Here is a 144,179-nt window from a genome sequence, read left to right as displayed (position 1 = left end):
ACCCCCGCCCTTGGGAGTTAGGCCTAATAACATAAGGGTTTGCCTGTTTGGCCTACTAGCAATATGACTGCCACTGACCAGGTTGGCTACAACTGTGAGAATACCGTAGGTATTTCCGTTTTTTCCAGCGTTCGTAATTTAAGACCTTTAGGGTAATCTGTTTCACAAAAATGTAAACTACATACAACGCTCAATTCTGATCTGTCATTTATTTGAAAATTATCCCTAGAGATATTTTCTAGCCACATGCCTCTCAACCCCCCATCAGAAGGAAATTCATGGAAAGAACCTCCAGGTGTTTTGCCTTTTACAGATGGGTCATAGGGAACGCAACTCGAAGGCATTTTTGGGTAATTTATACAAAAATTATTGATATGTAACAACTTTAAATAATATTTGAAAAATGAAATAAATATCTTTTTACATAAATCTAATATCATTCAGCATTAAGTAATTATCAAGTGTTCGAATTTCCCGCCGCGAAAATTGTTTTAAAAGACAACAAATCTAAAATACAACAAGGCTTAACTATTCATACAAACTATTTAAAAATTACCTAAGTAATGAAGTATTTGAGGGGTTATTTATGGAAATTGAACTTTTAAGTTATAACCTAAGTATAAAATAAATACAATTTTCTGATATTTAAATAATTTCCAGTACTATGTACTCATTATGGTCAAGTTTCGCGCCATAGAAAACCATGTTATTTATATCGTAAAAGGAGCCGACTTTAAGGTCCGGAAGTAGCGCTCCCGACGGCCGTCGAAGACACTAAAAACAAACTTTTATTTCGCGCCAATACATGGATTTGAAATTCTTTGGGTAGGCCGCCTGGTGCGAGCGTAGTGAGCGCGCGAAGTTGGCCATGGCCAATCCCAAGGGGGACAGGGTGGAATCGCGATGTACGCCCCATCTGACAAACGCATTAAACATTGTCGCCATGGCTACGACGTGAATTTCGAAGAGGAAAAGAAAAGGGCGATCCACTGCGCATCACGTCGTGCGCAGCTGCGGTCTTTTCGTGTTTAAATTTTTGCGTCTAAAAGAATATCCGCAAAATCTTAAAAACTGCGCTTTTTCACATTGTAAAGAGAGATCTGGGAAAGAAATAAAATTCTCATTTCGTAAGTATGTAATATTATAGTAAACATTTTATAATAATCTCGGAATAAGAAAATTTTTTGCACTAAGATTTCTTCTGAGAAATTCTGAATTACTAGGAAAATGGGTTTTAGCGGTAAATCGCGAACTCCATCTTCAATTACTTCATATGCTTTGTGTGTAGTAAACATTTTCTACCCGATGAAATTTACTTTCAAAATGGAAGGCACCATTTGAAAGCAAATGCTGTATCTACACAAGTAAAAATTACCCTATACATTCTGAAATAAAAAACTAACTGAAATATGAATAATTTCTTTATTAAAACAAGAATTTGAAAGAGCTCCCAAAAATATCTATTCCAGAAAAAAGCATATTTACATCTTCTAGAGTATGCCAATTTATTGATTTTAGTAATTGTTATTTAGTTTCCCTATTTATCAGAGGTTATTTCAGAAAACTTACGGAAAAAGTGAACTACCGGAAACCACTCAATTTGACTTGACTAATACCATATGTAACATAATTTTAGTCAGCCCAAGGTAGCTTTATTGAAATTTATAAACTCGCTCGGTTTGTGCGGATGAAGTTAAATAATGAGTAGTTTAGAAAAATTAAAGGTTGGGGAAAATGACCAATAAGTGATCGCTTTCCGAAAATGGAACAATTCGTCGAAGTGGGATATTCCACCAGCGTTTTTAAAACCCATATCAAGCCTAGAAGAGTTAGGCCTAGGCTCAAAAGAATCTGCAAAGGCTTTAACCTTGTAGATGCGCCAGAAAAGCTCAACCTGAATTTCAACTATTTTTTCCAATAAACTTGCTTCTTTTATTTGACAATGCAAGTTTATTTTAGAACGTGAGTCTCCGAGAATTTCATTAATTTGCAAATTAATTACATTAACAGAACTTGACACTATATTGTAGTTCATTTTAGCTCCTAAGCCTTGGTTGTTCAAACCGGTTTTTTACTAAAATAATGGCCGTCGATTTATCAGACGTAGAGCTAATTATACGACGGCATTATTCGCATTTGAGATTTGATGACGTCAAATATGACGTCAAATATTACGTAGGGTACGGATGACGCAATATCTGTGAAACAAACCGTTAGTGAAGAAATAGAGCTAGTGGCATACTTATGAGTAATTATGTTACATATGCTAATACTGATGATAGTTTAAAAGACACTGAAACCAAGATTTTGGAATCTCATGTAGGCATATTTTAAACCACACTGAAATAATTAAAATTTAGTTAAACTGTGATGATTTGTGGTATTTCAGACTTACAATGATTGCGCAAAGTTAACGTGTGACTTTAAGGGTGACACGGTAGACATAGTAGATTGTTGAGATTTTTATGATTTTCCTAAAGCTGTTTAAATAACTTAATATAATGTCAGATAAATAAAAAAAGTTTTTAATACGTTGCCTACGTTCTGTTTTATGTTATTCCACTTGAACATATTTACATATTTAGTTTAAATTGTTTATATGAGATGGCGCGACTATCGCGATTCCACTCTGATGGCAACCTTCTAGCTGGTACGTCCCCGCCCAATCGAATCGTGCTTCTAGTCTAATTTCTATTTCTATGCTCGAGACTCCTAAAACAGGGTTTCCACTCGACGGTTGAAATTTTCCCCTATTTTAGATGGGAAAATTATATTTTACGACAGTCCAATTTAATACTGATTTTCACCGCAAAATCTTTCCATAGGGTGTATTATCATGACGTTATTAGAGAGGTAAAGAAAACGCTGAAAAAGGTTAAGGTTAATTGATATTACGTGTAGATAGTAGACGTAGCTCATGGTTGGGTAATATATGTATTTACTAAGGTATCATTTGTGAAGTGTGTATATTGCAATATATAGCAGAATTATAAATGGAATACATTCACAATAAAAAATATTTCACGGTTAATTTCAAAATATAATGAAAAATATACTTAACTTTGATATTAAAAATGACGAAGAAGGTTATTGTATTTAGATTTAATTGTTTTTTAAGAAGTCCCTTTTCTTGAATAAATAAGTATTTTATTTTTTAAAAAGTATGTTACAGAATAAGATCAAAGAATGTTTTACTAATTGATTTACTGCTAAAATGTCAACCTTTTTGGATAAATTAGTGTTAGTTATCGCGTCTGGACAAAACTAAGAAATACAATCTTTTAAAGATACCTCTCAATAATATGATTTCCACATGGCCATCTCATTTTTCTGTATGTATAAAAAAACTACCTGGTTAAAAGGAAATACTTGTTGCATACCGTACAGGTGAAAATTTTCCATTATTTCAACAATGAAAACATGCGGAATATTTAGGAATACAATGTCTTAGATTATGATAATAAAAATTCCACAAATGTAAATATGTTCAAGAAGAAAATTTGTAAATGGCTTCTCGACTATATTTACTTTATAAATTCCTAAATTTTTAATAACACAAAAATGTATAACATATGCTGTTTTTTATAATACAGAACTTTGTTTCAAAAGCAAAATTACATTCACATAACTATTTACCCCTCCCCTACCATTATTTCAACAAGTACTATGTAAACAGTAAAGTACAGGTCCTGGCTCTTGGAAATATTACTTCTTGGAGATTTCCTTGAAGGATGTTTTATTTAAGCGCCTATTAGCATTTAGCAATTTGTCTGGTTGAAGTTTACATTTTAGATTGCCCGGTGTTTGTTCTTCGCTCGAATACGTGTGTTTAAAAATTAATTTCGGAATTTAAAATTAGTGCAGGGCAAAATTGGAAAGTTAGTGAGAGTAACCGAAGAATATGCAAACGTCGACACAAGTTGTGTATTATGGAAGTATTTTTTTAGGAAAACATAATTTTACTTCACATTGACCAAATTTAAGAACACAAAGGACATATTGACTCTCCTGCATAGGTCAACGCCAAGAGCTCGACTCGAGCTCCCCTCACAGGGTTCTTATATGAGCTTACGGATGGTCTCGGGCTCACCCTAGTCTCTAAATTTCCCCACTGGTGTGAGGTCTGGAGCTCAGTAGATTTAAAACCTACAAACCGTCTCGGGCTCGGACTCACTGTAGTTATGAATATACGTACAGGCTCGGGCACGCGCTCACTATATTTAAAATCGACGGGTGTTCTCGGGCTCAGGCTCGCAATGTGATCTCGGTCTCAGGCTCACTATAGTTACTCGCGCTTGGTCTCACTTTGTTTTAAAACTGCTAAAGGCTCAAGCTCGATGTTTCAAAATACTCAGACAAGCTCAAACTCGGGATCACTATATTGTAGCTCTGCTCAACATGATATAATTAAACCCTTCGACAGCTCTGGTTTCGTAAAGTTGCTCCACCCGATTTTTCGTCGTACAATTTATTAATGAAATAGCCCTATAAGTGTTTTCGAGCTCCTTTTCGGGCATCCAGACGGCGCTAGGCCACGCAAGCTTCTAACGCTTTTTTGCCAAAATAAATTTCGAACATGGGCTTAGGGCTAATTATCTCGAATTGAAAGGAGATCGTACTCATCCTCTGATACGAAAACAGTATACAAATCGGTCTCGAGCTCAAGCTCAATAGTAATCGTGAGTTGAGTTCGGGCTCACCTCTTATATGAAAACTACCAAAATCAGTCTCGAGCTCAAGTATTATGTTGGGCTCAAAGTTGAGCTCTTAGTACGTTAATTTGTAATACAGGCTCGGGCTCTAGCTCCGAGTAATGTAATTCATGAAATGGGTTCAAGCTCGAGGTCGAAGTAATTTGTATTTTAACCGGAGCTCAAGCTCGGGCTCTTTCGTTACAGTATGCGTTCCACAATACCTCAGCTCGGGCTCGGTTTTAACGTGAAAACTTATCGGTCTCGTCTCAGGTTCACAATATTTATTTTAAAAAACCTGAGCTCGGTCTTACGCAGTGTTTCCAGATGGTGGGAAATTTCCCATATTGTGGGAATTTTCGGCATTTGTTTTCGAAAACGTTGATTTTGTGGGAATTTTCATGTCTGCGGGTATTTATCCTATGTTTCTTTAATTCGACTATCAATAGAAATCCCGAAATTATCTAGAGCAGTGTATTTTCGTCATAAGTGGATCACTCTTTCTAACTAGACAAAACGCTATGCTACCTATGACTAAAGTCTTTGTCGGGGTCGGTCTGGCAGCCCTTTACAACCTCCCTGTGTATCACCTCAACTTCACTCTGAACTTATACTGCCGAATCTAACGTTTCTTACATCTCTTATGGTACGTTTCACGTCTGAAACGTGTCTCGAGCGCCCGAGAGAGGGAAATTTTGGGGATTGGCTCCTCGAATTTTTCCCCCCAAAAAACTTATACCATATTTGTTCAAGGTCTATCTTTTTCGTATCTTTTTACATAGATGGCAGCAGCTATACTATATTATCAATTTTTTTCCCTCTGAAATTTCTATAAAATATCTTTATATTTTTGGACATAGATGGCGACAAAATCATTCACAATCTTTCATTTATTTTAGATTTGGCCCTTTCAAATTTATTTAAGATATGGGAGTTTCAATTTATTTCAATTATTTTTGCCCTTGCTTGAAAAATATCAATAGAAATCTATAAAGATTTGGATAAGAATCATTTCAATTACTTCTAATCGTTATCGCGTCTGGACATAACGAGGGGCTGATCACTCCGCGTAATCGGTGTACAGAGCCGTACCTTTGACTGCACTAATGATATTACGCGTAATCTTTGAAATCCCTGCCTTTGGCAGTGCTAATCTAAGCGTAATCCGGCGTAATCGATGTTCAGACTTTCTAAGAGTGGTTAACCCCTCGGGACATAACAAGAAAAGATTTCGAGTCTTCTAAGAAATTGTAAGAGTTTTCGCCCCCCTTGACCAATAAACTGGAAATTGGGAAATTATTTCTTCATAAAAAACATCGTCCGCAATGTTAAAAAAGTTGTAAGATAATTAGACAATATAATCAGATAGAACTTGATTGATTTCAACGATCGGTTGCCCTTGGGGAAATGCATAAGAGTTTGTTTACGCGTAAATGAATGAAAAAAAAATTGACAAATACGAATTATTTTGGGTAAATGCGAATAAAATTTGGAAATGCGCATAATATTGGGTAAATGGAAACAAAATTGTGTATATGCGAATAAGTTTGGGTAAATGACAATAAAATTCGAAAATGTGAATAACATTGGGTAAATATAAACATAATAGGATAAATGGAAACAAATTTGGGTAAATGCGAATTCCCAAGGTCGGTTCTGAACTATAAGCTTCGAGCTTATTAAATATAACGCCATCTGCCTTAATAGCCGTCAACTAAATATGTGAAGAAATAGCAGAAGACTTTTAAATTTCTAGGTTTTTCGGTTGAACTTTCAGTTGCCATGCAGAGATAATTTTAAACGAGCAGACAGCTTTCGTATATTCCATTTAAGACTCGGTCGGTAGGCGGCGATACTTATGACTAAAATTTAAACTACGAAGCCTATACTCGTCCCTGGAATGGGGAAGCTAACGAGATAAGATCGTGGGCGATGGAGGCTCCCAGTAAAGCGTATCGGTTTTGGACAAGTGACCCCGGGAAGTTTAGAAGAGACAGGTAAGGTTGAGTTTTTGAGCCAGGCGCCACCCTCGAGGGAGGAAGGGGAGCCGGCCCTCTTTAGGATCTCCAAGGGCGGGAATTAATCGCGAAACCGCAAAGGGTAGAACATCGGAGTATCAGCCGCACCACAAGAGGCGAGGTGGAGAAGATCGAAGTGACCCTGGCGAGTGCACAATGGAGGAATGGCCGCCTCCGCTTCCATCAGTATGACCGCCCTCGTTCGTGGGACCCCCAGGATAAGTAGTAGCGCGGCATTCTTACCAAGAAAAGTGCCAGTCGCCGAAGCATACAGAGGGTTGGTATAGTCCAGCCTGGACCAGATGAGTTGTTTCAATGTGGGGATTCCATGAGTTTCACATCAAAGATAGCCCCCTTGGTTAACGATAATTGGGCACCCGAGTCAGAGGAGTATGTCCGAGGGTTAGCGAGAGATCGGCCGGAGGGCGTTGATCATGAGAGACGACCATGTATTGACACTTCAGCGCTGGAAAGTTGAGGCCCCACGTGACGCCATAATTCGAAATTTGGTCGAGGGCTAACTACATATAGGCACCGCTACAAATTCAAGTAGCAAATGTCGTCCACGTGTTCACCTTGGTCAACCCCCCATGACAGAGAGATGGAATTCCGTCGAGGATGATACTGAACAGGATGGGGCTCACCGAGCTGCCCTGACTGACCGGGAAAGGCGCGAAAAGGGTACCATTAACACTAACTTGCGCGGTGCGACCGCGTAGAAAATTTCCCACCCACCGAAAATTATCTTCCAGATCGCTGCGTGGTAGCTTGTAGCTTGATGGTGGACGCTAAGGAACATTGGGCCGCTGTAGCAAGCCTTAGAGCATTATCCGTAGCCCTGCGATCCATACGAAAACCGGATTGCTCAGGGGGAAAGAACCTTGTTCGTCTCCAAGAACCAAGCCAAGCGGTAAAGGACACGTTTTTCCCCAGGTTTTGGGAGCAGAGGGATTTCCCTATATGAGGAAGGATCAGACGGAGCCTTTCCGGGCTTCAAGATTGGATGAAGAACTGCATACTTCTACCGCGAGGGCATGAGTCCTGATACAAAAAGAGCTTTGTAGAGCGCGAGCAACGCCGTACGGAACGCCGGGTTCAATTTTTTAATTATTAAATTAGAAACATGTACTAACCCAGGGAAAAATTGTGCGGGCCAGTGAGAACATCGTAGAGTTCCCCCTCGGAAAAAAGGACCTTGTACTTCGCCGAAATCTTGGGAGGTGTCGTTTTAATTTTTGAGGTGTCGTTTTAATTTGGGGGGTGTCGTTTTAAATTGAGAGGTTTCATTCTAAATTGTTAGGCTTAAATCTTCGTAATCTCATTCAAAATGTCGTCTTCTCGAACAAGAATTGAGAAAAACACTTCAATTTGGTTCAAAATGAAACTGGATAATTTGGTAAGAAAAAGCAAGCAATCTCGTTGGATTTTTAATTAAAGAAAAGCCACCTGTTTCGTAAGTTTGATTCTTCAATTCAGAATTTTTTTTCTTCGGAACCGCATTCGACCTTGACAAGTGTCCGCGTTCATTGAGACACTGGTTGATACCCCCAATTGGCCGATGTCCTAACTCTTATAATTTGACAGGGACCACTTCCGTCTTAACGGGTAGGTTCGCGGTTTGGTCCGCCTCAGGGTCGGGAATTTCAGGTTGTAAGACGTGGGCGGAGTCAGATTTTTCGGTGAAAGGTTGAATTGTTTCATTGGTCGGTCGTCGTAGCTGCACCGAGCAACGAATAATTCCCCATTGACGACAAAGGCTCTCAATCAGCCGTAGTCGGGACAAAGTTCGGGATCGTGGATCTGGTTCGCTGGTCGAAGCGCCACTTCGGTTTGCAGGAAGACCATGAATTCGAAGGTGAACTCGGAGGGTTCCTTTTGTGGCGAGGTTTTGGTCCCAAATTGGGCACTTGTGTGGCGTTGCCCTCTGAGCGTGACGCGCTTTATCGTATCGGCCCTGGTATCCACGCTTTGGACAACCAGATGATTTAGATCTTGTGTGTGTTCTTTTGTGGACATTCAAACGGGGTTTTCGTGCATACGCGTAATTACATTGGTCACACTGAAAGGGTTTTTCGCCCGTATGAGTTGTTTTGTGGAGAGCCAAACTGGCTTTTCGGGTAGACGTGTAATTACACTGATCACATTGAAAAGGTTTCTCGCCAGTGTGTGTACTTTTGTGGACATACAAAGAGGTTTTCTGTGCAGATGCGTAATTACACTGGTCACATTGAAAAGGTTTTTCTCCCGTGTGTGTTCTTTGGTGGATAGCCAAATTGGTTTTTTGTGCAGACGCGTAATTACACTGGTCACATTGAAAAGGTTTTTCACCCGTGTGTGTTCTTTGGTGGATAGCCAAATTGGTTTTTTGTGCAGACGCGTAATAACACTGGTCACATTGAAAAGGTTTTTCACCCGTGTGTGTTCTTCTGTGGACTTTCAATAGGTCTATTCGGGTAGACGCGTAATTACACTGATCACATTGAAAAGGTTTCTCGCCGGTATGTTTTCTTTTGGGAATAATTAAATGTTCCTTTCTGTTCGTGACATAGTCGCACTCAGTGCACTTGTGTTTCTTCTCTTCTCGGCTGCTCATTTTGCCAGTTTGACGCTTAGAGTTCTGCGCGATGTCTCTTTTTTGTAGTGAGTGCTACGACTGGCAGGATTTGCAGCAAAACAAGATTCCAAGATTACCAACAACGAAATGTATTCGGCGGTCACCCCTTCTGAAAGTGATTAATGAAATTGAATATTGTTGACTGACACCAGAGGAACCAGGGAAATTTGAGGGCAAATTATGGAAACAAATAGGCTAAATGAAGGAAAAATATATGAAATAATTAACCTTTCTAGTTCAATTTCCAATTGAGAAAGGCAACAATTGTTACATTTTGATAATTTTAAATGCATTATAGAATGGTTTAATGGGTGTAATTTTTGGTTGAATTATCACTGTACGAGGGATTGGGTGAATAATAGGAAGGATATTTAAACTGGGCATTGGTTTGGAAATTTATTAAATAAGATTTTTTAACTATAAATATTAAAACTTTTAGCCATGGTTTATTATAAATTGTTAAATTTTAAAAAAGCTGCTACTTCATGACTTAGAAAAAAACTTGAATTTATTCGGAGCTTTCGGACCGTGGTCCTTCTTCAGCGCGTGACTGTTACAAGTGATTCCTTAACACGAATACAAATCCAAAAATATTTCTACCATTGGGCAATGAGCTTTAACCCTACTCTTGGACTTTCATCGCATGTTGCAATACCGTGCCATACTATCGGTCGCCTTTCTGGGTTCTCCGCGTTAATATCATTTTATACTAAAAATACTATAGCCAGAAAAAACGTATTTACAAGAAACTTTCAAAAATTATACAATGCTTAAACTTACACAATTACATATATGTAAAAAACAACAACATTACTAATTAATTCTATTTATAACAGTTACCTTATTTGCTACAAATTCTTTAGTTAAAACTGTATCAATTCTGTCTTAACTATTCTTCTATACAATAACCCTATATTTTAATTTTATATTTATCCAAATTAAATAAACCCCAACCTTTTACTCCAACTTTCTAGATTTAAATTCCCGCCTTGTTCAATGAACACTGACTCTTTGAAATTTCTTTTAAACCAATTAGTTTCGTTACAAATCATTCTCGCCGAATCCCATTCAATTTTATGCCTATTATTGTTTACTATATGATACGCCAGGCCATTTTTCTGATCTTTCTTTTTTACACAATTTTTATGTTCGTTCCGTCTCTTTTGCAGAGTTCTTTTTGTTTGACCTATATATGTTTCCTTACAGTTGCAGTCTATTGCGTAAATAACCCAGGTTTTTTATTGTCTTCAATTAGCGGTTTATTTCTTACAATATTTGATTTCAGCGTGTTTACGGTTCTGTTAACTAACGTTACATCAAGCTTTTTTAATTGACGCCTCGTTTTTTCACTAATATTTTTTATGTAGGGTAAACCCGAGGTGGTTCTCACCGATTTGGTTCAAAGGTGGGGGATTATTAGACCTAGATGTAACATGAAACCCGTTAAAGGGAAAGGTTACGCTGGGCTTCCGTTTTGCCATGGCAACCAAAAATGTTTTTGACAACATAAAATAAGAAAAAGTCTATGCGAAAATGACAAAACTTCAATAAATCAAAAAAAATAATTTAAAAAAAAATAAAAAAAAATTAGTAAATTTAACATTTTTGGATTACTTTGGACAAATAGGCGGGAATAAACACCATTTTGGGTGAACTCGAGCGAATTTGAATAAATACGTCTAAATTTTTTACAAAATATTTGTATAACTTATGCCGTGATAACTGTAATATATTTTCGCCGATAAATCTTAAAATTTCTACATTACATTATCTGAACGATGTAAACAGATTTTTAGATTTCGATCGAAAAACGATGCCATTTTATAAAATGGCGGATACAAATATAAATCATGGTGCAATAAGTTAGGTAATTTGTATCCGATTAACCTAAGATTTTCTACGTTACATTATCTGCCCGAATTAATTCGTACTATAGATTTTTATAGAAATCCGACACCATTTTGGAAAATGGCGGATATCAATAAAACTCATCGTGCGATAAGTTCCGTAAATATTCGTCGGTTTATCAGAAATTTTCTACGTTTCATTATCTGCCCGAGTTAAATAGACCTATGGGTTTTCCAATAATAATCCGACGCCATTTTGAAAATGGTGGAAAAATGCGATAACTGCCGAAATTATTTGTCGATTTACGTGAGATTTTCTACATTGCTTTATCTGATCGAATAAATAAGCCCCTTACACTGTGATAGAAATATGGCGCCATTTTACAAAATGGCAGATATCAATATCTCATAATGCGATAACTGCCGAAATTATTTGTCCAATTACTTGAAATTTTCTACTTTACATTACCTATTAAAGATAATAATTCCTATTAATTTTAATAAAATTCGAGGCCATTTTGTAAAATGGCGGATGTCATATAAGTTCCGTAATTATTCGACGATAAATCAGAATTTTTCTGGCTCATTAAATGATCGAATAAATAAGTTCTTTCTATTTTGAAAGAATTCCGAAGCCATTTTGCAAATTGGCGCATGTCTGAGAAGTTCCGTAATTATTCCTCAACTATACTGAAATTTTCTATTTCTGACCGAGTAAATTAGTGCTATTTCAAAATAACGCACATCAATGTATCCCTTGGTGCGATAAATTCTATATTGTTATTGTTAAAAATTATAGGAAACTTCATATAAAATGGGTAAATTTTAATACATTTCGGCAAAATCCAATAATATTGGGTAAGTTCTTATATCATTGGATTAATAGAAAATAATTATGGTTAAATTTATCATTTAGGCATAATTTGGGTAAATTGAAATATTATTAAATTAGTTCAATTGGCATTGTAGAATTATTGGTAATTCGGGAAATTATTGTTAATTCAGAAAATGGTTGTAATTCAGGAAATTTGGGTAATTTGGAAAATTATTGGTAATTTGGGAAATAATTGGTAATTTGGGAAATAATTTGTTATTCTGAAAATTATTGGTAATTCTTGAAAGTAATGGTAATTCTGGAAATTATTGGTAATTCTGGAAATTATTGGTTACTCAGGAAATTATTGGTAACTCGGGAAATTAGTGGTAACTCGGGAAATTAGTGGTAACTCGGTAAATTAGTGGTAACTCGGTAAATTAGTGGTAACTCGGGAAATAAGTGGTAACTCGGGAAATTATTGGAAACTCGGGAAATTATTGATTACTCGGGAAATTATTGATAACTCGGGAAATTATTGGTAACTCGGGAAATTAGTGGTAACTCGGGAAATTAGTGGTAACTCGGGAAATTATTGATAATCGATAATTTTTCTAATAACAATCAAGATATATATATTGTTATGCGCTATTTCGCATACGGCAGATTTAAAATTAATGTACAAATAATTCCGGCAGTTATCGCATTATGAGATATTGATTTCTGCCATTTTGTAAAATGGCGTCATATTTCTATCACAGTGTAAGGGGCTTATTTATTCGATCAGATAAAGAAATGTAGAAAATCTCACGTAAATCGACAAATAATTTCGGCAGTTATCGCATTTTTTCCACCATTTTCAAAATGGCGTCGGATTATTATTGGAAAACCCATAGGTTTAATTAACTCGGGCAGATAATTAAACGTAGAAAATTTCTGATAAACCGACGAATATTTACGGAACTTATCGCACGATGAGTTTTATTGATATCCGCCATTTTCCAAAATGGTGTCGGATTTCTATAAAAATCTATAGTACGAATTAATTCGGGCAGATAATGCAACGTAGAAAATCTTAGGTTAATCGGATACAAATTACCTAACTTATTGCACCATGATTTATATTTGTATCCGCCATTTTATAAAATGGCGTCGTTTTTCGATCGAAATCTAAAAATCTGTTGACATCGTTCAGATAATGTAATGTAGAAATTTTAAGATTTATCGGCGAAAATATATGGCAGTTATCAAGGCATAAGTTATACAAATATTTTGTAAAAAATTTAGACGTATTTATTCAAATTCGTTCGAGTTCACCCAAAATGGTTTTTATTCCCGCCTATTTGTCCAAAGTAATCCAAAAATGTTAAATTTACTAATTTTTTTTATTTTTTTTTAAATTAATTGTCAAAAACATTTTTGGTTGCCATGGCAAAACGGAAGCCCAGCGTAACTTTTCCCTTTAACGGGTTTCATGTTACATCTAGGTCAACAATCCCCCAACTTTGAACCAAATCGGTGAGAACCAACTCGGGTCGTCTCCTCGTAAGTACATTTTTAGGGGTCTCTTTTTTTTATTATAATTTTCAGATTATTATCATTAAATATAGAGTTAATTAAGTGTTTTGGATAACCACTATCAAGTAATTGTTGACAATACATCTCTTTATCCCTAACAGGGTGATCCGAAATGTATTCTATTCTTTGTTTCAGGGATTTAATTAAACCTATTTTAATGTTGCTATGGTGGCAAGAATTTAAAAAGTTTTTGCGTGCGTAGGATTTTGGTACATGGAACATTCGAACCGTCCATTTTGATGTTTGACCATTACGTCAAGAAATGGAAGGGCTCTTTCTATCTCCCCCTCCATCGTGAAGGAAATGTTTTTATGAATCTTATTGACAATATTTAGTAACCGCTCTGTTAATAGGGCTTTTTTCTTAATGAAGAATATATCGTCCATAAACCGATACCATAGTTTTATATTATCCTTAATTTGTTTCTTTCTAAATATTGATTGTTCTACATGTTCCATGACCATGTTAGCAATTGGGGCAGATAAAGGATTATGCATTGCTAAACCTGTTTCCTGCATATAAAAATTACCGTCATAGGTAATGTAAGTATTTTTCAAACAAATTTCACTTAACTTAATAATTGTGTTAATGCTCAGGCCTGTACGTGTCTTTAGTGTTTTATCTTTTTTAAGATAACTCCTTAATACTGTGAGATCTAGTTCTACTGGAACATTACCATATAAATTAACTGCATCTAAACTCCCTATTTCTTCATCATTTTCAATAGAAGTTGCTCGTAAAACGTCTACAAAATGGTAGGAGTTTTTTAGAGAATGGTCATTATTTCCTATTAAAGGAGCCACAATTTTAACTAGTTCCTTAGCGCAACTATAGGTGGGGTTATTCATGGAGGACACAATAGGTCTCAACGGGTTTCCTGGTTTGTGAATTTTTACTAAACCGTAAATATGAGCCGCTTTTAAAACTGGGGGAATAAATTTATATTTTTCCTTTCCGTCTTCAATTTCTCTAGTGTCCACCGCTTCGTTAATGATACTTCGAACTTGTCCGATTAATTTATCAGTAGGGTCATTTTTAATTTTCTTATAGCCTTGTGCTTTGAATCATTCCCTCATTTTTTCGTCATAATCCATTGCGTTCATTACAACTATTTTCCCTCCCTTATCAGCTTGAACAATTTTTATGGTATTATTAATTCCGTGGTTTTAAACTTAAAATTATTTTTTACTATATTTCTAATATCTTGTTTTAAATCCCATGTTATTTTCAATGGGAAAAATTCCATTTTATGTTGTCAAAAACATTTTTCAAAATCCCATGTTATTTTCAATGGGAAAAATTCCATTTTATGTTGTCAAAAACATTTTTCAAAATCCCATGTTATTTTCAATGGGAAAAATTCCATTTTATGTTGTCAAAAACATTTTTCAAAATCCCATGTTATTTTCAATGGGAAAAATTCCATTTTATGTTGTCAAAAACATTTTTCAAAATCCCATGTTATTTTCAATGGGAAAAATTACATTTTATGTTGTCAAAAGCATTTTTCGTTGCCATGGCAAAGCCGTTGCCTATTGAATAAAATCCCTTTAGGATTTTTCAAGTTACATGAAGGTCTGTTTACCAATCCCCCGAGTTTGAACAAAACCGGTGCGTAACACCTCGGGTCGTCTCCTTGTAAGTACCCAGGTAGCAATGACAACGTATCAGTTCCGTTGATTTTTAGTTTTTCACACAAACCTCAGGGGTTTGTGTGTATTACGATCACCTACGGTGTAGCCGCCACCGTCGCTGCCGTACACACGATTGCTCGCGGTACGTTAGTGGTACACTCTGTTTAAAAAGTCTTCGACAGGTGAAATTTTTGCCCTTTTCTTAATTCTGCTAGAAAACTATAATAGATAGATCGATGAAACCAATTGCAACTATTATTTATTTTCCAATATCTTTCGTTATTTATCGGTTTCGGCTGCCAAAAATTAATAGTTTAGGCGGTCCTATCTCCAACCTCCGACTTCGGTCAGGTGTGGGCTGGATACTGGGCTTCGGCCCAGGCTAATGGAGAGGGGCCGGGCAAACTGGCCGCCTCGGCGGATTGAGTAGCCTGCTGTGGGGCTGCGGGCCTCCGTATGAGGGCACGGCGGACCCATCTCCCGGCCTTTTGGGCTCCCACCGGGATCTCCGGTGCCAGCTGTGCCGGGTTATGCGGGCTGCTGTGTGCCCGCCGTTCCCCTTTAGGAGCTCTTTCCAATGGGCTTGGCTCCCTGCCTTTGTAGGTGGGGTGTCGGCCGGAGTTGCTAGTGCATCCGTTCTCTATCCCACTGCTGTGTGCGAAGTGGCGGGCTGGTCGTCCCATTGTTGCACCTTCTGCTGGGTTGAGCGGCTTGTGTCGAGGGTGCGACCATCAGTAGTGGGGTTCTGCTACCCATGCTGGTTTTGTCACCTGTCCGGGCTTGTGGACGCTGGCGTAGGGCATTCTGATGATAGGCCTCCGCTGGTGTGGTTTCTTGATTTTACCGGTACAGCGGGCTATAAATTCTGACAACATGCCCACCCTCAGGATACCCGGGTGGGCAAACCAATACAAAAGCTGTTCAGGCCATGTGATTTTATATTATCTCGGTGATTAAATTAGTATTTTCTTAGAGCAGATATTTAATATGGATTATTAACAACTGCATAAATCATATTATTGCAAGAATGTATTTATGTACTACAAATATGGCAAGACGGAGATTCTGTCCCCATGGTCGCATACTTTTCAGCTTAAAGGCCTGTTGCCAAAGTGATAGCCCATTGAATTTAACATGTTTGATTCTAGCAAAGCAGACTTTTGCAACACGCCCTAAGTTCGACTGCTTTGGATTTTTTGGTCTCACTCTTTCAAGTAGACGCGAGCGTAGACGATTCCAATCTTTTAATTTTATTGTTCTATAGAAAAATTGTTTTTTTCGATCACTCTCCCTTTAAGGGGGTTGGTCGGAGGGGGCCTAAATTAACGGCACTGTGTGCGCGTCAAAGAGTTCTATCGAATGAGACCAAATCTCTGGACCAACTATACAAACTATACAAGTTCGCCAAGAAGGCGATAATATTATTTTGTGCCACACATAAACGACTTTGATAAGAGAGTGCCACACTTATTTATTACTTCTGACCATACACGGTTTCGATAAGAAAGTGCCACACTTATTTATTACTTCTGACCATACACGGTTTCGATAAGAAAGTGCCACCCTTATTTATTACTTCTGACCATACACGGTTTCGATAAGAAAGTGCCACACTTATTTATTACTTCTGACCATACACGGTTTCGATAAGAAAGTGCCACCCTTATTTATTACTTCTGACCATACACGGTTTCGATAAGAAAGTGCCACACTTATTTATTACTTCTGACCATACACGGTTTCGATAAGAAAGTGCCACACTTATTTATTACTTCTGACCATACACGGTTTCGATAAGAAAGTGCCACCCTTACTTATTACTTCTCACCATACACGGTTTCGATAAGAAAGTGCCACACTTATTTGTTACTACTGACCACACACGGTTTCGATAAGAAAGTGCCACACTTATTTGTTACTTCTGAGCATACACGGTTTCGATAAGAGGGGGTCTAAATTGGGCCCCCTGTTTACCTGGCAGACCTGAAACTGGCCATCGGGAAACGTTGTGTAGCCCCACACTGTAATTCAAACTTCCCGCCACATCCGTGTCACCCTTCGTGGAAATCCACTGGGTGGGGGCGAAGTTTGAGGTTAACTTGACCCTAAAACGCCGTAAATATACGTCAAATAACCCGGAAAAAGGAACTGGAATTGCGACAACTTAACTTGACAAATCCCCCCGCGTTGCAAAGAAACAGTAGAAGTTCCGAGTGAGATTTATACAGAGCGTCGTGGCTTTGTTGGTAAATTCGTCGGTTTTAGAGATTATGCGGCTTGCGGCTATCTGGGTTCGAGTCCCAGCGCCGCCAATAAAATAGTTTATAAAATTCATTTTTCGCAGCTCCATCTACCGTGTCGTTGCTTTTCCACGACAAACACTTAACGATAATCCATCCAGAGCAATAGTCCCTTTTCGATATATATATATCTCGATGTGGAACTAAAAATCGAAATTTCTAGGACAACTTGGCAAGTGGTTTTAAGAATATCCTTTTTTATACGCTAAAGCTTTTAAAAAGCTATATGCGTTATAAATTGTTTATAATAATTGTTAACACAATTTTAAACCAGCCTTTATTTAAATATATGTTGTTGGACGGCTGTCGAAGTTGCGTTATTAATAATCGCTTGGTGCATTTTAGGTGTTTCCTAGTTCCGACGAAAGTTTGTAAACGCGATAACTTCTCAACCGTTGGTTGTAGAGGGATAATTTTTCCACTTTCAAAATATGAATCAACCATTGTAACCAATATTTAAAAAGTTGTCAAAATTAGTTTTGACGGTACCCGCCTAAACTATTAATTTTTGGCAGATGAAACCGATAAATAACGAAAGATATTGGAAAATAAATAATAGTTGCAATTGGTTTCATCGATCTATCTATTATAGTTTTCTAGCAGAATTAAAAAGAGGGCAAAAATTTCACCTGTCGAAGACTTTTTAAACAGTGTACAAAGGCGATTGATATCTCAATCGGTAGGCACTATTATAGCCTCGACGGGATTTTCATAATTTTCGGGATCGGAGCCCCGGGAGTGGGGTATTTGCTCACTTAATTGATTTTTGGCGATTTTTCGTCTTAAAATGTACGTACTTTTCTAAAATTAAGAGTTAATTGTTTGAATATCATATTTTAAGTTGGTACTGATCATTTCTGAAATACGATTTCAGTTGCATTCAGAATTTTTAATTTTACGTGAGAATTTTGGTCAATTCGCGTGACCCTACAACTAGCGTACGCACTTTTGTCATATTTGAATTTAGTGCCAATTGATACAGGCGTAGAGCTTGGCGTTTGGATCAGAAATATCCATTTTATTTGTTTTTATCCATAGCCGAAAATTATCCGATATAAACTTATTTTTGGCATATTAATTCGTTTATTACCGCGAATTATATTCATAAATAAACAGTTAAACGAAATTTTTATGAATAATTTAAATTTTGGCCGTTAATTTATCTGTTCAGCCGAACTCTATACAGGCGCCATCTAACTCGTTCACGTTTCGCTACTTTATTTCCAAAACCGGGTAACTCGAAAAATTCGTTTTGTCTAAATATTAATGGAAATTAACGTGTTCACGTTTTGCTACCTTATTGCCAAAACCAGGTAACTCGAAAAATTATATTTGTCTAAAAATTAATTTAAAATAACGTGATCACGGTTACTTACTTTATTTCCAAAACCTGGTGACTTGAAAAATTAGTTTGGTCTAAAAATGTATTTAAATTGAAGTGTTCGCGTTTCACTACCTTATTTCCAAAACCAGGTAACTCGAAAAATTCGATTTCTATAAAATTCCTCTTGGGATTATTAACTTGAAGTACAAGATGATCGGAAATTTGTTCAAATATAAATTTAATATTTGAAATAGTTAATACATCGGGGGGATTGTGTGTACTTAAATGTCCGTGACATCTTGTTGGTTTATACAACGTTTTAAGATTATTATATATTAGATGAATGTTTTCAACTCTTTTCAACGTTATATTTGATAAGAGTTATAGACGTTCAAATAACGTTTCCATTTACAAATATTATTTAGAGATCAACTTTTCCCCCCACTTCCACCTACGCTGCGCGTATATGGGCAATTTACTGGTTTTGTCGTGGAAGACGTCAACTCAGCTTGAGACTTTAAGCCCTTTTTTTTACAAATATGCCTACCCTTTTTCTGGGCACGATGTCTATGGCCTACATTTGGAAGACTGAATGTATGGTGTACTACATTACGAAATAAATGAAGATATAAAATTAGATTAAAAGTAATACTAGCACCTTTAAGAGCTCTAAAGTGTTTTCAGTTCGGAGAACTGTTTTTGTTATAATATTAGTTATATTTAGAAAAATACGATTCTTTACAACCAAAAATGTTTTTGACAACACAAAATGGAATTTTTCCTATGGAAAATAACATGGGAATCTGATAGATTTTATTAATTTAATTAATTAAAAAGTTCTAAAATTTTATTAATTTTGATCGATGTGATCAATGTGGGTGAAAATGAACCAAAATGGCCAAGGTTTTAAAAAAGTATGAGAAAATGAATAAAATTGAAAAAAATGACACAATATCTCTAAACGTGTGATTTTTTTCAAAAGTAACAAATTTGAATACATTTCACCAATTTTGATCCAAATGTTTAATTTTGATTAAAAATTATAAATTTTTATAAAAATTTATTAAACTTGATTTACTGTGTGAAATCGGTGTAATGTCTAGAAAAAATATTCGATAAAATTTGATTAATTTTGATCAATTATCAACTTGATCAAATTAGAAAAAGATGATTAAAATGAACCAAAATTAAAAAATTTAGAGAAAATGTACGAAGATGACTAAAATTGTCAAAATATCTGAAAAATCGTTGAAAATAAAATTACTTTTCGAAAATTTGATAAAATTTAGATCAAAAGCAGGGATTGTGATAAAATCATTTAATTTCTATAAAAATTAATTAGTCTTTATTAATTGTGCAATATTGGTACATTATATCGAAAAATATAATTTATGAAACTTCAATTTTATTAATTGTAGTCAATTATATCAACTTGACCAAATAACAAAAAGATAAAAAAATTAACAACAGTTTAAACTTTTTAGGGCAAATATTTTTCTTATTTCATCAAGTTGATGTAATTGACTAAAATTAATCAGAATATAATCAAATATATTATACCAATATTACAAAATTAATAAAGATTAATTAATTTTTAGATAACATGTTTTATAGATCAAATTAAACAAAATTAGTGAAAACCTTTACTCAAATTTTACTAAATATATAAAGTTTAATCAATTTTGGTTTATTTGGATCCAAAAAAATTAAGTTTTGATCAAAGTTGGTCAAATTTAAGACATTGTATCAATTTTGAAAAAAAAAACATTTTAAAACAAAGATATTATGAAAATTTTAGATATCATTTGCCCTAAAAAGTTTAAAGTGTTGTTCATTTTGTTTATCTATTTGTTATTTGGTCAAGTTGATATAATTGACTAAAAATTAATAAAATTGAAAATTAATCAAATATATTTTTCGATATAATGTACCAATATTGCACAATTAATAAAGACTAATTAATTTTTATAGAAATTAAATGATTTTTATCACAATCCCTGCTTTTGATCTAAATTTTATCAAATTTTAAAAAAGTAATTTTATTTTTAATGTTTTTTCAGATATTTTGACAATTTAGTCATCTTCGTACATTTTTTCTACATTTTAAAATTTTGGTTCATTTTGATCATCTTTCTATTTCACACAGTAAATCAAGTTAATAATTTTTAATCAAAATTAATAATTTTGATAAAAATTGGTCAAATGTATTCAAATTTATTACTTTTGAAAAAAATACACACATTTAAAGATATGGTGCCATTTTTTGCAATTTTATTCATTTTCTCTTACATTTTTGAAACCTTAGCCATTTTCGTTCATTTTCACCCATATCGAAATTAATAACATTTGAATCAATTTCGAACTTTTTAATTATTTTTTATTTATTTTTGGTTTTTAGCAATTTCAAAATTAAAATTTTTTTTTTAACATTTCCCATGTTATTTTCCATAGGAAAATTTCCATTTTGTGTTGTCAAAAACATTTTTGGTTGCCATGGCCAAACGGTTGCCTATGGAGACATTTCCCTTTGGGGTGTTTCAAGTTACATGAAGGTCTACCAAACACCCGAGTTTACACAAAATCGGTGTGTTACACCTCAGGTCGTTTCCTGGTAAGTGTATTGGCTTATGGGCAAAAATAGCCATGTCTACATCTTATTAGCTTGGTAGTAATAATTCAAGAAAATTAGACAACCTTTTATCAGGATTTCAACCGTAATTTTTATTTCTTTGAAATGTATCATGTAACGAATATTTTTCGACACGCTACCCCTCTTTTAGATTTTGTTAGGGAAACAATTATTTACGTCCTTCGGCATCCCCACATGGTCGCGTTGGATAGTTTGTAGGAATGGGAAGTAGTTAGCGAAAGGCCAAAAGAGAGATCCAACGTGTTTCCATTGTTACTACTCTGTTAAAAGGTATCTCTATAGATGCCCGAAATTGCCCTCCTGTCAACCCAGGCACTGATTTATAGTTTTACGATCGTCTTTAGAATCGACGGTGAATAGCGTATAGTGTGCATGCCACGTGTATTTATTATTGAACTCGAACCTTTGCCAGATTTTCTCGACCAATGCTTACAATTATAGTAGTGCGCCTCGATATTATTGTTTGGTGTAATTGTCACCGAATGTGTGCGCGTCTTGTGATCTCAAGAAAGTGAAACACATGGGCGCTGGAAATAAAGCCCTACGTTGAAATTTGGTGATTGGTCAAATCATAGTGTCCCTCCACGTGACAGCCCGTCATAGTAATTCGATTGGGTAACGAACAAACCAGGATGGACCCAAAAAGTCACGTGGTTTATACAACAAAACTGGGAGACAAGAAGAGAAGAGGAACCGTGTCTCCGAACCGAAAGTAAAGGACGATCTTAAAACACCGCTCCGGATGACCTTAATAAAAGGAACATAGTTTTCGCGCTGGTCGCAATCTATGAATGTCTCCAGCCAATTGAGCAGTTATCGCCGGACCATGGTTTTCCTCTGCCGATCACCACCACGACATCGTAGACGATAGTAGTAGCCTCATCTTATCTCCAACGTCTCAAGCCTTCAACTCGTCTCTTCAACTCTAAGAACTCTCTCCTCGCATCTACCTTTTTCATTTTACTTTCAAGTCTCGAGACCGACGATAATCAAGAATAGTGATGAGTACTTTTTATATGGCTCAATTAGTGTATATAGTAGACCGCGAATTTTTAGTAGTCTGGCATTGGTCGAGTGCATGCTGCGTGTAGTTATTTTGGGGGTCATGTATATTAATCTAGTAGTATTTTATTTGTTAGCGGTATTGTTTGTGTTTTATTTAGTAGTTCGATTCGATATGTTTGTCTAATAGTAAATTTAATAGTTGATCATTAAATCAGAATCTGGGTATGGCAAAAACTTGTCCTTATTAATAAATCATTAGCGTCCTTACTAACCATTTTAATCTAGTAGCATAGTAGTATTATATGTCAACGCTAGGCACCTATAGGCCTATATTAGTAGTAGAAAAGCGTTACACCAAAGGCCCATTTCTTTCCCTCCATATCGTCATGCCCCCGCTAAGCGACAGGCGATGGATACTATGATTGATTAAATGCTAGAACAAGACCTCATTGAGCCTTGTAGCTCTCCGTGGGCGGCTCCCGCCTTTCTAGTAGCGAAAAAGGATGGCGGTTATAGAGTCTGTATGGATTATAAAGGTTTAAATAAATTAACTCGTAAAGATAAATTTCCTCTCCCTAGGATAGATGATATTCTAGATTCCATTAGTAAACCCAAGTATTTAACCATCCTGGACATGCGCAGTGGCTACCAACAAGTTCCCATGTTTCCGCTAACTCGAGACGTTGCGGCGTTCGTAACGCACCGAGGTTTATTTAGACCCAAGGTGCTTATGTTTGGCCTTACGAACGCTCCCGCAACCTTTCAGCGAATGGCCAATAGCCTGTTTTCGGACCTCAATCATCGTGGGGTCTGCGCGTACCTAGATGATCTGATCATTGCTTCAGCTGATTTCGAAACCCATATAAAAACTCTACACTCTAAGAAATTACCGTAACTGAACGGTTATTTCACCGTTAAATTTACAGTAATATGAACGTATCAAATTTCGCCGTTGAATTAACAGTCAAATTACTGTTGAATTAACGGTCAAATTACTGCTATGCTACTTTACAGCTATCTAACATTTAAAATTACGGTAAAATTAAACTTGGATTTTTTTACCGTTAAATTAACGGTCTAATTAATGTTCTGCTATTTAACGGTAATCTGACATTTAAAATTACAGTGAAATGAAACTTGGATTTTTTACCGTTAAATTAACGGTCAAATTACTGTTATGCTACTTAACGGTAATTTGACATTTCAAATTACGGTGTTATGAATCTTGGGTTTTTCTTACCGTTAAATTAACGGTTAAATTAATGTTAAGATACTTAACGGTAATTTGACATTTCAAATTACAGTGATATGAATATTCAATTTTTTACCGTTAAATTAACGGTCTAATTACTGTAATGCTACTTAACGGTAATCTGAAATTTAAAATTACGGTGATATGAATCTTGGATTTTTCTTACCGTTAAATTAACGGTCTAATAAATGTTATGCTTCTTAAGGGTAATTTGGCATTTAAAATAACGGTGAAATAAAACTTGGATTTTATTACCGTTAAATTAACGGTCTAATTACTGTTATGCTACTTAACGGTAATTTGGCATTTAAAATTACGGTGATATGAATCTTCGATTTTTCTTACCGTTTAATTAACAGTCTAATTACTGTAATGCTACTTAACGGTCAAATTAGTTTATGCTACTTAACGATCACATTTTGGTTTTGCTACTTAACGGTAATCTGACATTTAAAATTACGGTGAAATGCATCTTGGAATTTTTTGACCGTTAAAATAACAGTGAAAATAAAGTTTTTTTTACTAAATAATAACGCAACATTATATAAAACTGTTATCCGTTGAAACTGATTGCAAATTTTGGTGTATACGGTAACGCACGCCACATTAAATATGGCTTCAACATTAAAAGAACACCAAAAGTGGTTTCGTATTTTCAATTATACATGTATTGTTCATTATGGTGTTAAGAAAAAACTAAATCTAGAATATTTTTTGAAACAAAATGCTCTTAAGAATGAACCATCTGTGCTGACGCCTTTTCAACTTTAAATTTGGCTCTTTATGTACCGTTGCCATAAAAAAAGAGGGGTAAGCTAGGGTAACTTCGTAAAAAACGCCTTCATACGTACTACTACTATTTTATAGTGGAATAGTTAGAATTCGGGTCACACGAGCCAATCCTAACACAGTGTACTTACGGTCACATTATGGAAATAGCAGGAAATAAGAAATTAAAGCTATCGGACATTTGTCCAATGACCACCCATCATTTTAAATATTTTATAGGACAATGTTCAATGACCCCCCCCCTTAAAAAACGAGTAAAAACACTTGAAACACAAGTTAAATATTTATTTTAAAATGAGATCAATGCAAAGTTAAGTTATATAAATATAGGAAATAATTTTTACAGCTAAGTCTTCTTCCTTTTCCTTTGTACCACTGTGAAATAGATTTTTCTGACTGAAAACCTGTTATGGAACTGGAAGGACCATACAAAATAAAAGACATACATTGACTTAAATGTTCATTAGTCATACTAGCGCGTTTATTCGAGCTTATATTATTCATAATACTGAAGCCTCTTTCCGCTTGGGCAGCGATATAAAGCCACTAGGGTGCTGAATAGAGCTTCAGGAATATTTTAATTTCCGTAGAGACTTATCCACCAGTTGCTGGGATTTGAACAGTGGGCGTAACGTCAAATTTTGCCCCCCCCCCTCCCGCGGGATATCAAAAGGTCCCTTATTTAAAAATTTTAAATCCGTGACTTGAGGCAGAAATAAGGAATAAAATTTCCAAAATATCACACATTAGAGAAAAGCGATCTCTAAATCCCACAGACTCACAGATAAGGCAATCAGCAATTCGGTATTTTCTGATATTACGTGTAATATAATTGTTAATATTTTTATTTTGTATAAAAAAAGAGTCCCAGTTTATTGAAAAGCCCGAGGGGCTGATCACTCCGCGTAATCGGTGTACAGAGCCGTACCTTTGACTGTACTAATGGGATTACGCGTAATCTTTGAAGTCCCTGCCTTTGGCAGTGCTAATGTAAGCGTAATCCGGTGTACCTTCTAAGAGTGGTTAGCCCCTCGGAAAAGCCATCAGACAAATGGCCAATGACCCCCTGAGATTTTAAAAAGTTATCGGATATTTGCAAAATTTATCGGACAATGTCCAGTGTCCTGTGCGTATTTCATGCCCTGATTATGGAACATGTATATTGACCACAGAGATAGAAATAAATAAAATCACTATTATGAGTCGGGCAGCCCTTTATTGTAACTTTTGAACCTTCAACACCCCCCCCCCCCCCCCGGCGTGTAATAGGTGTAAGTTGCATGGCGCTACCTAGCAAAGCAACTATTAACTACCCAGCTGATTGCCTTCAATACGTATGGTAGTTTCTTTGTCACGCATTGGTGGCGCCACGTAACCTTGCACCTATCAAACATCGACTGCGTCCAGCGAAGCGGACCGGACCAGTACCGAAGCTACCGAAAAGTACGGTACGCCGTTGAACGACTCTTTTCGCTTCCAGTTCCAAGATTCCGATCCGAGCCCGGGACGCACCGAATGGACCGAAATAAAAAGCAGTCTCGCTCGGTTCGTTACTTAGAAATAAATGGCGCCGTACAGAGAGGGTCACTAGGCCATTGCCTATTTCGTGTTTTTTTTCTTTTTTGACGTACTTAGACAATCCATTGCAACTAAAACTGCATTTATTTTGTAAAAGGCGTAATGAGTAAATCATTATCCAAAATTTCATCCTCGGCAACTTATGATAATAAAACAGCAAAACAAAGGCTGGTCTTTAATTGTTGCGAGTGCCATTTTAATCTTAACCGCAAAATTACAAGTCGTTCAATGAAGAAAAGACCTTTTCGGAGACTCACGTTCTACAATAAATGTGCATTGTCAAATAAAAGAAGCAGGTTTATTAGAAAAAATAGTTGAAATTCAGGTTTAGCTTTTCTGGCGCATCTACAAGGTTGGAGTATTTGCAGATTCTTTTGAGCCTAGGCCTAACTCTTCTAGGCTCGGTATGGGTTTTAAAAATGGTGGTGGAAAATCCAACTTTGACGACTTGTTCCATTTTCGGAAAGTGATCTCTGAACCGAACCGTATTGGTCATTTCCCCCAACCTTTTATTTTTCTAAACTACTCGTTATTTAACTTCATCCGCACAAACCGAGCGAGTTAATAAATTTCAATAAAGCTACATTGGGCTGACTAAAATTCCGACGCAAAAAATTCCTTCTCAATTTAGAGGTTTTCCATTGGCTGAAATAAATATGTTAGTAGCCAATAGTGCGACTTCCAAAATTACTAGGATGAATAAAAAGGTTAAAATCTAACGTAGTCCACCTTTTTACTGGTTCGTGGTGAAACAAACCGTTAGTGATGATTTTTGAATGGAATAAAGGTACAGTGGCATACTTATGAATAATTATGTTACATATGCTGGTAGGACTGTGGTGGTGGCGGTAAGTAATTTGAACTAAGGCCTATTATTAGAAAAGCCATATTTCATGTTAGCTCCTTGTTTTTAGTGCTAATATGTAAATCTGACCTTTTTAGCAAACCAACTAAAATCTACATTTACAAGAGGGTAAATATTTTTATTGAAATTACTAAAAAAAATTGTTATTCTTCAAAGCAGAATGGCTTACCACCATTTTTGTTGCTAAGAGAAAATGTAATTATTTTTATTTTTCCTCTTTTAAATGAAGATTTTACATTCTTGTTTGCATATTTGTCTTTAATTTCTCTAACAATCTTTCATGTCCAGTAAGTGCGTATTATTAAAGAAACTGGACTTAATGATATACCCTTATAATTTTTATAAAATTTCTAGGTTTAAGAAATTTTGTATAGTTTTCTTAATTCATATAGATAAACAAAAATCTATTATCAATGTAATTTTGGTGGGGTGAATATTTCTTTGTTTTTTTTTTCAAAGTTGGGTGAATAAATTATATTTTTCTGGCTAAAATACCAGAGTGGAGGTAGCGATTAGCTTAGTTTTAAGTACACCATAGGGGTGTGGTGAATAAATAAATACCAATTTTTACCTTATTACGTTTTATCAAACACTTTGGTATCAAATTTCACGTTATATTTCTAGGCGTCTCATGTTTATTGACCCACTTAATGGAACCAAGGGGGGGAAAAATGGAGTGAACAAGAAAATTTTGACTTTGAGCAACCGTCTTTCAGTTTCTAAAAGTCGGTAGTACCGTTGTTGATGATTCCGAATAGTAAGCTTTAATTTAATGTCCCTTATAATCACTGTTCAGCGATAGATACTTTTATCTATAATTTGAAGTATCTAAATGCGGATCTAGGTATTTTTTTCTAGATAAATAAAAAATTAAAATACTACCTTAATTTGTTTATCAATATTTGATATATACTCAATTTGGAACATCTCAATTTATATAGGTATTAGATAAATATTTTTTTTATCTTGATACATTTATCTTATTGTCCATTTCTTAAGATAACTTTTACTTATGACGAAAATATTATCTGTACTATATTTCTTATCTAAGATATTTTTTCGGTAGCTATTTGTCATTTAAATTAGGTACAAAGATTATTTAGAATTTTACCGAATGAATATATACTTTAGACTTTCATTTAATACGTTGTGGGGATTGTGTGTACTTAAATATTCGTGACATCTTGTTTAATTTAAATTTTAAATTTTAGTAAATTGTTAGTTTGAACACGCTTTGTACGCATTCGAGTACGTGAGGAGGGAGATACATCCAAGTATGGCGGAGGCTAATAATATCAGAGTCCTTAAAAACGGTAATATTAATGGTGAAAAAAGTGCTGGTAATTGATGTAAAAAAAAGTTGGTTGAAAATAAATTTGTTGATTAATCACTCGAGAATATTGTTTCCTGGCTCTAATTCTAACAAGACACACAATCCTCCTAATGTGTTAAGTTTGTTTGAGCTATACAACGCAGCCTGCAACGCCGGTTACCTAACCAATGTATATCCACGGCCTCGCTTAATTGTATTTTCACTTATTAGTTACGTCTGTGGTCACAAGTTGAAAGTATCATATTTATTTATTACTTCTAGTCATACATTGAAAGCGTCGAGGATTACTTCGATCAGTGTCACACTTATTTGTTACTTCTCATCACTCTTTTTGTTACTTCTGGTCAGGCGTTGAGTGTCAAACTTAAGGCTCATTCACACTATCTAACTTTAGTCAGCTGACTAAATCAGGCAGACTTAGTCAGTCTGACTTTTTTGCATTCAACTATCCAACTGACACGTTCACATTACCCGCCTTGTTCGTCCGACCAAAATCTTTCAAGTTGTCAGCTGACTAAAAATGGATAGTTGTGAAAGGGCTTTTTTTTTTATGGTCATACCATGAAGACTAGTTCGATCAGTGTCATACCTAATTGTTACTTTTGGCCAGAGGCAAACTGGCGCGTAGACCTCTATAAACACGCGGATTTACGATGTCGGAAATTGCCCAAAAAACCTTACTTAGAATTAAAATTAAGGAACGTATTTGCAACTCTGGGTTATATGGAAAAAACAGCAATTAAAAAAAATAACTCTCATGAAAATCAGACTTAAATTAAGGAACGTTGTGCAGACTTTTAGCCGAAAATATAAAACCACGAAAATTGGGGCCCCGTAAATTACCCTGGAAACTGTACTTAAATTTAATATTTACTGATATAACCGAAAGTGGAGGTCCACTGAATCCTAAACCTAACCAAAATATTTTTTTAACGTTATCAGACTTAATTTTAAATAAAATATCCACCACACAAAGTGAGACCCCCGAAAATAATAAATTAGGCAAATGGCCAACTTCTAGGGCTCCGATTTCAAACATTTATGAAATGATATCGATGCCGAGATATGTACATTCGAACGAAAGATCATTGACTTTTCTAACTCTAACTGTTAAAGAGATACGCGCGACATGACGGCATCGGCATCGACATCGGCTACACTGTACGTAAAAATAATACACACAAATCCCAAGGATTGGGTATAAAAACTTTCAAATTCGAAATCAGTACTTTATTGCTATTTTATCTAGTTACAAATATTTATATCTAACGTTAATGTGTCAAATAAACTAGATAAAACTATTTTCAAGTAAAAATTCAAAAAGATATTTTCCAATATTCTTATTAAAAATAAATAATTATCTAGAAATAAAAATAAAAATTGTTTAGATATTTATCATCGATAAAAAAAGTATCTTTTTAAATTTTACTGGTAGATACCTTCGATAATTTGGCATTACGTAGGTTTATCTTTTTATCTACTACCTGATATCTTTTACCTAGATACCGAATCGCTGATCACTGCTTATAATATAGAGATCTCTGACTTTAATTTGTTATTACCTCACCTAGAAGAATAGAATAGTTTTTTTTCTTATCTATTTGTATATTTAAAATCTTTTGATCCTTTCTTACTTTTATATTTTGTGGTACTTGAAATAAGGTATCTGTTATAATAACAGCGTAGTTTAGTAAATTAAAAAATAATAATTAAAAGGATAGCTTTTTAAAAGTAGAGATATCTGGTAATCATTACAAGCCCTACTATTAAAAATAATAAGGCAATTTTTATTTTCAGACTAAACTCATGCTTCAGCAACTGTGATTGCTCGAGTATTTGGTCTAGATACCTATTTTGTTTAAATGTAAAAGTATTACATTAAAGGTTTTTTTGCAGTTGATATGTAGTGTGATTTGTTTAATACCAAATGATTAAGATAATATGGTTCATATTTTAAATATATATTTGTGATATATTACAGCAGATTTCCTCATTTTAAGCAATTATAGCGTTTGGTTTAACACTGATTTTGTTATAACTGTGAAATCTAAAGTTTGATTGAAAATGTACTGCTATACAAATAGAAAATTCACGTTTGTATGAATTTAATTTTACATGTTGCTTTCAGAAATACTTAATGTACAGTTTAATAATATCTAATTTTACTGGTGAATCTACAATTGATTTAACTATAATAGAAATAAACCGGTCTCAACCGTTATTTTTAATGCAAAAACCATGTAAAATGAACTGTCATGTCACTGTAGAATACACAGTTATCATGTCACCGTAAAACGCACAGCCATGTCCGTACTGTACAATGAACAGTCACCCTACAATACATAGTTATGTAACCGTAAAATGTACAGTCATATCACCGTACAATGTACAGCCATGTCACCGTACAATGTACTGTCTTGTCATCGTACAATGTACAGTCATGTTACCGTTTAATACACAGTTATGTCATTGTACAATGAACAGTTGCCATACAATTCACAGTCATGTCACCGTATAATGTACAGTCATGTCACTGTGAGAAGGACAGTTATATTACCGTTTAATAAACAGTCATGTCACCTTGCAATGCACAGTTATGTTACTGTACAATGAACAGTCGCCGTACAATTCACAGTTATTTCATTGTAAAATACACAGTCATGTTACAGTAGGATGCACACTCATATCATTGTAAAATATACAGTCATGTTACGATGCACAGTCATGACACTGTAAAATGCACAATCATGCCACCGTAAAAGGCACAGTCTTGTAACCGTACAATGTGCAGTCATGTTACTGTACAATGCACAGTCATACCACCGTAAACGTCACAGTCTTTTAATCGTACAATTTGCAGTCGCGTCATCGTAAAATGCACGGTTATGCTACCGTACGATGCATAGTCATGCCACCGTAAAAAAGACAGCCATTTCACCGTAAAAACCACAGCCATTCCACCGTAAAATTTGCAGTCGTATCGTCGTGAAATGTACAGTCATATCACTGTACAATGCACAGTCATACCACCGTAAAGGTCACAGTCATACCACCGTGCAATGAAGGCTTAAACGACTGTTACTTTGACACTCCAAACAATGTAATATGAATCTCATTGTTACCGTATTTTTTACAGTAATATGACATTGGATTTTAATGATCAAATTGAATTTTTTACGGTAAAAATTACCGTAATTTAACAGTCAAATTTACGGTAATTTCTTAGAGTGTAGAAATAGTGTTCGATAGGCTCATGACCGCCGGTTTAACAGTAAAAGCGTCTAAAACGCATTTTTGTAGAAAAGAGACCCGTATTTTAGGGCATATTGTTTCTGAAAACGGTGTCACCATGGATCCGGATAAAACGGCCACAATGAGAGATTTTCCAACCCCGCGAAATACGAAGCAGCTGAAGCGCTTCCTAGGTATGGCGTCTTACTATCGTCGCTTTATAGAGAACTTTTCAAAAATTTCAACTCCGTTAAATCATTTATTACACAACGGAGTTACGTGGAATTGGTTGTCTGACCAAGAACACGCCTTTACTAGTATCAAAAACAAATTGTCAACAGCTCCTATTCTTTCATCTCCTGATTATAATCACCCCTTTGTAATTTATTGCGATGCTTCAAATTCGGGCCTTGGGGCAATCTTGGCCCAAATTATAAATAAGAAAAAGCACGTTATCCAGTACGCTAGTCGTTCTCTAAGCGAGACCAAGCGTCGGTATTCAACCACTGAACGGGAATGCCTTGGCATCGTATGGTCCGTAGAAAAGTTCAGACCCTATATTGAGGGGTCCGGGTTTGAAATCTTTACGGATCCCAGTGCACTGCGCTGGCTTCTCACAGCTCCCGATCCAACTGGCAAATTCGCCCGTTGGAATGCCCGTCTCCAAGCATTTAATTTTAGTGTTAATCACATTGCTGGAAAAGATAATGTCGTCGCCGACGCACTTTCCCGTATTCCGGAAGAGTCTGATTTAAATAATGTCGGTTACTCCTGCGCCATTACTAATATAAACAAGACCGCCCCGTCGGTCATTTTTGATAGCGAGGAGATGGTGCAGGCCCAGCGGAGCGACCCTCAACTAGGTTCCCTAATTAATTATTTAGAACAAGATTTAGTTCCCTCTGACCCTGCTTTACAGAAATGGGTGGTAGACTTAGCGCCCCTCTGTGATATAAAAGATGACATTGTGTATAAAAGCGTAAGTGATAACTTTGATGTAGGGTGGGACCCTTTTAAAATCCTCGTTCCTGGTTCGCTTAGGGCTAGAATTTTACATATCAGTCATGACATTCCGTCATCTAATCACTTTGGTGTGAAGAAAACTCTCAAACGAATAAGAACTCAATTTACGTGGCCAGGTCTTACGCTAGACGTTCTTAAATATTGTCGATCTTGCCCAGTTTGTCAGGCCCATAAAGTACCATCCCAAAAACCGGCCGGCTTAATGAAACCTAGCGATATCCCCGAACCTTGGGAAGTAATCTCAATAGATCTTAAACGCGGTTTTAAATATTTTAGTTGTCAGTGATTATTTAACTAAATGGGTAGAAATTTTTCCGTTACGCAACGCGACCTCAACCCCAATAGTACGTCACCTAGTTGACGATGTTTTAACCCGCTTTGGTTTACCGTCCAGTGTTGTCAGCGATAATGGCTCGGTTTTTATTTCCAAACTAATTAAAAACGTCTCTAACGTTCTACAAATTAAACGTAGATATACCTCCCTTTATCATTCTCAAAGTAATCTGACAGAACGATTTAATAGAATAATTGGTACACAAATAGCGTCTTACGTCACCGGTAACCATCAAGATAGGGATCTAGGTCTCCAACACTACGCGATGGGCATTCGTAGTGGCGTCCAAGAGTCTTCCGGTTTTTGTCCGGCTTATTTAATGTTTGGGAGGGAAATTAAAACTCCCCTAAATTTACTCTCTAATAAAAATCCTGAAGAATTTTCGGATCCGGAATCTTCAAAGGTTTATGGGTTAAGCCAGGGCCGGATTCACCAATAGGCCGAATAGGCCTGGGCCTAGGGCACCAAGCCTACAAGGGGCACCAAGAGGGTTCGAAAAAAATAAAAGTACAAAACTTTAATCATTTGCTTTTCACAAAATATTTTCCGGAGTAATTTTAGTAAATGTGTCCACCCCTATGAACCAAAAACGTTTGATTGTCACATTCTCTGACGGACTGCCGTCTAGCCCCTGACGACCTACAAAATCTGGCAGCAAAATGAATTTTCCATCCATTTCTCAATTATAAATTGAGGAAGCGCCTAGCTCGCTTCGCTCGCTATTGAAAGGGGGCACCAAAATTAACTTGGGCCTAGGGCCCCATAAAGTCAGTTATGCGAGAAACAATAAATTGTTAATGGGATAAATATTCTGTTACAAGCTTGAACACTTTCTAACGTCTTTATGGCCTTTGTTAGCTTCTAATGTTATTTGAATAATCATCCGAATTCGTAATCCAGGCATCTAGTACTTCGAAGTCTTCGTCTTCTGTTTCAAACTCTCTATCAATTTATTCTAATTTGTCCTCCTTACTTTTTAGTTCCGAGAGGTTGTCCTCCAATTTGGCCTTGTCCAAAACAGTCTCGTTGAGGTTTTCCTCTATTTTGTTAATGAATTTGGTGGTGATCGTTCGCATAGTCGATCTCAATTTGTTTCAAAATATCTTCTTTTGTCGGTGGATTCTTGCCACCCCTTTTGCCTAATCCACTCGATGACTAGCTTTCGTCACTCGTCATTGTCTTTATCTCGCTGATAACCGCGCTTTATTAGGATTGTCCTCTATATCCCGGGTTTCGGCACCACTGTTTTAACTCGTTTTGGGAGAGCAATTATTTAAACAGAAATTTTATTGTGTGCGCGAAATCAATTAACTTTGCAAGGTAAGACTAACGCGAAATTTATTTTACGAATTAAGAAAATACAAACTTTGGATAGAGAGGGATGTCCGCTCTCTTCCGTGTGAATTCTAGAACTGTCTTTCTCTTCGAGAAGAAAGGGGGGTTGTTGAGTGGATCCCCTCGCTTCTCGAAAGGAGTAAATTTAAATTGGCATGGCTACTGCCATCTACGGTCAGTTATGACAACAAGAGTGTCCGCGTTCATTGAGACACTCTGGTTATTTTCCCCATTTGGCCGATGTCCCAACTCTTCTAATTTGACGACTGACGGAACACCCACAATGTCCAGGAAGTCATAAAAGGGCTCTTCTTTGATGGCGCTGATATCGACTGCGAGGCTTTCAGTGCAAGGGACCACTTCCCTCTTAACGAGTAGGGTGGCGGTTGGGTTCGCCTCAGGGTCGGGAATTTCAGGTTGTACGACGGGGGCGGAGTCGGCTTTTACGGTGCAGGAATGAATTTCTTCATTTGTCAGGCGTCGTAGCTGCACCGAGCAAAGAATAATTCCCCATTGCCGACAAAGGCTCTCAATCAGCCGTAGTCGTGATGTTCGGGGTCGTGGATCTGGTTCGTGACTAGTCGAAGGGTCACTTCGGTTTGCAGGAAGACCATGAATTCGAAGGTGAGCTCGGAGAGTTCGTTTCGTGGCGAGGTTGTGGTCGCAAATTGGGCACTTGTGTAACCTTGCCTTCTGAACGTGACGCGCTTTATCGTATCTGGCCTGGTATCCACGCGTTGGACATCTAGATGGTTTGTCTCTTGTGTGAGTTCTTTTGTGAATATTCAAATGGTATTTTTGTGCAAATGCGAAATTACATTGGTCACATTGAAAAGGTTTCTCGCCCGTGTGTTTACTTTTGTGGACAATCAAAGAGGTTTTATGTGCAGATGCGAAATTACATTGGTCACATTGAAAGGGTTTTTCGCCCGTGTGTTTTCTTTTGTGGGCTTTCAAATAGGTTTTCACGGCAGATGCGAAATTACATTGGTCACATTGAAAGGGTTTTTCGCCCGTGTGTGTTCTTTTGTGGATAGCCAAATTGGTTTTTTGTGCACACACGTAATTACATTGGTCACATTGAAAGGGCTTTTCACCCGTGTGAGTTCTTTTGTGGATAGCAAAATTGGTTATTTGTGCACACGCGAAATTACATTGGTCACATTGAAAGGGTTTTTCGCCCGTGTGTTTACTTTTGTGGACAATCAAAGAGGTTTTATGTGCAGATGCGAAATTACATTGGTCACATTGAAAGGGTTTTTCGCCCGTGTGTTTTCTTTTGTGGGCTTTCAAATAGGTTTTTACGGCAGATGCGAAATTACATTGGTCACATTGAAAGGGTTTTTCGCCCGTGTGTGTTCTTTTGTGGATAGCCAAATTGGTTTTTTGTGCACACACGTAATTACATTGGTCACATTGAAAGGGCTTTTCACCCGTGTGAGTTCTTTTGTGGACAGTCAAAGAGGTTTTATGTGCAGATGCGAAATTACATTGGTCACATTGATAGGGTTTTTCGCCCGTGTGTTTTCTTTTGTGGGCTTTCAAATAGGTTTTTACGGCAGATGCGAAATTACATTGGTCACATTTAAAAGGTTTCTCGCCGGTATGTTTTCTTTTGTGAAAAATAAAATGTTCCTTTTGGTTCGTGGCATAGTCGCACTCAGTGCACTTGTGTTTCTTCTCTTCTCGGCTGCTCATTTTGCCACTTTGACGCTTAGAGTTCTGCGCGATGTCTCTTTTAGAGTGAGGAATCTGTCTCGCTGCTACGACTGGCAGGATTTGTAGCAAAACAAGATTCCAAGATTACCAACAACGAAATGGATTCGGCGGTCACCCCTTCTGAAAGAGATGAATGAAATTAAATATTGTTGACTGACACCAGAGGAGCCAGGGTAATTTGAGGTCAAATAATGGAAACAAAATAGGCGAAATAAAGGAAAAAATAATAATTAAGCTATCTCGTTCAATTTAAAATTGAAAAAGGCACGAGTTGTTAAATTTTGATAACTAATAGGAAGGATATTTAAACTGGGCCTTGGTTAGGAAATTATTTAAATAAGATTTTATAAGCCTTTTAACTGTTTATACGGATTTTCTATTAATGTTCGTGTCTATTTTCAGAATCCCAGACCCTGAATTGGGGTGAGTCTAACGAGTAAGCTAGGGGAGACGAAGTGGGAGAATCCTAAGCAGGATGAATGACTGAGTAAATGACTATAACGAGGTTTTGGTGAACACTGTTTCGAAAATGTTTATTTTCATCGTTATATAGTAGATATAACAAGTTGGCAAGCCAAAATATACCTCTCCTCGGTAGAATTGTCCCTAGTGGTATTAATTTCTCGAGATAACCCTTAAAGATATATCTCCGCAATTTAGAGTTATTTGTTAAAAATATTAACCCATTTCTATCCCACCCGGTATAAAATTTTAATTATAATTAAAATAATTGAGACGAAACGACCAATTTTAATTTATTCAGAATATCATAAGTTAAGTAGTTACAACAGTACGTTAGACGTACTATAACAATGCACAATTGAATTAAACCCTTTTACAGAACAAGTTTATCAGTTAAATATAATACGACGCAAATTTTAATGAAAGAAATATCTACAGAGGCTTTTTGGAATTACTCGCTTACGAAATACTTGCCGCATCTTTAACGCTCATTTTATTTCAACACTCGCCCTTGATGAAGATACCGTAGATATCTGGTAGTGGACGACTCGTTCACTTCCTGTTGACGTTGTGACGCATACCACATGAAAAAGACCAATGCCGTCCAATTTCCAATATCATATAATGACTCGCACACCCAAGAAATCGTAGATATCCAAATATCCACACCAAATGTATTTACAAGAAGCAAAAACCTTACCATCAACAAAGCACAGAGAGCCACTTGACTAACCGCCAGCTTTTAAAGCAATTAACGTTAAATTATCTCCTTTGAATTAACAGAACTATATATAGGTCGTTAAGAAAGTGGACTACCCACAGGGTCTACCCTTTAACCCTCTAATCTCGGCTGACTGCGCTAAAACAAGATTTAACCTTTAAAAAATACCAGATTAGGCCTTCATAAATTCATTAATAAAAAAAGACTTTATTACCTATTATGCTTACGATGCCTGTCTTAATTTCAGTGAATCTAAGCAGCTATCGGTGGTTCTGTGGTAGAGCGCTCGACTGCCAAGCCGAATGGTCTGGGTTCGAAACCTGGGTGGCGCATTTGTTTTTAATCAATAGAGAAACGCTAAATTAGAATTTCTTCGATGCAATAATTTCAATTTCAATTCTATTTCAATTAAACCAAAATTTCGTACTCTATTAAATACGCTTCCGATAAAGCTGAAGGTCTAATTTTCAATAAGGCGTAACAAGTGTCGGTGGTTCTGTGGTAGAACGTCCGCCTGTCAATCAGGAGGTCTCGGGTTCAAATCCCGCCCGATGCGATCGCAAATTGATACTAAGACGAATACCGTGTACAACTGGTGGAAACCCTGCCATTGAACGTTGAGAGGTAGCATTACACTCAGCACTCGGTCCGTCCCAAAGTCATTAAGAAGAAGTTGGAGAGAAAACGCCCATATAAACACAACAGACTCAACATGCACATCCATCAGAACACAAACACAACAAATTCAACACTCACAACCTACGCATAAACATTACAAAAACGTAATACACCAAACCGTCACGACGGTGAGCGAAAAAACACCATCCCAACCAAACCGCAAATGCATCCGTTAACGCTCACCGTCGCACGGTGGTTTTGCCAACCCTTTGAGAAACTGCGTACGCAGTGATTACACTTTGCACCGAAAATGCGAACGCGTTCGCAGTCCTGACAGACAGACACACCCACAGACCCACCCACAGACCCACAGACAGACACGGTCGTTGTATAACCCCTCCTAGGGGACTTTGTCCCCTCGGAGAGGTAAAAATATTGAATAAGATTATAATAATAACAAGTTGGCAAGCCAAAATATACCTCTCCTCGGTAGAATTGTCCCTAGTGGTATTAATTTCTCGAGATAACCCTTAAAGATATATCTCCGCAATTTAGAGTTATTTGTTAAAAATATTAATCCATTTCTATCCCGCCCGGTATAAAATTTTAATTATAATTAAAATAATTGAGACGAAACGACCAATTTTAATTTATTCAGAATATCATAAGTTAAGTAGTTACAACAGTAAGTTAGACGTACTATAACAATGCACAATTGAATTAAACCCTTTTACAGAACAAGTTCATCAGTTAAATATAATACGAAGCAAATTTTAATGAAAGAAATATCTACAGAGGCTTTTTGGAATTACTCGCTTACGAAATACTTGCCGCATCTTTAACGCTCATTTTATTTCAACACTCGCCCTTGATGAAGATACCGTAGATATCTGGTAGTGGACGACTCGTTCACTTCCTGTTGACGTTGTGACGCATACCACATGAAAAAGACCAATGCCGTCCAATTTCCAATATCATATAATGACTCGCACACCCAAGAAATCATTGACTGCGTTAGAAATCGTAGATATCCAAATATCCACACCAAATGTATTTACAAGAAGCAAAAACCTTACCATCAACAAAGCACAGAGAGCCACTTGACTAACCGCCAGCTTTTAAAGCAATTAACGTTAAATTATCTCCTTTGAATTAACAGAACTATATATAGGTCGTTAAGAAAGTGGACCACCCACAGGGTCTACCCTTTAACCCTCTAATCTCGGCTGACTGCGCTAAAACAAGATTTAACCTTTAAAAAATACCAGATTAGGCCTTCATAAATTCATTAATAAAAAAAGACTTTATTACCTATTATGCTTACGATGCCTGTCTTAATTTCAGTGAATCTAAGCAGCTATCGGTGGTTCTGTGGTAGAGCGCTCGACTGCCAAGCCGAATGGTCTGGGTTCGAAACTTGGGTGGCGCATTTGTTTTTAATCAATAGAGAAACGCTAAATTAGAATTTCTTCGATGCAATAATTTCAATTTCAATTCTATTTCAATTAAACCAAAATTTCGTACTCTATTAAATACGCTTCCGATAAAGCTGAAGGTCTAATTTTCAATAAGGCGTAACAAGTGTCGGTGGTTCTGTGGTAGAACGTCCGCCTGTCAATCAGGAGGTCTCAGGTTCAAATCCCGCCCGATGCGATCGCAAATTGATACTAAGACGAATACCGTGTACAACTGGTGGAAACCCTGCCATTGGACGTTGAGAGGTAGCATTACACTCAGCACTCGGTCCGTCCCAAAGTCATTAAGAAGAAGTTGGAGAGAAAACGCCCATATAAACACAACAGACTCAACATGCACATCCATCAGAACACAAACACAACAAATTCAACACTCACAACCTACGCATAAACATTACAAAAACCGTAATACACCAAACCGTCACGACGGTGAGCGAAAAAACACCATCCAAACCAAACCGCAAATGCACCCGTTAACGCTCACCGTCACACGGTGGTTTTGCCAACCCTTTGAGAAACTGCGTACGCAGTGATTACACTTTGCACCGAAAATGCGAACGCGTTCGCAGTACTGACAGACAGACACACCCACAGACCCACCCACAGACCCACCCACAGACCGACCCACAGACAGACACGGTCGTTGTATAACCCCTCCTAGGGGACTTTGTCCCCTCGGAGAGGTAAAAACAGGTATTAATTTAACAGGTTTTTTTTTCCAAAAACCATGTGCACGTTTTTAGCTAGAACTAGAGGTCGGGGATGGTTAACTTTTATTCAATAGATAAAGCTTTCAAAATTATTCGTAAAACGTTTTGATCAGTAATTTATATTTCTGTATTATCCGATTAATTTTTTGATAAATTTGTAAAATTTATCGGAAAAACGAGGTTTTTTTTCGATAAAAAGCTCAAATTTTACGAATAATACATGTTTTTTATTCATTTTCCGAAATATTAACCGGTAAATTTCTTTGTTTACATTTTTTTCCCGAAAAAAAGGAATTTAATCATGGATAATGATTAACCGTCCCCGACCTCTAGCTAGAACAACTTTGAATTATTTTGTTATCTGAACAATTAATATCAAACAATAATAGTTTTAAATGGGGGTATTTCTAAAGTAAATTTATTCATTATCTCAATTTAAGCAATAAAATAGTACTCATTAAAATATTTAATCTTTCCAAAACGAAACATTTGGATATATCATTTATTTTTAAGTTAATTAAATTATTATCCTACAAATTTATACTTAACGATAATAAACCCGTTATTATCTATGTTATTTTTATATTAAATTTTATTGTATAGTTGTAATTATTATTAATAAATCCGTTAATATTATCTAGATCTTGCTATTTGATGCTACTACTATTGATAATATGGTAGCGCTAGCGCCATCTATTTTTATATACGTTGTTTAGTTTAGTATTTATTTATTTTTTTAGTTTGTCGTGTAGTCCTTTTTCATTCCAAAAGTTTCGTTTGAAAAACCAATTCCGGCGAAATTACGGCGGTAAAATATTTGTTATCGGCTACTAAGGATATTAGCAGCATCTCAAATTTCGAATCGGAAATAATATGTCGTAACACAAGCTGTTCGTCGTTGGTTACCCGGTTGTAGATTGGGCTGAAGTGCAGAAAAGACGTTTTTTAAGGAATATAATTTAAGGGTAATTGTGTAAAACTGCGCACAAATATTAAAATAATTGAGAAGTTATTCCGCGGTGTCGCCGAAGGGTATCAAAATAGGTTACTTGTATTTCATAGCTTATGTAAATTGTAAATAAAGAAAATGGTTTCTCATTCCTCAGTGGGTTAGGCCGCTGCCTGACCAAGGCTTAGCTTTAAATATTCAAACATAATAATACTCATATGCTGCTACGCATCCTCATAATAGAACAAAACTAAAAGGAAGTATTGATCTTGCGCCTACCTTTATTAATGAATTATGTCATATTTTGTATTGGTAGAGGTATTTCTTATAGAAATTACGAGTCATTTTCTTTGTGGAGTAACTTATATATTTTCGCGGATAATTTACCCGCCGGCAATTCGCAGGAACAGGGTTTCCAGTTCTCGACAGTGGAAATTTTCCCCTAATATAGATGCGAAAATTCTATTTTACGACGGTCCGATCGGTGCCTCCGATATTTTTAGAGGCCGGCACTATACGTCTGAAATTTGGAAAATAGCTGCTCATTCTAACGAATGCAAATATCGAGGAATTATGGTTTTTGAAAAAGAAGTTAGGTAAATCGATATTTTTATTGTACTTTTGTGAATAAATGTATACAAATTTATATACCAAAACTAAACAATGAGGATTTGAACCAAAAATTTAATATAAAAAGGTTTTGTTTTTAGGTATGGTTTAGTGAGCAAATATTGGTTCAAATGCGACAAATGTTCAGAAACAAAATGCGTAAAAACCGATCCAATCCCAATAAAGGGAGATAAACCATCTCTAAATAAGTCAGTAGTTTGGGCTTTCACTTCAGTTGGAGCCGGACACGCTCAGCAAGACGAAATCTTTAGTGTCTTGGGAGTGCCTTCGCTGAGTTTCAAATCATTTATTAGCAGTGAAATGAAAGTTGGAAAGGTATTTGATTCGGTTGTCTAAGCGTGATAAAATCATTAGGTCTAATGAACATCACATTTATTTAGTATTGGTCGTCCTCACTGAGCAAGGCCATCCAAGAAGCGGGCGAAGAAGAATATCGTCTGGCATTAGAGGCCGGAGATGTTGGATGCTGACGGCGTACCCCATATCACGGTGATTGTAGACGGTGGCTGGTGCCAAAGAAGTTACGGACATCGTTTTACTGCAAAATCTGGCGTTGCAGTAATAATCGGGGCAAGAACAAAAAAGATTTTGTTCTTAGGGGTTAGAAATAAATACTGTAGTATTTGTGTTACGGCAGCCAAAAAATAAAAGCCCATCGAGCATGTATGCTATAGAAATTGGTCTGGATCGTCTGGAGCCATGGAACCAGATATCATAGTGGAAGGCTTTAACAAGAGCGAAGCGATGCACGGTTTGAGATACAAAAGGGTAATCGGGGACGGTGATTCGAGTGTCTACAAAAACATTTTGGAAAAAGTTAGCTACGGAAGAGACGTTCGGAAAATCGAGTGCGCAAACCACGCAGTCAAGTGCTATACATCGGCACTGCACAAGATCGCCAAAACAGGACAGAATGCAAAACTCTTGAGCAAATCGAGGATTAATCGTCTTACCGCCGCTGCTCGTCAAGCCATCAGGAGGAACGCGGAAAATGGAAAGAACGCCTCTGATTTAAAGAAAGAGTTGCTGAATGGGCCAAAACACGTGTTTGGAAATCATTCAAACTGTTGCCCAAGCTTTTGCAACCCTATCAAATATAAAGCGACTACCATTAATCTATTCCAGTCGATGCCAGTCTCCCTGAAAACCGCAATATATTCGTCTTTGCAATATCTCGTGACTAAAGCTGACGCCATGCTACATAACCAGACCAGCAATGCCGCTGAGACTTACATGCAGTTGTTATCCAAGTTTATCGGCCACAAACAGTTTTTTAGATCACACAGAGGAGCGATGAACAGGAGATCGGCGGGGGCTGGTCTAAGCCAACTTTACGGAAGTGAGTTCCACCAGAAAACCTGGAAACAATCCTTCGAAAAAAAAGTCCATCCACAATTTTAAAACGGTACGTGTCCAAACTTTCGAAGAAGCGTCAAGACACCAGAAAACGTTTGGCGTTTACTGAAGCTAGAACGCACCGAAAAGTTCTTAGAACCATGGCCGCCCCAACAGTAGAGATCGACTACGGACCGAGCGCTCAGCAGCCAGATCATGAAGCGGATAAATTTCAAGAGCTGAAACAAGAGTTCCTAGAGAAGCTGAAATTGTCCACATCCGAAATATCGGACTTGGAGAAAAGAACGAAGGAACAGTCTGTTTGCGATGAGTGGGTTGAAGAAAGGAGGAAACGACTCACAGCTTCCATGGTTGGCCAAATCGCAAAAATGAGAGACACCACGTCTGTTACGAGGCTTGTGAAAAGCATTATTTACCCAAATCCGGTAAATACACCAGCCATGCAGTATGGAAAAGAAAATGAAAAAAATGCGGTAGAAAAGTACAGAAAACTTAGAGGTTTTATATCCGTGGAAAAGGCAGGCCTTTTTGTTGAACGAAACATTGGTTTTCTGGCGGCTTCTCCTGATGGCCTTGTTGGAGATCAGGTTCTCTTAGAAGTTAAGTGCCCTAAAACAGCGGAAGAGGCCACCTTCGAGTCATTGGCATCTGCTAAGGGAAGTACGTTTTGCTCCGCGCTTCAAGCAGATGAATCACTCCAACTCAAACGAAAGCACGATTACTTTTATCAGGTATTGCAGAAATAGGTTATTTTTAAAATACCGAGAATATACAAATTTATTTTTTTATTTGTAGATTCAATTCCAATTATATTGTACTGGTCGACAGTTTTGCGATTTTGTATTGTGGAGCCCAAACCAGTGCAATATTGAAAGAATTGCTTATGACGAGGAATTCTGCGTCAATGTGATTCCAAAGTTGACGCGCTTCTACAACGAAGCGTTGCTGCCAGAGCTAGTGCACCCGAGATTGTCGCGGAACATGAAGTTGAGAGAAGCACCATATGTCGAAGAGGCACTGCGAAAACAAGCCGAGCTGGCTACTAAACCTAAGCCAACTAGTAAAAGAAAAAAAGAAGCAGTTGAAAAACCAGCTTCTAAAAAGAAAAATTAAACTCCGAGGAAAGGATAAAAACGGCCCTTTTTAGGGCCACCCAAATGTTAATTAATGGTATCAAACCCCAAAATGTATTGCGTACGCTACCGACAATCTTTCTGGTAGCTTAAAACGTTTCAGGCACACCAATTTATAGCGGGTCGGCTCCAATTTGAGGAAACAAATCTTTTACGAAATTAAGTAATATTATCTCAATTATTTACGGCATCTGGTTGTATATGTAAAGGAAGTATTGATAAACTAAATCGAAAAATCGTCTGCTAACACGCGCTATATACGTCTGGGTTTTAACGTAACTAGCGCAAATAACTCCTAGCTTCTGTTAAACCTGGTGACAGAAATGTAAAAGGCACTTTATACTCCCTTTAAGAAAAAAGGTCTTGGTAGGGTTCCTGTTATTTGTCTGGAAGCTGCACGTGTTACCGTAACGTCTCATCTCATTATAACCAAAATAAATATAAGAATAGTACTTTCTATTTTCAACGAACTCCAGTTATGAGATAATAACGTAATTTCAAATACTCAAATTTTATTTATTTCGGAAACTAAATGTAACATATCGACGTCTATTGAAGTCTTCTTTTATTTTACTATAATATTTAGTCTTTATATATCACATTAATTTCATAGATAAAATTCCCATTCCAATAAAATAACGGAAACACTGCTTCGAAATATAAACTGAGCAACACCTTTACCAATATTTGGGTAGAGAAAAGGGGAGTCGCGATACATCGTCGATCTTGACAAAAGCACAATAGAGATAAGCCCATAATAGGCCAACCCCTCGTCCCTCAGAAATTAGCCGGAGGGAAAATACGAGTATGGGTCATACCGAAAAACTCCAACTATAAGAGAGACATTTGGAGTTGGCAGTGCATTAAAAGTACTATTTTATTACCTCTTCTATGGCTCTTTGAGACAATAAACATAGTAAAGATATTGAAACACCTAGAAATTTCCTTTTCTTACTTTCGGAATTGGTGGCGCCATCCCAGCGACCAAAATCCGAACTAAAGCTATATATACCTTAACCTTAAACCTGGTATTTTAAGTTGCGGGCGTTCGTCTCGAGAGGAGCCGCTTCTCATCGTGTTTGACGTCACTATTTTCGAATTTTCTTCCTTAGCCGGGACACGCCCCCCTGCACGCGCTCACGCTGCTCGCGACGATAGTTCACTGTCGCAATTTTCAGTCGATTGCCGGGGCCGCTATAGACCCGGACGCCGCCGAAGTACGCGCCGATTTTTTTCAACGCTGCCGCCGATTTTAAAATTTAGTCGGCGCGCTGCCGCCGCCGATTATTTTCCAGCGCGACGCCGATCAAATCTGTCTAAAATGCTGCCTCGCGCTTTTTGCGGTTTTCAACGAAAATCTTGTCCTTTCTCTAACCCGTTTGTGTGTTTCGAGCGCTCGCCTCCCAGCTTGGACCAAGGGGGGCGCATCTCTGGAACTCGTTTTTTGAAAGAAAGTCGAAACGAATAGAGAGAGGTATATTTCTCTCTGACCAGTGACGTCACTGGTCAGATTTCAAAAGAGCTATTTTCGGGGTGGCTACGTCTGTTCTTATAAGAGTCTGTCCTTCAAAATAAGCGGTTTTTTGCTTTTATACTAATCTTAGCCCTGCCCGAAGTTCTTATAGGTAAAGCACTAAATGGCAAATGGCACAATTATTTTTGCCGTTTTCATCAAGATAAGTTTAATAATAATAGTATAAAAATTTATTAATAATCAAATAACATAACTTTATTATTTATGAAGTATTTTTATTTCCATAAATGCGATTTTGAATTAAGAAATTTTATTTATATTTTTAAATATTAAAATAGTAAACAAATACCAAAATGTGGCAAAACTTTCGATTTTAATGTCAGATTTTAACAAAAAACAAAAGCTTAAGCTAAATTTTAAAAACATTTAGTATATATAATGTAAAATATTAAATTTGAGGAACTTTTTGATTTTTGTTTTGGATGTATTTTGTTATTTTTTTCGCTTGCCTTCTGTTTTGAGCGTCGGTAGTAAATTTGGAATTTAAATAATTCATTCTTATAATAGTTCTCATTTTGACGTAAGTATAAATAATGTCTCGCGGGTAATTTAAAAGTTGGTCAGAAATTACATTTGTTAAAATATTTGTAACTCCCCTGTCTTTGCTTAGAGCAATATCTTTAGAAGTTTTTCCTTTATGGTATTTTGAAAACTCTAATTCTATAAATTTCGTATCCTTTAAAAATGACTCGGAAGGAACTATTATACCATGATAACTGAGGTGTTCAACCCATGTAGGTACAATATAATCATGGTCGTTGCGATTTGATTTCAAATGTAAATCGTGGTATTTTTCGTGGAATTTTTTAGCTACCCATCCCGCTAGATATTCCATTCCACCTTCTTCAAAATTATTTAAAATAAGCTCGTTTTCTTTATCAGGTGTGGGGACAGTAGAGCTCGTACTCGTAGGGGGCAAACTTAAAGGTACTTGGTTTAAAATAGAAAGTTGAGGAGCAGTTGTTTTCCGAATAATTACGAGGGGTGTTCTACGAATTACTCTAGGAACTTTTTTCATTGGAGATTGTGTTGGGCTTCTATAATTAAAGCTAGAATCAACTTGATTTGGATTTTCAATATCAGCTACGTCAATAGAAATATCAGATTGCTTTAAAACATTCGTTATAAAGTATTCGTCATCTGATTGCGACACAGTATTCGTATTTGATGTTATAACCCCAGGGTTCTTTCCAAGAATAATCATTCGGATTCTGTAAATTGCATTTAAGGGGGTTGGGTGATCATCTAGGCCCCCCCGCGTTCTTAATTGGGAAAAAAAGTTTTCCAAGCAATCTTGGTTTACCCTGTGGGTTAGTATATAATTGACTTTAAAGTTATCCCTAAGATGAAAATATAGTCCTATCATAGATTCCGATGTTAAAATAATTCCTTTTTGGAATTGTTGCATGTTTTTTTTACCTATGACAGTCATGGCCTTCATAAAAGTAATCATTTGTTTCAAAATTGCAACTTGAATTTTTTTATGAACGCCAAACCCACACTTTGGAACGGTTTTATCAATACGGGTATAACTATTCATCACGTCAAACCATTGGTTGGCTAAATCCAAAAATTCTGCAGTTTTACTAGCCAACCCTGTTCTCCTAATAGCTGTGGCAACACTGTGCGACAATAACTCCGCTGCTAAACGAACGTTTTGTCTTTGGGTTTTTTGGCATTCCAAATGAAGTGGCGTTAGCTTGTGCAGAGACTTTAATTCAGCCCGATCGTTTTTAAATACTTCTACAATTGGTTCCTTGTTTATTACATCTCCATCGAGCAAAAATCCATGATCAAGTAACCAATTGCGAAGTAGTTTTAAAAGATGGGGGGTATCCGCGAAAAAAAACAACTTCAAATTAGGATCCGATGGATTTTCAATGTAAGTTCTGTTAATGGATATTCCTAGAGATCTCCATAAGCCCTGATTACTCGCCCCCATGTCACTTACACAAGCTACAACCTTAAACCTGGCCTCGTGCAATTCGTTTATGGCTGAAAAGAGGATTTCTTTGGTCATATTCTTGTCGAACCCTAAATATATTGGTTGTTTCCATTTGGAAAAAAGCCCACGAGCCATAATGACCTGTAACTGCTGGTGCTCACCTACTATCTGATCAAATTTTGGGTCGTACTCGAGCAGCGGTCTTACTTTGACTTCATCAAACGTTATCGAAACTAACTTTTACAGTTCAGACATATTTTGGGCATTTGCTTTCATTATTTTTATAATGTCAACCAAAAGCCCCTGGCTAAAGTCCAGTTTAGCAGCGTGACGCTTCAGGGTAGAAATATGAGGCAGTGGATAATGACGTTTTTCCCTGAGATAGGTGTAAGCTCTCTTGCTTAAGTATCTTAATGCAAATGCATTTGCAAGGTCTTCATCCCCCCATTCTAATTTATTTTTCCCCTTCAACCTTTTAATTTGTATGGGAGTGTAACATTTAAAAATAATACTCTCATATTCTCGATTAAGCTTTGAGAGTTTAGTGTTCTCCTTTTTTAGCCGTTTAACATCCTTTAGTAATTTTCTCTGAGTAATATCTGAAGCCGCTAATTTATATACAAAGCTCTGAATTCTTTTGCTCTTCTTTATCAATTTCAAGCAGATTTTACTAACCGCTACCTTATTCTTTTTTAGTTTATTTTCCAGATTGTTATTTATTTTTAATACCTCTCGCAAAGGACATCTGCGTGGCCTATTGCCTGTAATGTTTGAAGTACAACATTCAGACTTAGGGGTGCTACTATAAGGATAGCCTTTGAAAATATTAGATAAATTTATCACAGATTCAGGAGTTTTTTTCACGTTTATCACAGCAGGTTCTGGGGTCTTTGGCATGTCTATCTCAGTAGATCCTGGGGTATTTGGCACATTTATCGCCGAGTTAGGCATTTTTGCCGTAATTTTTGAACTACAACAATCAGATTTAGGCGTGCTAGTATAAGGAAAGCCTTTGGAAATATTTGAAAAATGTATCACAGCTTCAGGCGTTTTTTTCACGTTTATCACAGCAGGTTCTGGGGTTTTTGATGTGTGTATAACAGCCGAATCTGGGGTATTTATCGCGGGCTTAGGCTTTTTTGCTACATTTATGGAAGTTTCCCGGAGATACAAACCATTTAAAGTAGTGTCAAAATTTACGGGATGTTGGTCAAAATTGGTGTCATTATATGTGGCTGGGTTGTTAGTTAAGGGTTCAGAGGAATCTTGGAAAATTTGATTCGGCCTTGACTGTCTAACTGAATAAAAACTTGGTGGAAGTTTCAAACTTGGAATAGCGTTATCTTTAAGGTGCTTCTTAGTTTTTTGACTCATCAATTCTTCCATGAGATTCTTCTCAAAATCTTCAGGTATAAAGTGGTTGGAACATACTCTAGCATATTTTGGGTTTAACTTTTTCTTTTGATCACCATTTTGACATCTCTCTATCCATAAAGCTCTTATATTGGTATCAGCAGGAAATCTATGTGATGATATGTCTGATTTGGAATCGAAATAGTTTGTGCAACCAAATACAGCACATTTATTTGGAGCCATATCTAGGGTTTAAAGAATTAAACATTGAAAAAATTAAACATTCAGAGTTCCAATTTCATTTCATTCAGGAATATGACCGCCATAAAAATTATTATCGATGTAATGCACAGAATATTATAATACAAAGCTACTGAAGATCAGACTCACATGCATTACCCATTTACCCTACTCCTATATAAATTACACATAATAATTCTACGTGTTATTTACCGTATTTTAAATTTTTAGTCGTTTATATTAAGATTTAATTTTTCCATTTATACTGCAGCTTTGCTGTTCCGATATAGAAAATAATATTTTTAAATCAAAGCCTAAAATACAAATTAGTAATTCTTTAAATTTATTTAATCAAATAATGGCAAAATAAAAACTTACCCAAAATCAAAACTTTTTATTGAAAATATAAATCATTGTTGGCTCGGCCATGTGGTTAGTAACATATCATAAAGAAAACTAATTTAAAAGATTTAAAGGCCTCAATCGCCCCGCATTACTAATAAATACCGCCCAATAAATTAAATAAAAATTGTAGCTTCATTGTTTCATTATATTTTAATATTACTTTTCAAGATTAGCATGTTTAATAAAATCTTAATACCATAAAATTAATTCTTCAAATAGCGACATTAATATAAACCATAATGTATGTTAATTAAAATTCACTGTTTTACTAGAATATAGCCAACTTGGGCTGATATAACTATAATCTGGAAGCTCAGCAAAAGGAATTTCTTTTTATACCTTTACGCCTGCGCAGTTGCTATAGTTGCTATAATTTCACGCGGCGTCTTGTTTAGATTTTCCCTCCAGTTAAAAGGGGAATACAGCGCTATCTTTCCCCTTTCCGCACAGCTGCAGATATCTCCCTTCCCGCCACTTTTACAAGAGCCAACCTTATAGTGCCTTTTCTTTTACGAACCTTGAGCTTGGACGCTATGTAGCGCCATGCTCGCAGTCGCTGCCTTGCTAGGCTCATAGCTGCACACCAAGACTTGGTCTCGGTCTCAGTCTCACCAAAGTTTTTGTTTGTCCTTAGTCTCGTCTCGGTCTCACAATAATTTCCCCAAAAACACGAGAGATCGTCTCGAGCTCATAAGTTTTTTTCCTAAATACGAGAGCTCGTCTCGGGCTCATCAATATTTTTTTGAAACACGAGAGCTCGTCTCGGGCTCATATTTTTTATCTCCTAAACACAAGAGCTCGTCTGGAACTCACAATTCCTCTCCCTAAACATTTGAGCTTGTCTCGGGCTCATACTTATTTCTGTTACTAACAAAGGGTTCGTGTCAGTCTGATAAGAATTTGCGTAACTCGCGGGGCTCATTTCAGTCTGTTAATATCTTTTTGAAGTTTTAATATATTTTTTATATTGATATATAAATCCTAAGTCAAACGAAACAGCTGGGCGACCAGGTCTGGTATTCTATTCACTACAACAATCTTCGAAAATTCTAGAAGGTAGTTTACTTTGGACCAATCAGAAAACTATTGAGTGAAATCACGTTTCCGTAATAACCTAGTACACCAGAGCTCTCTTCAAGGGCGACACAGCCAACTGTGGTCACGCGCTATTCGCTCTTTACCTACCACGCAAACCGCACGTAATCAAAGTTGGTCGTATCGGTGAGAAAGAAAGCGTTACGGCTACGGCCCATGTTTCTCTGCGCGGCAGCGCTTCCCAGTGGCCAAGGGGAACATGATCGTGCAAAAATGGACACATAACTATCTCTTAAAAATGAAAAGGTCTCATATCGGGCTCGTTACAAAAAAATGGTCTCAGCTCGGACTCGTAGTAGCACACTATATTATATTGGACGCCGCTCAGGCTCACAGCAATTTACTATATTTTAATGGTCTCATCTCGAGCTCATACAAATACGCTATATTAAAATGGTCTCATCTCGGGCTCAAATTAAATGACACCAACGTTTTGATCTCTTCTCGGGTTGGCATCATTCTCATAATAAGCTCGGGCTCTTAGTGTGAGACGAGCCCGTTCAGCTATGGCTAGGCTCGCTTGTCTCCCCCGTCGTTTGCAAAAGTTGAAGGAGGGTCTCCCGGTTGCACTCACACGGAGACTACCCGTAGTGTAACCAATGAGGTAGAATTAATAGAGATCCAAATCCACGTTCTTGGTTTTTATAAATAATATAAAGGGGGTGCCTCCTAATACTACAATCAATTAATGCATAGGCCTAACAACCAAAATGTTTAAACATTGTAATTTCAATAAAATTTAATTTTAAAAAGTTAATTTTTCAAATTATGGCATGTTTTCCGCTGAGTTTTCGTTGGGGGCGTAGCTAAATAGGGGTGTGGGAATTTCTAGGAAATTTACTACCCAGCATTGGAAATTTCAACTTTCAAACATTGGCAACACTGATCTCATGCCCAATTCAAGGATTAATAACATACTATCAGAGAGTGTAAAGTCGCTTCGCTACAGAGAGGCGCCTCTCTTTAAAAAATCCGTGGTACGATTTTATTCGCCGAGAATGTCCACAATTCCCGGGCGTTTGATGGCGCTAGTAGTATCTCCGGCGCGTGCTAGATTAGAGTTTGAGAAGACGCAAAAAAGAAAGTGTTTTAGGTATTTTTGCGAGTTTAATTTATTTTGAAATGTCTTGTTCGGCTAAAAATTGTAAATCGAATATAAAGGTAACCACGTGTCTGTCTTTTTCTTTCAAGTTTCCAAGGGATAAAGACCGGTGAATACGCGTTTTAATTTAATAAGCCTATTCTAATACATTAACATTTCTTAAAACTTAATAGTTCTGCAGTGGCTGCAAAATGTAAACAGTGAAAAGCTCCAAAATAAAACTACAGATTACTTACACTTTAATCACGTATTTTGCGGGCTTCATTTCACTGACGATTGTTTTATGAATATCAAAACCAAAAACAGGCTTACACCATTAGCTACACCTACTATTTTTTTTGGAAAATTCCAATGAAACCACGGTAAACTGAAGGCAAAAACATATCCCGCCATGGTCTCTTACTGCCTTATGTTCATTTATAATTATTTCAAATAGTAGCAAATAAAAATGCACCTGAAGATCATGTTACAACTACAACATGGTGTAAGGTAAACGCCGCACTACAAATGCCAAATTATGCCCTCCAAAATCAATTCAACGAAGAAAATGATAATTTATATAAAATATTCACAATGATGAACACTAGCTTTAAATGAAATTTTTTTTTACAGTGGATAAAGTCAATTCCTATGAATTTAAACCCAGAACTATCTATTGAATTCTATTCCATTTAAATATATTTGTACTGAACATAATTATAGCCATTCAACTAAACATTTTGACAATAATGAAAACGATAACATTTGAAGGTTTCGTAGACTTCGGTCCATATGGAAGGTCAAAATAGTACGCAAATCAGGCCCTAGTGTTCATGGTGAATGACATAAAACTGAAATTCAAACCACCAATTGGTTACTTCCTCACAAAAGATGCTTGTCACGAACAGACTTTGAAGATATTGCTTCATGATTGCGTAACTCACCTAAAACGTATTGGCCAAAGCTGTAGTCTGTGACCAAGGAACAGGCAATCAAAATTTGTTCAAAAGTATGGGGATATCAGTGGAAAAGCCATTCATTGAAATTGATCCTCCACATCTCTTGAAAAGTGTGAGGAACAATTTCAAACGGTATCCCATAATAGTGGAAGGCAATCTAGTTTCTTGTGCAGTCCTAGAACATTTTTTCAAAATAGACCAAGAAATTGGTAAGTTTCAAAGCACACATAAGCTGAAACGTAAACATATCAAGTTACCAGCATTTTCTAACATGAAAGTCAGTTTAGCTGCCCAAATTTGCAGTCAAAGTGTTTCTAATTCAAATGGCCTGTTCACTGGGATTAGGAGAGTTAACAATTGAAAGCACATACACAGCAGAGTTCCTCTTACACATGAATGGCCTTTTTGATTGCTGCAATAGCAGGACATTAAACAATGAAACACACTGTAAGAGAGCAATGACTGATCAATCCATCCACATACCAATGCTGAAAGAAAAATTGGAAAGGTTTAATACATGGTAGCTTCAGAACTGTAGGTATAAAACCTTACCTTGTATTGAAGGGTGGAAACTATCAATTCAGTCTTTGCTACTCCTATGGAATGATATAAAGGATAATTTTGGTTTTAAGTTCTTAGTAACTGGAAGAATTAGTCAAAGATTTTTAGAAAACTACTTTGGTTCCATTCGCCAATAAGGAGACAATTGAGATCATCCAAATCCTCAACAATACCAGGCAGCGTACAGAGCTGCATCAGTCAATAGCCTCTTAAAACCATCAGATTCATATTGAATTGACAATTTGGATGACTTTATTTTAAACAGACTCGTTTAAAGTACCAGCTCCTGGACCCTGAAGAATTGTCCAAATATGATAACCATTGGGTTTTGCAAGGTAAAGGACAATTCACTGACGAAGATTTAGAAATTTGCAAAGCCATTGAAAGTCCAAACCTTCTAAAAGAAAATGTTCTTAATTATATTTCAGAATATTTAATTCACCACTGCTATTCAAAACACATGTTCTACCATGGTTTTGGTATATTTAATTAAGACTTGGCCAGCCCATAAAATATTCCACTTTAGATTCCACGAATTTCTTTTGATATATTAAAAAAGTACAGTTGATAATAAACTTACTTTTATATTTCTTACGAAATCAACTGTTTTACTTAAATAGTTAAAATAATTCAACATCACAGCTGACTGAGCTGAATTCAACTTTAACCTATTGAGAGCAAAATTTATTTTTCTTTGATAAGCAATTTTACAGTGCCATCGTGTGTCCGGGAATTGCAAACACCGTCGTCTGCTTCTTCAACGCTCTCATGGGGAAAAAACGTACCACGAAATTTTAACATTACGGGGATAGGAAGAGGCGCCTCTCTGTAGCGAAGCGACTTTACACTCTCTGATACTATTATACACGCCGAGCTTTGGTGGGAAGTTTGAAATAACGCTTAACGAATCGTTATATAGTCTTTCTGGTGGGAAGTTTGAAATTAATAAAAATAATTAAAAGAAAAAGAATTAAAAATCTAATAGGATTAGTTTGGCGGGAAGTTTGAATTAGACAATTTCTTTCGATATGCTAGAATTGGATTATAATTGGCGGGTGGCGGGATGTTTTAATTAAATAATATAGGATTATAATTGGCGGGTGACGGGAAGTTTGTATTAGTCGATTTCTTTCGATATGCTAGAATAGGATTATAATTGACGGGGGGGCGGGAAGTTTGAATTAGACAATTTCTTTCTATATGCTATAATAGGATTATAAATGGCGGGAGGTTTGAATTAGACAATTTCTTTCTATATGCTATAATAGGATTATAAATGGCAGGATGTTTGAATTAGACAATTTCTTTCTATATGCTATAATAGGATTATAAATGGCAGATGTTTGAATTAGACAATTTCTTTATATATGCTATAATAGGATTATAAATGGCAGGATGTTTGGATTAGACAATTTCTTTCTATTTGCTATAATAGGATTATAAATGGCGGGATGTTTGAATTAGACAATTTCTTTCTATATGCTATAATAGGATTATAAATGGCAGGATGTTTGAATTAGACAATTTCTTTCTATATGCTATAATAGGATTATAAATGGCAGGATGTTTGAATTAGACAATTTCTTTTTTATGCTAGAAAAGGATTATAATTGGCTGGTGGCGGAAAGTATGAATTAGACAATTTCTTTCGATATTCTAGAATATGATTATAATTGGCGGGGGGCTTGAAGTTTGAATTAGATAATTTCTTTTGATATGCTAGAATAGGATTATAATTGGCGGGTGGCGAGAAGTTTGATTTAGAAATTTCTTTCGATATGCTATAATAGGATTATAAATGGCGGGATGTTTCAATTAGACAATTTCTTTCGATATTCTATAATATGATTATAAATGGCGGGATGTTTGAATTAGATAGTTTCTTTCGATATGTTATAATAAGAATATTTTTCGACGTTCTAAATTAATTATGTTGGATTATTATTGCACGTCCTAAGACATCGAAGGTAGCTTAACTATTTAACCTTTGATACTTTAATGCGTCGATGTGAAACTAATATTACGGCTGGGCTGACTTGTTATTTTACAAATAAAGTTTTCAGAGAAAAAGAGAGAGCAGAGATGCATAAAAAACATTCTATCTTTTTCGTATCTTTATACATAGATGGCAGCAGCTATACTATATTATAAATATTTTCCCTCTGAAATTTCTATAAAATATCATTCTATTTTTGAACATAGATGGCGACAAAATCATTCACAATCTTTCATTTATTTTTAGTTTTGGCCCTTTAAAATTTATTTAAGATATGGGAGTTTCAATTCATTTCAATTATTTTTTGCCCTTGCCTGTAAAACATCAATAGAAATCTATAAAGATTTGGATAAGTATCATTTCAATTACTTTTAATCGTTATCGCGTCTGGACATAACGAGGGTTTGATCACTCCGCGTAATCGGTGTACAGAGCCGTACCTTTGACTGTACTAATGGGATTACGCGTAATCTTTAAAGTCCCTGCCGTTGTTTTTGACAACAACAAATGGAAATTTTCCCATTGAAAATAACATGGGATTCTGACCGATTCCTGTGAAAAATTTTAACAAATTCCAAAATTTCGAAAATGCCAAAAAGAAAAAGAATTAAAAATTGACAATAAAAACATCAAAATTGATCAACTTTTGATCAATTAAAGGTCAAAATCCCATGTTATTTTCAATGGGAAAATTTTATAATTTGGAATTGTCAAAAACATTTTTCGTTGCCATGGCAAAACGGTTGCCCATTGAATAAATTCCCTTTAGGATTTTTCATCATACATGAAGGTCTACCAATCCCCCGAGTTTGAACAAAATCGGTGGGTTACACTTCGTAAGTGAAACGATTAAGATAAATCACGGAAATCAGCGTCTGAAGCAATAAAAACAAAGGTTCTGGTAGAACTTGGAAGTCTGGAGTTCAGACTCCTAAGTCCGACCAGAATCACGATCTAGATGACTTAATGTAAAATAATTTAAAAAAGTATTGCTACTATTCTCTTAATAAAGTAGGGTAAAAATGAAATCTTCTGTTTGAAAATGCCCACGGTTTCATCGTTTCAAGATGGAAGGGGGGGGGGGGGGAATGATGTACTTTCAAGTTTTGGGGAGAGGTCCTCATTTCAGGGGCGTAGAAACCATTTAGAAGAGAATCGAAACGAGGGTCTAGGAGCTTAGCCCCCGATTTAGAGTGAGTAATCGGTCGCGAATGTATTTTAGTGTTTAGAGTCATTTATGAATTTAAGATACACAAATCCACAATAATAAAATGAGAATGGTTTTGAATTTTTAAAAGAGTGTAGCTTCACCGAAATCATGTGTTACTGTTTGACTACTATGTAAATTGGCGGGAAATGACACAGTTGAGCTTCTATAAGCTTTTTATGCTTTTAAATTGAGAATTTGAGCTTTTGAAGATTTCAACTGACCAAAAGGTTGAAGGAGCAATAACATTAGTTGCCCCTCATAGCAAAATTCTAGGGATAGGCATTGTCATCCTGGTTCCTACGCCCCTGTCTCATTTCATTGAAAAATATAAAGACGGGATTTCTATGACTCGTTTTCATTTCAGTTGAGTATATCGTTCTAAATGGAGTCCATATTATTTCGTTCAATAAGCATTGTCATTTGTGAAATGTAAGCAAATGCATAAGTTGAAATTTTAGATTTTCTAGACAAAAACTACCCAGGCCAGCGATTATATTATGCAAACGAATTAGCCTTAACTTAAAAACTTTAAATTCAGAAACACAACTTAGTTATTAATTTACAAGGTTTAACGATCTGCTATAAAACACGTGTCTCGATACTTTTCAAACTTCAGTATGTTACTTTCATTACGTACGTTGTTTGGATATTTATGCGACGGTTATTGTGGTTGTATTTAGAAAGTTTTAGGCGCGCCTGTTGAAACATAAAACAATATTTGAAGCAAGTAAAACATTAACTTGAGCTGACAAGAGAAAAAACTAGACGAGGCCCCACGCGGTTTAAACTAAAACTATCGCGGATTTCCGGATTATGCCAGTTTTCTAGACGCGTTCTCCTGGGCCGTTCCCCATTGCCACGCGTTCTTGGTGCTACATAATGAGTTCAGTGGTCGTAGGATCTCAGACATGTTGTAGATGAATTAACCAAGATAGTTGACAGTGCCGAGTAGCCGTTTTAAGTCCTTTGGATTTTCTGGCTATAGAAATTTCTGGATCGCTGACACCATCTCGCCAGCTGGTTCAATCCCCTCTGCGTCTATGATATGCTTTTCTTGATTTGATTCCCACACGATGATGTCGTCTTGTAAGTTTGACGTTCCTTCAATTCCCTGAAGACATTCACTTATTCTTCGCTGGAAGTGCTCTGATGCTGAACTCAAACCGAACGGGAGACGATTTAAGTACTATCTCCCGAGCTGATTCGGGACTGAGCGGTATCTGCCAGTAGTCGCTCACAGCATCGAGTTTGATGAAGACTTTTGCGTTAGCCAGTTGTCCAAGAATATGGTCAACCACCGGCAGTTGGAACCTCTCCCTTTTTATGTGCTTGTTGAGTTCTGTGTAGTCGACGCATATTCGGAGTTGGTCAGAGGACTTCCGCACCACAACCATTGGGGCGCACCAATCAGTGGGCTCTGCGATTGGCGTTATGACCCTCTCTTTTAACACGCGCTCGATTTCGTCTTTGGTTCGTTGCATCAGAGGTAGCGCCACTCTGCGTGCGGCATGTAGAGCCCCTGCTTGAAGACGAATAGTATATGGTCTCTCTACCTTACCAAGACCTGATAATAATGACGGGAAGTATTTCAGAATCGGACACGCTCCTTTATCTTCCGCTACGGCTTCTATTATCGCAACGATCTTCAATTTCTGGCTCGCTTCCAGGCTAAGTAGTGGACTTTCCAAATCAGGAATTACGTAAAGTTTTTCTCTTACCACTCGGCCCCGATATTTCAGCTTAGACCAAACCATTCCTAGACAGCGCAGTTCTTTCGATCAGGACCATACAGACGTCTGTCTGACTCTTGTATTGCTTTGTGCAGGTTCGACGACTGTACTATCTCTTTGGTTACCCTTCCATAAACTGCAACCTTGTACCTCTTTGTGGTGGAAGGGAGAAACAGGTGGAGGGGAAACCCTTCATGCTGGCCAACTAAGGCTCTGCTTCTTCCTTAAGCTAAGGTTTAAGGTATCGTGCTGAGGGCTGAATGGTACCGGGGAAGCGTAAATACGGTATCATGAACGATCCCCTCGGGGAACCAGGCGAAACGCCGTTGTAATTAGCCCTCCGCCCGGACAGAGGATTAAGGGCGGCGACCTTCTACTTTCCTCTTTTCTCGTGGGACCAAAAATGGATGCACAACAAAATAAACAAAAAAAAACAAAAACCGGTCAAGGGTTCGAAAGAACCCGGCCTTAAGCAGGGGGAGGGTTCGAAAGGACCCAACCCAAAGCAGGGGGAGGGTTCGAAAGGACCCAACCCAAAACAAGGGGAGGGCTCGGAAGAACCCACCCTTAAGCTAGAGGGACTCTCCCCAAATAGAACCCGGCCTAGCCTTCAAGGGTCTGCCACTGGCAAGACCCAGCTGGCGAAGCAAAGGATCGATGGGGAAGCGTCCCTCAATAAAAACCAAAAGCGGAATCGACGCCGCCGTGAAAAGCAAAGGTCAGGGGAGGTCTCCAATAAGGAAGACCCCCTCCTACGCAAGGCAAGAGACCAAGGGGGGACGAAACTCCGGACTCCCAGTCTCAGGTCTCCAAAAGGTCTAAGGTCCACGACCAGACCTATAGTGAGACCTTAAACTCTATAAAGATGGCCATCACTATTGATGGCTATCCCATGAAGACCATCTCTGAAGAAGAGATGGGCACCATCCAGCGAAGGATTCTGGAGAGGATAGATGGGATACCCTTGGGGGACCCTCTACCTCGATTCTGGAGTTTTAAGCTGGAAGGAGGCGCAGTACACTACCTGTGTAAGGATGTGTCTACTGCAGAGTGGTTGGGGAAGGAGTTTGACCAGAAGGAATTGGTTCCTGGTGGGTCATTACTTTCAGTAATGAAGGTAACAGACCTGCCGAAACCATTCAAGGTCGCCTTCCGCACCATGGATGTGTATACGAAGGACGCTAATGTCCTTCTACGCAGACTCAAGACTTTCAACAGCGCGTTGAATACGCAATGGTGGAAGATAGTCAACAAGTCTGAGGTTCCGACTGCCATCCGCTGGATTTTTCAGATGGATGGAAAGTCAGTTAAGGCCATCAGGGAAGCAGGTTTTAGAGCTGAAACCGGCTTGGACAGGGGTTTCTTCAAGATACTCTTTGATCCAAGCACGGGCAGCTCGAAGGACCCGACCAACCTGGAGGGCTCTTCGCCGAATAAGGAACAATCTGAGGTCTCGGAGATGGAAGACGAGATTCTAGCCATTGGGGAATCTGGAGAGGAAACTCTCACAGAGGACCTTAAGGCTATTGACTTGTCAGATATCGACGAGATCAAGGAGGATGCTCATATGGAGGGAGCAACAGGGGGGCAGGCTGGGGACGCTAGTCGGGCCGGTGGGAGTGATGTGGCCTCCACATCTTCCACTGGGTACGGCTTGGCAGAACTGGCCAGCAACCAAGTTAACCCCACCCAAACATGAGTTTGAAGGTGCTGCAGATCAATTTGCACCACTGTAAGGCAGCCTCTGCTGTACTCTGCAGAAGGTTTGTCAAGGAGAGCTTCGACGTCGCTCTCATACAGGAGCCATGGACTGCCAATGGCAAGATACTTGGTCTCCAAAATGCAGGTAATATATTCTATGATTATAACTCTGCTACACCCAGGGCTTGTGCACTGATACGCAAGGGCATTCATGCCCTTTCGCTCTCAATGTACACCTCCAGGGATATTGCCACGGTAAAACTCATCACGGATGGTGGTCGAGAGGTTACTATGGCATCGGCATACGATGCTTTACCGCCCCCCTCGCAGGGGATGGCCAAATTGGTCAACTACTGTGAGAGTTCGGGGAGGAAGGTGGTCATTGGTTGAGATGCTAATGCTCACCACGAAATCTGGGGCAGCTCGGACTGCAACCAGCGTGGTAAAGACTTAATGGAATATCTGGTGAGTACCAGACTTCACATTCTGAATAGGAACAATGTACCAACTTTTGTTACCTCTAACAGAAGTGAGGTCATTGATCTCACACTGTGTACAGCGAATGTCACAGATAAAATCATGAACTGGCATGTGTCTAACGAACCGTCTTTGTCGGATCACAGACACATTTGCTTTAATATTCTTGTCAAACCTGTATGGGCTTGTACCGCTATTCGTAACCCTAGGGTCACAGATTGGTCCGGTTACAGGGAAGACTTAAGTTTCTTCCTTAAGGGTGATAAGCCACGGCTGTCATCGGTGTTGGATTTTGATTTGGCTGTTGATCACGTTCAACAGTCCATTATCGACTCCTATCACCGCAATTGTCCAGCAAAGCCTGCCAACCGGCCAAGGTTAGTGCCTTGGTGGAACAACGAGATTGGCAGGCTGCGCAAGGAAATTCGTAGGCTCTTCAATAGGGCAAAGAAGGGGGGTGATTGGGACGCCTATAAACGCACCCTCACCACCTACCACAAGTCTATCCGCGATGCCAAGAAGGCTTCGTGGAGGGACTTCTGTGAGAACATAGCGGATGTTCCCAGTACGGCCAAATTAATGAAAATTCTGGCACATGATAATACTAAGCATCTTGACACCATTAAGTTGAAAGATGGTAGTTTTTCCACGTCCGGTAAGGATACTCTGACACATATGCTAGATGTACACTTTCCGGACTCCAAGCTCACCAGCAATGGTGGCAATGGCACTCTCCCTCTGAGGATCAATCGAACCAAAAGGGAAGATTGGGCAGTGGCGAATAAGGTCGTCACGCATTCTAGACTTATATGGGCTGTAAAGTCATTTAAACCCTATAAGTCCCCGGGACCGGATGGGATTTTTCCTGTCCTCTTACAGGAGGGCAGTGATATTCTATGCCCTCTACTGCTGAGAATCTACAGGGCTTGTATTGCTCTAAGGCATTTACCTAGCACCTGGAAGCTGTCTCAAGCAATCTTCATACCCAAGCCTGGTAAATCTGATTACCTGGAAGCAAAGGCATTTAGGCCAATTAGTCTTACCTCTTTTTTCCTAAAAATTCTGGAGAAAATGGTGGACAACTATATTAGAGAGGAGGTTCTTTGCAACTCTCCTCTGTGCAGCATGCCTACCAGAAGGGCAGGTCTACTGAGACCGCCCTGCATGGTATCAGCAGCTGCCTGGAAAAAGCAATTGAGCACAAGGAAATTGCGTTAGCAGTTTTTCTTGATATTGAGGGAGCCTTTGATAAGGTCTCCAGCGCAGTTATACTTAAGGCTGCGAAAAAGTTTTGTATCAATGACACATTGTGCCTTTGGATCAAATCTATGTTAACTGACCGGAAAGTGACATCCTCCTTGCTGGGTGACTCCCTTATGGTCTCCACCAGTCGTGGTTGCCCACAGGGGGGCGTTCTTTCTCCCCTTCTGTGGTGCCTGGTGGTGGATGAACTCGTTCGGAGGTTGAACAGGGGAGGATGCCGCTGTTTCGGTTACGCCGATGATATTGCTATCATCATTACTGGGAAATTCCCGGCAACAGTGAAGGACGTAATGAGGAGGGCCCTAGCATCAGTTGAGAGCTGGTGCAGGGAGGTCAACCTCATGGTTAATCCTAATAAAACTGTCTTGGTTCCTTTTACTCGTAGAAGGATAAAAGGTATGTTTGAGGGTATTTCCTTATTTGGAAAGGACCTAGTGGAGAGCACCGAGGTGAAGTACCTCGGGGTCATCCTGGATAGCAAACTAACATGGAAACCACACCTTGACTACATAGTCAAGAGGGGCAAAATGTTATTTTGGAGAACTAGAAGTGCAGTTAGCAAGACCTGGGGCTTAAGCCCCAGGGCTGTGTACTGGCTGTACACCATGATCATCAGACCTATCCTGTCTTATGCAACTGTGGTCTGGTGGCCAAGGGTTACTTTAAGGACTGTGCAGTTTGATCTGCGCACTCTGCAAAGGCTGGCTTGTGTCGGCATTACAGGAGCCATGAGAACAGCCCCAAGCGCTTCTCTGGAAATACTCCTGAATATGCTTCCTCTTCACCTTTTTATTGAGGAAGCTGCCCTTTGAGGTGCCTATAGGCTTAACCAAAATGGCTGGTGGAAGGCTAATAATTGGGAGCATAGCCACACCAAGCTCTTCCGAGATATTTCCAATCAGATGCCGATTTTAACAATGGGTTCTGATCTGATGGTTACTAAACTCCACTTTAGTAAACCTTTTGAGGTCAACTTCCCTAGCCGTGCGGAGTGGAGTCACTTGACCCTCGGTACCAGAGGAGAGATGGTCTGGTTCACTGATGGGTCTAAGACCCACTATGGCACTGGTGCGGGGATGTATTGCCTTACTAATAATTTTGGCTTTTATGAAAGCCTAGGGATACACACTAGTGTATTCCAGGCTGAAATTTTTGCCATTTGCTCCTGTGTTGCTTACTGTTTACATCAGGGGTATCATGGGAAGGTTATCCAGATTTATTCAGATAGCCAGGCTGCTTTTAGAGCTCTCAGCCAGTATAGTATTCTTTCTAAACTGGTTTTTAGCTGCTTAGATCTCCTCTGCACTCTTGGGTTGCACAATAAAGTTCAACTTTGTTGGGTACCTGGGCAGAAGGGGCATCTTGGGAACGAAAGGGCCGACGCCTTGGCCAAGGAAGGTGCGAGGGCTGGGTTCATTGGTCCAGAACCTGCTCTCCCCATCTCCCGAGGACTTGTACGCGGCTTGATCTCCAAGTTTATGTCAGATCGTCAACTCAGACAATGGTCTGAAATTGAGGGTCAAAGGCAGGCCAAAGAGTTTACTCTTGGCCCTTCTAGGGAGAGAGCCAGAGAATTACTCTCGCTCTCTAGGTCCAGTATTAGGATTGTTACTGGCCTACTTACAGGCCACTGCCATCTTAACAGACATTTAACGCTTATTGGGGTCAGTGATGACCCGATTTGCAGAGCTTGTCTAGCTGAGGAGGAAACTGCCTCACATGTACTCTGTAGCTGCGATTACTATGCAGCCCAGAGGTTTTAGCATTTGGGTATGCATCGGTTAGAGACGTATGACGTCTCTAATATCACGGCCGGGCAGATTTTAAGCTTTATGTCGGCAATAGGACTTTTTTTTAGCTCTCCCAGTTTGGGGATGCACAATGGACCTTAGGTCGAAGTGTTTGGCTTGCCACCCCACTCAATAATAATAATGATAATAATATCTTTGGTTATCGCGCTGACTTCGGCGCCTGTGTCGACTTTAAACTTTACCAGCTGGTCTTTGACTAGAACGGTAACCATCCACTTCCTGTTTCTTCCTCCCTGCAGCGCACCCAAGAACGCTTCCGGTTTGGTGTTGAATTTTGGTGATACACGCAATCTCGTCCACAGCCGCACTTCTGCATAGTTTCTTGAAATGCCCCTTTTTCTCGCAATTATAGCAGGTTGCGTTAACTGCCGGACATCTACGTCTTGGATGTTTCTTCGAACTCCCGCAGTTCTTACATCCGTCGTTACGTGCTGTGTGTTTCTTGACTGGAGCTTATCGTACTTCGTTGCTCGCGTATTCGGGACCTGTTGCGTCCCGGACGCCGGTTTGGGCCTATGTGCTTGGACTCGATCAACTACGGACTTATTATTGTCAGGGTGAATCACCTTTTGCTGACGCTTAATCTGCTCATTTTGTTTCGTCATGGTCACGGACTTTAATAAGGTGAGACTCGGCTCTAGCTGAAGTCGTTCTGATAGTCGCTCGTCCCGTATTCCGACCACAATACGATCGCGTATCATTTCTTCATGAAGGCATGTAGTGCTGTAATAAATTCCTCCATGCACTCCCCCTCCATTTGAGTTCGGGAATTGAACTTGGCGCGCTCGTAGGTACGGTTCTTTTTAACGACGTAGTGACTCTCGAACTGGTTCCGGACTGTGTCGTAGTTGCCTTCTTCTTCAGCGGTCACTTTGAACGATTAATATATAGCCTCAGCGTGTTCCCCAATAGAGTAGACTAGAGCATTGACTTGTTCCGAGCCGGTCCCCTTACTGAGACCAGAGGCTTGGCGGTATCTCTCGAAGCGTCGAATCCATCCAGTCCATTCTCCCGGAGGTGATAGCGGTTCCGGTGGGTTGATCTGGAAGGTAGCGTATGATGGAGCGGGAGCTACGGCGGTCATGGCGGTATTGGAACTGGAACAACCGGTGACGGGTTCGGAGATGACAGTATTCGGAATTCTCGAGGGACGACTTTTTACTCTGACACCATGTTGTGGTATATGATTGATACTTAAGAAACAGAAGTCAAAGATAACATTTAATGAGTCGTAATAAAACTAATGACTCGTTACAACCATACGTACCGGTATTTATACCCGCATAAAAAAAACTATACATTTATAACTTGAATGATTAAAGGTCAGATCTATTGATTAAAACATATCTACATTTATAAACAATGTTCACACTTATACAACAGAGCCCATTTTCAAATGAGAATACGTAAGGGTGTGTCAGTTGACAGTTACGTAGAAACCAACATAGTTATCTGAGATAGGATAAAGATGAGCTTATATGAAAAACTAATAGTAAATTAAGAAGTTTAATTACTAAATTTCAACATGCGCTAAATGTTGGAAAATAAATTATAGAACCGTTTAAAACAATAAAAAACTCGGTTCCGGTTTTGGATACGGTTATAAATTTTTTACAAATATCGGTTCTGGTTCCGGATACGGTTATCACATTTTTATATTAACGGTTCCGGTTCCTAGAATTTACTCGGTTCCGGTTCCGGTTGCGGTTATCCGTTGCATCCCTAATAAAAAACATTGTCCACAAAGTTAAAACTAAGAAATGCAACCCTTTTAAAGATACCTCTGAACTAGATGATTTCCACAAGACCATCTCATTCTTCGAAACGAACCACAATCCCCAAAAAAGATGTTAGATAATTTGACAATAGAATCTGATAGAACTTGATTGATTTCAACGATCGGTTGCCCTTGGGGAAATGCATTGGGTGAATGAAAACAAAATTGGACAAATACGAAAAAAAAATAAAATGCGAATTATTTTTGGTAAATGCGAAAAAAAATTGTAAATGCGCATAATATTGGGTTAATGGAAACAAAATTGGGTATACGTGAATCAGTTTGGGTATATGACCATAAAATTCGAACATGTGAATAATATTGGTAAATAGAACCATAATAGGATAAATGGTAACAAATTTGGGTAAATGCGAATTCGCATATACCCAATTCTATTCGTATTTAACCAATTTTATTGGAAAATACCGAAAGGTTTTCGCATTTACAAATTCACATTTATCCAATTTTGTTTCCATTTACCCAAAATTATTTGCATTTCCAAATTTTATAGGCATTTACCTAAACATATTTGTATTTACCCAAATTTATAGGCATTTACCCTAACTCATTCGCATATACTGAATTTTGTTTCCATTTACCAAATTTTATTCGCATTTACCCAAAATTATTCGCATTTTTTAATTTTATTCGTATTCACCTAAACTTATTCGTATTTACCCAGTTTTATTCATATTTACCCAATTTTATCTGAATATACCGAAACCGTTTATCCAATTTCGTTTCCATTTATTCAATTTTGTTTCCATCTACCCAATTTGGTTTTCATTTACCCAAATTTATTAGCATTTATCCAATTTTGTTTCTATTTTCCAAAATTTGTTCGCATTTGCTTAAATGTATTCGCATTTACCCAAGTTGGTTTTCAGTTACCCAAATTTATTCGCATTTACCCAAAATTTAATTGTTCTAACCGAATTTACGTTAATTTACCCAAAATGACCCGAATTTTACCAAAAATAAAAAATAAAATCTTCATTTGAGTTAGTTATTGTTATAACAAAATGTTTATTTTTTTTAAATATTCCCTGTAATTATAAGATTTTCCCATATTAAATCCCGTAAAGAAAAGTTTAGATTTAGTTATTAAAATATTTTTGGTTGCCATGGCAAAACGGAAGCCCATTGAAATGTTTTCCTTGGGGAAATTTGAAGTTACACGAAGGTCTACTCAAACCCCGAGTTTGAACAAAATCGGTGAGTAACACCTCGGGTCGTCTCCTTGTGAGTACAGGTGTCCGATTGACTTAAATGCAAACGAAACAGTGTCGCCTTTGTAGGAAGTGTATTACATCCTAGACGCGCCAGAAGAGTGTCATTATGGCGCGGGAGTTGGATCTTCAGGAGTGCGCGAGAGTCCGGGAGCGGTTTAGCCTCTAAGAGCGAATAACGGGGCCTGTAGGGCTGCCCATCCACTCCGAGGTAATCGTGTGGCCACAAACGCGATTAGTTCCGCAAGAGTCGAGGGCAGAAAGAAGTCAATCCGCGGAGGGCGAAGAAGCCGAGAGACCGTCCGCCGTTTCGTTACCGAAAACCCCAACCTGAGCGGGACACCATAAGAACGTGATACGACCCCGATAGACGTCACAGGGATCGTGAATGAGGGTGACAACCGGATCCTCGGAGCGCCGATCAAGCTGAGAGAGGGCCGTCTTGGAATCCGAGCAGATGACAATTGCTCCATGGAGGTTGCCCCCGCGTGCGAAAGAGCCATCTGTATAGTGAACAGCTCGATCCAATTTATTGGGTGCCCGGAATCTATGTAGGACGTGGCGCCCACACCATCGGCCGGGATCGCGAAAGACGCGCCAGCAACTCCCGAATCGTCCGCTCTCGAGCCTTCCGTGTAAATGCAATTGCTTCCTTAGCATGGGGCTCCAAGGTCGCGAAAAACAATTGCCGTAACGCTTCTGTACTGCACTCGTCCCTGGAGTGGGGAAGCCAACAAGATAAGATCGTAACCGATGTATTGGTTTTGGACAAGTGACCCCGGGAAGTTTGGTTGAGTTTTTGAGCCAGGCGCCACCCTCGACGGAGGAAGGGGCGAGATGGGGAAGATCGAGGTGACCGTGGCGGATGCACAATGGGAGAATGGCCGCCTCCGCTTCCATCAGTATGACCGCCGTCGATCGTGGGACCCCCAGGATAACTCGTAGCGCGGAATTCTTACCGAGTTAAGTGCCAGTCGCCGAAGCATACAGAGGGTTCATATAGTCCAGCCTGGACAAGTTTTCCACAGGTTTTGGGAGGAGAGGTATTTCCCTATCTGAGGAAGGGACAGTTGGGGCCTTTCCGGGCTTCAAGATTGGGCTTCTACCGCGAGGGCTTGAGTCCTGATACCCAAAGAGCATTGTAGAGCGCCAGCAACGCCGTACGGAACGCCGGGGTCGAGTTTTTAATTATTAAATTAGAAACATGGACAAACCCAGGGAAGAATTGCGTAGGCCAGTGAGAACATCGTAGAGTTCCCCCTCGGAAGTAAGGGCGTTGTACTTCGTGGGAGGTCCCTCTGAAATCTTGGGAGGTGTCGTTTAAATTTGAGAGTTGTCGTTTTAAATTGAAAGGTTTCATTCTAAATTGTTAGGCTTAAATCTTCGTAATCGCATTCAAAATGTCGTCTTCTCGAACAAGAATTGAGTTCTACAAGCACTGATCTGGAGAAAAACTCTTTAATTTGGTTCAAAATGAAACTGAATAATTTGGTAAGAAAAAGCAAGCAATCTCGTTGGATTTTTGAACGTTGTCGGACAAGATCAGGAAAGCCAACACGTCTTAATTAGATCATTAAAGAAAACCAAGTGTTTCGTAAGTTTGATTCTACAATTCAAAAGTTATCTTCTTCGGAACCGCATTCGACCTTGACAAGAGGGTCCGCGTTCATTGAGACACTCTGGTTGTTATCCCCCATTGGCCGATGTCCCAACTCTTCTAATTTGACGACTGACAGAACACCCACAATCTCCAGGAAGTCATAAAAGGGCTCTTCTTTGATGGCGTTGATATCGAATGAGAGCCTTTCAGGGCCTGGGACCACTTCGCTCTTAACGGGTAGGGTCGCGGTTTGGTCCGCCTCAGGGTTGCGAAATTCAGATTGTACGACGTGGGCGGAGTCGGCTTTTTCGGTGAAAGGTTGAATTGTTTCATTTGTCGGGCGTCGTAGCTGCACCGAGCAAGGAATAATTCCCCATTGACGACAAAGGCTCTCAATCAGCTGTGGTCGTGACGAAGTTCGGGGTCGTGGATCTGGTTCGTGACTGGTCGAAGCGCCACTTCGGTTTGCAGGAAGACCATGAATTCGAAGGTGAGCTTGGAGGGTTCCTTTCGTGGCGAGGTTTTGGTCGCAAATTGGGCAGTTGTGTAACCTTGCCCTCTGAGCGTGACGCGTTTTATCGTATCGGCCCTGGTATCCACGCTTTGGACATCCAGTTGGTTTAGATCTTGTGTGTGTTCTTTTGTGGGCATTTAAACGGGCTTTTCGTGTACACGCATAATAACATTGGTCACATTGAAAGGGTTTCTCGCCCGTGTGTGTTCTTTTGTGCGCCTTCAAATAAGTTTTTCGTGCAAACGCGAAATTACATTGGTCACATTGAAAAGGTTTTTCGCCCGTGTGTGTTCTTTTGTGGACATACAAAGAGGTTTTATGTGCAGATGCGAAATGACATTGGTCACATTGAAAAGGTTTCTCGCCCGTGTGAGCTCTTTTGTGGGCAGTCAAATTTGTTTTTTGTGCAGACGCGTAATTACACTGGTCACATTGAAAAGGTTTCTCGCCCGTGTGAGTTCTTTTGTGGATAGCCAAATAGGTTTTTTGTGCAGACGCGTAATTACACTGGTCACATTGAAAAGGTTTCTCGCCCGTGTGAGTTCTTTTGTGGTTAGCCAAATTGGTTTTTTGTGCAGACACGTAATTACACTGATCGCATTGAAAAGGTTTCCCGCCCGTGTGAGTTCTTTTGTGGGCACTCAAATGTTTTTTTAGTGCAGATGCGTAATTACACTGGTCACATTGAAAGGGTTTCTCGTCCGTGTGAGTTCTTTTGTGGGCACTCAAATGCATTTTTTGTGCAGATGCGTAATTACACTGGTCACATTGAAAGGGTTTCTCGCCCGTGTGAGTTCTTTTGTGGGTATTCAATACGTCTTTTCGGGCAGACGCGTAATTACACTGGTCACATTGAAAGGGTTTCTCGCCCGTGTGAGTTCTTTTGTGGGTATTCAATACGTCTATTCGGGCAGACGCGTAATTACACTGGTCACATTGAAAAGGTTTCTCGCCCGTGTGAGTTCTTTTGTGGATAGCCAAATGGGTTTTACGTGCAGACGCGAAATTACATTGGTCACATCGAAAGGGTTTTTCCCCCGTGTGAGTTCTTTTGTGGATAGCCAAATTGTTTTTTTTTGCAGACGCGTAATTACACTGGTCACATTGAAAAGGTAAAGGTTTTTCGCCCAAGTGTGTTCTTTTATGGTAAATCAATTGGAACTTTCGTGGAAATCCTTTACTACAATGGTTACATTTAAAAGATTTCTCGTAGGTATGTTTTCTTTTATGAACAATTAAATGTTTCTTTTGGTTCGTGGCATAGTCGCACTCAGTGCACTTGTGTTTCATCCCTTCTCGGCTGCACATTTTGCCAGTTTGACGCTTAGAGTTCTGCGCGATGTCTCTTTTAGAGTGAGGAATCTGACTCGCTGCTACGACTGGCAGGATTTGTAGCAAAACAAGATTCCAAGATTACCAACAACGAAATGGACTCGGCGGTCACCCCTTCTGAAAGAAATGAATGAAATTAAATATTGTTGACTGACACCAGAGGAACCAGGGACATTTGAGGGCAAATAATGGAAACAAAATGGGCAAAAATGAAGGAAAAATATGTGAAATAATTCACCTTTCTTGTTCAATTTCAAATTGAGAAAGGCACCAGTTGTTACATTTTGATAACTTTAAAAGCATTTTAGAATGTCTTAATGTGTGCCTGGGCATCGTGCTTTGTGTATTTTCTGGTTGAATTATCACTGTACGAAGAATTGTGTGAATAATAGGAAAGATATTTAAAATGGGCCTTGGTTAGGAAATTTTTTAAATAAGATTTTATAACGAAACGTTTGGATATATCATTTAATTTTTACGTTAATAAAATTATTATCCTACAAATTTATACTTAACGTTAATAAACCCGTTATTTAATTATCTATGTTATTTTAAGCATATCATATTAAATTTTATTGCATAGTTGTAATTATTTTGGTAATAAATCCGTTAATATTATCTGTATCTTGCTATTTGACGCTACTACTATTGATAGTATGGTAGCGCTAGCGCTATCTATTTTTATATACGTCGTTTACTGAGTAAATTTAAGAAAACAACGATAGTCGAAACTAGTCGGGCTTAAACTTTTAATAATAAAAATATTTTTTGTGCACTTTTAACTATCGTTGTTTTCTTAAATTTACTCAGTATTTTTGCACAAGTAACTAAATTTTAATTACGTCGTTTAGTTTAGTCTTTATTTATTTAGTTTGTTGTGTAGTCCTACTTCATTCTTAAAGTTTTGTTACTCTAATAAAGCGAGCTCTAAATCCTATACCTGATATTAAAAAAATTGTTTAGAATTTAGTTTTTAGAAACGTTTTATCAACCGCATTTTAACACGTTCCTTAGCTGGACATGATCAACGAGTCGATAACGTTTAATCATCAACTATTTATCAACCGTTTTTGTCAACGAGAACTAAAATGGTTTCAAAAGTTACGTTCAAATGACGTTATTGAGATACAAATTTACAATTGGTTAGAATTTAGTTTAGAGGAACTTTTATCAACCGTTTTTAGCACGTTCCATAGCCGGACAACGAGTCAAAAACGTTTAATTATCAACTATTCATCAACCGTTTTTCAACAGTTTATCAATTAAATTTTGCTATCTGGGTAGCATGGGTCAAAGTTAGTGTATTTTTTGATTTTTTCATCGTTCTGTGGAGATGCTATCGCCATCTACCTACGATATAATACCAAAGACTAAAAAAGATCCAGAAAGGCGACAATAAATAGTTATTTTATGTGGTCGATCTCGAGTCGAGTATTCATTAAACCCAAGGTTGGTAAAATACTGCGTGAAACCTTCCGCATATGAAAGTACAAGGATTGTCACACTTTTGGTAATTATGTCACTTTTGGAACGAGGGGGTGCTCTCTCTCCCTAGATTTGTACACCTGATTTCAGATTCGTGAATTCCTCTTTTTTTTAACCTGATGAATTCCTGTATTTCGACTTAATACTGAATGTTTGTGAGAATTCAAAGAATCAAAATGAATTCACAAAATAAATTAGAATTCAGCTGAAAACCGTATAATTTGAAGTGAATTCAGCAGAATTCGCTAATTTTTGAAGTGAACACACGGAATTCGTCAGTCCCATGCAAGTGAATACACGGAATTCATCTTTTTGTTAACCCTACAGCACAGTAAATTTTAAATAGAGTTTATTTTTAGCTGAATTGTAGAAAATCCTTGATTTGTTTAGTATATTTAAAAATTATTACACTATATACCTACGCCTATTATGAAATAATAATAATCATTTAGTTACGTCTACAGGCATACTTTTGTTTAGTCAGATATCCCACAATTCCAAAATAAATTCAATTCTAAACGAAACGCAACGGCAGCACTCTTGGCTGAGTTTTGGATTTAGTGACTAACCTAAAGGATTTAGTGTATAAGTTTCAAAAATTACAAGGCAAAACCCAAGCACTATTTGTAAGCAATAACACCATGAATTTATTCATGATAACACCTATCGGGCTACAGTATTTGGAAAAATATAATTTAATAAAAATTATCCTTTTAAAAAGTGTATTACTAACAAGGAGACATCTTAAAGTGTAACCCACAGATTTTGTTCAAACTCGGGGGATTTGTAGACCTTCATGTATCATGGAAAATCCTAAAGGGAATTTATTCAATGGGCAACCGTTTCGCCATGGCAACGGAAAATGTTTTTGAAAACAAAAAAATTGAAATTTTCCCATTGAAAATAACATGGGATTTTGACCGATTCAAAATATGAACTAATTTCAAAATTTTGAAAATGCCAAAAATAGTAAAAAAAAGATTAAAATTGACGAAAAAACAATTAACTTTTGATCAATTTGAACAAAATGGGTGAAAATAAACCAAAGTGACTCAAATTGGAAAAATTTGGGAGCAAATTTAAAATCATACAAACATTGAAAAAATTTTTCAAAATAGTTTGAAATAAATTATTTTTTCAAAATTAAAAAAAAATTAAACTTTTTTATCAAAAACTGTAAATTTTATGAAAAACGATTATTATTGATAGGAATTGATAGAAATAGATTATTTGTGAAATATCCGAATAATATATAGATAAAGTAGTGTATTTGAAAAAAAAACTATTTGGTCAACAATGATCAAAATTCGAATTAATTGATCACAATGGGCAAAATTTTAATTAAAAAATTAATAAATTTTACTAAATTAGTTTAAAATAAAATATTTTTTCAAAATTTTAAAATTTAGCTAAATTTGATTTATTTTTAACAATTTTGGTCAATTTTGACCAAATAGACCAAAATAAATAAATTTCTTTATTAATCCAATTTTACAGAACTAATAAATTTCAATTAATTCCTTTAAATTTTGATCAAAACTTCTGCTTTTGATCAAATTGCTACGCATTTCTTCAATTTCATCAATTTTGAAAAAAGATATTTTATTTCAACTTTTGAAATTTTTTGTAAAATTTAGTCTTTTTAAAATTTAAAATTTAGCATTTGATCATTGTTGACCTAATAAACCAATTTATCTATGTATCATACCAATATTTCACAAATAATCTATTTCAATCAATTCCTATAAACTATAATCGTTTTTATAAAAATAATTTATTTCAAATAATTTTGAAATACTTTTTCAATGTTTGTACTTTTTTAAATTTTCTCTCACATTTTCCCGATTTTAGCCATTTTGGTTCATTTTCACCTATTTTGCTCAGCAAGTAATAAAAAACTGTAGACTACCCTGGCCCCTTTCGAAGCTTGAGTGTACTAATGAAAGGTGTAAAACGGGATTTTTATGAAAAAAACGGGCTATGCATAGTTTCAACACGTGATCCATTCGCGCTCTCTCTCTCTTCAGTCAGGTGCCTGGTAAACATGACAGCACGGGCTTTGCTATCTAGGGGACGGTTTTAGCCAAGGTTCTTAAAAAATGCTTCTCGCATTAATAGGAAAAATATAACACAATTTCCAAGAATTCAACCCGGAATTCAGTGAATTCACGCCATATTTTAAGGAATTCGCGGGATTTTTTAATGAAATGAAATAAAATTTTGGAAGTCACGTGAAATTACAATCGTTTTTCGAATTCATTGGGATTTCACAAATTTTATTGAATTCCACTAGGAGTTGAAGGAATTCATTTATATTTCTACGGAATTCATACAATGCTTCAGGAAATACCGAGGGGAATTCTTGTATATTTTAAAGAATTCGCGTAATTTGTAAGGAATTCATGTGAATTATAAGAAATTTAAAAAACTTTAAGATTTCACTTGAATTCCTGGAATGCATGAATTAATTTACAGAATTCAAGTATTATCTGTAGGGAATTCTCATTGAATTCCTCTAGAGATGTACACCAGTTAGCAGCCCCTCGTTTTGGAAAAACCAATTTCAACGAAATGACGGCGGTAGAATATTTGTTCTCGGCCCTCGGGCACCAAGTATATTAGCAGCATCTCAAGCAACCTTGGGTGCTCGGGTACTCTGTTCCACGCAAAATTGCGAATCGGAAATAATCGGAAATAATATGTCGAAACACAAGCATTTTCGTCGTTGGGTAATGGGTACCCGGTTGTAGATAGGGCTGAAGTGCAGAAAAGACGTTTTAAAGGAATATAAATTTAAGGGTAATCGTGTCGAACTGCACGCAAATATTAAAATAAGTTATTCCGCTGTGTCGCCGAAGGGTATCAAAATAAGTTACTTTATTGTAATCATTATTTGGCCCATGGCTTATGTAAATTGTAAATAAAGAAAATGGTTCCTCACTCCTCAGTGGGTTGGGCCGCTGCCTGACCAAGGCTTAGTTTTAAATATTCAAACATAATAATAGTCATACGCATCCTCATAATAGAACAAAACTTTAAAAAAAGTATTAATCTTGCGCCTACCTTTATTAATGAATTATGGAATATTTTGTAGTCGTAGATATATTTCTTATAGAAATTACGAGTTATTTTCTTTGTGGAGTAACTTACATATTTTCGCGGATAATTTACCCGCCGCCGGCAAATTCCATTCACTCGAGACCATAGAGATAGAAAAGAAATAGAGGCACTATTGTATCTGGCGAAGTTGACCGCGAGAGCCGACCGCCTTTTCGCCAATGTAGGAAGCCATGAGATGGGCAGATTACGTGGCGCCATCGACGCGCGGTGAAATGAAATACATTATGCCTTTTGGAAGATCAACTGTCATTTGATGTAAACAAAGAAAGGATAGATGGCGCTGCAAATTCTGCCCATCTCCGCTTTCATACATGCGTGGGGGGGGGGGGTGTATTTTCCCGGGCAAAAACAGGGCTTGCCTGAACGCGGTAATCTTCCCTCTATTTCTTTTCTATCTCTAAGCTCGAGACCAGGAATTCATACCTCCAACTTGGAATGGTTATCCCATAGAAATCTCATAGGTAACTAGAATGCTGCCGCCTACGGCCGAGCTTGACGCCAGTTCGCCTTGAACCTTCAGCCAAGGAGGATAATAATCCTCCTTGGTTCCGCTACTATAGCGGGAGATAGGTGACGTCATTCTCTCTGGTGACATTAAATTCTTGGCAGAACCACTCTTTGAGCTCTGATTGGCTGAAATCTGGCTATCGTCTGCCACGGCGTTTGGTCCATTTGCCAGTTACACGGCAGCATTCTAGTTACCTATGAGATTTCTATGGGTTATCCGGCCGTATTCCCTATGGTAAGATCTCGGGGACCGTTTTCAGTGACGTGTATGAGAAAAAAAATCGCCCCCTCGCACGCGTCTCCCCTCTTTAGGAGTTTTTACCCCGCGCAACCTCCCGTTTTTACAACTGTAGTTTTTTGTTGTTCGACTCCCCGGCCATTTCGATATTTAGGGTTTGAAAACCCACCATTGATAGCGACGGGTCAGCTCGCTCTCCGGACCTTTCCATGTGGAAGGATTAAGTCCGGCATTGTTATAGCGCTGTCAAATTGGCAGCAGTTACAATGCCCTTGAGAACCGCGAAGTCCGAATTACGAGGGGACCGTCGCTATCAATAGAGCGATGGCGAAGGGAAAAGCAAAAAGAAGTTTGAACCCTTTTTCGACACAGGGGGATGAAATTATCTGAAACTAGGATTTAATACCATTGAAAATCGTATGAGATAACACGTATGCTCTGATAAATTCCTGTCGAGACTAATAGAACAGGGTTTCCACTCGACGGTCGAAATTTTCCCCTATTTTAGATGGGAAAATTCTATTTTACGACAGTCCACGAATGATTTTCACCGCAAAATCTTTCCATAGGGGGTATTATCATGACGTTATTAGAGAGGTTAAGAAAACGCTGAAAAAGGTTAAGGTTAATTGGTATTACCATAAGTGGTATTACTCTAAGTACCCAACTTCGAACGGGTTCTATGGGGGCCATGCCTGTCCTGAGCCAAACTCTCTCTCTCTAAAATTGTACTATATATACCTGCTACTAAAATTAATTCTAACCATTGCCGCGGTAGGCTTACGCTTTAGTGCTTGGTTACTAGAAAACCGAAGGGGAAGAAAAAAACGAATGTCTCTCGAGTTTCCTCTCGATTTTGGAGGCTCGGCTCGATTCGCGGAGAGGGGGTTAGTTTTGAATATTCTTTCCCCCAAAATCTTCTATACAAGAGAAACGGTATAAACCTGCTTAACCCTTCGCCCCGTTAATTCCCGTTTGGCACACTAGCAGAAATAAAATTCAAATCTTTCTCTCTTCGATTCTCTCAAGGATTTTTCGCGCTCGCCATAGCCCCCTGAAACACCTCTCGTGCTGACGTCACGAAAAGGGGGAGAACACGTTCCAGAGAACAGCGCGTCTTGGGTACTTAGAGTAATACAACTTATGGTATTACGTGTAGATAGTAGACGTAGCTCATGGTTGGGTAATATATGTATAGCTAAGGTATCATTTGTGAAGTGTGTATATTGCAATATATAGCAGAATTATAAATGGAATACATTGACAATAAAAATATTTCACGGTATACAATGGTTAATTTCAAAATAAAATGAAAAATATACTTAACTTTGATATTAAAAATTACGAAGCTAGGTTATTGTATTTAAATTTTATTGTGTTTTAAGAAGTCCCTTTTCTTGAATAAATGAAAATATTTCAGAGGTGCCTATCTACGCATAGTATTTTATTTTTTTAAAAGTATGTTACCAAGTAAGAGCAAAGAAAGTTTTACTAATTGATTTACTTCTAAAATGTCAACCTTTTTTCATAAATTAGCGTTAGTTATCGCGTCAGGACATAGCAAGAAAAGGTTTCGAGTCTACTAAGAATTTGGGAAATTATTTCTTAATAAAAACTTTAACTCCGTTGTCAAAACTAAGAAATACAACCCTTTTAAAGATACCTCTCAAATCACAATTAGGTGATGTCCACATGACCATCTCATTCTTTTGTAAGCCTCAAAATTAAAAAAAAAGCTACCTCGTTAAAGGAAACACTTGTTGCATACCGTACAGGTGAAAATTTTCCATTATTTCAACATTGAAAACATGCGGAACTAAACTCTATAATATCTTATATAATTATATACAAATTTCACAAATATAAATATGTTCAAGAACAAATTTTGTAAATGGCCTCTCGACTTTGGATATTACCAACTTTATAAATTCCTAAATTTTTCATAACACAAAACTTTATATAACTTATGCTGTTTTTTATAATACATGACTTTTTACCCCTCCCCTTCCATTATTTCAACAAGCACTATGTAAACAGAAATGTACAGGTCCTGGCTCTCAGAAATATTACTTCTTGGCGATTTCCTTGTAGGATGTTTTATTAGCCTATTAGCATTAGCCTATTTACCTATTAACATTTAGCAATTTGTCTGGTTGAAGTTGGCGTTTTAGATTGCCCGGTGTTTGTTCTTCGCTCGAATACGTGTGTTTAAAAATTAATTTTGGAATTAAAATTAGTGCAGGGCAAAATTGGAGAGTGAGTGAGAGTAGCCGAAGAATATGCAAACGTCGACACAAGTTGTGTATTGTGGATGTTTTTTTAGAAAAAACATATTTTAACTTCACACCAAATTTAAGAACACAAAGGTCAGATTGACTCCCCTGCATAGGTCAACGCCAAGAGCTGGACTCGAGCTCACCTCACTGAATTCGTATATGAGCTAACGGATGGTTTTGGGCTAACCTTAGTCTCAGCAATTGGCCAGGTCTTGGGCTCGAGCTCACAATCTAAATTTCCCCACTGGTGTGAGGTCTGGAGCTCAGTAGATTTAAAACCTACAAACCGCCTCGGGCTCGGACTCACTGTAGTTACTTACAGATAAAATGGTGGCCTTGAGCTTGGTCTGACTTTGTTTTAAAACTACTAAAGGCTCAAGCTCTAGCTCAATGTTTCAAAATACTCAGACAAGCTAAAGCTCGGGATCACTATATTGTAGCTTTGCTCAACAAGATATAATTTAACCCTTTCGACAGCGCTGGTTTCCTAGAGTTGCTCAAGTTGCTCAACCCGATTTTTCGTCGCAATATTTAATAATGAAATAGCCCAATTAGTGTTTTCGAGCTGCTTTTCGGCATCACGGGCACACCTGTAAGACAGTCGGAGGCGGTCAGGCAGCCCTGAGCCCGGGAATCCATCCGGCGCTAGGCCACGCAAGCTTCTAACGCTTTTTTGCCAAAATAAATTTCGAACATGAGCTAAGGGCTAAATAATATCTCGAATTGAAAGGAGATCTAACTCATCCTCTGATACGAAAACAGTATACAAATCGGTCTCGAGCTCAAGCTCAATAGTAATCGTGATTTGAGTTCGGGCTCACCTCTTATATGAAAACTACCAAAATCAGTCTCGAGCTCGGGCTCAAGTATTATGTTGGGCTCAAAGTTGAGCTCTTAGTACGTTAATTTGTAATACGGGCTCGGGCTCGAAGTAATTTGAATTTTAACAGGGGCTCAAGCTCGGGCTCACTAGTTACAATATGCGTTCCACAATACCTCAGCTCGGGCTCGGTTTTAACGTGAAACTTATCGGTCTCGTCTCAGGTTCACAATATTTAAAAAAAAAAACCTGAGCTCGGTCTTACGCAGTGTTTCCAGATGGTGGGAAATTTTCCATATTGTGGGAATTTTTGGTTTTCATTTTGGCTCGGTGGGGAAAAGGTTTTTATAAACGTTGATTTTGTGGGAATTTTCATGTCTGCGGGTATTTATCCTATGTTTCTTTAATTTGACTATCAATAGAAAGCATGAAATTATCTAGAGCAGTGTATTTTCGTCATAAGTAGACCAAACCAGAGAGTGTAAAGTCGCTTCGCTATAGAGAGGCGCCTCTTCCTATTCCTGCAATGTTAAAATTTTGTCGTACGTTTTTGAAGCGCGAGCGCCTAGAAGAAGCAGACGATCCGTTATGTTAGTCTTAGACGTTCGATGGCGCCACGGAATAAAATCAATTATAAATAAAAACAAAACAGCTGCAATAAATTTTCTTTAATTGTTATTTTGAATTCTTTAAAAAAATCGTGGATATCATTAGAAATGTAAGTACAAAAAAATTACTAATTACAATATTTCAATAATAAAAACTCCAATGTTTTTAATAATTAAAAAAATCACGAGAAATTGTAAGGGAAGCGAAGTCTTAGATGAACAGGAAGACTTGGTCAGGAACAGAAGAACTCTAACAAGGACGTTTATAAATTAGATTGGAGTGGAATAAATTATAATAATAATATAATTTAAAATAAAATAATTAATTTTTATAAGTAATGTAAATATGAACTAAATGGTAATTCAATACGAATATCTTTGCATGGATAAATAACGTTCAGTGTTGTATTTTTAATAGTTTTCTGTCCAATCTTTTCTGTGTTTTTGTATATTGGTGATCAAGATCTTGTTTTTTAAGGGTATTATTTATGCAGAACTCCACAAAAAAGATATCATGTTTTGAAACTCAGTTGCGCATGTTGAACCTTCAGGAGCCTGGAACCATTTCTTGTCAATTCTCCGTGCTATGAATCTTTGTAAGCGGCCTTTCAAATTTGTCATGTGTGATAATAATTTGAAACTGGTGTCAAATTTATCATTTACCTTTGTTACAAATTCCAAGAAATTGGCAGATATTACAATGATGCTACCAAAAGAAGAGTTTTTGGTGGATGTGAATGCCTTAAAATAAGCCAGCACATTAGTTGGATCAAGAATTGGATTGTCTTGCTTTAGTTGACTGATGCAAGAAGAACATTGGTGATTTGAAAAGCAGTGATGGATTAGGTATCTTAATATATAACTAAGGAGTGGACATTTTCTTTGAGCAGGTTAGGACTTTCAATGAACTTGTAAGACTCCATATTTATCAAAATCAGATGAATCCTCTTGTGGTCCTGGAGCTGATTTCTTAAAGGAATCGGTTTAAAATGAAGTTATCCAAATCATCAATGCAATTTGAATCTGCAGGTTTTAAGAGATTATTGACTAATGCAGCTCTGTATGCTGCCCAAAATTGTTGAGAATTGAGATGATCTCTATTGCCTCCTCTTTGACGAATATAACCAAAAGTAATTTTCTAGAAAGTATTGACTAAAATTTAAATTACCATTTTTATAATTTGATTCATTAGCCAAAGCGTAGTTGTGCAATTGGAGAATTTGTTTTGTCCCGTTAGCTCTGGCCCTGTGTGTATCCAACGTGTTTTCTTATTGGAATAATTAATTATTAATAAATATTAAGAAGCAAGTTCTCCTGGTAGATGTTTTTCTAGTTTTAACTTTGGCGAAACTCCGGAGGGACGGTCCCTCTTTCCCTCGCCCTCTTTTTCAAAGCCCTCCCTCGAAAGAGGAAATGTTGCCCTCTTTCGACGCTCTTCGGGAATTCCCTCTCTCAAAAGAGGAACTTTGGCGAAACTCCGGAGAAACGGTCCCTCTTTCCCTCGCCCTCTTTTTCAAAGCCCTCCCTCGAAAGAGGAAATGTTGCCCTCTTTCGACGCTCTTCGGGAATTCCCTCTCTCAAAAGAGGAACTTTGGCGAAACTCCGGAGAAACGGTCCCTCTTTCCCTCGCCCTCTTTTTCAAAGCCCTCCCTCGAAAGAGGAAATGTTGCCCTCTTTCGACGCTCTTCGGGAATTCCCTCTCTCAAAAGAGGAACTTTGGCGAAACTCCGGAGAAACGGTCCCTCTTTCCTTCGCCCTCTTTTTCAAAGCCCTCCCTCGAAAGAGGAAATGTTGCCCTCTTTCGACGCTCTTCGGGAATTCCCTCTCTCAAAAGAGGAACTTTGGCGAAACTCCGGAGAAACGGTCCCTCTTTCCTTCGCCCTCTTTTTCAAAGCCCTCCCTCGAAAGAGGAAATGTTGCCCTCTTTCGACGCTCTTCGGGAATTCCCTCTCTCAAAAGAGGAACTTTGGCGAAACTCCGGAGAAACGGTCCCTCTTTCCCTCGCCCTCTTTTTCAAAGCCCTCCCTCGAAAGAGGAAATGTTGCCCTCTTTCGACGCTCTTCGGGAATTCCCTCTCTCAAAAGAGGAACTTTGGCGAAACTCCGGAGAAACGGTCCCTCTTTCCTTCGCCCTCTTTTTCAAAGCCCTCCCTCGAAAGAGGAAATGTTGCCCTCTTTCGACGCTCTTCGGGAATTCCCTCTCTCAAAAGAGGAACTTTGGCGAAACTCCGGAGGGACGGTCCCTCTTTCCTTCGCCCTCTTTTTCAAAGCCCTCCCTCGAAAGAGGAAATGTTGCCCTCTTTCGACGCTCTTCGGGAATTCCCTCTCTCAAAAGAGGAACTTTGGCGAAACTCCGGAGGGACGGTCCCTCTTTCCCTCGCCCTCTTTTTCAAAGCCCTCCCTCGAAAGAGGAAATGTTGCCCTCTTTCGACGCTCTTCGGGAATTCCCTCTCTCAAAAGAGGAACTTTGGCGAAACTCCGGAGGGACGGTCCCTCTTTCCCTCGCCCTCTTTTTCAAAGCCCTCCCTCGAAAGAGGAAATGTTGCCCTCTTTCGACGCTCTTCGGGAGTTCCCTCTCTCAAAAGAGGAACTTTGGCGAAACTCCGGCGAAACGGTCCCTCTTTCCCTCGCCCTCTTTTTCAAAGCCCTCCCTCGAAAGAGGAAATGTTGCCCTCTTTCGACGCTCTTCGGGAATTCCCTCTCTCAAAAGAGGAACTTTGGCGAAACTCCGGAGAAACGGTCCCTCTTTCCCTCGCCCTCTTTTTCAAAGCCCTCCCTCGAAAGAGGAAATGTTGCCCTCTTTCGACGCTCTTCGGGAATTCCCTCTCTCAAAAGAGGAACTTTGGCGAAACTCCGGAGGGACGGTCCCTCTTTCCCTCGCCCTCTTTTTCAAAGCCCTCCCTCGAAAGAGGAAATGTTGCCCTCTTTCGACGCTCTTCGGGAATTCCCTCTCTCAAAAGAGGAACTTTGGCGAAACTCCGGAGAAACGGTCCCTCTTTCCCTCGCCCTCTTTTTCAAAGCCCTCCCTCGAAAGAGGAAATGTTGCCCTCTTTCGACGCTCTTCGGGAATTCCCTCTCTCAAAAGAGGAACTTTGGCGAAACTCCGGAGGGACGGTCCCTCTTTCCCTCGCCCTCTTTTTCAAAGCCCTCCCTCGAAAGAGGAAATGTTGCCCTCTTTCGACGCTCTTCGGGAATTCCCTCTCTCAAAAGAGGAACTTTGGCGAAACTCCGGAGAAACGGTCCCTCTTTCCCTCGCCCTCTTTTTCAAAGCCCTCCCTCGAAAGAGGAAATGTTGCCCTCTTTCGACGCTCTTCGGGAATTCCCTCTCTCAAAAGAGGAACTTTGGCGAAACTCCGGAGAAACGGTCCCTCTTTCCCTCGCCCTCTTTTTCAAAGCCCTCCCTCGAAAGAGGAAATGTTGCCCTCTTTCGACGCTCTTCGGGAATTCCCTCTCTCAAAAGAGGAACTTTGGCGAAACTCCGGAGGGACGGTCCCTCTTTCCCTCGCCCTCTTTTTCAAAGCCCTCCCTCGAAAGAGGAAATGTTGCCCTCTTTCGACGCTCTTCGGGAATTCCCTCTCTCAAAAGAGGAACTTTGGCGAAACTCCGGAGAAACGGTCCCTCTTTCCCTCGCCCTCTTTTTCAAAGCCCTCCCTCGAAAGAGGAAATGTTGCCCTCTTTCGACGCTCTTCGGGAATTCCCTCTCTCAAAAGAGGAACTTTGGCGAAACTCCGGAGAAACGGTCCCTCTTTCCCTCGCCCTCTTTTTCAAAGCCCTCCCTCGAAAGAGGAAATGTTGCCCTCTTTCGACGCTCTTCGGGAATTCCCTCTCTCAAAAGAGGAACTTTGGCGAAACTCCGGCGAAACGGTCCCTCTTTCCCTCGCCCTCTTTTTCAAAGCCCTCCCCCGAAAGAGGAAATGTTGCCCTCTTTCGACGCTCTTCGGGAATTCCCTCTCTCAAAAGAGGAACTTTGGCGAAACTCCGGAGAAACGGTCCCTCTTTCCCTCGCCCTCTTTTTCAAAGCCCTCCCTCGAAAGAGGAAATGTTGCCCTCTTTCGACGCTCTTCGGGAATTCCCTCTCTCAAAAGAGGAACTTTGGCGAAACTCCGGAGAAACGGTCCCTCTTTCCCTCGCCCTCTTTTTCAAAGCCCTCCCTCGAAAGAGGAAATGTTGCCCTCTTTCGACGCTCTTCGGGAATTCCCTCTCTCAAAAGAGGAACTTTGGCGAAACTCCGGAGGGACGGTCCCTCTTTCCCTCGCCCTCTTTTTCAAAGCCCTCCCTCGAAAGAGGAAATGTTGCCCTCTTTCGACGCTCTTCGGGAATTCCCTCTCTCAAAAGAGGAACTTTGGCGAAACTCCGGAGAAACGGTCCCTCTTTCCCTCGCCCTCTTTTTCAAAGCCCTCCCTCGAAAGAGGAAATGTTGCCCTCTTTCGACGCTCTTCGGGAATTCCCTCTCTCAAAAGAGGAACTTTGGCGAAACTCCGGAGGGACGGTCCCTCTTTCCCTCGCCCTCTTTTTCAAAGCCCTCCCTCGAAAGAGGAAATGTTGCCCTCTTTCGACGCTCTTCGGGAATTCCCTCTCTCAAAAGAGGAACTTTGGCGAAACTCCGGAGAAACGGTCCCTCTTTCCCTCGCCCTCTTTTTCAAAGCCCTCCCTCGAAAGAGGAAATGTTGCCCTCTTTCGACGCTCTTCGGGAATTCCCTCTCTCAAAAGAGGAACTTTGGCGAAACTCCGGAGGGACGGTCCCTCTTTCCCTCGCCCTCTTTTTCAAAGCCCTCCCTCGAAAGAGGAAATGTTGCCCTCTTTCGACGCTCTTCGGGAATTCCCTCTCTCAAAAGAGGAACTTTGGCGAAACTCCGGAGAAACGGTCCCTCTTTCCCTCGCCCTCTTTTTCAAAGCCCTCCCTCGAAAGAGGAAATGTTGCCCTCTTTCGACGCTCTTTGGGAATTCCCTCTCTCAAAAGAGGAACTTTGGCGAAACTCCGGAGAAACGGTCCCTCTTTCCCTCGCCCTCTTTTTCAAAGCCCTCCCTCGAAAGAGGAAATGTTGCCCTCTTTCGACGCTCTTCGGGAATTCCCTCTCTCAAAAGAGGAACTTTGGCGAAACTCCGGCGAAACGGTCCCTCTTTCCCTCGCCCTCTTTTTCAAAGCCCTCCCCCGAAAGAGGAAATGTTGCCCTCTTTCGACGCTCTTCGGGAATTCCCTCTCTCAAAAGAGGAACTTTGGCGAAACTCCGGAGAAACGGTCCCTCTTTCCCTCGCCCTCTTTTTCAAAGCCCTCCCTCGAAAGAGGAAATGTTGCCCTCTTTCGACGCTCTTCGGGAATTCCCTCTCTCAAAAGAGGAACTTTGGCGAAACTCCGGAGAAACGGTCCCTCTTTCCCTCGCCCTCTTTTTCAAAGCCCTCCCTCGAAAGAGGAAATGTTGCCCTCTTTCGACGCTCTTCGGGAATTCCCTCTCTCAAAAGAGGAACTTTGGCGAAACTCCGGAGGGACGGTCCCTCTTTCCCTCGCCCTCTTTTTCAAAGCCCTCCCTCGAAAGAGGAAATGTTGCCCTCTTTCGACGCTCTTCGGGAATTCCCTCTCTCAAAAGAGGAACTTTGGCGAAACTCCGGAGAAACGGTCCCTCTTTCCCTCGCCCTCTTTTTCAAAGCCCTCCCTCGAAAGAGGAAATGTTGCCCTCTTTCGACGCTCTTCGGGAATTCCCTCTCTCAAAAGAGGAACTTTGGCGAAACTCCGGAGGGACGGTCCCTCTTTCCCTCGCCCTCTTTTTCAAAGCCCTCCCTCGAAAGAGGAAATGTTGCCCTCTTTCGACGCTCTTCGGGAATTCCCTCTCTCAAAAGAGGAACTTTGGCGAAACTCCGGAGGGATGGTCCCTCTTTCCCTCGCCCTCTTTTTCAAAGCCCTCCCTCGAAAGAGGAAATGTTGCCCTCTTTCGACGCTCTTCGGGAATTCCCTCTCTCAAAAGAGGAACTTTGGCGAAACTCCGGAGAAACGGTCCCTCTTTCCCTCGCCCTCTTTTTCAAAGCCCTCCCTCGAAAGAGGAAATGTTGCCCTCTTTCGACGCTCTTCGGGAATTCCCTCTCTCAAAAGAGGAACTTTGGCGAAACTCCGGAGGGACGGTCCCTCTTTCCCTCGCCCTCTTTTTCAAAGCCCTCCCTCGAAAGAGGAAATGTTGCCCTCTTTCGACGCTCTTCGGGAATTCCCTCTCTCAAAAGAGGAACTTTGGCGAAACTCCGGAGAAACGGTCCCTCTTTCCCTCGCCCTCTTTTTCAAAGCTCTCCCTCGAAAGAGGAAATGTTGCCCTCTTACGACGCTCTTCGGGAATTCCCTCTCTCAAAAGAGAAACTTTGGCGAAACTCCGGAGGGATGGTCCCTCTTTCCCTCGCCCTCTTTTTCAAAGCCCTCCCTCGAAAGAGGAAATGTTGCCCTCTTTCGACGCTCTTCGGGAATTCCCTCTCTCAAAAGAGGAACTTTGGCGAAACTCCGGAGAAACGGTCCCTCTTTCCCTCGCCCTCTTTTTCAAAGCCCTCCCTCGAAAGAGGAAATGTTGCCCTCTTTCGACGCTCTTCGGGAATTCCCTCTCTCAAAAGAGAAACTTTGGCGAAACTCCGGAGGGACGGTCCCTCTTTCCCTCGCCCTCTTTTTCAAAGCCCTCCCTCGAAAGAGGAAAAGTTGCCCTCTTTCGACGCTCTTCGGGAATTGACTCTCTCAAAAGCGGAATTTTGGCGAAACTCCGGAGGGACGGTCCCTCTTTCCCTCGCCCTCTTTTTCTAGCAGAAGAGGAACCTTATAGAAACTTTCCTGGTTCCTCTTTTTTTTTGTAGGGTGCTTTTTAGCGGCGCGTAATTTGACATTTAATATTTTTTTAATTGTTCCTACCTTTAAACGGCAACAAATTCACATTTTAAATTATTTCATGGATTTCAAAACGGTGGCGAATTCATTATTTCATAAACATTTTAATGCGTTTAATTTTAAAATAAGTTTATTTCATATTTAAAGAAAGCCTATTTCGTATTGTAATATTGTCTAAGCTTATTTCATATTTTAATATAATCTAAGCTTATTTTGTGTTTTATTCTTATGTAATTTCGGAATTTTACGCTTGTATCATATTTAATTATGCCTATAGAGTGTCAGAGGGTTACTTCACAAGTGTTCTCAATGATATATTAAATTGCATGGGCCTACTGAAAATAGATTCTTATTTTTGCCACAAAAATATATTTATATATTTATTTCCCCCTATTACAGGTACGCGCCATTCAACCACGTGACAACCCCTTCCAAAACGACGTAGCGTCTTATCATAGACTGACTCTTGTAACATGTCGTGAAAACTTTTTCGTAAGCTTATATCATATTTAAATTGAAACTTATTTGAATCACCTGTGACACTACTCAAAGTGCCTGTGGTAGTATAACAACACCACCCCCCCTCCCCATAAATTTTTAGCTGGGGGAGTGTTTTTTATGTATGCTTATTTTATTTAGTTATTGTTTTGAAATATTCATCCGCGGTTGGGGTTTTTTTGAATAGTTTTTTATTTCTTCGTGATAAATTAATCGTAAGCTTATACCATTTTTAAACTTATTTGAACGACCGCTTTTTACATGGCCATTTCTGAAGTAAGCATATCTAGTTGTTTTATCCAAGCTTGTTTCATATCGTAAAGTATGTTTTTTTTTCTCTTTAATGTAGCCACATATTAACTTATAACTTAAAACCAAATCCAGTCCAAGTCAAATTTATTAGAATATCACAACACTTTACAATACTACAATTTTATACACAAGTTTTACAATGATAACCTATTATACAATCATCGAAGATATTCGGCGAGACAAACTGAACCAACGTAATCCTGCTCCTTCGAAAACGCAAAATAGAGCCAGCAACTGAGAAAAGCCTCTCCACGTCGCCCCAAAGTCCGACTAGATGGAGTACCCGGTATTTCCCGGAGAAATATGCCTATTTGCATTACATGTTTCTAAAGTATTTTCTCAAAAAATCGGATTTTAATACAATGAACACCCTTCAACGCGTATTTCGGACGACCTTGGGGGAAATGTTATTTTTCATTAGGTTCAGATTGACCAATTTTGGATGTTACAAATCAGACCTCAGTTCCAGTGGCGTCACCAGGTTTCCATTTGAGGGGGGGGGGATCTGGACTAACTATTTACTTCAGGAGATATATACATGTCAAGACAGACAGTGAAATAAAATTGACACTTCAGCTTTATTATTTTATTTTTAAGACAACACGTTTCTCGACATCCGCTAATTCAATTAACTAGTAGTGCAACATTTATTATACACAATTCTATGAGCTTTTGGCGCCAGTATTTGGGGTGAAGAAAAAAATGTCATATTCTCGAGCGATAATATTTTAAATACTACTTTTACGCTTGCAATTGTTTCACTTTAAAACGAAGGGTTAATTTTAATGTTTTTCGTCGTCTCTATTTCTTCACTTACTTTAAAACCAAAACTCCGATTTGCTATATGAAACTAGATTTGGTTACAGAGTGACATAACGCTTCGATCAAGCGTAGACGCGAAAAACCGTTGTAACTTTTTCATGACTTTATTTTGGAGGGGTTTTTCTATTGGGGTAGCCGATTAGCGTTTACTGCATATTAATTTCGTGCGGGTATTCTTTCTAAAAAGCTCTCATTCGGGTCTCTACCTAAACTAGAAACTAAATGGCTGTTAAGAGAAAACGGCCAGAAACTTTTGATCGGGACTGTACATATGAACCATTACATACATTTTTTGAGGTAAGTCTATACCAAAGTACGCTCTTAGACCAAGAACTTATCTATGTTTTTTACTGAGAACGAATGAGCTGGCGGTTTTCCGTAAGAAGGATGTACTACCTATTTTGTTTTATAATTTCGGAAGCAGATGACGCGACATCTTTTACAAATTGTTTGTAAAAATGGACTCCTCCCCAGGAAACAAATGAAGTGTAAAAAACGGCCACTAGATCGCGTGGTATAATTGATAACAGGTTTTTTTTAATGTGGAAGGAGCGAAACTAGTAAATCCTCATAGCAGGTCGTTAATTAATTGACTTAATTAAATAATTAGGCATAACCGCTATATTCGAAATACTACACCTTGATCTCATCTAAAAGACCGAGTTTCTTAATTCTTTAAAAATTTCCTAAAGAGATACTACAGCTTATAATACAAATAGGCATATTTCCCCGGGAAATACTGGGTATCCCAGCTAGTTCCTTATAATTATGGTACGCCACTACGTTGAATCTAAATTCTAATAATTTCCATTTCTTTAATATACACTCTTATTGGGGAATTTTGCTGGGCTCGTCCCATGTTGATTGTATCCCTGTTAACCCCGATTCTCCATATCCTGGTACCAAAGACTCGAGACTAGACCACCTACCGGTGATCCCAGGTAGTGCCAAAAAGAGGGGTTGAAAAGACCACGAAAACGAGTGTATATTTTGTTGAAATTGGCGTTTGAACAATTGACTTTTTAGTATACGCGTTTTAATAATGGCAGGTGGGCAAAAAACGATGTTAGGCAAGACGTTTACTTCTTCGACCTTTGAAGCTTTCTGGGAAGTATCAACATTTCCCGGGTTCAATTATGTGACCCCACCCCCTATTGTGGGAAGGGGGCACAACGAAATGGTATTAAAAGGGGACCTAGCCGTCAAAGAGTCGCACTCTCTGGTCGAATTGCCTTAGTTTAGTATATCTAAGTTTGTCGTAGCGTTTCTTAGTTCTTCCTAAAGGGTTTTTGGTAATTTAAAAGTGTGTGTAGGATTATCGTCGACATTAAAATGTCTTCCTCTGGTACTCAACTTCTTCCTAGTCGTAAAAACAAGAAGCGACCAGCGAAGAGTGTAGCCAAAGAGACAGTCAGACTGGAATCAATGGTGGAAAAATTCGAGAAGGGCAAGTATGGACGCCACAACATTCATCTTTACTTTCAGTACGTGGGCAATTATCTGGAGGATGATGGTCAGACGCCTTCAATTTCTGTGGTGTGAAGGTGTAACGTGTGCGACACGCTCATCGTGAGCGACACAAGCAGTGCTTCAAACTTGGAACGGCACCTAGTTAGACTTTGTTCCTTTTGGATTACATTTTTATACCGTAAATATAACGTTTTGCCTTTTATTTCTTATAAGAAACAAAAACACAAGATGGTTCTGGGGGAAATATCTGTAGAATCAGCCCCATCGATTGACGTCTTGGGAGAAGGATCTGTTGTCCCAGCCAAGAGGACGAAGTTGGACTCAGCCGCGAATATGGCAATGCAGTCCGTGTTCAAGCGGTTGTTAGTCTATATGGTCGCCGTTGACGGATTGCCATTCAGCGCAGTAGACGGTAAGGGCTTCCGAAAGGTTCTTGAATTCGCAAATCCGGACCTGAACGTCTTCAGCCGAAGGACAGTAACTCAGGAATTGGTGCGCATTGTGCAACAAGAAGTTAATCCAAAAATCATGGTAAATATGGTTTTAGTACGTAATAAAGCAATATCATTGAAATTTATTTATTTTTATTGTTTTTTTTTTCGGTCGATTCAGGCGATTCTTGGTAAGTTGTCACCGGGATGTTTACATCTGACGATCGACATTTGGTCAAGCCGGCACCAGCAGTCAGTGATGGGAGTTCGCGCCCAATTTATCGACGATAACTTCCAGTTCAAAAATCTTCTTTTGGGTTTTTCGCAATTCTATCTAAAATTAAAGAAATTTAAGCAAATTTTGGCTTGACGCCGTCTTCGGTGAGGAGCTGTATTCCACAATTTATTTCATCCCAATAACCCTAACTTAACATTGGTCATTTCTAGATATCGTGCATTTGTGCGGACAACGCCTCTAACATTACCAAAGCGGTAAATATGTTGGATGTGGTGCACGATGAGTGGGAGCAGCCTTTGGAGTTCAGTAGGTGCTCAACTTCATCGGCCTCATCCGTTTCGGTGGAGACAGATTCTGATCTGGAATCATGGCTTGGTTCTTCAGATGACGAGTTTGTGAGCCTGGACGAAGGTATTTTTCTTTTCTTAATCGGTTGTACACGGTGGACGATATCCTCTTGGTTCTAAAAATTCTCTTTTGGTCTTTTTAAGGCTGGAATACTTGGAATCAAATCATTTCACCCGGTTCTTCATCGCCTGTGTCTTCTCCCAATGAGGACGCACTCAACGATGACATCGTTCACGACACATGGACACAGAAGCGGTGTGTTTGCCATTCCCTCCAACTCGTTGTAAACAACTCCGTGAAACACTGTATCCGCGCCGAAACAATGATTAAGCGACTCAACGATTGGATCACGTTTCTTCGTCGTTCACCCAAGTGGAGTGAAGCATTCAGGAAGAAGGCACCACACGGCCTCGACGTCAAGGCAATGGGTGCTACTAGGTGGAATTCTGTCTATTCCGCCATGGAGCGACTTGTTCTGGTAAGCAGAATCTTTAACACTTTTTGGGGGGGGGGGATTTTGCTGGGCGCGTTCATCTAGAGTTTACCCCCCTTAACCCCCATTCTCCATGTTCTGGGGCGAAAGACTCAAGCCTATGCCCCTAACCGATTGTTCCAGGTAGTGGCCGACTAGCGGACGGCCAAATAAAGAGGGGTCGAAAAGACCGCGAAAAAAGCTATCCCGTACTTCTAGAAACAGTATTAATGCGGTTCATTAACAGAGTCGTTTCCCATGGACGATAGACATCGTACAAGGAAAGGAGGAGATCTCTTAGAGTTTGTGGGACGTTTACAACCGACAGGTGACGACGTGGAAAAGGAGGACGACGACAACCAGAAAACACCAGCAGTCTGACTTTGGACTGGAGTGCGGAGCAACCGAACCGCAGTGCAACCGACCAACAGCTCCCAGAATCGGCAGTCTTCCTTGAAAACGGAGATAGCTAGATATCTGGAGGAACCGGTTCAGCCCGTGGAGTCGGACGTTCTTCTTTTCTGGAAAGGCTATTCAAAGAAATATCCGACGCTATCGGAATTGGCCAAGAGAGTGTTTAGCATGCCATCGGCTAGCGCCGACGTGGAGAGGATGTTCTCAGTTGCTGGCTCTATTTTGCGTTATCGAAGGAACAGGATAACGTTAGAAAATGTGTCCAATCTTCTGTCTTACAAGGAGTGGGAGGACCTACCGCTGTAGTTCTATCACACACCTGGCGGCAACGAGAAGTATAGTTATAAATCTCGTTATCTCCATAAAATAATTCCGTTTACCTAACTTATCTTTATTCTACTCTCATGGTTCTCTTGCGGACGGTGAGATTAGCATAACCCAATGGACCTGTCATGGATTCCGTTATCTTCTCTCGACCTTGCCGACCGCCCAACACCTTCAGTGAGTCTCGCCGAATATCTTCCATGTAGTAGCTTATCATTGTAAAACCTTTTGTTGTATATTGTATATAGTTTTGTGGTATTCTAATAAAATATAATGGACTTGATTTGGTTTTAAGTTAAAATGAAGTTACATGAAAGATAAAATGTAAACGCAATCGCGAGCATCCGTCGACTTGGTTGTAAAGCATGTACGCGTACTCAAATTACAGAAAGTGAAACGTCCCTTGACAATAAAAATGAAGAACAAAAACAATACGATATGAAATAAGCTTGAATTAAACCACGAGATATACTTACTTCAGAAATAGCCGTGTAAAAAGCGGTCGTTCAAATAAGTTTAAATATGGTAAAAGCTTACAATTAATTTCTCACGAAGAAATAAAAAACTATTTAAAAAAACCCCAACCGCAGATGAATGTTGCAAAGCAGTAACTAAATAAAATAAGCATATATAAAAAACACATTCCCCTCCGCAAAATATTTATGGGGAAGGGGGGGGGGGGTGTTGTTATACTACAACCGGCACTTTGAGTAGTGTCACAGGTGGTTCAAATAAGTTTCAATTTAAATATGATATAAGCTTACGAAAAAGTTTTCACGACATGTTGCGTCTTATCATAGCTTGACTCTTGTAACGTCTTTTTGGAAGGGGTTGTCACATGGTTGAATGGCTCGTGCCTAGGGGAAAAAATAATGAAATAATGATATATTTTCAGTAGGCCCATGCAATATAATATATCATTGAGAACACTTGTGAAGGTGCCCTCTGATACCCTATAAGCATTATTAAATGCGAAATAAGCTTTAAAATGCGAAATAAGCTTTAAAATATGAAATATGCTGACCTTAAAATATAAAGTAAGCTTATATTAAAATATGAATTAAGCTTAGATTACAATATAAAATTAGCTTAGATTATATTACAATATGAAATAAGCTTATTTTATATTTAAAATAAGCTTATTTTGAAATGTTACGCATTAAAATATTTTCGAAATAATGAATTCTCCACCGTGTTTAAAGCAACGAAATAATTAAAACTGGGAATTTGTTATCGTTTCAAGGTAATAACAATAGAGCGTTCTATTCGCCACCGAAAACTACAGCTGCGCCACCTAGTCACACTGCCTAGAACTATATTTGGGTGATACGGGTAATGGCGTTATGCGAAAATGCGCGTTTTATAACATCAATTAAAACATTTTACCAGAAATTTACTAACGATTTTAGCTTTTTTTTAAAGCGTGTTCTAATGTTTTGTATTAACAAAGGTGTATATACGACATTTATTATTAATTTTGTACTGTCAATAGGTATTGAATTCGTAAATATAAGTATAAATATTCGAGTTTAATAACACTATGAGTAGGCCTTGGAGAATTCATACAAGGGATCAGTTTGAAAGCTAGTTTTAAAGGTATGTAGGAAATTTATTATTATCTTCACATTAGAACAAGCCCAGATTGTTCTAATTTCATAGACTAGTAGCTTCAGCATTTTGTATAATGTATAATGTATTTTAAATAATTTTATTTGGTATATTAGTGAATCGCTCCATGCTTGAAATTTTTAAGTATATTGGAGAGTAGTCTACTCTTGATCCATAGAATAAGGTGTGCGGATGCTTAAAACAAAAGTTAAAATTTGAAGTTGGTGATGGAAAACACAGCATTGAAAGGTCCATTGTTCATGCAATAGTGGGTAAATATATTTTTTATTAAAACCCAATTCTTTAATGTAACCTGTTTTAATTATTATTCTAGAAATTCAGGCTTTTGCAAACATGCAGTAAATTGCTGGTCTATTTTATATATAAAGATACTGAGAGCTATCCCAACTTTCTGACTTTAGAAGTGGGGTAAAATGAAGGAAAAGAACTAACTGTGCCTTTGGTATTGTACGGTAATAAAATGGTTAGAGTTGCGAGGGTTAAATTTGCCTGGCTCAAAAAGGTTTATGTACTCTTATTTGGTCACTTAGTTAGTCTCAAAAATTTATTTCTAGCTTTTAGTCGGGATGAAATATTTGTGGAGAGTCCATTTGTAGCAAAGATAATATCAATTGAAGAGGCAGTGGCACAAAATAACTAAGTTGGAAAGGAAGGAATCTACTGGATAACGACTGTAGAGGCTACTATGGAAAAATTCAGCTAGGCCTTTTCATTTTTTTGTCTATTCTCTCAAGGGCTATTTTTAATTGATATTAAGAGAGACTGACAATATTGGAAGAAAACGTTGTCCAAATATATAATTTTTATTTTAGATTTTAGTTAAAGAAAAGTTATAATTAAATTTACACTTCTAGTCAAGGAAAGTTATATTTTTAATATGTTAAATTAGTTCCTATTTTAAATTTTGGCCAATTAGTATTTGTAGATAACAAATGAACTGAACTATTTATGTTATGAATTTTCTACTCAAAGCCATGTTAACTAAAATGGCAAAAACAAATGTATTATAGAATTAATTCAAAGTTAAAAGCAATTAAATTCATTGAAGAAACCACTTAATTAGAAATTACAATAGAAGTTAATAAAATGTTAAGATACGCAAAAAAGTATTAAAAATAAAAACCATTTGAATTTACAGTATTATTTTTAATCATATTGGGATCTGCGGCAATAGTTCGAAATGTTATTAATCAACTCGAAAACTCATACCGAACCATCAGGGTGGCAAAGATAGGAAAATTGGGGTCCAATACAAAATTGAAAAATATGCCCTTTTAACGCATAATTTTGTGGGCCTCAATGTAATATTTTCCAGCGATAATGACAATCGAACGGCTTGACCTAAAATTAATTTAATTCATTAGCATTTCCTTATTTTGCAGTATATAATAAAACAGATCACCTTTAAAACGATTCACAAAACATAGGGTCCTCTCTTTTCATTTAGTTACATTGGATTTGTAATAAGTCTACATGGTAAATTATTGCTTGGAATGGCACTGCATTTCATGCGTCTCTTGAATTATCTTCATCTAAATGACAGTTATTATCATATATATTTAATAATATTAACTTTAAAATCAGTAATAACAAGTAAAACTTGTGTCTCACCATCTCTTTCTAAAAAGTCTTTATCTTTAAAATGGGCGCTGCAAATCTGTGCCCACTAACTAGGCATCTTCCCTGATTTTATATTAGTTAACCACACATTAAAAAGATTTTTGCATTTCGGAAAATTGTGAAACGATAACTCCAACGTTCTTTTCTCACCATTTACTCGAATTGTAATATTTTTAAGGGCAGTATTACTACAGAAAGGTACTTCGTAATTTATGCCACCTCTGCGCCTACAATCCGCCATATTAATCGTTTGTTTTGATCAACAAAGTACGCAGACAAACCAAGCTGCAGGGGTAGCGACTGTGGCGCCGCCTATACCCGTTTCGCTAGCGAATATAATCGGCGTGGTGTGCTTTCCCCCTATTGAGTTCGGAGGAGGTGAAGGTTTGGCCATAGAAATCTCATAGGTAACTAGAATGCTGCCGCCAACGGCCGATTTTGTCACCAGTTCGTTTTGAACCTTCAGCCACCTCATTCCCGTTTCTCTAACCACCGTAAACTAAATTTCTATCTCATCTGCTCTCATCGAATTTCGCTAATAAATCTAACCTCGCGCACACTCCCGCTAGTTTGGTTGAAAACTCTGATCTCATCTCACGCTCTTTTCCGTTTATGGAAGTCATAAAATATCTCCTTTCAATCTCCTCTCTCTGAAATGCGTACTTTGTGAACCTCCTCTCACGCTCCTCTCCTTTTGAAGTTTCGCACATCTCACCTCCTCTCAGATTATTACACTGTTATCACAAGGGTAGAACAACGACCATCACTGGCATGTGGCCACGTTAGATTTACGGTCTTTAACTTCTTTATAGCCTTTTAACGTCAGCATATTATGTTATTGTACGTTTGGGATTTTTGTTGTTGGCCAAAAATACATAATTATTTCCAAGAAGGTCATGTTTATATATTTCCTTTGTTTTGGTTTTCTTACAACTAAACTCAAACTCACCTCCTCTCACCACCGCAAACTAACTTTTTAGCTGATCTCCTCTCATCGCACTTCACTAATTAAATTAACGTCGCTCACACTCCAAATACATTCTTTGAAAATTATTATTTCCTCTCACTTAAATTCATAGCTTGGAAACACATCTCACGCTTCTCTCCATTGGAAGCTTAGAGCATCTCACGGTGAGAGAAGAGTGCCCATCACTGCTTGGGAGAGTTTTTTTCAATTTTATCGGGCACAAATATTTTACAAGAAGGTGATTTTTTCACTCGTTCTTCTACAACGTTTACTCGAGGGCACGACAAAAAACGTTTTGTGCCGCGTGTAACCACATAGAACCGCAAGCACCATTTTTGCATACACACTGTCCCACTTTGGAATCAGCTCCCACAGTCAACGGTGTCTCTCAAGTCTAAGCCACTCTACCTCAACAACCTTCGCACCCTCTGAGCGCCTACAAGCAGCCTCTGGCGACTTTGGTGCATATAATTTAGAAGAAGAAGACTTGGACGCTTTGGTAAATCTATGTATTTTGCTTTTTGAACCGGGTTACAGCGGGAAGGTCGGTATAATGGTTAAGGTCGCGCGCTAAAACTAACGGGCGTGAGTTCGAGACTCGCTTCGGCGTGTATACCTTTGAATAGATTTTTTCATTTTAATTATACTTTCAGTTTGAACATTTTATCTACTTTTTATATCAAATAATTTATATTACTTAAATTCCTCGAATTTATTATCTCGTCATTTTAATTCATTTTGGGCTCCCAACGCCATCTCGTTACAAAAAATTATTTTCACTTATAATTATTTATAGTAGTATTTCCAAAAATATTGTAAAAAATATTAAATTACACTCTTTAAACTAAGATAATTACTAAAATAAACAATCTGAGCACACACACGGGTACACGATTCATATTACAAAAATTCATTTTTGTTTCCTTGTTATAATATCATAACATAAGGCTGAGTTCAGATCGTTCAACAGTTTTCGCCAAAATAAAAATCGTCGAGACTTTTCCTTTCGTAAGATAGTTTAAGTATTAGAATGACATCATTTAAGTTGTCTCCTAGCAAATAAAGTGTTTACTGGGCGAACACGTTTATATCTTTTTTCGGATATAAATATAGTGACTAGTGACTAAGCAAACTTTTTAATGGAGATACTCGATTCCAGCTGCACCTGTTCATTTTCATTTGTGCATTCAGGCGTACGTTTCCCTGTCTGAATTGACATAGTTGAACATCAACTACAACTTTTTCGTAACTGAAAACAATCGTCTTGCATGCTTTTGGCGGTCTACGTTGACTTCAAGGATTGTATAAAACCAAGCAAGGAAAAAATTCCACTTAATTTTAAACTTCTATCATATAGTCTAAAAATTCATGTTATTCAAAAATGAAGACGCTTTTAACGTTTGCGTAAAAAGTTGAAGGTTGTGTCTTACATAGGTTGCTATTCTTCAAAAGGAAAAAATACTATTTTTAAGCAAATTTAAAATTTCGAAATTGTTTTTAACTTTTAATTTTTCCATCCCAAAAACCTCCCAAATTTTTGGCGAGATTTGGGCTGTATTAAAGAAATTGTTTTATTATCGATAATCGTCAATGGTTGTCGACCTAACAGAGATCGCAACGATTTTTCACGGTTATTACATTATATGACTCCTTGTCTACCTATAGTGAAAAGATCTATGAAATTGGCTTGCCTCGTTTGGAGTTAAAAGATGGCTGATTTTGTGCATTTTGAGATGGTTTTCGTTTCGTATCTTTATTTGCGCGCGAGACATCACAATCCAAAAAATATGAACAGCTTAATCTATCCATTGCTTAAGTCAAAATTGTCCAAAACGCCACAGGAAGCTTACTTGGCCGCTAGGGGTCGCATGAAACATTTTTTAGATTTAACAAATCCAAGTATGCTACATACACTAAATATGTAAAAATATTTCTTATTTGCATTCTCGGGAATTTTAGCCAAAATATCGGGAACACTGTGCAGGAGAGTTTCTACAAGGTTCCTTTTCTGCTAGAGCGGCTGTGAAAAAGAGGGCGAGGGAAAGAGGGACCGTCCCTCCGGAGTTTCGCCAAGTTCCTCTTTTGAGAGAGGGAATTCCCGAAGAGCGTCGAAAGAGGGCAACTTTTCCTCTTTCGAGGGAGGGCTTTGAAAAAGAGGGCGAGGGAAAGAGGGACCGTCCCTCCGGAGTTTCGCCAAGTTCCTCTTTTGAGAGAGGGAATTCCCGAAGAGCGTCGAAAGAGGGCAAAATTACCTCTTTCGAGGGAGGGCTTTGAAAAAGAGGGCGAGGGAAAGAGGGACCGTCCCTCCGGAGTTTCGCCAAAGTTCCTCTTTTGAGAGAGGGAATTCCCGAAGAGGGTCGAAAGAGGGCAACATTTCCTCTTCGTGTTGAGCCTTCATTCGCGACAGGAAGAGGGGACGAAAAAAAACGTTGTTTTATTTTCCAATCTCCCTCTTGACGGAGAGTACGGAGTCGCGAGCGATCAAATTTTCCCCCACCTCTGCATTTTGCAGCCACAGTTTAAAACTAAAAGTTTGAAAGTGAATATAATAATAAAATAATAATAATCAGCTGGGCTAATACCCAAGGCCTAAGCTTATCTAATAAAAAAGCGTATTCACCGTTCTTTATTCCTTGGTAACTTAAAAAAAGATAAACGAGACTTAATTTTCTTAGTTGACGGACAATTTATCGCCGGTAAAGAGATATTAATAGATTTATTGATGTTAAATTATCCAATAAATAGAAAACTTTTTGCGTCATTCTATGCCTAAATCGCGCGCCGCTCGAGGCGAATGGTAATAGTAGGCTAGTAGCGCCCTCAAACGTCTAAGACTAGTGGACATTTTAGCGAAAAAAATCATGCGACGGATTTTTGAAAGAGAGGCGCCTCTCTATACTATATACTCTCTGACCAAACGCTATGCTACCTGTGACTAGAGTCTTTGTCGTGGTCGGTCTGGCAGCTCTTTATAACCGCCCTATACTGTGTATCACCTCAACTTCACTCTGAACTTATACTGCCGAATCTAACGTTTCTTACATCACTTATGGTACGTTTCACGTCTGAAACGTGTCTCGAGCGCCCGAGAGAGATAAATTTTGGGGATTGGCTCCTCGAATTCCCCCCCCCCCCTAAAAACCTATACCATATTTGTTCAAGGTCAGTTCCAGATCCAAGGGTAGAGTTTTGTTCAATAATTAAGTGCCCCTTTAGTTGCTGTCTTTTTTATCTCTGGAGTATGCTCTCTATACAAGCTCTGACGTCACTAAACCCAGACTAAGATCAACCCTACAGAGACCCGAAATTTGTCTACTTACTTGTTAGAGAGAATGATCCACCTATGATTTTCGTGAATCTTGGTTTTTATAAATAATATAAAAGGGGTGCCTCATAATACTACAATCAATTAATGCATAGGCCTAACAACTAAAATATTTGAACATTGTATTTTCAATAAAATTTAATTTAAAAAAGTAAATTTTTCAAACAATTTGAAAAGTATGGCATGTTTTCCGGTGAGTTTTCGTTGGGGTCGGGGCTAAATAGGGGTGTGGGAATTTGTGGGAAATTTACTTCCCATCAATGGGAATTTCAACTTCCAAACATTGGCAACACCGATCTCACGCTGTTGACCTATGCTCTCCAAGAGGCTGATTTTGAAAAAGCGGCCCAAAATCAGGTCGGTGCTTAATTTCAATTAAACAATTCAAGGATTTATTACAAATATACTAATATTCGTTAACTATTATTTCTTTGCTTGTGTTAGAAGTCAACGCAATATTATTGCTTCAGTGACTCATCTGAAAATGTCATCCAGCGGCTTCTAGCCACGAACTGGGGTTTTATTTGAGTTGTCCCAGATGCGTTCGTTTTTCCACGACTGTCCGTTTTTATTTTACAAATAAAGTTTTCAGAGAAACTGAGGGAGCAGAGATGCACAAAAACCATTCTATCTATCTTTTTCGTATCTTTATACATAGATGGCAGCAGCTATACTATATTATCAATTTTTTCCCTCTGAAATTTCTATAAAATATCATTCTATTTTTTAACATAGATGGCGACAAAATCATTCACAATCTTTCATTTATTTTTAGTTTTGGTCCTTTCAAATTTATTTAAGATATGGGAGTTTGATTAATTTCAATTTTTTTGCCCTTTCATTCGTATATACCCAATTCTATTCGTATTTACCCAATTTTATTGGAAAATACCGAAAGGTTTTCGTATTTACTCAAACAAATTCACATTTATCCAATTTTTTAATTAACCCAAAATTATTTGTATTTCCAAATTTTATAGGTATTTACCTAAACATATTCGTATTTACCCAATTTAGTTTCTATTTACCCAAATTTATTGGCATTTACCATAACTCATTCGCATATACCGAATTTCGTTTCCATTTACCAAATATTATTCGCATTTACCGAAAATTATTCGCATTTTTCAATTTTATTCGTATTCACCTAAACTTATTCGCATTTACCCTAAATTATTCACATTTTTCAATTTTATTCGTATTTACCTAAACTTATTCGCATTTTTCAATTTTATTCGTATTCACCTAAACTTATTCGCATTTTTCAATTTTATTCGTATTCACCTAGACTTATTCGCATTTACCCAAAATTATTCGCATTTTTAAATTTTATTCGTATTCACCTAAACTTATTCGCATTTACCCAATTTTATTCGCATTTACCCAATTTTATTCGCATTTTTCAATTTTATTCGTATTCACCTAAACTTATTCGCATTTACCCAAAATTATTCGCATTTTTCAATTTTATTCGTATTCACCTAAACTTATTCGCATTTACCCAATTTTATTCATATTTACCCAATTTTATCTGAATACCGAAACCGTTTCGCATTTAACGAGCAGACAGCTTTCGTATATTCCATTTAAAACTTGGTCGGTAGGCGGCGATACTTACTAGGACGTCTCAAAACCCGGAGCCGGCCTTCTCGACAACGACTTGAGCGTGGGTACTACGATAATCGTGAATTATTAGTCCAATCTTTTTTATAATTTATAATAAGTCCACTCTTTATTAACAGTGAAAAAAATAGAAAAATAATACGGTAAAGAATACGGGCGAAAAGCAAAACTCGCTAACTTTCAATGCGCGAAAGAATACCGAAAAATAATACGGTATGCGAAAAGCAAAATTCGAAAGAATAGCGAAAACTAATACGGTAAAGAATACGGGCGAAAAGCAAAACTCGCTAATTTTCAATGCGCGAAAGAATACCGAAAAATAATACGGTAAAGAATACGGGCGAAAAGCAAAACTCGCTAATTTTCAATGCGCGAAAGAATACCGAAAAATAATACGGTAAAGAATACGGGCGAAAAGCAAAACTCGCTAACTTTCAATGCGCGAAAGAATACCGAAAAATAATACGGTAAAGAATACGGGCGAAAAGCAAAACTCGCTAATTTTCAATGCGCGAAAGAATAGCGAAAAATAATACGGTAAAGAATACGGGCGAAAATCAAAACTCGCTAATTTTCAATGCGCGAAAGAATACCGAAAAATAATACGGTAAAGAATACGGGCGAAAAGCAAAACTCGCTAACTTTCAATGCGCGAAAGAATACCGAAAAATAATACGGTAAAGAATACGGGCGAAAAGCAAAACTCGCTAATTTTCAATGCGCGAAAGAATACCGAAAAATAATACGGTAAAGAATACGGGCGAAAAGCAAAACTCGCTAATTTTCAATGCGCGAAAGAATACCGAAAAATAATACGGTAAAGAATACGGGCGAAAAGCAAAACTCGCTAACTTTCAATGCGCGAAAGAATACCGAAAAATAATACGGTAAAGAATACGGGCGAAAAGCAAAACTCGCTAATTTTCAATGCGCGAAAGAATAGCGAAAAATAATACGGTAAAGAATACGGGCGAAAAGCAAAACTCGCTAATTTTCAATGCGCGAAAGAATACCGAAAAATAATACGGTAAAGAATACGGGCGAAAAGCAAAACTCGCTAACTTTCAATGCGCGAAAGAATACCGAAAAATAATACGGTAAAGAATACGGGCGAAAAGCAAAACTCGCTAATTTTCAATGCGCGAAAGAATACCGAAAAATAATACGGTAAAGAATACGGGCGAAAAGCAAAACTCGCTAATTTTCAATGCGCGAAAGAATACCGAAAAATAATACGGTAAAGAATACGGGCGAAAAGCAAAACTCGCTAACTTTCAATGCGCGAAAGAATACCGAAAAATAATACGGTAAAGAATACGGGCGAAAAGCAAAACTCGCTAACTTTCAATGCGCGAAAGAATACCGAAAAATAATACGGTAAAGAATACGGGCGAAAAGCAAAACTCGCTAACTTTCAATGCGCGAAAGAATACCGAAAAATAATACGGTAAAGAATACGGGCGAAAAGCAAAACTCGCTAATTTTCAATGCGCGAAAGAATACCGAAAAATAATACGGTAAAGAATACGGGCGAAAAGCAAAACTCGCTAATTTTCAATGCGCGAAAGAATACCGAAAAATAATACGGTAAAGAATACGGGCGAAAAGCAAAACTCGCTAACTTTCAATGCGCGAAAGAATACCGAAAAATAATACGGTAAAGAATACGGGCGAAAAGCAAAACTCGCTAACTTTCAATGCGCGAAAGAATACCGAAAAATAATACGGTAAAGAATACGGGCGAAAAGCAAAACTCGCTAACTTTCAATGCGCGAAAGAATACCGAAAAATAATACGGTAAAGAATACGGGCGAAAAGCAAAACTCGCTAATTTTCAATGCGCGAAAGAATACCGAAAAATAATACGGTAAAGAATACGGGCGAAAAGCAAAACTCGCTAATTTTCAATGCGCGAAAGAATACCGAAAAATAATACGGTAAAGAATACGGGCGAAAAGCAAAACTCGCTAACTTTCAATGCGCGAAAGAATACCGAAAAATAATACGGTAAAGAATACGGGCGAAAAGCAAAACTCGCTAATTTTCAATGCGCGAAAGAATAGCGAAAAATAATAAGGTAAAGAATACGGGCGAAAAGCAAAACTCGCTAATTTTCAATGCGCGAAAGAATACCGAAAAATAATACGGTAAAGAATACGGGCGAAAAGCAAAACTCGCTAACTTTCAATGCGCGAAAGAATACCGAAAAATAATACGGTAAAGAATACGGGCGAAAAGCAAAACTCGCTAATTTTCAATGCGCGAAAGAATACCGAAAAATAATACGGTAAAGAATACGGGCGAAAAGCAAAACTCGCTAATTTTCAATGCGCGAAAGAATACCGAAAAATAATACGGTAAAGAATACGGGCGAAAAGCAAAACTCGCTAACTTTCAATGCGCGAAAGAATACCGAAAAATAATACGGTAAAGAATACGGGCGAAAAGCAAAACTCGCTAACTTTCAATGCGCGAAAGAATACCGAAAAATAATACGGTAAAGAATACGGGCGAAAAGCAAAACTCGCTAACTTTCAATGCGCGAAAGAATACCGAAAAATAATACGGTAAAGAATACGGGCGAAAAGCAAAACTCGCTAATTTTCAATGCGCGAAAGAATACCGAAAAATAATACGGTAAAGAATACGGGCGAAAAGCAAAACTCGCTAACTTTCAATGCGCGAAAGAATACCGAAAAATAATACGGTAAAGAATACGGGCGAAAAGCAAAACTCGCTAACTTTCAATGCGCGAAAGAATACCGAAAAATAATACGGTAAAGAATACGGGCGAAAAGCAAAACTCGCTAATTTTCAATGCGCGAAAGAATACCGAAAAATAATACGGTAAAGAATACGGGCGAAAAGCAAAACTCGCTAATTTTCAATGCGCGAAAGAATACCGAAAAATAATACGGTAAAGAATACGGGCGAAAAGCAAAACTCGCTAACTTTCAATGCGCGAAAGAATACCGAAAAATAATACGGTAAAGAATACGGGCGAAAAGCAAAACTCGCTAACTTTCAATGCGCGAAAGAATACCGAAAAATAATACGGTAAAGAATACGGGCGAAAAGCAAAACTCGCTAATTTTCAATGCGCGAAAGAATACCGAAAAATAATACGGTAAAGAATACGGGCGAAAAGCAAAACTCGCTAATTTTCAATGCGCGAAAGAATACCGAAAAATAATACGGTAAAGAATACGGGCGAAAAGCAAAACTCGCTAATTTTCAATGCGCGAAATAATACCGAAAAATAATACGGTAAAGAATACGGGCGAAAAGCAAAACTCGCTAATTTTCAATGCGCGAAAGAATACCGAAAAATAATACGGTAAAGAATACGGGCGAAAAGCAAAACTCGCTAATTTTCAATGCGCGAAAGAATACCGAAAAATAATACGGTAAAGAATACGGGCGAAAAGCAAAACTCGCTAACTTTCAATGCGCGAAAGAATACCGAAAAATAATACGGTAAAGAATACGGGCGAAAAGCAAAACTCGCTAACTTTCAATGCGCGAAAGAATACCGAAAAATAATACGGTAAAGAATACGGGCGAAAAGCAAAACTCGCTAACTTTCAATGCGCGAAAGAATACCGAAAAATAATACGGTAAAGAATACGGGCGAAAAGCAAAACTCGCTAATTTTCAATGCGCGAAAGAATACCGAAAAATAATACGGTAAAGAATACGGGCGAAAAGCAAAACTCGCTAATTTTCAATGCGCGAAAGAATACCGAAAAATAATACGGTAAAGAATACGGGCGAAAAGCAAAACTCGCTAACTTTCAATGCGCGAAAGAATACCGAAAAATAATACGGTAAAGAATACGGGCGAAAAGCAAAACTCGCTAATTTTCAATGCGCGAAAGAATAGCGAAAAATAATACGGTAAAGAATACGGGCGAAAAGCAAAACTCGCTAATTTTCAATGCGCGAAAGAATACCGAAAAATAATACGGTAAAGAATACGGGCGAAAAGCAAAACTCGCTAATTTTCAATGCGCGAAAGAATAGCGAAAAATAATACGGTAAAGAATACGGGCGAAAAGCAAAACTCGCTAATTTTCAATGCGCGAAAGAATAGCGAAAAATAATATGGTAAAGAATACGGGCGAAAAGCAAAACTCGCTAATTTTCAATGCGCGAAAGAATACCGAAAAATAATACGGTAAAGAATACGGGCGAAAAGCCAAACTCGCTAACTTTCAATGCGCGAAAGAATACCGAAAAATAATACGGTAAAGAATACGGGCGAAAAGCAAAACTCGCTAATTTTCAATGCGCGAAAGAATAGCGAAAAATAATACGGTAAAGAATACGGGCGAAAAGCAAAACTCGCTAGTTTTCAATGCGCGAAAGAATACCGAAAAATAATACGGTAAAGAATACGGGCGAAAAGCAAAACTCGCTAACTTTCAATGCGCGAAAGAATACCGAAAAATAATACGGTAAAGAATACGGGCGAAAAGCAAAACTCGCTAATTTTCAATGCGCGAAAGAATACCGAAAAATAATACGGTAAAGAATACGGGCGAAAAGCAAAACTCGCTAATTTTCAATGCGCGAAAGAATACCGAAAAATAATACGGTAAAGAATACGGGCGAAAAGCAAAACTCGCTAACTTTCAATGCGCGAAAGAATACCGAAAAATAATACGGTAAAGAATACGGGCGAAAAGCAAAACTCGCTAATTTTCAATGCGCGAAAGAATACCGAAAAATAATACGGTAAAGAATACGGGCGAAAAGCAAAACTCGCTAATTTTCAATGCGCGAAAGAATACCGAAAAATAATACGGTAAAGAATACGGGCGAAAAGCAAAACTCGCTAACTTTCAATGCGCGAAAGAATACCGAAAAATAATACGGTAAAGAATACGGGCGAAAAGCAAAACTCGCTAATTTTCAATGCGCGAAAGAATAGCGAAAAATAATACGGTAAAGAATACGGGCGAAAAGCAAAACTCGCTAATTTTCAATGCGCAAAAGAATACCGAAAAATAATACGGTAAAGAATACGGGCGAAAAGCAAAACTCGCTAATTTTCAATGCGCGAAAGAATACCGAAAAATAATACGGTAAAGAATACAGGCGAAAAGCAAAACTCGCTAACTTTCAATACGTGAAAGAATACCGGAAAATAATACGGTAAAAAATATTTGTTGGCCCGAGACTAATTAGCGGCTGCGGGAGGGCGAAAACGAAGAGGGACAACCGAAACGGGTTCAAGAGAGAGCGAGAGACCGAGAGCGAGGGGGGAGAAACTGGGGGGCGGTCGTCTACCGCGAATTTCCCTCTCTCTTCTCCGTCTCGTTCAGAGTCCCTTTCTTGTCTCCCCCAAGTGCGACACACACACATACCCACACACACACACACAGCCAACTTTCCCATTGAAGTCACGACAGTGAGAGCTCCACTCACTCGCTTCGCTCGTTCGCTCCGCTCAATAACAAAAATTTAAACTACGCACGAAGCCTATACTCGTCCCTGGAGATACGATCGTGGGCGATGGAGGCTTTTTGAGCCAGGCGCCACCCTCGAAGGAGGAAGGGGAGGCGGCCCTCTCCAAAACAGTGCTCTAAGATCTCCAAGGGCGGGAATTCATCGCGAAGCAGCAAAGGGTAGAACACCGGCGCGTCAGCCGCACCACAAAGTGCGAAGATCGAAGTGACCCCGGCGAATGCACAATGAAGGAATAGCCGCCTCCGCTTCCATCAGTATGACCGCCGTCGACCGTGGGACCCCCAGGATAACTCGTAGCGTGGCATTCTTACCGAGCAAAGTGCCAGTCGCCGAAGCATACAGAGGGCTTGTACACTGTTATTGAAAAGGGGTCAAAAAACAACCTTTTGGGGTGTAGAAGGCTGAAACCCTGGACGAACCCTTTTTGGTATCATTACGCACCTTTTTTTAGGTTCGATATTGAACCTTAAAAGAGGGTTAAATAATAAACCTTAAATGATTGATTTCAGCACCCTCTAAGGGTTCTAAAAACCACCATTTAGGGTACAACTACCCACCATTATGGGTAAACCAAAACACCATTTTGGGTTGACATAAGAACCATTTCGGGTTCAAATACCCACCATTTAGGGTTCGAATAAGCCCCATTTTCGATTCAAATACTCACCATTTAGGTTTCATATAAGCACCAGTTGAAAACAGTAAGAGGTGGCGTATAAGCAGACGTTATTGGCAATCAAAGTTTTAAAACCGACGCGGCAATTTACTGAAAAATCTTATTCCTTTCGAGGGAATTTCTATATTATAAAAACACAACACAGAGCAACGGATTTACAAATTTTCGACTCTAGCAGAAGCTACACACGCAAGTGGCGTGTGGCGGGAAAACATCACCACCGCAGCGCCACCTAGAGCCGTTTCGGTCGCAAATATGTTTTATCCTCTCCCACTAGTTTTAAAACGAGGTTTTTACTTCTCTGAGGGATCTATGTCCTCTAGGAGGGGTTTTACAATCACCGTGTCTGTCTGTCTGTGTGCTGCGAACGCGTTACCGGGGCAAAGTCCAAAAACCATGTTTTCAGTTTAAAGGTTGGCAAAACCACCATGTGACGGTGAGCGTTAACGAGTGAGTTTGCGGTTGTTTTTTTTTCATGGACGCTCACCGTCGCCACGGTTTCAACTCAGTTTTATTGGAAAGTTTGCTTTTTGTACTTGTTACGTGTAGTTTGAGTTATGGCGGATGTGGGTGATGAGTTTGTTGTGTATGCCTTTAGTTTATATGGGTGTTTTCTCTCCAACTGCTTCTTATTGACTTTTGGGACGGACCGAGTGCTGATGGTTACGATAAACATATCATCGTCCAAATGGCAGGGTTTCCACCAATTGTTTACGGTATTCGTCTTAGTATCAATTTGCGATCGCATCGGGCGGGATTTGAACCCGAGACCTCATGTATGACAGGCGGATGTTCTACCAAAGAACCACCGACACTTATTACGCAGAATCGAAAATTAGACCTTCAGCTTTATCAGAAGCGTTTATTACAAATTAAATTTCAGTTTTTATTAAAACGAAATTTTAAAGCATTTCTAAAGACTACTATATACGGTACCTATATTCTTCTGGGTATATCTGTGACAAGTGAAGCACGGGGCCAGTGAAGATAAAAGTGGCTGCGGCTAAAGAAATCTATTAGGTTTTTCCAACATTGAACTGTTTTGAAAGACCTCAAAGTAAAGTTACCCAAAATTCTGAAACGTACGAAAATTCTCCATAAAATTTTATTTATGTTCTTTTGTATTTGTTATTTGAAATCGTACACATGTACCAGTTTTGCCAACACTCAAACTCCCACATCCCAGTTAACAAAATTTCCGGCAAACCCCCCAAAACGTTTTTCACCACGCCCCTCTCAAATCTCAACGGAAAACATACCAAATATTTTCTACTTCCCTAGGCTAGCGCCGAAGAAAATTAAATTAAACAAAAATATAAGAATATACTAAAATCCGAATGGGAGTACAATTGTGGTGATGCTTTTTGAATTATGCTCTGGCTGTGAGAAAACTACTTTACTATTCAAATTTTCTAAACAAACAAAATATACCAAAATTAGAAAACCAGTCAAAACTTTTAAGAACTTAAAAGATTGTCTTTACTGGATGCCTACCTAATGCAGTCGGTTTTCCTCCAATTGCAACGTTTGACGATGTGGAGGCTTTCATAATTCCTATTTTTAACGAGTGCTCTAAACTTAGAGTACATGAACGAACATCCATTTGATCACTAAAGCCCCCTGAGTGGCGCAAATGGCTGAATGTTGCTTCAACAGGATCACTTAACAATTTCCTGGTTAGGACGTAATGGAAACCTTCATTTAACAAGTGTTTCACGAGAGCCACATTTGATTTAGTTGTGAGTAATAATGCCCAGGGCCGGCTCAAGAAATATTTTTCACCCGGGCAAGAGGGGTTTTTGACACCCCTCTTGTTTTGAGACTAAATTAAACTACCCCCCCCCCCCGTAAAAAACATTACCATGTCCATGTTATAAATTTACCGTTTTCATAACAATAAATAATCCCTTTAATCACTTTATAAATACTTTGTGTAAACATATTTAATACCTTCTTTATGGTACATGGTCATTTTACATGGAGCTTAAAACACTAGGTAAGGTGGCCAGACTAGTATACCTAAAGTACATTAATTGTAATGTCCATACTGAATAGAATCACGGTTAATATGTGAAATAAAATAATTAAGTTTACGAAGAACCCGTGAGTTTAAGATAAAAATAATGGATATTTTTATTTTTAACTCACGGGTTGTTCTTAGTAAACTTTATTCTTTTATTCATTACATTAATTGCTTTAACAACTTAATTAAAAAACTTTTTTGCGGGATTTTTTAAGGCCTACACTTATGAACTTTTTTAAAGCTGTCGCTGGCTTTTCTGCTTCAACGGCTTCTCTCCATTTCCTTTTTTTATTAAAAGAACCAGAATGCTTCTTTCTCTCGGACATCTTAATTCAATTCAACGTGACTCTAATTAATATCTATCTAACTAAAACTATTTAACTGAAACTAATAAATGGCTTCCCGTAACCGGTGTACCCCCTAACTGTAATGATTACGTATTCTTTTGCACTCATTTGTAATCCCGTTATCATTTGTAATCTTCGTACTCATCTGTAATGCTTTCATTAAACATTTTATAAACAAATCCAATTCTTGGTAAACCAAAAAGGCCCACAACTCAATTTCGGCGCCCCTCTCAAAACGGCCCTGAGAATGCCTCAAATGTTTCATCCGACAATTTTTCCATTTTAAGTGTCGCATTGTATTGGAGCATTTCAACGTATGGTATAAATTCATAAAGTAACCAGTCGAGTCTTGCATCATCAACATTTCTAAATGGCAATTTATTTTCACATCTTAAATGAATGCCATATGTGGTATTGTGTATGTCGTTGATTTGAAACCACTTTCGCATCATCTCCATGAAAAATATTGTAGCTTCCAAATTCTCATCATCTTTTTGGTCGACAATATGCAGCGTTCTAAGTGTTTTAAGAGCGGCTCTGAGAACAGTAACACAGCTCTTAGAACGTTCATCTTCTCAAAGCTTGATGGGAAACAATCTTTCTGGTTAAAAACCTAACAGGTTTAACCAGTTTAAGGTGAAAATTTGTGGAGAGCCCTTGAAATATAAAACATAATAGATGGGTAGCTAATTTGTCTCCAATGCCTTCATTCTCGGTTAAAGTGGTTTCACCCAGGAAACGATCCAGATTTCGATCATATAATAATTTAGGTTTTATCGCCATTTCATCGAAAATTAAGGATCCAATCTTCTCATTTTCATGTGTAAGCTTGGTGAGCTACATTTTTAGACGGTCTTTGACAAAAATTGTAATTCCCTGTTCGCCAGTAGAATGACCTAGAAATCTTTTTAATGTAGATCTGTGAGGTAAATGAAGAATTTTCAATTCTTGGATGAAATTGTATGCTGCGGGAGATTTTTTAAAGATCCCAAAACCTACAACTTTCTCGAGTAGAAATTTTGCGGTTGGATCATTATTGGCACTTGCGTCCATTAATTTACTGAACTGGATGTTTTCCCTTTGTTTAGCTTTCAGTTGATATGCTTTTAACTTGTCTGTGAGATCAGAAATTTTTCTTTGAAGTTCAATAACTCTACGCCTCAACCTGTAGTTTTCTTTTCCAACTTTTCTTGTCGATAGTATCGGTTGTCTTTTTCTGACCACAGGACTAGCTTGTGTTGAGACAGACCTATATTCAATGCGAGGTTTCTGTTTCAATTGTACTCTACAGTCTGAAGACTTCAATTCATTGTTGTTGAAAGAAACTCCAATATCATGGTCTTTTATATGACTTCCTTTAGGGGAGGTTAAGATACAATTGGGGCTGTTAGTAAAAACATCTTTGTCTTGGCAGGAAGTAGCATTGTTTTTGGAGGAAGTAAAAACTCCAACGCTGTCTTTAAAATTGTTGACTAGATCACAGTTCAATGACGAGTTACTGACATCACAGTCTTTTGAGTAGTTACTGACACCCAGTCTCATCACAGTCTTCTGATGAGTTATTAATATAACATTCCTTTGACAAATAACCATAATCACAGTCCCTTAATATCACAGTCTGATTTTTGATTTTTTGTTGACTAGTATTATCTTGGCTTGAAGTAACAGTGTTTTCAACACCGCTACTTGTTGAAATAGTCAAATCTTGGTTTGAAAATCCAAAAAGGTTCTTTTTCACTTTATCTTTGTCATAAAATGTTAGTCTTGGCTCAATATTTCCAATAGGGGATAAAATAATTCTACTTTGGTTTGTTTGTAATTTACAAATATTTGGACTAGATTTAATTTTTTTTCGGTCATTACAGCTGTTTTCTGAATTTAAAATTGGAATTGCACTTTTTAACAGCGTCTTCCTCTTTGTTGAAACACTAAAATCTTATGGTAAAAAATGCTTGCTGCAAACCTTCGCATCTCCTTCCTTTGCAACTAAAATTTTAAACTCTGAGAGGTCTTCGTCGTTTCTTTTTCCAAAAATAGAGCTTATCCACTTTTTTCTCAAATCAAGATTGTTTGGAAATAAATGAAAACTAATTCTATCAGCGCCTAAGCTTCGTTTATTTCTTTGTTTTTCTTTTTCGTTACAATTAGGAACTATGCAGGTTACCATGTTTGTTTATACTTTAGTCTTACCAGTTTCATTAAGCCTTGTTTTTCCAAACTCTAAAAATTAAATAATACATTTTAAAAATAAATTTAAAAATAATTCTTTATATTATTGTATTATATTCTAACCAATAATATTGAAAATATATATAATTGATTTATACTTACTTAAAAACTAAGCTTATACAATTATAAAGCTACGAAAGCTTGCCCAGCTGTTCGAAGGCCACAAGGAATTTGATAAAAAATTTGGCGCGAGACTGGCAATTTTTGAAATTCTATTCCAGAACGCAGCGCCTCTAGCGACAGTCGGTAGCGAACTAAAATGTCACTGGAAAATTCGGGGAAAATAGCGCGCTCCGGCCTTTATTAATTTCGGAGGCACCGATCCAAGCGTGTCATCCGCTTGTTCACCCCCCCCCCCCCCCCCCCTGACAGAGAGATATAACCTTGTCGAGGGCATGCGTCCACGGCCCGCGGGGTCGAGTTTTTATTTATGAAATTAGAAACATGTACAAACCCGGGGCCATTGAGAACAGCGTAGAGTTCCCCCTCGGATAAAAGGGCGTACATCGCGGGAAGACGCTCCAAAATATTAGGAGGTGTCGATTTAAATTGTGTTACGCCCTTTGTTCGACGTAATATATATTTTCTCATGGGAGTTTAAACTTTACTATGTTAACAAAACCGACGGAAAAATCTTGCTAACAAAAGTTTTAATAATTTTACTGAATTACAGAAACTCAACTGGAGTGGAAATACAAATTATTGTTTAATTATTTAATTAATTACCGTTTTTGACGGCGTCCGATTCACTTCTTGTCTTTGTTCTCTCAAACGAGACGTTCTCGGACTTTCGTTCCTAACAGACTTTCTCACGCCCGAGCAATATAATATTTACTTGTGGGGTAGAATTCATTTTATATAAAAATAGGGGTGTTCCTTATTCTAATTAAAACAGCTGATTCTCTAGTTTTATAGAGTTATGTTTACAATGTTATTTAGGTTTTTGCATATAAATGATTTTAGTTTATTGCGTATTATTCAGTGGCGTGCCAATCACGGGGCAGCGGGGGCGACTTGTAGCATGGAAGAAGTAGAGAAGGAACGGCGGCCTCATGTTAAAAAACCTGTCGCAAAAAGCTTTAGAAATTTCCCTTTTTGTTCATTCCCCCCATACTTTTACCCGGCATCAAGTTTCGTTTGCGCAAGCCTCACGCGCATCCTACCTTATGGTATTGGCCTGAATGTCCGTAAGGTACAACTTATTTGTTTAGTCATCTACTGCGTACTGTTTTTAAAATTTTCACGGATATTTTTTCATGTGTAAGGCTTAGGTAGTTTAGGGCAAATTGGGTACCACGGTAATCACATGGAAAAAGGGCAAGGTGGGTACAACGGTAATTACACATGGGAAAAATGAGTAGGGGGTACCCCGGTTATTATCACATGGGAAAAAGGGGTTAAGGGCCTTACTGGGGTGGTTCTACTTTGGGGAATAGGGTACCATGGAAATTATCGCATGGGAAAAGGGGGAGGGGGACTTACGGTGGGAGGTCGACTATGGGGTTAACGGTACCATGGAAATTATCACATGGAAAAAAGGGAGGGTGCCTTACTGCGGTGGTTCGACTATGGGGAAAAGGGTGCCATGGAAATTATCCCATGGGAAAAAGGGGTTGGGGGGCGTACTGGGGTGGAGTGCCTCGAAACACACAACTAGCAGAGGGCCCGCCTGTAAGGCGGGCTTCTCGGCTAGTAGGATAATATGGCTAGCTTTCCACGGCCTTTCCCTCTCTGGTTTATTTGCGAGCGTAGCAGGATTCTCCCGTGGCGTAAGAGAACGACGTTATTGCGGACGGCTGCGGAAACTGTAGCGGCTACGGGAGTTTTACTCTAGCCTATAGTCGGCTCGAGTAAAACTAAAAAGTAAGCAATCTTGTTGAGTTTATGAACGATGTCGGAAAAAGATCAGAAAAACCAACACGTCTTGGAATACGTCTTAATTCGTGGGGAACAAATAAAAATATGAGATTAAAATGACCGAAAAACTACGTGTTCCGTAAGTTTGGTTCTAAAATTCAAAAGTTTTCTTCTTCAGAACCGCATTCGACCTTGCCAAGAGTGTCCGCGTTCATTGAGACACTCTGGTTATCCCCAATTGGCCGAAGTCCCAAATCTTCTAATTTTACGACTGACGGAACACCCACAATCTCCAGGAAGTCATAAAAGGGCTCTGCTTTGATGGCGCTGATATCGACTGAGAGGCTTTCAGGGCCAGGGACCACTTCCCTCTTAACGGGTAGGGTCGCGGTTTGGTCCGCCTCAGGGTCGGGAATTTCAGGTTGAGAGACGTGGGCGGAGTCGGCTTTTTCGGTGCAAGATTGAATTTCTTCATTTGTCACGCGTCGTAGCTGCACCGAGCAAGGAATAATTCCCCATTGACGACAAAGACTCTCATTCAGCCGTAGTCGTGACGAAGTTCGGGGTCGTGGATCTGGTTCGTGACTGGTCGAAGCGCCACTTCGGTTTGCAGGAAGACCATGAATTCGAAGGTGAGCTCGGAGGGTTCCTTTCGTGGCGAGGTTTTGGTCGCAAATTGGGCACTTGTGTAACCTTGCCTTCTGAACGTGACGCGCTTTTTCGTATCTGGCCTGGTATCCACGCGTTGGACATCTAGATGGCTTGTCTCTTGTGTGAGTTCTTTTGTGAATATTCAAATTGTATTTTTGTGCAAATGCGAAATTACATTGGTCACATTGAAAAGGTTTCTCACCCGTGTGAGTTCTTTTGTGGACATACAAAGAGGTTTTATGTACAGATGCGAAATTACATTGGTCACATTGAAAGGGTTTTTCGCCCGTGTGTGTTCTTTTGTGGACATACAAAGAGGTTTTATGTACAGATGCGAAATTACATTGGTCACATTGAAAGGGTTTTTCGCCCGTGTGTGTTCTTTTGTGGGCTTTCAAATAGGTTTTATGTGCAGATGCGAAATTACATTGGTCACATTGAAAGGGTTTTTCGCCCGTGTGTTTACTTTTGTGGACAATCAAAGAGGTTTTATGTGCAGATGCGAAATTACATTGGTCACATTGAAAGGGTTTTTCGCCCGTGTGTGTTCTTTTGTGGACATACAAAGAGGTTTTATGTACAGATGCGAAATTACATTGGTCACATTGAAAGGGTTTTTCGCCCGTGTGTGTTCTTTTGTGGGCTTTCAAATAGGTTTTTACGGCAGATGCGAAATTACATTGGTCACATTGAAAGGGTTTCTCGCCCGTGTGAGTTCTTTTGTGGATAGCCAAACTGTTTTTTCGTGCATCCGCGAAATTACATTGGTCACATTGAAAGGGTTTTTCGCCCGTGTGTTTACTTTTGTGGACAATCAAAGAGGTTTTATGTGCAGAAGCGAAATTACATTGGTCACATTGAAAGGGTTTCTCGCCCGTGTGAGTTCTTTTGTGGATAGCCAAACTTTTTTTTTGTGCACACACGTAATTACATTGGTCACATTGAAAGGGTTTTTCGCCCGTGTGTGTTCTTTTGTGGATAGCCAAACTTTTTTTTGTGCACACACGTAATTACATTGGTCACATTGAAAGGGTTTTTCGCCCGTGTGTGTTCTTTTGTGGATAGCCAAATTGTTTTTTTGTGCACACACGTAATTACATTGGTCACATTGAAAGGGCTTTTCACCCGTGTGAGTTCTTTTGTGGATAGCCAAAGAGGTTTTATGTACAGATGCGAAATTACATTGGTCACATTGAAAGGGTTTTTCGCCCGTGTGTGTTCTTTTGTGGATAGCCAAATTGTTTTTTTGTGCACACACGTAATTACATTGGTCACATTGAAAGGGTTTTTCGCCCGTGTGTGTTCTTTTGTGGATAGCCAAACTTTTTTTTGTGCACACACGTAATTACATTGGTCACATTGAAAGGGTTTTTCGCCCGTGTGTGTTCTTTTGTGGATAGCCAAATTGTTTTTTTGTGCACACACGTAATTACATTGGTCACATTGAAAGGGCTTTTCACCCGTGTGAGTTCTTTTGTGGATAGCCAAAGAGGTTTTATGTACAGATGCGAAATTACATTGGTCACATTGAAAGGGTTTTTCGCCCGTGTGTGTTCTTTTGTGGATAGCCAAATTGTTTTTTTGTGCACACACGTAATTACATTGGTCACATTGAAAGGGTTTTTCGCCCGTGTGTGTTCTTTTGTGGATAGCCAAATTGGCTTTTTGTGCACACACGTAATTACATTGGTCACATTGAAAGGGCTTTTCACCCGTGTGAGTTCTTTTGTGGATAGCCAAATTGGTTATTTGTGCACACGCGAAATTACATTGGTCACATTGAAAGGGTTTTTTGCCTGTGTGTTTACTTTTGTGGACAATCAAAGAGGTTTTATGTGCAGATGCGAAATTACATTGGTCACATTGATAGGGTTTTTCGCCCGTGTGTTTTCTTTTGTGGGCTTTCAAATAGGTTTTTACGGCAGATGCGAAATTACACTGGTCACATTGAAAAGGTTTCTCGCCCGTGTGTGTTCTTTTGTGGACATACAAAGAAGTTTTATTTGCAGATGCAAATGGTTACATTTAAAAGATTTCTCGTAGGTATGTTTTCTTTTATGAACAATTAAATGTTCCTTTTGGTTCGTGGCATAGACGCACTCAGTGCACTTGTGTTTCTTCCCTTCTCGGCTGCTCATTTTGCCAGTTTGACGTTTAGAGTTCTGCGCGATGTCTCTTTTAGAGTGAGGAATCTGTCTCGCTGCTACGACTGCCAGGATTTGTAGCAAAATAATATTCCAAGATTTCCAACAACGAAATGGAGTCGGCGGTCACCCTTTCTGAAAGTGATAAATGAAATTAAATATTGTTGACTGACACCAGAGGAACCAGGGAAATTTGAGGGCAAATAATGGAAGCAAAATAGGCTAAATGAAGGAAAAAATATGTGAAATAATTCACCTTTCTTGTTCAATTTCAAATTGAGAAAGGCCCCAGTTGTTACATTCTTATAATTTTAAATGCATTATAGAATGGTTTAATGGGTGTAATTTTTGGTTGAATTATCACTGTACGAAGGATTGGGTGAATAATAAGGATATTTAAACTGGGCCTTGGTTAGGAAATTTTTAAATAAGATTTTTTAAGCCTTTTAACCGTTTATACGGATTTTCTATTAATATCAAACAATAATAGTTTTAAATTTTAAGTATTTCTAATTTACCTTTCAACGTAAATTTAATCATTATCTCAATTTGAGCAATGAAATAACACCAGAAGAAAATAGGGGAAGTACGTATCTGTAGCTTTGAGCCGTAGAAGTCGTCGTGTGACCCACGAAAACGCCTTTTTACGCATAATAAACCAAACTGAAAAAGTAGTTCTACTTTTGTTTTGATTCAACACGGCTATAACCGACGAAAGCAAATACGCCTTAGCTCAAATAGCAGAGAATGAGAAGGGCAATATGTTACAATTGTTCAATTTAAGAAAAATGACTTTTTAAACGATGTATTCATCCGCGATTTCCCGCCAAACCGTTTTGGCGCGAAAATTCGTGAAAAGTGACGCCTTTCCAAAGCTGACTAGAAGCGTACTCCCCCCTATTTTCTTCTGATAACACCCATTAAAATATTTACCAACGTCATTTCACCGAATTATTTTCCAAAACTAAACGTTTGGATATATCATTTAATTTTTACGTTAAAAAATTATTATCCTACAAATTAATACTTAACGTTAATAAACCCGTTATTTAATTATCTATGTTATTTTAAGCATATCATATTAAATTTTATTGTATAGTTGTAATTATTTTGGTCGCATGATGACTTAGGCCTAAGGTGGTGCCTAGGGTATTAGCCTAGCGGATTATTATTATTATTATTATTATATTATCTGAATCTTGCTATTGGACGCTATTACCATTATTACTATTGAGAGTATGGTAGCGCCATCTATTTTTAAATGTCTTTAGTTTAGTCTTTATTTTTTTTAGTTTGTCGATACCCTACTGCCCCTACATACCTAGGGATTGTGTGTAGAAAGTAGATGAAGATGTAGTTAAAGCTACTTAAGTTAATTGTATGCTAGAAAAGAGCGGAGACGAGCGCAAATATTATCGCTCAAAAAGAGCGGAAAGAGAGGAGCGAAAATTTTACCGCTCAAAAAGACGTGAGCGTGAGCGGCTCTTTGACCAAAATGCCCAACAGTGCCTATTTCATAATGAATGTCACGAGCGAAATACAAGTTGGGAGTTGAGAAGGGAAACCAACAAATAAAGCCTCGTAATGAGGAACGGAGGAACTAGGTATAGCACTGGTCAAAGTTAATGTATTTTTTTCAACATTCTGTGGAGATTCTATCGCCATCTACCTACGATATAATACCATATACTAAAAAAAGATCCAGAAAGGCGAAAATATATAGTCTTTTATGTGGTCGATCTCGAGTCGAGCATTCATAAAACCTTCAGCATATGAAAGTACAGGGATTGTCACACTTTTGGTAATTATGTCACTTTTGGAAAAACCAATTTCGGCGAAATGACGGCGGAAAAATATTTGTTCTCGGGTATCAAGAATATTAGCAGCATCTCAAGCAACCTTGGGTGCTCGGGTACTCGGTTCCACGTAAAATTGCGAATCGAAAATAATATGTCTAAACACAAGCTTTTCGTCGTTGGGTAATGGGTACCCGGTTGTAGATAGCCTGATAGGGCTGTAGTGAAGAAAAGACGTTTTTAAGGAATATAATTTAAGGGTAATCGTGTCGAACTGCACGCAAATATGAAAATAAGTTATTCCGCTGTGTCACCGAAGGGTATCAAAATAAGTTACTTGTATTTCATAGCTTATGTAAATTGTAAATAATGAAAATGGTTCCTCACTCCTCACAGTCCTCAACGGGTTACGCCGCTGCCTGACCAAGGCTTATTTTAAATATTCAAACATAATAATAGTCATACGCATCCTCATAATAGAACAAATCTAAAAGGAAGTATTAATCTTGCGCCTACCTTTATTAATGTATTATGGAATATTTTGTAGTCGTAGAGGCATTTCTTATAGAAATTACGAGTCATTTTGTCTGTGGAGTAAATTCCATTCGCTGGACTCCTGGAACAGGGTTTCCACTCGACGGTCGAAATTTTCCCCTATTTTAGATGGGAAAATTCTATTTAACGACAATCGGACGAATGGTTTTCACCGCAAAATCTTTCCATAGGGGGTATTATCATGGCGTTATTAGAGAGGTTAAGAAAACGCTAAAAAAGGTTAAGGTTAATTTCTTATTACGTGTAGGTAGTAGACGTCGCTCACGGTTGGGTAATATATGTATAGCTAAGGTATCATTTGTGAAGTGTGTATATTGCAATATATAGCAGAATTATAAATGGAACACGTTCAAAATAGAAAAATATTTCCCGGTATACAATGGTTAATTTCAAAATATAATGAAAAATATACTGAACTTTGATATTAACCAAACGACGAAGAAGGTTATTGTATTTAGATTTTATTGTTTTTTAAAAAGTCCCTTTTCTTGAATAAATGAAAATATTTCAGAGGTGCCTATCTACGCATAAGTATTTTATTTTTTAGAAAGTATGTTACAGAATAAGAGCAAAGAAAGTTTTACTAATTGATTTACCACTAAAATGTCAACTTTTATGGATAAATTAGCGTTAATTATCGTGTCTGGACATAGCAAGAAAAGATTTCGAGTCTACTAAGAAGTTGGGAAATTATTTCTTAATAAAAACATTAACTCCGGTGTCAAAACTAAGAAATACAATCCGATTAAAGATACCTCTCAATTAGATGATTTCCACATGACCATCTCATTTTTCTGTAAGCCTCAATGTGTATAAAAAAAGCTACCTGGTTAAAAGCAAACACTTGTAGCATACCGTACAGGTGAAAAGTGCTGTTTTTTTATAATACATGACTTTGTTTCTAAAGAAAAACTACATTTACATAACTATTTACCCCTCCCCTTCCATTATTTCAACCAGCACTATCTAAACAGTAACTTACAGGTCCTGGCTCTCGGAAATATTACTTCTTGGCGATTTCCTTGAAGGATGTTTTATTTAAGCGCCTATTAGCATTTAGCAATTTGTCTGGTTGAAGTTTACATTTTAGATTGCCCGGTGTTTGTTCTTCGTTCGAATACGTGTGTTTAAAAATTAATTTCGGAGTTAAAATTAGTGAAGGGCAAAATTGGAGAGTTAGTGAGAGTAGCCGAAGAATATGCAAACGTCGACACAAGTTGTGTATTGTTAAAGTTTTTTATAGAAAAACATAATTTTACTTCACACCAAATTTAAGAACACAAAGGTCAGATTGACTCTCCTGCATAGGTCAACGCCAAGAGCTGGACTCGAGCTCACCTCGGAGGCGGTCAGGCAGCCCTGAGCCCGGGAATCCAGACGGCGCTAGGCCGCGCAAGCTTCTAACGCTTTTTTGGCCAAATAAATTCGAACATGGGCTTAGGGCTAAATAATATCGCGAATTGAAAGGAGATCGAACTCATCCTCAGATACGAAAACAGTATTCAAATCGGACTCGGGCTCGGACTCAATCGTAATTTTGAGTTGAGCTCGGTCTCACCTCAGATATGAAAACTACCAAAATCAGTCTCGAGCTCGGGCTCAAGTATCAAGTATTATGTATTGGAATAAAACAACGATGTAAACAAACAATTCTAATCGGTCCTGTCTTATCTATATTATGTTTTATACCGTACTATATAAAGATCGTACACATTGATTTTATTGTCAGTTACTCATTGTTCACTTGTTTTTATTTAACATTACTGTTGGATTGCTATGCTTCGTCTTTGAGTCTGTTATTTTCTATTAGGTGAGGGGCCCAGTCACGATGGCGCAACGGTAAACATGTCTTCAAGTATTTAGGTGAGTTCGGATAGGTCTGTCTTCTAGAGTTTGCATTGTTCTATAAATCGTATAAGATTTTACTTCAAGCATCGAAATCGGACGGTAAATCTATGGCTACCGGCGGCGAATGCGATATGACGACATCTGTTACCAAGTTGAACTTGACGAACTACCGGTTATGGCAATTCAAGTTAAGGATGTTGTTATCAAAGGATAACCTCTGGGAGGTGGTAAACACGGTCAGGCCAGCAAAGGAACCTCCTGCAGATTGGGATTCTCGCGACAAGCAAGCCCAAGCAGCGATAGCTTTGACGGTAGAGGATGACCAGTTGATTGACATTGTAAACCTTACCAAGGCCAGGGAGAGCAGAGCAACATGACCAGCAAGCTTTATCTGCTAAGGAAGATTCCTAAGATGCGTCTCCAGGAGGGTCAGAGCATGCAACAGCATATCTCCATCACGCTGGAAGTTGTCGACCGTCTTCGGGGAATCGGTGAGCAGATACAGGACAGTTATGTTGCCTGCATGCTGTTATGTAGCCTTCCAGATTCTTATGAGACTCTGATAACCACCTTGGAGGTTAGACCAGAAGCAGATCTGACCTTGGATTTTGTCTGAGGTAAGCTCATTAACGAATTCAACAGCCGTCAAGAACGGACAGGTGCAGACAGTGGAGATGCATTTCAAGCTATGAGGTCTACGAGTCAGACACAGAATTAAGTCCAGGCCTGGTAGCAAGTAGGGGTCATGTTTCTATTGCGGAAAGCAAGGTCATTTCAAGGCAGACTGTAGAAAATACAAAGCCTCCAAGAAACCGGTGCAGTCCAATGATATTAAGGAGTCACAAAGGTCTTACAATGTGGTAACTCAAGAATCTACGGTTTCCAGACGGGAAGATCACCTCTTCATGGTCTCGGAAGGTAAAGCGGGAAAACATTGGTATGTTGACTCAGGAGCGACTAGTCACATGTAGATTTCTTAAATTACCGTAATTTAGGAAATCAGTAAATTACGCGGTAATTTACCTGAGAAAATTGTAAATTACTGTTACCAGGATAATTTACCGCGTAAATTACCAGGGTAAATTACCGATTCGTATCTCTAGTCACATGACAAGCGACTATTCATTCTTCGAAACCTTGGAGGAAAAATATCAAGATGTCACACTGGCAGGCAAGTCCGTCATCAAGGCTGAAGGCATCGGGCAAGGCCGTCTTCATTGCTCAGTCCTGGGAGACGGTTTGAAAATGAATACAGTCACGGGGGTTCTCTATGTTCCGTACTTTCTGTACACAAGCTAACGCAGGAAGGTCTCAGAGTTAAATTCGATGGAAAAGAATGAAACGGTTCGGGCTGCGATAAAGTCATCGCACAGTGATTGCGTACATTTTTGGCACCGAAGAATAGGTCACAGGGATCCAATAGGAATCTGAAAATTTTACGACCAAGAATTAGCAGATGAAATCTCTCTACGAGACTGTAAAGAACGGATGTACTGCGAATGCTGTATCAAGGGAAAACTCACAGAGATGCCATTTCCTCAATCATCTGAGATCAAGACAAAATCTCTCATGGATCTCGTTCACAGCGATGTCTGTGGTCCAATGAGACACCTAGTGGCAACCGCTACGTGGTAACCCTCATCGATGATTATTCGAGATACACCCAGATATTCCTGATAAAGAACAAGAGTCAAGTATTTTAATGTTTCAAAGAGTATATGTCGCACACTCGCACTCGTCAGAAACAAGTTTCACCGTAATCAGCTGATATTTCGCACAGATAATGGAGGGGAATACGTTAATCAAGCTATCAAAGACTTCCTGTAAAAATAAGGTATTGAACATCAATTAACAGTTCCTTACCAACAGATCGGCGTGGCCGAAAGGAAGAATAGATAACATCTAGAGATGGCCAGATGTATGCTCATAGATGCAAATCTACACAAGCGATTCGGGGGAGAAGCAGTCGTCACCGCTAGTTATCTACAGAATCGTCTTCCTACAAGTCTTTTGGACAAGACACCCTACGAAGTCTGGAATGGTTCAAAACCAAATCTGGGACACATACGAGTCTTCGGATCCAAGGTCTTTGCCTACGTCCACAAAGAGAAACTAGGAAAACTTGATGACAGGGCGATAGAGGGTGTTTTAATAGGATTCAGTACCAACAGTAAATCGTATAGGACTTTAATCCCAAAACAAACGAAGTCATTTTATCCAGAAGTGTCCGGTTCGACGAAGGTACTGATGGAGGATTCTATACCCAAGGTCCAGACGAAATAAACCTTGGAAATCTGTTACCGAAAGTCATCGATCCAGAATCCGTACCAACCAAAGAGCCGTCAAAACTTCAGCAAGCTGAAAGGAGGTCGTCTCGGAGAGTAAATATAGGCGTTCCGCCGATCAGACTGGGATGCAACTCAGCAATTACGAGTGTTCGAGAGCCGTCTACTTGGTCTGACGTTATCAAGCTACCGGAGAGGGAAAAATTTAACTGGGTTACCGCAGCGAAGGAGGGAATCTCTTCACTAGAAGAAAGAAATACTTGGGATATAACTTCACTCCCAGTTAACAAGAAAGCCATTGGTTGCAAATGGGTATACAAAGTCAAGATGGATAAAATCGAAAATCTTCTAAAATACAAAGCTCGCCTCGTAGCGAAGGGGTTTTCCCAGAAGTACGGGGAAGAATACGACGAGACGTTTGTAATATTAGTGCTATAATTATCTAATATAGCCTAATAGGTTATCTAAACAATGTATATTTTTAACGTTCTTTTTTATTGACATGACGTCATACTTCTAGTATAAAAGGCCGGAGAATTATTCTCAGGGCATCAGTCTCCTTATGTAAAGCCGCGTACAACTATTGTAAATAAATCTTATTTTATTGTAATCTTCTTTGTATCATTCATACAAAACAAAGTTTGCGCCAGTGGTGCAGTTCGAGACAATCTGAATTCTCTTGAGTATTGCTGCAAGTAAGAAATTGAGAGTCAGACATTTCGACGTAAAAACCGCATTTTTGTATGGGAATCTCTCCGAAGACATTTATCAAATCTGGGGACGAAGGAAAAGTCTGCAAACTGAATCATACTATTTACGGTCTTAAGCAGTCAGCCAGAGCCTGGAACCAGAAAGCTAATGAAGCTCCCGGCACGACGACGAAGATCATTGGACCTACATTCTACTCTACGCGGACGATCTTCTAGTAGCAAGTCGACGCACCACTACGATAGATCAAGTTGGTCAAACTCTCAACAAGTTCTTCGAGATCAAGGACCTTGGAGAGGTGTCACATTATCTTGGCGTTCAAATCGAGCGGAGGGAGGATGGAAGTTTCCAAATCCATCAGTCCACGAAGATTCAGTACATGCTTGAAGACTTTGGACTAAAAGACCCAGCTATCACCCCAATGGACCTGGCCTATACGAGGCTCACGGGAGAAGAGGAGAGTCTTCCTGACAACAATCTCTACCGGAAGGCCATTGGTATTCTTCTCCATATAGCTATGATTTCCAGACCCGACATAGCAGCTAGCATCTCTATCCTCTGTCGGCGAGTCACAGCACCACTGAAAAGAGATTTGACAGCAGTGAAGAGAGTTATTCGTTAGCTCAAAGGCACTATCGACTTCGCACTGATGTTTCCTTCAACTAATGTTCCGGGGCTAATTGGTTACGTGGATGCTGACTGGGCTGGAGATCAACAAGACCAGAAGCGGATATATTTTTCAATTGGGAATGTCAACTATCTCATGGTCCAGCCTTAAGCAAACCCCCGTGGCACTCTCGTCTACGGAAGCAGAATACGTCGCTGCATCACACGCTGCTTTTTTTTTTGACATCCACACATCGGTGTCGACCCAAGGCCTTAGACACCAGCACTCAATAACTGATTAATCAGGGCGAGATATGTGTAACGGCCACGCCAACGGGGGGATACGAGGGGACAGGGGTGGGGACACCCGTGGCGGAAGTATTCCGACCACCCGTTGGGGGATTGGTGGTCGTCCTCACACGGCCATCCACAAACTCTGCCTCCCGGACGCCTGGGATTACAGGAGTGAGCCACTACTCCCGGCTTTCACACGCTGCTCAAGAGGTTATTTGGCTGCATCAACTGCTTGATGATATTGATATCCCGGCTTCGGAACTTACGATTCTGTTTGAGGATAATCAAGGCTGCATCAAACTCAGTTTATCAGAGAAGTGCAGCGCACGTACAAAACACATCGCGGTCAAGCATAATCTTCTACGAGATCTCCAAGAGAAGGGGATAATCAACATCCGATACTGCCCTACCGATCAGATGACTGCAGACATTCTCACCAAACCCCTCCAAGTTCCCGGACAACTTTTCTCAACGGCAGAATGGGACTTCTTCGTATACATCGAGAAGAGGTATTGGAATAAAACAACGATCTAAACAAACAAATATAATCGGTCCTGTCTTATCTATATTATGTTTCATACTGTACTATATAAAGATCGTACACATTGATTTTATTGTCAGTTACTCATTGTTCACTTGTTTTTATTAAACAATACTGTTGGATTGCTATGCTTCGTCTTTGAGTCTGTTATTTTCTATTATGTTGGGCTCAAAGTTGAGCTGTTAGTACGTTAATTTTTAATACGGGCTCGGGATCGGGCTCTGGCTCCGAGTAATGCGATTCATAATATGGGCTCGAGCTCGAAGTAATTTGAATTTTAACAGGGGCTCAAGCTCGGGCTCACTAGTTACAGTATGCGTTCCACAATACCTCAGCTCGGGCTCGGTTTTTACGTGAAAACTTATCGGTCTCGTCTCAGGTTCACACTATTTATTTAAAAATACCCGAGCTCGGGCTCACGTTGTTGACCTATGCTCTCCTGAAGGCTGATTTTCAAAGAATGGCCCAAAATCAGGTCGGTGCTCAATTTCAAATAAACAATTCCAGGATTATTTACAAATATACTATTATTTCTTTGTTTGTGTTTGAAGTCAACGCAATATTATAGTTTCAGTGACTCACTTTGAAACTAGCGACTTCTAGCTAAGAGCTATGGTGTTGTATTTGAGCGGTCCCAGGTGCGTTAATTTTTCAACGAATGTCCGTTTTCATTTTACGAACAGTTTTCAGAAAGAGAGTGAATGTTTCTAAATTTTTAATGAAAATTAATGCTAAAATAGCAACGCTTCAATATTAACTTTTAATATGATACATTTCAAAAATTTGCGCATATTAAAATTACAGTTGAACACTGCAAAAAATATTAGATGAAAATGAATCACAAGTCATAATTTTGTACACAATTGGCATACAGCATATATATTTCCATTATGGCCACGAATCAACTTCTAACGTAAAAAAGAACAATTTTCCCGAGGGAGTAGTAAGTGGGAAATAACAAAAATTAATCTCAATTATAAAAAATCCGCCTTAAAATTAATATGCCCTAGAACAGGTACGCAGATACGTATAGTTAGCCATCCATCTAGCACATTAAAATTAATGGTGGACTTTCGCAAACTCGAGGCACTATTCAACCAGAGCGGATGTGCTTACCACATCACAACTCAAAATTTACAGCCTAACAAATATAAAAATTTCATTCCATAAGGACATAATTAATTAATTATATATTAAAAAACATTTATAATTAGGATATGACTTATCTCGCACTATATAAAATATTTAGAAAAATCATTGTGAGCCTGCGAAGTTTCTGCCGTAAGATATATTTTATACTCTTCTGGTATAGTCTAACTAGGCGTAATCTAAAATTTCCAAAAGCACTATGAGAAAAATGGACGAGGTGATTTGATTTCACCTGAAGAAAGGCAACTGTCGTAAAAATTGTTGCATCACATCGAAGGTGGTGAAGCTGATGCCCACAGCGATGGGTCCCTTGACAAAGTTCAAGCTGAGCCCTTTGTAAAGGCCCCCAATTAATCCCTCTTCTTTCATGACTTTGTAGAGTGTGCTGCGAATGGTGTTGTAGGTGCGACCCGTAACGGTTGTGGTTTGCATTCTTCTGCGAACTATGTCTAAAGGATAAGAAGCGCTCTGTCCTACCAGTCCCGCAATTGCACCATACACCATACGTTCAGCAGGATTAGGTTCCTTTCCGAGAGTGTACTCTGAAAATTAGAGAAATTGGTTAGATGCAGCTTCAATAAAAGACCCCTTTTTTTCTATCCCCTACTTGGCGAAAAGGGGATCGCTGAATGAAATATTTCCAGTTGATTGGTTACCACATCGACAAAATATTCCCTAGGACAGCTATAAGTTCATAACCATGTACTTTAAACAAAGTTATTTACTTTTGGTTCTAAATGTTATGAAGGTCAAAGGTTAGGCATAGACCAATAAAAGATTATACAGGACAGCTGGAAAATTGTATCCTCAACGTAACTCTTCACTTAGGGGATGGGCAAGGGTCTTGTTTTTCTGGTAGGTATTCATAGTTTTAAGACACCCTTAAAAAGTCTGTGACGTAATCGTACCCAAAGTGGGGTTTGCAACATTTTTCCAAAAGTTGGCGATAGTAGTCGAGGGTTATGTTGAGAAGGCGCGTTTTGGTGAGGATAGCTGACCTAAATATTTTTTGTCTATGGTTGCCAGTTTCATCATTCTGGCTAGTCAAAGAAAGCTTTTTAAAGCAAATACTGCATAATTAATGTTATGGTGTTTTTGCTTCCATGTTAAGATATTTCAGTTATTCTTAAGTTAAATTTTTGTGATACCTACTTCTGGAGCTGGCTGATAAATATCATAAACCTATCATTAACTTCCCCCAAGTAAAGGTCTAGGCTTTATCGGCAACGCACGTTATTAACTGGTAAGTATTATAAAGCAACACCTATTGGCTAGGCATTTCCCAGAAGTATTTTGAGCAGTGCGTAATGAATGCGCAAAAGCCGTACGCGAACGTTTTACACTTCGGGCTACGTTCAGTGAAGCTCAACGTTCTCAACGTTGACAACTTTTTTTCACTGAACGATTTTTGTAATTTCCGGTTTTGACGTCACGTTGACAAGGTTAAATCCACAAACTCAACGATTGAAAGAGCTGGGCTACGTTCAGCAGCAGTCAACGGAAAAAAACCCGATGGATTTGATATTTTCCACCGATGAGCTTTTTCGTCATAATGACGCCGTAAGTTGTTGAACGCTTTTATTCAGTCATCGGTGTTTCTTAAAATGCCGTAGCATTTATAGTAGTTGTCAGTCATCGGAAAAACCGACTCTTCCAGCCGATGACTTCGGTGAGTAATCGATGAGCATCGTGACGTCAAAACCGGAAACGCCAAAAAGCGTACAGTAGGAAACGAGAATCGGTGAGTCCGATGAGCTCTGCTGAACGTACCCCAGGTTTCTTCGTTGATAAACGGAATCGTGACGTCACAGCACACGGAAAGGCTAGCTGCGGACGACACAGCAGATGATATTTAAAAAAATTACAAAAATCGTAAAAAATCGTTCAGCAGGACAGGAACGGAATTAACGCAAACGTAAAACGGTATACGCCGTAGACAAACGCCCCCGTCTTCAACTTCTAAGAGGTTGGATTACAAGGATATAGAAAAGCGTGTCTCACAAAATGATCGAAAAGCAAGATTAACCAGAAAGAGTAATCTAACCACCTAAAGTTAAGCAACCCCGGTATAACTTCAAGGCAATGGAGTCTGCTATCTTCCTCCTCCCCTCCGACTAAAAATTTGCATGTACGGCAATCTGGAGGTTGAAAAACTAAGATATTGTTCTTATAATAATCTTATTGATTAACCAAGGTTGAAATCCCTTATCTGAAGGGTAAACATTTTTTGAATAACACTTTAATTATTACATCAGGAAAAAATATAGGCACACGTAAAAAATTACACGTTAAAATAACATTTTAGAATGTTAAAAAAATTCCATTATTTTGTTTATTTTAACGGCTTAAAACTTTAAATTAATTAAAAAATAACTTATGTATAGAAAATTAAATATACACATTTTATAGAAAATATAATAAGTTTTAAAAAGTTTAAATTCAAAAAATGTTTGACCGACGGATCTTACTTTTGAACTTGACTCATCAATTAAATAACAAAAATATCCAATTCTGAAAAATTATGATTTAAAGATGTAAGAACATAGCAGTAGAAGCCAATGTTACCATACAACGTGTATGTTAATACCATAGTTTTCTGAGAAATGAAACAAGAAGTGTACAACTTACAGTTAGTTTAATATTTAGCTTTCCCCGCGCATTCCATTAGTAAACACGTATAATGGCGTCACCCAATACGAATTTACACGCTTTCCGGGTGTTAAACATTTTATTAATTTTAAAAGTCACGTTACCTAATTTTAATAGCGATTTATATTTTAAAGGTTTTTAATGTCATGGTGTTTTATTTTGAATTGAATTTAACCAGGTATTTAGTGTTTTTTCGAAGTAATCTCTATATCGAGGTCTAAGCCTTGGTAGTACCGTGAACCGGTTGAAACTAGTTGTCATTATTATTTTTAAATTTCATTCGCCACCTTGCTTGCAATCCAATAAACTACAAGGACCACTTCTGTTTCACCACAATCAAAGATTCCAAAATCTTTAGCAACCTCCCCAAATGAGTATTCTTTTAACTATTTATTCCAAACACAAAGCGAGTTCGTGTGTTTTCCCTTCTTAGCCTTGTGAGTTGTGACTATCTTTCAAGGAAAAATATCTTTCACCTAGCAGATTGAGTCTTCTAACTTATTTTCAGCCTTTAACTCATCTATTAAACCATGGAGGAAGGAACTACTAATCTGGAGAAGAAAAGCAGGCGCGCGAACAGCGGCACAATTGACCTCTATGCCTAGTAGAGTGTCGCCACCTTTGGATGAACGGAACAACTAACTTCATAGAAATTCCGTAATGACTGTTTTAAAATAGGAGTCGCTAAAAGCCTACGAACCAGGCGTAAATAAATAATATTCTGATAATTTTACAAAATTTTCCCTGACTTTTTAACCCAAAATTTGGTTGTTATTAACCTATATTTTAATATACGTTTTCCATTTGCCAACCAAATTAAATTCCCTGATTTTCTATTACTTTTTTTTTGAGTCAAAATTTGGTAGTTATTAAAATTCCCCTACTTTTTTACTAGTTCTTAAAATTCCCCGACTTTTCCAGGTACTGTGGCAACCCTGTAAGTTTAATGTAGCTCCATTGAGTTGGGAATAAATAGAGGTACAACTAAATCTGGCTGGCGCGGGACCAATTTCGTTCAATATGGAGACTTCATCAACTATATCGTTCAACCGTGGCGGCATCTGTCTCTAGTGGTGGCAACTATATTGCAATTGAATTTTTGCGCGAATCATATAACTTTACAAAATATAGATGGCACTACCGCCTAATTATAAAGATGAATTTCGTACAGTCTTCTCAGAACAGGTCCCGCGTAACCATGGCAACCGAAATCGTAATTGTAATTCTAGCAGTATTATTCCCAATTCAATGTGTAGCTCATAGAGATAGAAAATAAATAATTATTAAGGCACTTCTGTTTTTGACCGGGAAAATTTATCCCCCCCCCCCCCCCCCCCGAGCATGTATGAAAGCGGAGATGCGCAGAAATTGCAACGACATCTATTGATTGGCAGAGTAATTAGTATTAGTATTAGACATGGGAGAGATTTCACCGCGCGTTGATGGCGCCACGTAATCTGCCCATCTCATGGCGAAAAGGGGTCGGCACTCGCGGTCAACTTCGCCAGACACAATAGTGCGGTTATTTCTTTTCTCTATGGTGTAACTCTTTAGAAAAAGGTACCCTTTTAACTGGGTTGATGAAAATTTTACTATATTTTTAAACTAGCACTCTGCTAAGAGATATATTAAAACCTTCTGTGGCCAAATGTACTAATAGTTCCTCCAATTATATATGGTCCAATCTTTTATATATTGTTCCTTGCTACGGCGGAAATTATTAATATAATTAAAAAAATTAAATGTAATACAATTTCACTAGTTACGAGTCTGGCCCATATCCCAATTTGATTCCAGTTTAATCTCTTTCGAAGCCCTAGGCGCAATTTTCTTATACTAATAATTATAATAACCAGCTAGGCTAATACCCAAGGCTCTCTAAGCTATTTTCTTCATATTTATTATTTGAGGCCACTAAAGAAGACGAAGCCCTAAGCGGAATTTTGTTATAAGAAATTCTAATTTAATTATTTTTTTTACTGTGTAAGATTTGAGGTCATAGGCTAAAAGATGAAAGGATATTATTATTAGAAAACTTAAGAATATTACCATTATGTAAACGTTTCAATGTTTCGTAGGTGAAGAATCCTGTCCCAGCGTACGGTATGACACCCAATACAGTTGGGAAGTACCCCCTGTAAAAGGCATGCATTCCTTCTTCACGCCATATTTTTATGAAAACTTCACCGAGGCTATTATACCTGTTGATAAAGAAATATTTATAAATATAAAAATTATTCAACATCAAAAGTAACGTTATACATTTCTTTATGAGTAACTGCCATTCGCGCCCTCGCTAAATCCAATGGATAAGTCAACGTGGTTGATACAATCCCAGCTAATGATCCTGCTAAAAATGTTTTGCCCGGGTGTTTTTTCCTGTAATTTAAAAACAATATAGATAATTCAAGCTGATTAAATTTCATATATTTACAATGTACTTTACCGATCTTCATAATTATCTACTTTTAATATCCTTTTCCATTGCTCATGGGTTGTGTATTGAATGGAAGCGTACGGTACAACTCTCGCCAAGGTGGCCGAATTGCCCCTCCATAAGCTGGTAATGCCAGTTTTTCTGTAGCTTTCAATTATAAAGCGATAGCATTCATTGAATGAAAACTGTTTATTTTGAACTGTAAGAGAATTAATATTTATTAATTTTGAATGTATCAATTTTAAATTTTCTATATCTTTACTTTGAAAATTAATTTTTGTTCGATCTAGTGGCGCAATCGTAGTTTTAGCTATGGATCCCGCCAAGGCTCCCGCTGCCATTGACGTAAGCACCTTATTTGTATTTGATATCTAACCGTACATGGAACGGAAATTAAAATTAATATATGAAAAAAAAAAAAATTTGCATATTTACCCCTGGTCCTTGAGCTTCATGTTTTTCTGTAACATTTTTGGCGGGGGCCGTTTTGGTTTGTGCTAAATTTTCAGACAGCTCTATTGATACTGGTACATTAACGTCTCCCCTAAAATTCATTATCATGATTAAGTTACATTATGCCTATGACAAAAAATATAACGTACCTTCGCGAAACAATCTCTAGTAATTTTCCAGGTCCTGCTTCTAACGCTGTTTCTGTAGATTGAAACTTTTTCATATCTTAACCAAACTGATAGTGCGATCTGGAAAATAACCAAGCCCCTTATTAAGCCTAGTTGAAAAAAACAAAATGATGGTAAATGCTAGCAAAGATAATTAAAAAGGTGTAAAAAAGTAAGTTATTTACACTGAATTTCAAACTTACATTTATTCTCTGCTGCTAGAAGACAATTTCACCATGTTGTATTTAGTATCAACGCGATTGTGCAATTTTGAATAATTGGGGAGGTTAAAAGGTTAACGTATCCTAGCAACAACAATGCGTCATAAAGCGATTGATTGGTATCAGGCTATCAGCTGTCTGCATTTTTTGGGATTTAAAAGGTCAAAGTTTGAAATAATAATGATAGATGGCGCTAGCGTCTCGATATTTTCGATTTTAACGGATGACACATTCGCGGTAAATTTGAGAGACTTTACGGAAAATAAAACATGGCTTTTAAGGCACTCCATGGATAAGGGACTAAATAGATTTTCCATGTAATAGAGTTTATCATATTTATCCTTATTTCTTATCAGAACATTTTCTTTTAAAATGTAAAATTTTCGTAGCCCCGGGAGTTTTTGAAATTTTATCGATTTGTAAAGCAAGTACACTGAATTATATAGACGCAAATGGTTACCTATAAGATATCCAAATTGAATCGTTTTGTTCTCGTCGGCTACGCCGAACGAGGCTTTCGCCATTTAAGCACAATTTTTCAGCTATTTTCGATCCAATTTTAACACAAATTGATTCGATTTTACGGTCGTTTTTACAAAAGATTGTCGTCCCAACCACTCTCGTTAAATTTTGAACGACGTTGTGTGAAAAGACTACCGAAATTCGGTGATGGATTGTGCTTTACAAAATATAAAATGCGAGGAGAGAAAATTAAAATTAAAATCGATCTTTTTTAGTTCCTTCCTTGGCCGTTAGATAGCGGGCTCCTTATTGCAATTTCTATAGAAAATGTATTTCTATATTTTTTTAACAGTCTAACTTAAGCCAGATTTTCCGGAATTTTAGCTCGTTAAAGTTGTTAATACAACGGAAGAAAATTGCCATAAAAGTTGATTGATTTCCTAAACAGTTAACAACTTTGGAAATCTACAATATGCCGTAAAATTATTTTTTGAAATTAGCTGTCACTCATTTTATTTCACTGTATAAATGTTGGTATGGGAAAATATCACTTCATCAAAGTTAAAATATTTCCCTGTTTTTTTTTGTGATTGAATATTATTATATTATTATTTTATCAGTTGAAATTTCATTTTAATTTAAAAAAGTAGAAAATATTTTAGAATTCTCAAATCAACTTTGAAATATAGATATTCCTACTACTAATTCCGATATTCCGGTAGAATTGTACTATTGGGGATCCGCCGCAATTTTGTTTTTTATTTTATTTATTTTTGAACATTCAATGGATAATACAATTTTATTAAAAATAAACCCCCGCTTTTCGAGAAACATTGAGTATTAACGTTATATTTCCAATTTCAGTTATATTCCAATTTCATAAATTCCGCTTACTTTTCTGCTAACTTTTACTTTGAGATAGGTCTAGTAGAACACGTGAAACACACTAGTGGTGTACAGACAATACAAAAACTTGGTAAAAATAGTCTAACCTAACCTAACCTAACCTAACCTATGATACGATTAAATTGGTTAGGTTACGTTAGGTTAGGTTAGGTTTGTGGTGTACAGAGAATACGAAAACTTGGTAAAAATAGTCTAACCTAACCTAACCTAACCTAACCTAACCTATGATACGATTAAATTGGTTAGGTTAGGTTAGGTTAGGTTAGTGGTGTACAGACAATACCAAAACTTAGTAAAAATAGTCTAACCTAACCTAACCTAACCTAACCTAACCTAACCTATGATACGATTAAATTGGTTAGGTTAGGTTGGGTTCAATATATTATCATTATTATTATATCATTCTATATTACAACAAAGATATCAAATCGTAGTAAAGTTCAAAAGTAGTAATACTACCGTCATGTACCCTACGATATATAAAACATTTATAATTAGGACCAAAATTGCGCTGTATATTCTACATATATTAGGAAATATAACGGAATGTATGAATTTGGAAATATAACTTAAATTCTCAATGATTCTCAAAAAGCGGGGGTTAATATTTAATAAAATTGTATTATCCAAGGAATGTTTAAAAAAAAAGAAATAAAAACAAAATTGCGGCGGATCCCCAATAGTACAATTTTACCGATATTCCTACCAGGGTGGTGGCAAGCCCTTTATGCCACACGAGTCAACAGCTCCCTACACTAACTGTTACAGTTAACCTCTACAAGTGTTTATGAAAGGGGAAACCGAAGAGCTCGGGGAAAACCCCTTAAACCGTTGGGGAGAGAATTTGTAAACCGAGTTTTCATCTAGTTCCCCAAACTGGGATCGAACCCGGCTCCTCTTGCTGCGAGGCGAAAGTTTTAACCACTCCGCCACCCCACTAGACCGCTCCGCCGCCCAATTATCGGTTGCCTGTAATTAGGAAAATATTGATATTTGGAAAATCTTGATAATTGTTAGGAAATCTTGATAATAGTTAGGAAATCTTGATAATAGTTAGGAAATCTTGATAATAGTTAGGAAATCTTGATAATAGTTAGGAAATCTTGATAATAGTTAGGAAATCTTGATAATAGTTAGGAAATCTTGATAATAGTTAGGAAATCTTGATAATATTTAGGAAATCTTGAGCATACTTAGGAAATCTTGATGCTATTCGGTAAAACGTTTCATGGGGTTTCAATATTTCAAAAGGCTAAGTATCTAAATTAGTTATAAAAATATAGAAATTATAGTGATATTAAAAATTTAGGAATTATAGTGTTTATAATAGTGAAATATAAAAGTATCGATATTAGTTAGATATATCTCTCGATATAAGTCTCGATATTAGTGAGATATAATTATTGACATTAGTTAGATACAAGTATCGATATAAGTATCGATATTAGTTAGATACAAGTATCGATATTAGTTAGATACAAGTATCGATATAAGTATCGATATTAGTTAGATACAAGTATCGATATAAGTATCGATATTAGTTAGATACAAGTATCGATATAAGTATCGATATTAGTTAGATACAAGTATCGATATAAGTATCGATATTAGTTAGATACAAGTATCGATATTAGTGATATATAAGTATAGACATTAGTGAGATACAAGTATCGACATTAGTTAGATACCAGTATTGATATTAGTGAGATACAAGTATCGATATTAGTGAGATATAAGTATCGATATTAGTGAGATATAAGTATCGGCATTAGTTAGATACAAGTATCGATATTAGTGATATATAAGTATCGATATTAGTGAGACATAAGTCTCGATATTAGTGAGATATAAGTATCGACATTATTGAGATATAAGTAACGACATTATTGAGATATAAGTATCGACCTTATTGAGATATTAGTATCGATATAAGTGAGATATAAGTATCGATATAAGTGAGATATAAGTATCGAAATTTGTTAGATACAAGTATCGACATTATTGAGATATAAGTATCGATATTATTAAGATATAATTCTGGATATTAATGAGATATAAGTATCGATTTTAGTGAGATATATAAGTCTGGATATTAATGAGAAAAAGTTTGGACATTAGTGAGTGTCGATATTAGTTAGATATAAAAGTATCGATATAAGTGAGATAAAAGTATCGATATTAGTTAGATATAAAAGTATCGATATAAGTGAGATAAAAGTATCGATATTAGTTAGATATAAAAGTATCGATATAAGTGAGATAAAAGTATCGATATTAGTTAGATATAAAAGTATCGATATAAGTGAGATAAAAGTATCGATATTAGTTAGATATAAAAGTATCGATATAAGTGAGATAAAAGTATCGATATTAGTTAGATATAAAAGTATCGATATAAGTGAGATAAAAGTATCGATATTAGTTAGATATAAAAGTATCGATATAAGTGGCAGTGGCGGCGCCAGGAATTTTCGCGAGGGTAGACAAACCAAATAAATGGGCCCCTGACCCGGGAACCCCCTTTTCTCAACGAAATGCTTCAATAAAATAAAGCAGTGATGTACATGACGAACAAAAAAGTTCTAACAAAAGTAAAACAAGTCCAAATATGACATAACTTGTTTTATTTACTAGGAGATACCTAAAAAAATTCTAAATACATTATCGACATTTGTTTCATTGTTATTTATAAATACTTTTATCTCTTGGGACAATTTTGAGACCCTTTATAGATCAATTTGGGGCTCCTTATAGGGTGATTTTGGGGCTCCTCGAAATTTTAAGGTAGGCAGTGGCCTACCTGGCCTACCCCCTAGCGCCGCCACTGATAAGTGGAATATAAGTATCGACATTACTACATTAGTGAGTTATGAGTATCGACATTACTGAGTTATAAATTTCGACATTAGAGAGGTATAAAACCTTTCGCTAAAAAAAAATTAATCGTAAATAAAAAATCATTGGTTCGAAATACCTAGAATATTGTTTTAAACATTGCAAATCCAACGCTAAATAGTATCCTCAAATCGTTAATATCATTATTCTTGTCCATTTTTATGCAATTTTAATTGATATATTCGTGAAGCGTGTTAATTTAAAAGCAATGTGTTCTGAAAACTGTTATCGGTAACAAATTTGGGCAAAACTATTGGGAATTGGTCATCAATGCCTTAAAAGCCTGTTAACTTAAGGTCAAAAATGTGGAATGCCTGAGCCCTCATCAACAACCACTTAGATTTCCAAAAGCTATTTAATAACTTTGTTATATAAAAAAACACATGATTTTTTGCTCGAAGTTGGGATGGCACATGAGATTAGGTAAAGATGATGTATGTTAGACGAATTAAAAATGGGATCTACGCTGTACGCCAACACTTTTACTCGTACATCCTCCCAAAAATGTCGACTGGATATTTTGGCAAAAAAACGCAGACAGTGGGAGGGGCCAACACACCCTAAATTAAAAGAAATAACTAATAGCTATACAGCGTCTCGCTATACGGGCCATTACACGCGAAACTTCTAAAATTACAGCTTTTTTGATAAGGCTTACTATTAGCCATCGTTTCAAACGCTAGCCTTAGGTCAAGTTATTCGACCTAGACTTTTTTCCCCAAAAATTTTATATATTTTTTATATAAAAGTTTTTTTTTGAACGTTCTTTGAAATCGTGTATGGAATGGCCCATCCCTCTTAAATTTATAGTTTCGGGTTTGATATAAGCTTAGCTTCATAATAGGCCCCCGCGCTGAAAATATTTCACTTTGGCATGGTAATAATCAAGGAGATCAGACGCTGAAATTGATCATAAAAGTTTATTCGGTAGTTTTATTGAAGGGTACATCCCAGAATATTGATGAAGGAAAAATAGTTTGGAGATTTGGTATTTGCGATGGACGATTCTGGCTTCATTTCTTTCCTGGAATATAAAACGTACGCTCTTAGTATTCAGTTAGTATGCCGTTCTTAATTATGATTAGTATCTAATGTTTTTACTTATGTTCGGATGGATTTATATTAAAAGATAATTATTTTTAAGGTCTTAAAGCGCTCTCGCTTCTTACAAAATTATTCTATAGAATAATCTCATCTCATAATAATAGCTATATTCTATAGATCTATAGACATGTAACCGGAATGCTTTAGAAAAATTTCACATTTCATAGAATATATAGAAATGTAGTCGAATTCATTTAGAAAATAATTTACGGAAAACTCTTTAGAATCGATAGCAGTGTAATCGGAATCCTATAGAAAAATTACGCAAAGTTCTATAGAATCTATCAAATGTAATCGTAATGCTTTAGAAAAGTTACATAAAATCCTTTAGAATTTATAGAAATGTAATCGGAATCCTATAGAAAAATTACGCAAAGTTCTATAGAATCTATCAAAGGTAATCGTAATGCTGTAGAACAGTTACACAAAATCCTTTAGAATTTATAGAAATGTAATCGGAATCCTATAGAAAAATTACTCAAAATTCTATTGAATCTATAAAATGTAATCGTAATGCTTTAGAAAAATTACAGAAAATCCTTTAGAATTTATATAAATGTAATCGGAATCCTATAGAAAAATTACTTCTATAGAATCCTTTGAAATTTGGGTCATTTTCTATATAAATACTTTTGCAAACATTTTGTAAAATCGAAAATAAATATTTATAAAGCACTCTATAGGATGTTGAAAACCTTAAAACTTTCTACGGACTTTCTATAGACATCTAGAAGATTCTATGAAAAGCTTTTCTAAGGACGCTCGGTCGGAGCACATTCTAGTATTAAAGATTGCATTACGAAATCGATTTGGAAGCTGAACAGGGATAACTCATGTTGAAATACAAATTTAACATGTTAGAGTTAAAATTAAATCAAACGGCGATAGACTGTTTCAATAATTGTACGTACCAAGTTCCACATTTCTGGTAAAATGTGTAATAGACGCTAAAAGAAATTATTCGCTCCAAAATAAAAACCGTCAAAAGGAAGGGTTTTTAAATTAAAAACGCGTGAATCTCGATGATATCGCCCATTTTTTCGTCGCACGTGTAATTATTTATTCTGATAATAAAATAGAATCACGTGGGCTTAGCAATATTTATCTGCATTTGTCTTAGCCAATAAGATTATCCCTTCCGAGCAAGCACGCGCCAATTTACACAATGAACCGATGAAGATTTTCAAATCAATTTCTTTTAAGATCTATTAAAATGTTTTTAATAATAATCTATAATTCTATAGACTTGTAACGTTAAATTTTACCAAATACTTTCCACAATTAATTTTTAATTTTTCTATGACCTTAAAGATATTTCTAAACAAAATCTCTGGAGTTTCTGAATTTCAAATGATATTTATATGTGATAATACATGTATCGTTCTATAATTGTTCCCTAAGTTGAGACTTAATAACCTTAGGATGAATTTAGAGCTGGGGGAAACGGATAAATTAACCACCAAAATTTCAATTAATCATACAAAATTCGATTAACTGTTTATTTATGGATATTATTCGCGACTATTATACGATTTAATATGCAACAAATAAGTTTAAATTCGGATAATTTTCGGATATGGATATAAAAGAAATGAACGGAAAATTTCCTATCCGAACACCGAGCCCTAGGATGAATATATATGTGATCAAACTTTATCATTAATGGAAAAAGCAACACAAATTTTGGAATTAAATTTGAAATTTCGCATCATCTGACGATCTCGACGAATATTGAACAACGTAATCTGACGCTCTGGACGAATATTTGGCTACACTTAATCTGACATTCTGAATGAATATTTGGCTATATAATCTGACCTTCTCAACGAATACTTGGCCTTATAATCTAACCATTTCGAAGTATTTTGGGCTACATAATTTGACCTTTTTGCGAGCGCCTTTTTGATGAATATTTGACTACATAATTTGACCTTCTCAGCGAATATTTGACTACATAATCAGACCTTTTCAGCGAATATTTGACTACATAATCAGACCTTCTCAGCGAATATTTGACTACATAATCTGACCTTCTCATCGAACATTTGACTACATAATCTGACCTTCTCAGCGAATATTTGACTACATAATCAGACCTTCTCAGCGAATATTTGACTACATAATCAGACCTTCTCATCGAACATTTGACTACATAATCTGACCTTCTCATCGAACATTTGACTACATAATCTGACCTTCTCAGCGAACATTGACTACATAATCAGACCTTCTCGTCGAACATTTGACTACATAATCTGACCTTCTCAGCGAACATTGACTACATAATCTGACCTTCTCAGCGAATATTTGACTACATAATCTGACCTTCTCGTCGAACATTTGACTACATAATCTGACCTTCTCGTCGAACATTTGACTACATAATCTGACCTTCTCATCGAACATTTGTCTACATAATCTGACCTTCTCAGCGAACATTGACTACATAATCAGACCTTCTCGTCGAACATTTGACTACATAATCTGACCTTCTCAGCGAATATTTGACTACATAATCAGACCTTCTCATCGAACATTTGACTACATAATCTGACCTTCTCATCGAACATTTGACTACATAATCTGACCTTCTCATCGAACATTTGACTACATAATCTGACCTTCTCATCGAACATTTGACTACATAATCTGACCTTCTCATCGAACATTTGACTACATAATCTGACCTTCTCATCGAACATTTGACTACATAATCTGACCTTCTCAGCGAACATTTGACTACATAATCAGACCTTCTCATCGAACATTTGACTACATAATCTGACCTTCTCAGCGAATATTTGACTACATAATCAGACCATCTCGTTGAATATTTGACTACATAATCAGACCTTCTCAGCGAATATTTGACTACATAATCTGACCTTTTCAGCGAATATTTGGCCACATAAGCTGACCTTGACTAAATTTTTGTCAACCCTAACAGAAATTGCATACATACTTTCACACGTAGACCCTGTCACATAAACCCATGTAATCACGTAACATTAACATATATTTTCCGTAATTATATCACATTAGTATTTCAACCAATATCTCTCCATTGATACGTAAACACTTTGTCTAATGGAAACTCCCATTAGGCGTTACATATAAGCCTATTAACTAAACCCACTTATTGCGCTAAACCATTTCCGAATATCAATCGTAGAAACGTTCCTCATTATTACTGAGCCTGACATTCCATTTCCTAAATATGACTAATGTTTGACTGGGCTGATGTTTGTCGCTATGCATGCCATATGACCCCCTGTCGAGAAACAATTTGGAAAGTATAACTTTTACCGTGGAACTGCGCTTATGTTATTTTTGGGCGTGGACCCAGTTCGAGGTTCGCCTTCCCTGTCAAGCTCGGATGTACGACGGTGGCTTGAAAACTACGCTTGTCCAGGGGCAAAACCGTATAAACGCCAAAACTGGAAATTTCAGATATTTAATTAGTTCTGGATTTATGCTTATTATATTGGTTAGAGGTCGGGGATGGTTAACTTTTATTCAATAGATAAAGCTCTCAAAATTATTCGTAAAACGTTTTGATCAAGTAATTTGTATTTCTGTATTATCCGATTAATTTTTTGGTAAATTTGTAAAATTAATCGAAAAAACGACGTTTTTTTCGATAAAAAGCTAAAATTTTCCGAATAATACATATTTTTTAATAATTTTCCGAAATATTAACCGGTAAATTTGTTTTTTTTTTCATTTTTTCCCAAAAAAAATCAATTTAATCATGGATAATGATTAACCGTTACCGACCTCTAATATTGGTTATCAATAGTTAAAATACGTTCAAGGTGGCAAAATATTTTCTCTAGTACAACTAACAATTTAAAAGTACGTGATATTTTTATAAATTATAAAATTTAAAATCCTATTTTCATAAGGCTAAATCAATATAAGTGTGCAATACATCATTTTGCACATAGAAATAAAACAATATTCGTTTAAAACCATTAAAAAAGTGACTCGATGACTTGGGTCTAAGGTGGGGCCTTGGGTATTATAGCCTAGCTAGTTATTGATTATTATTAGTAAAAATATGTATATTAGAAATAAATAAATATTAGAATTAAATACCATAGCAATCCAGTACACGTATTGTATTTTTTTTTTTATAATTTTGACTAATCTAAGTTTTAGAATTAAGTATGCCTACAAATCTGATTCTACTGGTTTTAGAAATTGTTTATTGAGTTTATTTTTATTGGTGTTGATAGTGCTAATCACTCTCTTCGTAAACACTGCACAAGCTTGTAACTTTGTACGAAACCAGAAGTAAATGAACCGAAGTTATCAGACTGCTATACTTCCCATGTTGGAGGCGTTTTCCTTATGAAGTTTCATTTTAACCTCGAATTTGAAATTTTGCTCGCTCCTAGGCCGAAAAAAAGTGTTTTGGTTTTTATGAACCTATTTTTAATACATAGAAATAGCTATAACCACAATTCCATAGTGCAATTTATCACGTCAAAAGACGGGGATGGAAATTAGCTTTTATTTGACTCGATTTTCTCATCATTTTCATAAGGAAATCGCCCTCCGATTTTGAGAGTTATTTCGATAACTTCAGTTCATTTACTTCTGACGAAACTGATTTCGTAACCTAGGAATAAATCAGCTGTTATAAATTTCTGGAAATCCATGAAAAAGAATGAGAAATAATAGAACAATTGTGATAAATTTCTGGAAAACACAGAAAATTAGTAAGAAATCCCAGAGCAATTACGATATCTGGATATCAAATTAAAACAATGATATATGATTGCACAATTGCAAGAAATCTCTTGTAAACACCGAAAAGAGTGAGAAATCTCTGGAAATCACAGATCAATTTTTGAAATCTCTGGAATCCATGAGAAATTGTGTGAAATCTCTGGAAATCAATGAAAAGTTGTGTGAAATCTCTGGAAATCAATGAAAAGTTGTGTGAAATCTCTGGAAATCAATGAAAAGTTGTGTGAAATCTCTGGAAATCAATGAAAAGTTGTGTGAAATCTCTGGAAATCAATGAAAAGTTGTGTGAAATCTCTGGAAATCAATGAAAAGTTGTGTGAAATCTCTGGAAATCAATGAAAAGTTGTGTGAAATCTCTGGAAATCAATGATAAATTGTGTGAAATCTCTGGAAATCAATGAAAAATTGTGTGAAATATCTGGAAATAAATGAAAAATTGTGCGAAATCTCTGAAAATCAATGAACAATTGTGCGAAATCTCTGGAATCAATGAAAAATTGTGCGAAATCTCTGGAAATCAATGAAAAATTGTGTGAAATCTCTGGAAATCAATGAAAAATTGTGTGAAATCTCTGGAAATCAATGAAAAATTGTGTGAAATATCTGGAAATAAATGAAAAATTGTGCGAAATCTCTGAAAATCAATGAACAATTGTGCGAAATCTCTGGAATCAATGAACAATTGTGCGAAATCTCTGAAAATCAATGAACAATTGTGCGAAATCTCTGGAAATCAATGAAAAGTTGTGTGAAATCTCTGGAAATCAATGAAAAATTGTGCGAAATCTCTGGAAATCAATGAAAAATTGTGTGAAATCTCTGGAAATCAATGAAAAATTGTGTGAAATCTCTGGAAATCAATGATAAATTGTGTGAAATCTCTGGAAATCAATGAAAAATTGTGTGAAATATCTGGAAATAAATGAAAAATTGTGCGAAATCTCTGAAAATCAATGAACAATTGTGCGAAATCTCTGGAATCAATGAAAAATTGTGCGAAATCTCTGGAAATCAATGAAAAATTGTGTGAAATCTCTGGAAATCAATGAAAAATTGTGTGAAATCTCTGGAAATCAATGATAAATTGTGTGAAATCTCTGGAAATCAATGAAAAATTGTGTGAAATATCTGGAAATAAATGAAAAATTGTGCGAAATCTCTGAAAATCAATGAACAATTGTGCGAAATCTCTGGAATCAATGAAAAATTGTGCGAAATCTCTGGAAATCAATGAAAAATTGTGTGAAATCTCTGGAAATCAATGAAAAATTGTGTGAAATATCTGGAAATAAATGAAAAATTGTGCGAAATCTCTGAAAATCAATGAAAAAGTGTGCGAAATATCTGGAAATCAATGAAAAAGTGTGTAAAATCTCTGGAAATCTATGAAAAATTGTGCGAAATCTCTGGAAATATCAGTATAAGAGGGAGAAATCACAGAAATATTTTCCAAACTAAGTAACCAGGTGTACAAAATGTTACTAGATATTACTCCCTCGGGAATCGCTGTAATCGGTGTACAAGCCCCAGCTTTGAAAGTATACTGGAGCGCTTACGTAACTGATTTCAGACGTGAAATTCCCTTCTAACTCAAAATACGAACGAAAAGTCGTTTACAAGGTTTTGTCCCGCGAGCTTGAACTTAATATATTAAAGGGAGCCTAAGAATATATTTTTAGTTACGTTATATCCCCGGTTTTATCGTCAGAGTTGGCTTGACTAATAGCTCGCTGGCGCTGGTCGCTTGTTGGCCAGGGGCTCGGCCGCTATTTTCGACCAAATAATGTCCAGTTTTAGCCGAAGGTGTGGCATGATTACGGAGACACCCATTTTACCCGCGAACCGAGGAAATTCAACCCTCGTTGATAAACGGACCTCGCTTCCTTATTCGCTCACGCAGAGCGTACCCCTTTCCTCGACTACGGGTAAGCAATCAAGTGAGGGCGGTTGAAATTTAAAAGGGATTTCGTGATATTTTGCTATCCATATTTTAACGTTAGGTTCACCCATTTTTTGATGGGAACATATATCAGTTTACGGGGGGTTATTCTGGCAGGGAAAGGGGGCTATGGACCCCAAAGAGGAAAAAATAATATCAAGTTGGCCGTTGGGAAGTATAGTCATTTTGGAGATTATAAACCCGGTACTTAGAACAGTCTTTTCTACTCGTGCTAGTACGAAATTATACCGCTAGATGGGCGCATTAAAGTGATACTTAGGTATGTTACGCTATGAGCGATCATAAATTTAGCTGCCCCCTTTTTACACGCTGTTTTGCGTTTGTCGTTTCGATCCAGCTTTCGCTTCTGTTTACGTTATTTACATATTTTCCGGACAGAATTGACGTTCTACCTTCACATTTTATTTATAAATCATCTCTAAAATCTCTATAGCGATAACGTTTAGAATTTGTCTTAAAGTATTTCCTTTACAATACCATTCTGAATAATTTTCGGTATTATCAATAAAAGTTAATGTTTCTTAAGGTTTATTTAGGAAAGTCTAAATCTAAATACTCTACATGCAATAAAGAAACAAAATCTTCATAACTAAATTTTGGTACAGATATCAATAAAATATCTCTGGAGGACCAAAAAATAAACAGAAAACTATAAAGTTGGAATACAAAACAAAGTATCTTTAAAGAAATATTAAGTATCTACACAGTACCATAAAGTCCGCACAGATAACATTAAAGTCCGTACAGAGCACATTAAAGTCCGTACAGAGAACATTAAAGCCCGTACAGAGA

The 144,179-nt window shown here is 37.8% G+C and overlaps 5 protein-coding genes and 3 long non-coding RNA genes across 18 annotated transcripts; 1 reads left to right on the top strand and 7 right to left on the bottom strand.

Moving 5' to 3' along the window:
* Positions 1-8,279: 8,279 nt before the first annotated feature.
* On the bottom strand, positions 8,280-9,302 carry LOC149926742 (uncharacterized). Its single transcript, XM_090157746.1, has one exon. The coding sequence runs from the start codon at positions 9,300-9,302 to the stop codon at positions 8,280-8,282; it is 1,023 nt and encodes a 340-aa protein (XP_090013872.1).
* A 4,439-nt stretch (positions 9,303-13,741) lies between these two features.
* Positions 13,742-33,956, bottom strand: LOC149926741 (uncharacterized). Its single transcript, XM_090157745.1, has 3 exons — positions 33,854-33,956; positions 14,210-14,619; positions 13,742-14,074 (listed from the first exon to the last, which is right to left on the bottom strand). The coding sequence occupies exons 1-3, from the start codon at positions 33,954-33,956 to the stop codon at positions 13,742-13,744; spliced, it is 846 nt and encodes a 281-aa protein (XP_090013871.1).
* A 328-nt stretch (positions 33,957-34,284) lies between these two features.
* LOC149926740 (uncharacterized) lies at positions 34,285-35,913 on the bottom strand. Its single transcript, XM_090157744.1, has 2 exons — positions 35,874-35,913; positions 34,285-35,753 (listed from the first exon to the last, which is right to left on the bottom strand). The coding sequence occupies exons 1-2, from the start codon at positions 35,911-35,913 to the stop codon at positions 34,375-34,377; spliced, it is 1,419 nt and encodes a 472-aa protein (XP_090013870.1). The 3' UTR covers positions 34,285-34,374.
* Positions 35,914-52,164: 16,251 nt separating this feature from the next.
* On the bottom strand, positions 52,165-53,999 carry LOC149926739 (uncharacterized). Of its 10 annotated transcripts, none has more exons than XR_016473894.1 (7): positions 53,742-53,999; positions 53,278-53,558; positions 53,153-53,196; positions 52,991-53,088; positions 52,858-52,935; positions 52,586-52,775; positions 52,165-52,492 (listed from the first exon to the last, which is right to left on the bottom strand). It is a non-coding gene; the product is annotated as an uncharacterized LOC149926739 (long non-coding RNA). The 10 variants fall into 10 exon arrangements; XR_016473890.1 differs by having other exon boundaries at positions 52,858-53,012; positions 53,148-53,196; positions 53,278-53,369; positions 53,442-53,558; XR_016473887.1 differs by having other exon boundaries at positions 52,858-53,012; positions 53,148-53,196; positions 53,631-53,999.
* A 13,956-nt stretch (positions 54,000-67,955) lies between these two features.
* LOC149926736 (uncharacterized) lies at positions 67,956-114,459 on the bottom strand (the record flags this gene model as incomplete). The annotated part of the gene is made up of 2 exons (XM_090158692.1): positions 67,956-69,413; positions 113,646-114,459. Coding segments are annotated over 2 exons (2,259 nt in total), but the record flags the coding sequence as incomplete, so codon positions are not given.
* LOC149926738 (uncharacterized) lies at positions 92,523-93,446 on the top strand. The gene is made up of 3 exons (XR_016473960.1): positions 92,523-92,629; positions 92,758-92,913; positions 92,976-93,446. It is a non-coding gene; the product is annotated as an uncharacterized LOC149926738 (long non-coding RNA).
* LOC149926737 (uncharacterized) lies at positions 93,827-94,511 on the bottom strand. The gene is made up of 3 exons (XR_016474118.1): positions 94,274-94,511; positions 94,065-94,194; positions 93,827-94,003 (listed from the first exon to the last, which is right to left on the bottom strand). It is a non-coding gene; the product is annotated as an uncharacterized LOC149926737 (long non-coding RNA).
* Positions 114,460-124,970: 10,511 nt separating the features above from the next.
* Positions 124,971-131,413, bottom strand: DPCoAC (dephosphocoenzyme A carrier). 2 transcript variants are annotated; one of them, XM_090158823.1, is made up of 8 exons: positions 131,288-131,413; positions 131,067-131,194; positions 130,900-131,008; positions 130,727-130,835; positions 130,474-130,663; positions 130,290-130,406; positions 130,077-130,228; positions 124,971-125,920 (listed from the first exon to the last, which is right to left on the bottom strand). In XM_090158823.1, the coding sequence occupies exons 2-8, from the start codon at positions 131,138-131,140 to the stop codon at positions 125,607-125,609; spliced, it is 1,065 nt and encodes a 354-aa protein (XP_090014949.1). In that variant the 5' UTR covers positions 131,141-131,194; positions 131,288-131,413; the 3' UTR covers positions 124,971-125,606. The 2 variants fall into 2 exon arrangements, with proteins under 2 accessions (XP_090014949.1, XP_090014948.1); XM_090158822.1 differs by having other exon boundaries at positions 131,067-131,165; positions 131,288-131,409.
* Positions 131,414-144,179: the final 12,766 nt, after the last annotated feature.

The sequence above is a fragment of the Leiobunum rupestre genome, chromosome 9 (genome assembly GCF_980474605.1).
Source record: "Leiobunum rupestre chromosome 9, qqLeiRupe1.1.hap1, whole genome shotgun sequence".
In the NCBI taxonomy this organism is placed as follows: Eukaryota; Metazoa; Arthropoda; class Arachnida; order Opiliones; family Sclerosomatidae; genus Leiobunum; species Leiobunum rupestre.
Note: the sequence above shows the minus strand (reverse complement) of the source record. Positions and strands in the feature narration are given on the sequence as shown.

Coding starts and splice junctions, on each gene's coding strand:
- LOC149926742 (XM_090157746.1), bottom strand. CDS start 9,302: ATGAGCAGCCGAGAAGAGAAGAAACACAAGTGCACTGAGTGCGACTAT.
- LOC149926740 (XM_090157744.1), bottom strand. CDS start 35,913: ATGAGCAGCCGAGAAGAGAAGAAACACAAGTGCACTGAGT. Junction 35,754..35,873: donor GAAACACAAGTGCACTGAGT/GCGACTATGCCA, acceptor CCTATTTGAAAG/CCCACAAAAGAAAACACACG.
- LOC149926741 (XM_090157745.1), bottom strand. CDS start 33,956: ATGCGAACGATCACCACCAAATTCATTAACAAAATAGAGGAAAACCTC. Junction 14,620..33,853: donor CAACCTCTCGGAACTAAAAA/GTAAGGAGGACA, acceptor AATGATTCAAAG/CACAAGGCTATAAGAAAATT. Junction 14,075..14,209: donor CAGTAGAACTAGATCTCACA/GTATTAAGGAGT, acceptor TTTTATATGCAG/GAAACAGGTTTAGCAATGCA.
- DPCoAC (XM_090158823.1), bottom strand. CDS start 131,140: ATGAAAAAGTTTCAATCTACAGAAACAGCGTTAGAAGCAGGACCTGGA. Junction 130,836..130,899: donor ATGAAGCTCAAGGACCAGGG/GTAAATATGCAA, acceptor ATGTACGGTTAG/ATATCAAATACAAATAAGGT. Junction 125,921..130,076: donor ATTGAAACGTTTACATAATG/GTAATATTCTTA, acceptor TCTAATTTTCAG/AGTACACTCTCGGAAAGGAA.